Source organism: Rhamphochromis sp. 'chilingali', assembly GCF_963969265.1.
Source record: "Rhamphochromis sp. 'chilingali' genome assembly, chromosome: 11".
In the NCBI taxonomy this organism is placed as follows: domain Eukaryota; kingdom Metazoa; phylum Chordata; class Actinopteri; order Cichliformes; family Cichlidae; genus Rhamphochromis; species Rhamphochromis sp. 'chilingali'.
In genome coordinates, this window is record NC_137938.1 from 2,543,674 (window position 1) to 2,666,200 (window position 122,527).

At 42.7% G+C, this 122,527-nt stretch overlaps 8 protein-coding genes across 16 annotated transcripts; 4 read left to right on the forward strand and 4 right to left on the reverse strand.

Moving 5' to 3' along the window:
- Positions 1-11,898: 11,898 nt before the first annotated feature.
- popdc3 (popeye domain cAMP effector 3) lies at positions 11,899-23,098 on the forward strand. The gene is made up of 3 exons (XM_080897152.1): positions 11,899-13,823; positions 18,706-18,814; positions 22,807-23,098. Exons 1-3 carry the CDS (start codon positions 13,222-13,224, stop codon positions 23,083-23,085), a joined length of 990 nt encoding a protein of 329 aa, XP_080753278.1. The 5' UTR covers positions 11,899-13,221; the 3' UTR covers positions 23,086-23,098.
- Positions 23,099-24,411: 1,313 nt separating this feature from the next.
- Positions 24,412-33,106, forward strand: popdc1 (popeye domain cAMP effector 1). The gene is made up of 8 exons (XM_080897151.1): positions 24,412-24,539; positions 26,128-26,379; positions 27,399-27,523; positions 28,433-28,620; positions 28,757-28,865; positions 29,541-29,708; positions 29,812-29,953; positions 31,617-33,106. Exons 2-8 carry the CDS (start codon positions 26,151-26,153, stop codon positions 31,739-31,741), a joined length of 1,086 nt encoding a protein of 361 aa, XP_080753277.1. The 5' UTR covers positions 24,412-24,539; positions 26,128-26,150; the 3' UTR covers positions 31,742-33,106.
- A 4,738-nt stretch (positions 33,107-37,844) lies between these two features.
- cnot10 (CCR4-NOT transcription complex, subunit 10) lies at positions 37,845-54,415 on the reverse strand. 3 transcript variants are annotated; one of them, XM_080895488.1, is made up of 19 exons: positions 54,210-54,415; positions 52,591-52,682; positions 51,709-51,870; positions 51,478-51,628; positions 49,122-49,258; positions 48,295-48,363; positions 45,915-45,998; positions 45,635-45,752; positions 45,322-45,471; positions 42,652-42,854; positions 41,767-41,888; positions 41,219-41,398; positions 39,892-39,972; positions 39,680-39,793; positions 39,361-39,491; positions 39,248-39,280; positions 38,843-38,970; positions 38,372-38,447; positions 37,845-38,167 (listed from the first exon to the last, which is right to left on the reverse strand). In XM_080895488.1, exons 1-19 carry the CDS (start codon positions 54,223-54,225, stop codon positions 38,025-38,027), a joined length of 2,190 nt encoding a protein of 729 aa, XP_080751614.1. In that variant the 5' UTR covers positions 54,226-54,415; the 3' UTR covers positions 37,845-38,024. The 3 variants fall into 3 exon arrangements, with proteins under 3 accessions (XP_080751614.1, XP_080751615.1, XP_080751613.1); XM_080895489.1 differs by having other exon boundaries at positions 38,843-38,967; positions 49,122-49,261; XM_080895487.1 differs by having other exon boundaries at positions 49,122-49,261; positions 54,210-54,414.
- A 1,357-nt stretch (positions 54,416-55,772) lies between these two features.
- Positions 55,773-62,888, forward strand: calhm6 (calcium homeostasis modulator family member 6). Its single transcript, XM_080897019.1, has 2 exons — positions 55,773-56,335; positions 60,898-62,888. The coding sequence occupies exons 1-2, from the start codon at positions 55,790-55,792 to the stop codon at positions 61,330-61,332; spliced, it is 981 nt and encodes a 326-aa protein (XP_080753145.1). The 5' UTR covers positions 55,773-55,789; the 3' UTR covers positions 61,333-62,888.
- Positions 62,889-66,681: 3,793 nt separating this feature from the next.
- LOC308406478 (calcium homeostasis modulator protein 5-like) lies at positions 66,682-71,015 on the forward strand. Its single transcript, XM_080897519.1, has 2 exons — positions 66,682-67,525; positions 68,478-71,015. The coding sequence occupies exons 1-2, from the start codon at positions 66,983-66,985 to the stop codon at positions 68,868-68,870; spliced, it is 936 nt and encodes a 311-aa protein (XP_080753645.1). The 5' UTR covers positions 66,682-66,982; the 3' UTR covers positions 68,871-71,015.
- Positions 71,016-76,815: 5,800 nt separating this feature from the next.
- tcaim (T cell activation inhibitor, mitochondrial) lies at positions 76,816-96,502 on the reverse strand. 3 transcript variants are annotated; one of them, XM_080896680.1, is made up of 11 exons: positions 95,925-96,502; positions 87,773-87,885; positions 87,290-87,440; positions 86,952-87,207; positions 86,460-86,582; positions 86,222-86,319; positions 80,940-80,978; positions 80,767-80,858; positions 80,452-80,684; positions 80,250-80,381; positions 76,816-78,372 (listed from the first exon to the last, which is right to left on the reverse strand). In XM_080896680.1, the coding sequence occupies exons 2-11, from the start codon at positions 87,815-87,817 to the stop codon at positions 78,147-78,149; spliced, it is 1,395 nt and encodes a 464-aa protein (XP_080752806.1). In that variant the 5' UTR covers positions 87,818-87,885; positions 95,925-96,502; the 3' UTR covers positions 76,816-78,146. The 3 variants fall into 3 exon arrangements, with proteins under 3 accessions (XP_080752806.1, XP_080752804.1, XP_080752805.1); XM_080896678.1 differs by having other exon boundaries at positions 76,846-78,372; positions 87,753-87,885; XM_080896679.1 differs by lacking the exon at positions 80,940-80,978 and having other exon boundaries at positions 76,855-78,372; positions 87,753-87,885.
- A 2,126-nt stretch (positions 96,503-98,628) lies between these two features.
- On the reverse strand, positions 98,629-112,825 carry LOC308405444 (glycerol-3-phosphate dehydrogenase 1-like protein). Of its 4 annotated transcripts, XR_013973334.1 has the most exons (10): positions 112,430-112,825; positions 110,577-110,754; positions 109,047-109,187; positions 106,926-107,064; positions 103,958-104,120; positions 103,740-103,848; positions 102,929-103,165; positions 102,656-102,762; positions 102,357-102,487; positions 98,629-99,403 (listed from the first exon to the last, which is right to left on the reverse strand). XR_013973334.1 is itself a non-coding variant. In XM_080896104.1 (9 exons), the coding sequence occupies exons 1-9, from the start codon at positions 112,471-112,473 to the stop codon at positions 99,307-99,309; spliced, it is 1,176 nt and encodes a 391-aa protein (XP_080752230.1). In that variant the 5' UTR covers positions 112,474-112,824; the 3' UTR covers positions 98,629-99,306. The 4 variants fall into 4 exon arrangements, 3 of the variants coding, with proteins under 3 accessions (XP_080752230.1, XP_080752229.1, XP_080752231.1); XM_080896104.1 differs by lacking the exon at positions 102,357-102,487 and having other exon boundaries at positions 110,616-110,754; positions 112,430-112,824; XM_080896103.1 differs by lacking the exon at positions 102,357-102,487 and having other exon boundaries at positions 112,430-112,821.
- A 2,728-nt stretch (positions 112,826-115,553) lies between these two features.
- On the reverse strand, positions 115,554-120,115 carry LOC308405934 (uncharacterized protein). Of its 2 annotated transcripts, none has more exons than XR_013973422.1 (5): positions 120,093-120,115; positions 117,911-118,007; positions 117,427-117,537; positions 116,812-116,978; positions 115,554-116,480 (listed from the first exon to the last, which is right to left on the reverse strand). XR_013973422.1 is itself a non-coding variant. In XM_080896743.1 (5 exons), the coding sequence occupies exons 1-5, from the start codon at positions 119,493-119,495 to the stop codon at positions 116,018-116,020; spliced, it is 1,746 nt and encodes a 581-aa protein (XP_080752869.1). In that variant the 5' UTR covers positions 119,496-119,526; the 3' UTR covers positions 115,554-116,017. The 2 variants fall into 2 exon arrangements, 1 of the variants encoding a protein (XP_080752869.1); XM_080896743.1 differs by lacking the exon at positions 120,093-120,115 and adding an exon at positions 118,588-119,526.
- Between the last annotated feature and the right edge of the window lie 2,412 nt (positions 120,116-122,527).

Consider the following 122,527-nt stretch of genomic DNA (forward strand, 5'->3'; position numbering starts at 1 on the left):
ATGAACAAAATAAAGTTCAACATCAGTAACATAGCACCACCCAGCTGTATAGAAACTCCATCATGCTAGCTAGCACGCAGTACGGAAAAAGTCAGCATAACGAAAATAAACTGCACCTAAACTTGGTTCATATCTGACCCAGAGAGACTGCAGGTCATAACTTCTTACCTGAAGTTCAGTTCACCTGACACTCGGACCAGTGGCCGCCTCGGGTCTCACCGCTTGCCTCCCTTTTCCTTCCTCCACCTGCTGGCTTCCACCACTTGCTAATGTTACTGAATCTGTGGAAGCTCCGCGATGCCACCACACGAAGTAACGAATAACGACCCTATCTAAATCCCAGTAACGAGTAACGCGTTCCTGGTTTTGGCATAATAACTAGTTACCGTGCTCGTTACCACAATAATAACGTAGTTACTGTAACGCGTTACTTAATAACGCGTTAGTCCCAACACTGGTAATCATGCTTATGTACATCTGGATAATGACACAAACTAGTGTGTGGTTCTTCACTTTTTAATAAACTAAAAGACAGAAATCAGATTATAGGATCTGTAGTGTTGTTTATTTATATTATGGTGCTTATCATTCGTGACATTTATGACTGTGTGCATACTTTATTAGAAGAGATGAAATTTTAAAAAAATCTCTTTCTTACTGGTTCCATCGAAGAAGAAATGCTCAAGTAACTCTGTAGCACGTATGTAGTCCAATTCCACAACACAATGTGATGGGGAAATCAGCTTTGTTTTGCTGTCCATTTTATTTTGAATCTGGCGCGAACCGGCGAGCCAGTTCCTGAATCAGTCACATGGTACGGACTGCCCGCGAGGCCTCGACCGTCACTGCATACGTAATCAAAGCAAGCCTCGATACGTGCTTCACAAAAACTCCCCCGAGATTACCCGACACGGGCAACGAAGCTTCGACACACAGGACACATCACTAAACATTTGCTCAAACACCTTGAAGAGGACACAGGCAAGAAAGGTGAGTAATCATATCTTACAAACACTTATTTGCATCACCGGGCGACCGTGGCTCAAGGGTTTGGGAAGCGTATCTGTAACTGGAAGGTCGCCGGTTCGATCTCTGGGCTCCCTGTCCTGGTCGTTGTGTCCTTGGGCAAGACACTTCACCTACCGCCTACTGGTGTTGGCCAGAGGGGCCGATGGCGCGATATTTCTGTTCTGTCAGTCTGCCCCAGGGCAGCTGTGGCTACAACTGTAGCTGCCTCCACCAGTGTGTGAATGTGAGAGTGAATGAATAGTGGCATTGTAAAGTGCTATATAAATCCAATCCATCATTATTACTTTGATCTCTAGATTTTCACACCCGCATTTGTTGGTGGTAAATCTTACTTCCTCTCAATCATCATTCCTTTCTCCTCACAGACTACCACCACATTCCTTGATGAGGAGCAACTGTGCAGGATCTGAAACAAGGCTACCGACTGATTTTTAAAATTCCCAATAAATATTCAATAAATAATTAAACTTCTTGTGTGCAAATGTTTTACTATGCAAATCCATGCTTAACGTGCAATGCTAAATAAAGTGCTTATTAAGGTGCTTTTAATAAAGTGAAAGGTGTGCTCTAAAGTGCTATACAGACAATATAAACAATATAAATAAATGTAGTAAGGGAGTCCTCTTCCTTACAAGTCTCCATGAGGTAAAAATTTGGTTATCACAATTTTTTCTTACAGACCAGTTAGCTGATGCCCTAGGTCCTCTTGCTAGCCATCTCTCGCTCACTGTAAGCAAGAGATGGCGTGGTTTTCTGAACACCTAAGTGTCAAACATCTATAGGAGAGATGTTTGGTCTTGGGAAGGGGGGTGTTATGGCCCTGGCCATAATTAGTTTTGGTGGCTGTTTCTTTGTCTGTGTCTTTAAGTCTCTGCAGGTCCCTGATTGGATGAGCTGACGGCTGCTGATTGGCCCCCTGATCGTATGGTTTTGGGGACCAGGGCGGGGTCAATCTTTCCAACTCTTATGCTGCGTTCCTGTATCCCTAGACTGGGGCGTAACGCTCTACAGTATAAGATGCCTTGAAGCAACTGTTTTTTGTTAAAAATATGTTTTTCCTTTTTAAAAATGTACAAAATAAAATGTAATCAACTTGAATCAACTCTTACTCTCAAGTGTTTTTGTTTTGTCGCTGGTGTCACTGCCTCTCCGTCCGCCACTTTTTGATAAGTGTTAACCTGATCTGCTTCAGATTGAATTGATCGGGGCCCTGGTAGCTCCACAGTTCAACTTGAGGTGACTGGATGAGGGCTGGTCTCAGCACTGCGGTTCTTTGTTGTGTGGTGTGAAAATAAATGGCCAGCTCTTGTTCCCACTGATGCAAATTACGATTTCATGCAGTGAAGTCATAACAACAACCGGTTTAAACTGGTTTGTTGTCTGGATTTTGAATGTCTACCTTTTTATGTTTACTTAGGTTAACAGTCTGATCATATTCTGATTCTTGACAATAATCTGCTTTTCTTGTCACATAATAAAAAGGCATATAACTCTGTATTTACACAAAGTTAGACAGTTCAAATGAAGGTGTAATACACTGATTACAAATCATTTAGCTCATTAATGACTGTAGCTTTTGTATGTTCCTCATCTTCTCCTAGACAAGTGGACCAATTTTGACCACACTTCGCTCAACAACTGCCAACTTCTGTATTTTATCAAAATCCCACAATCAAATATATTTGTACATTTGACAGTTCAACTGTGCACCGAATGAAACGGAACGCCAGCATTGACTCACGCTCTGGAATATCAGATAAGACTGGTGTGTGTCAACTCAAACACATTTCTGAAAGACTTTGTTTGGTAGGATGTGTTAGGTGTGGCTGTGTGCAGACAGGAATAGGACCCAAGGTGCAGACTCCGGAGACAGAACTTAAACCAAAACAGCTTTAATGCTGAACTCAAACATAACATAACTGGGGAAAAAAGGTCAACAATAAACTAACACCGGCGGATTGACAAAACACACAGCAAAATAAACGGTAGATCGCGACACAGACACTAAGAAACACAGGGCTTAAATACACAGAGGGAGCAATCAGGGAATGGGTAACAGGAGGGAAACACAGCTGGGGCAAATCAGGCCTAACGAGACAAGGGGAAGCAAAACCAGACACATTAACATCAGACATGGACTTTCAAAGTAAAACAGGAAACACATAACACAGACTGAACAAAGACACAGACTCGCACGCAGTGCAACAGAGGGAACAGAGACGTGGGACCAGGGCAGACACAAACACTGACTGGACACGGGGATATAGCCACTAAGGACACACAGAGACGCGAACTAGACAAGGGGATACAGCTGACAGGGAAGACAGAGCAGCTAGAGAAGACAGAGACATAAACTATAAGACAGAACTCAAAGAAACCAAAGACTAGAAAGTATAAATAATATAATAAACTCAAAACCCCTGGGTCAACGACCCAGGCATCCTAACAGGATGTTCATTTGATAGCTATATCAACAAGCTTTTGATATAGTTTGCAGCTCACTGGTGCAGTGGGAAATGGACTGGCTCTTATATAGTTTTTTTGGCATTTACCATAGAATACCAGAATTGGCAGGTCCGCTTCAGATGCTCTGTGCGTTTCACAGATGAAAGCAAGTTCACCCTAAGCACACGTGACGGATCTGAGAGGTACTGGATAAGCCGTGGAGAACGCTATGTTGCCTGTAACATCACGACCAGTTTGGTGGTTGGTCAGTGACAGTCTGAGGGTGGCATATCCGTGAAGGAATATCTACAAGCTAGGCAACGGCACCCTGACTAGGTATCAGGATGAAATCACATTGTCAGACACTATGATGGTGCAGTGGCTCCTGGATTCGGCCTAGTGTCCGGCCTCATGTGGTCAGAGTATGGAGAGAGTTTCTGGAAGACGACGGAATAATCATCATCATCGTCATCATCATCATCATCATCATCACGATAATAATAATAATATCAGTGACTGACCCCAAGAGTTGCATGACCTAAATCCAGTAGAACACAAATACAACATCATGTTTTGACTGCATCCCAGATTCCACCTGGCTGCATCTGGGAGGAGATCCTACAGGATACTGTCCATCATTCCATTACAAGCCCCGAAATCTAGAATTGAATTCAAAATCCTGCTCCTCACATACAAGGTCTTAAATAATCAGGCCCCATCTTATCTTAATGACCTTGTAGTACCATATCACCCTATTAGAGCACTTCGCTCTCGCTCTGCAGGCCTACTTGTTGTTCCTAGTAGAATGGGAGGCAGAGCCTTCAGTCTTCAATTCAATTCAATTTTATTTATTTACACAGCGCCAAATCACAACAAAAGTCCCCTCAAGGCACTTTATATTGTACAGTAGATACAGATAAAAGCCCAACAATCATATGACCCCCTATGAGCAAGCACTAGGGCGACAGTGGGAAGGAAAAACTCCCTTTTAACAGGAAGGAACCTCCGGCAGAGCCTTCAGTTTTCAGGCCCCTCTTCTGTGGAACCAGCTTCCAGTTTGGATTCAGGAGACAGACACTATCTCTACTTTTAAGATTAGGCTTCAAACTTTCCTTTTTGCTGAAGCATATAGTTAGGGCTGGACCAGGTGACCCTGAATCCTCCCTTAGTTATGCTGCAATAGACGTTGAATTGAATTGACATTGTCAGGCCAGAAGTGACCATATTTGGAGGGTTAGAGGGTGGAGTATCCACCAGCAAGTTTTGGAAGAAGTATTCATATTCAAACTAGTAAAACACTATAATTTACCCTTCGAAACTGGAGCACCTCTTGCCCTGTGGTAGCTGGAATAGGCAAGATGGCATGACTCTTTATCATGTCATTTTTAATAATCAGCTCTGCACAGGAGCTCAAGAAGAGTCCATCCTGTTGCTCTTGGAGTCTAAAATGACAGTGTCGGCAACGTTAGTGACTGAGCAGACCTACTGACCTGTTGGGGCGATCGTGGCTCAAGAGTTGGGAGTTCACCTTGTAATCGGAAGGTTGCTGGTTCGAGCCCCGGCTTGGACTCGGTCATTGTGTCCTTGGGCGCCAGTGTCCGGCAGCCTCGCCTCTGTCAGTGCACCCCAGGGTGGCTGTGGTTACAATGTAGCTGCCATCACCAGTGTGTGATTGTGTGTGTGAATGGGTGGATGACTGGACGTGTAAAGCGCTTTGGGGTCCTTAGGGACTAGTAAAGCGCTATATAAATACAGGCCATTTATTATTGAGACAGCAGAGAAGGAACAGTCAGTACTGAGTCTCCTAAAGGTCAGATTTCGTTAGGGAAAAGGATCAAAAACTTTTTCTTAAGGCTGTTTCGCTTTTCTTCAAAGACTGAAGAAACCTAACACCAACCCTCCCCAACTGGTCATGACAGATGGCCGCCCCTTCCTGAGCCAGGTTCTGAGTTTTTTAAACCGAATTATTTGTGTCAGTTTGCTGTAAGATAAAGTAGGACTCGAATGCACAACTCCTTCAAAACAGTGAATTTAATTTACACTGATAAGTGATAACAACAGTCTCCAAAAATGTAAATCCACAGTAATGATGAGTCCTGATCCCAGGTGCCAGCAATTCTCCTTCCAGATGTTGTGCTGCACTTCAGCTCACTTGGTATTTACAATTGCTCAACACATTCACCTCTGATCCACAGATACCTGCTATTTCTTCTGTACAGGAAAGTTTCATAACACGTAGCAAAAGGAATCTCAGTCACCAGAGACTGTGACTGTAGTCATTCAACGATCTGATCAGCCACTCTTGAGTAGTGGCTCTTAATAGGGTCATCACAGGTAGGCTTGTGATTTCCAGCAGGTGTGTGGAGCGGAAAGGTGGGAAAATTCCATTGAGTCCTGCTGCTGCACAAGAACCAGCACACTCAGAAACAAACATACACACATATTAACACATGAAACAGAGGACTGAGGAAAAGAGCATGAGATGGCAAGAGAGGCAAAAACTGACAGATCAGGACAGCAAGGACGGAGGGACGATGACAATTTGTCCTTAAAGACTTAATTACGAAATAAGAAATTCAAGTTGGTCTTCACTCTGTGTAGTTTATCAATTGAGATTTCAGCATTGACTCTTTTTAAAGTTTATTTCTAAGAAAAACAGGACAGCAACTTAAAAAAAGATACATCCAGGAAAAGGACATAAACGACTTACAAACACAGACAGAAAAACAAACACTGAAACAAACGGACAGAAGAGAGAGCGTAGCGCATAAATCCAGAATTGAATTCAAAATCCTGCTCCTCACATACAAGGTCTTAAATAATCAGGCCCCATCTTATCTTGATGACCTTGTAGTCATTATAGGGGGCGAGCATTTCTAATGAGAATTGGGTAGAAGAGGTTATAATTTAGATTTGTCTGGTCACTGGTTTTTGTTTGGCTGCAGGGGGAGGGGAGCAGCTGATCGGAGCAGCTGACAGAGCTCAAAGGGAGAAACGTGCACAATAAAAACAAAAGTTTTGCAAGCAGCCATTTCTGGGTCCTGCCGGGTCCTGTTATAGTTTGTTTGAAGTGAGATCAGTAATTTCAGAAGTGAGATTTAAACAATGACTCACAGTGACGCAAAGACACAGGAAATGCTCACAGTTAGATTTTCTCCTCTCTCCACATGCACTGTTCTATCAATCTGCTAAACTTAATATCTTTATTTAGTACTGGTAGAATCTGACTCTTTAAAAACATCTTCATTGTGCCTGGGTTGAAGAAATAATCATAATGCAGTCGTTATCCTCACATGTATCCTATAGAATAAAGAACTGTAAATCTGTAAAACTGTAAATAAATAAATAAATAAAACTAAATGAATGAAGTAAATTGAAGTAAAAGAAAATCTAAATTAGACAAATTATTCTAACTTTACTTGAATATTTATTGTATTAATTCGACCTCGAGAATGTCACGGTTCTGGGTCCGTTGGACCCAGTATTTTGAGTTTATTATATTTCGGTTTAATTCTGCTTCATGGATTGTTTTCTTATTCTGTGATGATAATCATTATTATTATTATTAGTTTCTTGTTTCTGTTTATCCGTGCTTAAGGATTTGTTCTCGGTTATATCTCACGTTTAGTTTAGTTCAGGTTCCATGTGTCATTCTGTCTGTCTCTCAGTGCTTGTTTAGTAATTCATGTTTCCTGTTTTATTGTGAAAGTCTTTGTCTTATGTTAGTGTGTGCAGCTTTGCTCCCCCTGTCTCGTTAGTCCAATTTCTCCCAGCTGTGTCTCCCTCCTGTTGCCCATTCCCTGATTACCACCCTGTGTATATTAGCCCTGTGTTTTCCTGTGCTCAGCGTCGCGTCGTACCCTCAGAATTATGCCTGTGTGTTCAGTTCTCAGTGTCATTGTTCAGTTCACGTTTTCATTTATCACCAGCAATAAAGCTAAGGTTCTCAGTTTCAATTCAGTCTCAGAGTCTCGCATTTGGATCCTCCTCTCCATCCGCCTGCACACAGAGCCCTGACAGAGAACAAATCTTATGATAACAGTAGCGTAAGTATCTCTGCAGCGAGCCTCTGACACTCTGTCCTGACATGAGTCATGGATGATGGTGACATGTTCATAATTAACAGCAGGGCTGTGGTGTGATCGTACAACTGGCTTTGTGCTGAGTTAGCTTTCACTGAGTCAGCTGGACACTGATTTCATTAATCTCATTAATCACTTCTGCCTGCTAACCTTTCTCCTCCTTCTCTCTCTGCTTAACCCCAACTACACTGTGCAACAGCATTTTCAAAGACTTCTTTTAATAGCTTAGTCAAGCTGTCAGAGGTGACGTCACTGTTCCCTTAAATTTTTCATTGTTTGTCATACCCATGGACCGCTCTGATCCCTCCTGTTGAAGAGAGTGATTAAAGACACGTCTGCACCTGTGAGTGAGCAGAGCCATCAGACTGGAGGGGACACCTCAGACAAGGAGGTGCAGGCAGAGTAATCTTTCCTGTCTTCTGCAGTTTATAATCTTTTATATCTAATGTTCACACTCAGGTGAACGCATCAGAAACAGCTCAGAGGTCAGGATCTTGCCCCTTCTAAAGTCTACTCTCTATACAGAAAAGCTTCCTGGTGCAAAACACTGTCTTCCCTTCTTAATTAATTCAGTTATCATAAATAAAACTGCTTGTTTTTAACTAATATTAATATAACAATAATAATTATCGTTAGTATTTCTATAAAACCTCTTAGTTGTAAAATGTATTTATTTATTTTTTGCCTGTCCTGTTTTGATTCTTTTGCCATCAGAATTATTGTCTAAAGGTGAAGAAAGATGCCCAACGGATTTACTTTACCAAATGGACCATCCCAGCCTCGCTGTATTGGTCTGTTTGATTCACCTTTTATTGCTTATTTTATTTTATTTTCACTTGCTCCACACGGGACAGACATGACTGGGAGAAAGAACAACAGCGGGTAAGAGGGACGGGGATAAAGGGCAAAAAACAAAAACCAACAAAACAAACAGACAAAAAATCCAAATATTGATCACCTGGATCACCTTTTGAGAAAGGAAAAAAGAGAAAACAAGGAAAAAATGAGAGCAACATAATAAACAACATCATCGCGATGATCTATGTGAATATGACAGTAAATACTAAATATTAAACATTATTGTGCAGCACATAAGATCAACAGAACACAGTGTGCTTTGAGGTAGGAGCCAAAAAGGGTGTAGTTTGTGGGTGTGATCACCCGTGTGTACACCTGTGAGCATGGACGTGCTTGTTTATTTAAAAGGTTCATTCATGTAATGATCTGCTAGAGGGTGTGGGGGGGCCACAGCCCCGTCCTCCAGGGCATGAAGCAGGTATGGAGGAGATCAAAACTCCAGACATCCAGAGGCCCCCAGAATACAAGAGACCAAGGAAGACCAACAGAGGGGCAGCCGCGCCACTGTCCCGGAAAGAGCTGAGGAGAGTCCCAGATGAGGGCTCACTCAGCAGCCGCGGAGCAGAAGCCAGGGGGAGTTGCAGTGACGTGCCCGTGAGCTCCGCCGGCAGCCAGCCGTGTCTGAGTGACCGAGCCCCAGGCCGAGAGGCCGGGGGCACCCCACCTCCGAAGTGGCCCGAGCGAGCCCCAGGCTCCAGGCCCCGATAAGCGGCCGCCAAGGAGTGAGCCGGTGTGTACCATGTGTACACCGGCATGTGTGTTCTAAGGTGCATTTAAAACCCAGGAGGGCATGGAGCTACCTGCCAGAGAGCAGCAGGTAAGCGCATAGTCCCTCCTGCTAGCCCTCAATGTCTACGTGTATTTAACATTGAGAGGTGGACAATGACACCAGGGGTGAGGTGTACACCCAGAGGCAGCGTTTATCACAGCCGGAGACTTTAATAAGGGAAACCTGAAGAAAGTCTCACCAAAACTCCATCAACACATCCTTTTCAACACACGTGGAAACCGGCAACTCGACCACTGTTACACCTCTTTCCGGGATGCGTACAAAGCCCTCCCCCGCGCCCCATTCGGCCAATCAGATCACCGCTCCATCCTGCTCCTGCCCGCCTACAGGCAGAAGCTGAAACAGGAAGCTCCAACCCGGAGGGCGGTGCACTGTTGGACGGACCAATCGGAGTCTGCGCTGCGGGACTGTTTTGATCACGCGGACTGGGAAATGTTTCACGTGGCTGCTAGGAACATTGATGAATACACAGACTCAGTCTGTGGATTTATCAGGAAATGCGTGGAAGATGTCGTCCCATCCAGAACAGTCAAATCCTTCCCAAATCAAAAACCCTGGATTAACGGAGATGTTCGCGCGGCACGGAGCACCGCCTTTGCCTCCGCGAACACATCGGACTACAAACACGCACATTACCAACTCCGGAAGACGATCAAAGCAGCCAAACGTGAGTACAGGGACAGGGTGGAGCAACAGTTTGACAACCCTCGGAGGATGTGGCAGGGACTAAACACGATCACAGACTTTAGAGGGAAAACCAGCACACCGCAGACCACGGCCTCTCTGTGTGAGGATCTAAACGTATTCTACGCTAGATTCGACACGGCGAACACCATGAGACCGGACAGTGTGCGCACCGCGGATGACGTCAGTGCGCACACTGTGTCTGAGGAGGATGTGCGGAAGTGCTTCAGGAAGGTGAACGCACGCAAAGCTACTGGTCCGGACGGGATTCCCGGCCGCGTCCTCAGGTCATGCGCGGCTCAGCTGGCTGGAGTGTTCACGCACATCTTCAACCTTTCCCTCTCTCTGTCTGTAGTCCCAGCCTGCTTCAAAATGGCCACCATCGTCCCTGTACCCAAATCCTCCACCATCTCCTCATTGAACGACTGGCGACCTGTAGCCCTGACCCCCATCGTAAGCAAATGCTTCGAGAAGCTGGTCAGGGACTTCATCTGCTCTGCACTACCCGACTCACTGGATCCTCTACAGTTCGCATACCGCCACAACAGGTCCACTGATGATGCCATAGCCCTGACACTACACACTGCCCTGTCACACCTGGAGAAGAGAGACACGTATGTGAGGATGCTGTTTGTAGATTACAGCTCAGCATTCAATACCATCGTTCCCTCGAAGCTGGACAGGAAACTGCAGGATCTAGGACTGAGCAGCTCCCTCTGCAGCTGGATCCTTAGCTTCCTGTCTGACAGACGCCAGGTGGTCAGACTGGGCAGCATCACCTCATCCCCCGTCACACTGAACACTGGTGCTCCACAGGGGTGTGTACTGAGCCCTCTCCTGTACTCACTCTACACCTACGACTGCACAGCCACTAACAGCTCCAACATCATTGTGAAGTTTGCGGACGACACTACAGTGGTGGGTCTTATCACCAACGGTGATGAGACGGCTTACAGGGAGGAGGTCAGCGCCCTGACTCACTGGTGTCAAGACAACCATCTCACCCTCAACGTCGCAAAGACAAAGGAGTTGATAGTGGACTTCCGGAGGTGCAGAGAAGTACACACCCCCATCACCATCAACGGCGCTGCTGTGGAGAGAGTGAGCAGCTTCCGGTTCCTTGGCGTACATCTGGCTGAGGATCTTACGTGGTCAGTACACACAAACAAAACAGTGAAGAAGGCGCAGCAGCGCCTCTTCTTTCTCAGGAGACTGAAAAGATTCGGCATGAGCCCCCGCATCCTCAGGACCTTCTATCACTGTGCCATTGAGAGCATCCTCACTGGATGCATCACCACCTGGTATGGCAACAGCACCGCCTACAACTGCAAAGCTCTCCAGCGAGTAGTGCGGTGCTCTGAACGGATAATTGGAGGTGAGCTTCCCTCCCTCCAAGACATCTACAGGAAGCGCTGCCTGAGGAAAGCGGGGAGGATCATCAAGGACTCCAGTCACCCCAGCCATAAACTGTTCAGACTACTTCCATCAGGAAGGAGGTTCTGCAGCATCCGGTCCCGTACCAGCAGACTGAGAGACAGCTTCTTCCATCAGGCCATCAGACTGCTGAACACGTCATAGACACCTCAGCTTCACTACTGGAACTTTAACATTATGCACTCCACACTGTATATAAATGCCACTTGTTTTGCACATATTCAACTCTGTATATTTTATATATTTTATTATTATTATTATTATTTTATTTTATTTTTTTACTATTTAATTTGTAAAAATGTGTACACACACACACACACACACACACACACACACACACGCACGCACGTAGGAAAATATTTAGTATACACATCCAGAAATGCATACACTATTATATATTGTACATATATTTATTAGTTTCAGGTTGGCCATTCTTGTATTTTGCTCGTTTGTGTTGTTGTGTTTGCACATCTCTGTTGCTTGTGGGGCTCGCACACAAGAATTTCACTCGCATGTGCTGTGCCAGTGTGCCTGCACATGTGATGTGACAATAAAAAGTGATTTGATTTGACACCCTGATGGACATCTGGATGCTGTGTAGCGTGCCCACCCCCAAGATCCTATATGTATGTGTTATGAGAGTGTGAGTAATGTGAGTGTCTAAGTTGTGGGATAAAGTTGAGGCACAGGAAGCCAGAAGGGGACAGAGGGGGGGGATGCCTCCTCTGCACCCTGGTGAACCACCTTTACCCCAAGGCCCTGCATGTGTGGGTGATTGTGGTGGAGCGGGAAGAGGGAGGCAGCTGGAGATGGGGAGGGAAGGAAGGGAGGGGCAAGTGACCCCTTGTAAAATGTATTAAATGTCTTGTTGGTGTCAGTCAAATCAGATTAACAGATGCATGAAGCAGATTTTAAGCAGTTTTATCTCCTCAGTGTCACATCACAGCCTTGGTGTGTGTCTGTGTGTGTTCTGTTTGTTATGCCTCAGGTGTCAAGCAGTGGTTAAAGGTGTTTTTCTTTGTTTTTTCTTGTTAATAACTGTTTTTCATGCTTTGATTTTTGTCAGTGAATGTAGGTTTGTGATTAAAATTGAATTCTTATCACCTACTTTTTTTTACCCTTCATTCAGTGATATTTTTTCTACATTTAATTAGATTATCTAGAAAATAATTCAATCAGGAGAGATTGTGTGGAAATACCAAACATGATTTATTAAAGACAAAAATAAAGTAAGCCATCTGGCAATTAACTATAATGACCCATCATAGAAGAAAGAATCCCAGCAGTGAAAGGAGTTAGGAGGTGGGTTGCATGACAGTGTCTGAAAGACACAAACTAGCAGCCGAAGAGCGAGGAAGCCTTCAAATGGGTTTCTAAATACTGTCCTAATTTAACTAATGCATAAGCTTAATTTTCTATATCATCAGAATATATCTGTATTACAGCTTTTTGTGTGTGACTTTGCATTAAAACTGGGACGTGTATGTAATTGTTGACATTCCAGACTCACAAAAACTGAAATAAACTAAAACTATCTTTTGAAAAATAACTAAAACAGGACAGAACTGGAAACCTGTTTTAACATAAAAGCAGCAAACACATAACCTATAATTACTTGTGTATCATCTCAAAAGTGTAATGGTAGAGTTTATTCTGCATTATGGGCTGTAACACTGTATAATAATAATTTACAAATAAACAGGATAATCAATCAATCACAAAGCAACTGTTATCTACAGTAAGTAAAAACTGGTCTTTATCCTTTCATCATGTAACACGAGCTTTGTCCGCACCTGGACTCGAACCCGCGCTCTGATGGTTCCGTAAAAACTCCGTCTTTTTTTCATTGGATATAACGTAGCGATTTGATTGGTTGTTTCTGCGTTCCACCTATGAGTGATGGGCCGAGGTGTCAGCGTTTTTCTACCCGCTCTGGTGGCACGGAGCGAGGCTGGCTGTGGTGGATGTGCTGCGGGTCGAGTCGCTTTATACAGTATGGAGCCGCCCGACTTCGAAAGCATGAATTTTACGGTGGCGCCGGAGGTGTCTGCCTACCCGGTGTGCAAAGAGTGGAAAGAGGGTGCGGAAGGATCGGTGTTCCATCTCGCCAACATCTTTCTGTTCCTTGGCTTCATGGGGGGCAGTGGCTTTTACGGACTCTTCTACCTGTTCACCTTTCTCACTCTGGGCTTCTTCTGCTCCACTCTCTGGTCGTGGTCGGACTCCTGCACCACGGACTCTTTTCTGTGGAGTTTGGCGATCTTCGCGGTGTGTCTGGTACAAGTCCTGCACATGTCATACAGGCTGAGGAGCTTTTCGTTTGACAAGGACTTCCAGGAGCTGTATAGCTGCATGTTTAAAAGAGTCGGAGTGTCATTGTCCCATTTTGGGAAGATAGTGGCCTGCTGTGACGGGGAAGTCCAAACTTTAGAGAAGGACCGCTGCTTCGCCGTAGAAGGAAAAACCGCTATTGACAAGCTGTCAGTGCTGCTCTCCGGAAGGTGATTGCGCACACACGCTTGAACAGCTCAGTGTCAAACATGGTACACCCCAACATAGAGTTTAGCACAGTCATGCCCCTATTGATATTAGAACAAAGGGTGTGTTTTCTAGATACTCTTTGTCATGTGAAAGTCTTACTGACAGACTCCAAATGTTTATCTGGGTCAGGGTTACTGGGACTGATCAGGATTGGCTCATGAGCTAAAAGGTTCATTATTGTAATCTGCATTTCTAGTTCACTCTTTACCTGAGGAGTCTTTGCAGCTTTGACCGCGTAGCTTTGTTTGTTTGTTTGTTTGACCAGGCTTTAACCACAACAGCTCCATGTGTCTAAATTATGCACAAGTAAAATGAGCACATGGTAAATTAGTATAGCTTTCAAGAGCCTAGATTTAAACATGCTTTTCATAACCACATGTCCTTGGGGAGTAAAGGCTGAATAGATTACACTGTAATGATTTGCTTTTCACTCATCTATGGACAGCAGCTTATTGAACAGTTAAATGTTTTTCTGCGGTTACTGTGAAAGCACTCGCATTAGGTGACTGATTACCTTAATGATTAGTCTACTAGTATTTTCATGTAAAGTCAATGCATTTTCATCAGTTTTTGTGCTTTATTACTTTTGTAGCTAAAAATGTACTGGAGTAATAGTTTGTACAAAATGTAGCCTAGTGCACAAACGCACATTGCAGAATTTATCATGAAATCAGTTTTACACGTATTAGAATATATGTAATATATGTAGTAGAGTGCTCTGAGGCAGTGGATGCTGCCTGTGAACTTACATTTTCAGATATTTGTTCTGAGAAAGTGAGGCAGAACACCACCACAAATTTTGGATGTTACTATGATGGAAAGAAGTAGAATTGGTCCTAGCACAGAACCCTGTGGAACTCCATAATTAACCTCAGTGTGTGAAACAGCACTACTCACACGTCTCTGAGTCCAGACGCTAAAAGGCAAGGAGCACTTGCTGCTGGAGCTATTTATGAAGTTCTGCATCACTGAGAGAGCAGCTCTCTTTTAGAGAGGCTAAAAGGTCATCGAAGGTAACACGCTCACTGCACTGAATGGAGACGGGGTGGTTCATGTATATGTTAGTTTGGTCACAGCATGTCTCTGTGGCTTCACTTTGTTTTTAAACAAATTGACTTAGTGTGGAGTGAAGTGTTTGCCCACTTCCTGATTTCCTGGTGTTTTGCATATTTGTCACACTTACATGGTTCAGATCATCAATTGATATGAGACAAAGATAACCCAAATAAATATAAAATGCACTTTTTAAATGATGATTTCATTGATTAGAGGAGAAAAGTTATCCAAACCTACCTGGTCCTGTGTGAAAAAGTAATTGCCCCTCTTGGTAAATCATTGATTAACTGTGATTAACCACATTTTCTTTGGAGAGCTGCGTTCAATTTCACTAAACACACTCAGGCCTGATTACTGGAAGATCTGTTGAATCAAGAAATCACTTGAACAGAACCTGTTAGACAAAGTTAAGGAAGGCTAAAAGATCTCAAGAAGGAACACATCATGCCATCTAAAGAAAAACTTGAGAAAAAAATCACTGATATCCATCAGTATGTTAAGTGTTACAAAGGCATTTCCAAGGCTTGGGACTCCAGTGAAACACAGTGAGAGCCATTATACACAAATGGAGAAAACATGGAACAGTGATTAGCCTTCCCAAAATTACTCCAAGAGCATGTCGAAGTCTCATCCAGGAGGTGACAGAAGAACCCAGAACGGCATTAAAGAACCACAGGCTTCACATTTCTCAGTTAAGGTCAGAGTTCATGATTTAGAGACTGGGCAAAAACAGGATCCATGGGAGAGTTCACCAAACAAAAACCATTGCTGACCCAAAAGAACACAAAGGCTTGTCTCACATTTGCCAAAACAAACATCTTGATTGACCCCAAGACATCTGTGAAAGTATTCTGTGGACCGATTCAACTATTTGGAATGTTTGAGTACCGTTACATCTGCCATAAAACTAACACAGCCTTTCAGAAAAGGAACAGTCCTCAATTACTGAATGGTTGGAAGTGATGCAAATTATATAATGTGGGCTTTGTAGTTACCAGATCTTAAACTAAAAAAAACACCATTATGAAATTAACCAACAGTAAAATATGGTGGTGGCAGTGGGATGATCTGGGGCTGTTTTGCTGCCTCAGGACCTGGAAGACTTGGAACCATGAATTTTTCTACCAAAATATCACGAAGGAGAGTGTCCGGTCCGGTTTGTGATCTCAAGCTGAAGCACACTTGGGTTCTGCAGCAGGAAAATGATCCAAAACACAACAGCAAGTCCACCTCTGGCTTAAGAAAAACAAGATGAAGACTTTGGAGTGGACTATTCAAAGTCCTGACCTGTTATTAACCTCTGTGTCTCTTCCACAGCATGTCTTTATCCTGTCTTCCTTCTCTCACCCCAACCAATCACAGCAGATGGCCCCGCCCCTCCCTGAGCCTGGTTCTGCTGGAGGTTTCTTCCTGTTAAAAGGGAGTTTTTCCTTCCCACTGTCGCCAAAGTGCTTCCTCATAGGGGGTCATGTGATTGTCGGGTTTTTCTCTGTATGTATTATTGTAGGGTCTACCTTACAATATAAAGCATCTTGAGGTGACTGTTGTGATTTGGCGCTGTGTAAATAAAATTGAAACTGAATCTGATTGAGATGCTGTGACATTTAAAAGGCAGTTTATGCTTGAAAAGCCTCCAGTAAAAGACTCATTGCCAGTTATCGCCAACACTTGAGAGCAGTTGTTGCTGCTGAGGGTGGCCCAACCAGTTTTTAGATTTATGGGTACTTATGAGCCTTGGAGATTTGGATCTGTTTTCCCTTCAATAATAAACACCTTCATTTAGAAACTGCATTTTGTGTTTTAAGCCTGGTCTAATATTTAAAATAGTTTGATCATCTAAAACATTTAAGTGTGACAAACAAACAAAAAATAGGAAATCAAGAAGGGGGCTGTATGCTCCAGGCCACTATTATTTTAAGCTGCCTGCATGCAAGTGACTTCTCATCTATATATTATAGTGAGGATGACGTCACTTAATGCTGCAAATGACATTTTCTGTTGAAATAGAAAACTTAGAGAACAGACAGAGCCGGAGCTAAAAATTGTCTGTTGCCTGTTTTATTTTCTCGCTGAAAGCAGACGCGATTTATTGGGATATTTTAATGATTTTACAGCTCAGTGTGCCACTCTGCAGCAGGTACACCACCTGTTAAAACTGGGGCACCAAAGCCTCATTTAGTCGTGGTCACGTGATCTGGGTGTTTTTAACCACGTTTCAGAGCAGTGTTTTGAAACATCTGCACTCGCGAAGCTCGACACAGTGTTGAAATGTCTGTTTTGAACTTCCCATCTTCTGCTGCTCAACCCAAAGATGCATTTGCATTACAAATATGGCACAATTTAAGGGGAAATAAAGAGTATAAGATTACCAAGAGGCATTGTTACAACAAAGAAATACCAAACACAAATTTCCTTACTTTTTGTGCTAAGTTTAGAAATCGGAGAGGGAAAAGGTCAATTCAGAACTTGCTGGGGAATTCTCAGAATTTTACATTTTCTGTCTTTTATTTATGAAAAACAGGATAACAAGTGAACAAGACATCTCCACGATAAGAGCAAAACAGCACAGACAGCAGGACAATCATTGGACCAGGGGGGAATAGGAATGGGTGTAAGGTGAAAAATGTGTAAGGAATTTTAATCTTAAGTGTCAAAATAAAGGAAAGAACAATATAAATGCTAATAGTTACAGTAATTGAACACACATGTGTTGGTGCCCAGTTTGTGTGTCACTGTGCTCCGATTGCCACAACGAACACTGTAACCCTTTCACCTTCTACCTCTTCTCTAGCTCCTCTCTCATCCTTGCTATTTCTCCCGCTTCTCATCTTTTTTCTTCTTGACGTCACTATCACTTGATATAGCTACATCACTTCCTGTTCATCTGTCTGCATCTGGAAGTCCCACAGGATCTTCGCTTGGTCATTCTCAACCTCCGTAGGAGCCGTATCCCATTTTGACCTTGGAATTTCCGTGCTATACTTAGCACAGATATTTTTATATACTATACCAACTACTTGGTTATGGCGTACTCAGAGCACTGAAAGACAGCCTCTGTGCTGTCTTTCAGTGCAGCTTTGCCGTGCAGGGGCCTGTCCTTCCATCATGGTTCCTCTTCTTTCTGTTGCCTTAGGTATTCACTAAACATACCATCAGTTGTGGCCAGGCTATTATCCCAGCAGGGTATCTGACGCCCGGCAGGGCATAGGTGTTGATTGCCTGGATCAACATCCATGCCCAGCTGACTCCTCGGGACTTGCCTTACTCTGCAGGTATTTGGTGGTTGCAGCTTTCGTAGTCCATGGTCCCATTTGCCTGTGGGATTCTGAGGCATTTGTAGCTGTCCTGCAATGTGGTCCTCTGGCTGTGCATTTAACTCAGTTCTTACTACCTTCCCTCTTTGTTACCATCTTACTACACTTCTCTGGTCTGAATGACATGCCCATGTTCTTGTTCACTCCTGGCATACAGCTCAATGTCATCCGTGTAGAGGAGGCGGCAAACGATTGGTCCATAGTTGTACCGTTTTCATTGAAATTTCATTGCAAGTATTCAAAAAAAAAAAAGTTTATTTCTGATATTAAAATGTCCTGGGGGCATGTGGTTGCCTGATCACCCTGTGTGATAAAATTACACACATGAAAAAAACATGTTGCACACTTATGTAGTATTACAACACTACCATTACAGAATGTTTTAGGTTGTTTTAGTTAATAACTTTATCTTTAGTGTCTACTGTTGTGAACTTGACCTATTAAAATCAACTCTTGCTCCATTGTCCAACAGAATCCGTGTGACAGTTAATGGAGAGTTTCTGCATTACATCTACCCTTTCCAGTTTCTGGATTCACCAGAATGGGACTCTCTGCAGCCATCGGAGGAGGGCGTATTCCAGGTTCATTTTGTTGTAATCCAAGCTACACATTAAATACTGTGTGTGTGTCTGTGTGTGAGTGTGTGATGCACAAATCACACATCCACGAATACATAAGGAAGATGGCTCCAACTGGCATATCGCTACATCGATCACTACGGCCGTCTTCTTCTGTTTATCTACCACCACTATGTCCGGTTGGTTAGCCACCACCATTTTGTCCGTCTGTATCTGGAAGTCCCACAGGATCTTAGCTCGGTCATTCTCCACCACCTTAGTGGGCGTCTCCCATTTTGACCTCGGGACTTCCAGGTTATACTCGGCACAGATGTTCCTGTATACTTGGCCACTTGGTTATGGCTGGGTGTGGGTTTAAAACATTGATTTTCTGATTAAAATTGATTTTAGTTTTAATAAAGTGATATCGATTCCTTATATCCTGAATCGATTTTTAAATATAAATGTATTTTGCCAGAAATGCCAGAATCTCATGTTAAAGCTCACAAAACTATTTTAACAACCACCAAACAGCTAAAACAGCAAATGAGAGCAGGTGAACGGATTCTGCAAAAAGATGTAAACACAAAGCGTGTGTCGTCACCCCGCGTCCACAGACACACCGTCGGGGCTGAAAGCCGACACCTCACAGATTCTGGTGCTGCAGGTTTCATCACTCTGACCAAAATTCACTGAACCAGCAGCAAAGGAAAATCCAAACTATGCTTAACAAACAAATAGATATCATCATTAATTCACTCTGACTTTGGCTGTTTTGTTTCCACATCGATAAAAATCACTCTCTCTCTCAGTGTACTTCAAGGACAGTTTCCCATCTCAAATCTCTGTTTTCTGGATTATTTGCTTGCTTATTACACACCAGTCTACGTACAGCGCTGTCAGCTGCTGTTTTTTGGGGGGGTTTTAAGCGACCTCTGACAAGAAAGCCTCATTTCTGCTGTTCAATACAGAAGAAATTTTAACTTTTTAAAATTATGCCAAATTGCATAACGCTTGGCTGTGTCTCTAATAAAGCTTATTTTCTTCAGTTGTTTGATCTACGGCAGAATATTTTAAGGTTATCTGCTATAAAAAGCCAGGCCGGGAAAATCTCCTTCATGTTTTTCTGTGTTTTATTCTCAGTTACTTTCACACAAAGGCTCCTCTGATGAAGTCCTACAAGTGTCAGCTTTGTTTTTATACATAGATATAAAAATGTGCACATGTACTGATAAATGATAAAAGAATTATGTTTCTGACTGCCTGAGAAAAAATTGAATCGAATCAAATCGGTGATTGAATCAAATCCATCCATCCATCTTCTTCCGCCTATCCGGTGCAGGGTTGCGGGGGCAGCAGCCTAAGCAGAGAAGCCCAGACCTCCCTGTCCCCAGCCACCTCCTCCAGCTGGCCTGGCCCAGCTGAGAGATATAATCTCTCCAGCGTGTCCTGGGTCTGCCCCGGGGCCTCCTCCGGGCCGCCATCCCTCCCGGATGGCTGAACTCCTCACACTAGCTCACACTAGCTCTCTAAGGGAGAGGCCAGCCACTCTTCAGAGGAAGCTCATTTCTGCCGGTCACTACCCACAGCTCGTGACCATAGGTGGGGGTAGGGACGTAGATCGACCGGTAAAATGAGAGCTTCGCTTTTACGCTCAACTCTCTCTTCACCACGACGGACTGGTGCAGCGTCCGCATCACTGCAGCCGCAGCACCGTCTGTTGATCTCCCGCTCCCTTCTCCCGTCACTCGTGAACACGACCCTGAGATACTTAAATTCTTCCACTCGGGTCAGGAACTCGTCCCTGACTGGGAGTGGGCACTCCACCCTTTTCCGGCTGAGGACCATGGCCTCAGATTTAGAAGTGCTGATTCTCATTTCCACCGCTTCACATTTGGCTGCGAACCGTTCCAGTGCGAGCTGGAGGCCTTCACCCGATGAAGCCAACAGAACCACAACATCCGCGAAAAGCAGAGATGAGATCCTGAGACCACCCAGGTGAAAGCCTTCCACCACTTGGCCTAGAAATCCTGTCCGTAAAATTTACGAACAGAATCAGTGACAAAGGGCAGCCATGGCGGAGCCCATCACCCAGCAGGAACGAGTCTGACTTGTTGCCGGCAATGCGAACCAAGCTCTTGCAATGGTTTTATAGGGATTGAATAGTCCGTCACAATGGGCTAATCACCCCATACTCCCGGAGCACCCCCCACAGGACCCTCAGATGGACACGGTCGAATACCTTTTACAATAATAATAATAATGGATTGGATTTATATAGCGCTTTTCAAGGCACCCAAAGCGCTTTACAATGCCACTATTCATTCACTCTCACATTCACACACTGGTGGAGGCAGCTACGGTTGTAGCCACAGCTGCCCTGAGGCAGACTGACAGAAGCGAGGCTGCCATATCGCGCCATCGGTCCCTCTGGCCAACACCAGTAGGCAAGTAGGGTAAAGTGTCTTGCCCAAGGACACAACGACCAGGACAGAGAGCCCAGGGATCGAACCGGCGACCTTCCGGTTACAGATGCGATTCCCAACCCCCTGAGCCATGGTCGCCCCTTTTACAAGTCCACAAAACACATGGAGCAGTGTCCTGCATGGAGAAGGACACTAGAGGCTGAGATTAAGAGATCATGGAGGAAAGTTAGCCAACTGAGAGCCCCAAACGAGAGGTCATCCAGCAGCCACGGAGCAGAGACCAGAGGGGGTTGCAGTAACGTGCCCGCTGGCTCTGCCGGCAGCTAGCTGTGCCAGAGAGGACCGGGCCTCAGGCCCAGAGGCCTGAGGGCACCCACCCCCCCGGAAGGGGCCCAGCCAGGCCACAGGCGCCAGGCCCCACCAATTGGCCACCAGGAGTGAGCCGGTACATACTTGAGCGCCCAGCCCCAGACACCAAGAACCACCAACACACCAGCGTCTGAAGGCATCGGCCACTGGCAGGGAGTGTGGTGAGGGGAGATAAGCCTCCATACCTCAGAGAGCCTGAGATGTTCCCAGAGAGGTGGAGTCTAAGACCCGACCTGACATATAGATACAGACGAGCAGGCGCACGCAGACACAAACGTGCATTCCCACCCCCATATACACAAACGAATGCTCGGCACTCACCCTGTAGCTGTTGGCATGATGACATTGTATATAATTTGGATTATTTCTTTATCTTGTCAAGATCCGTGTCATCATTGTAAATTGTTTAAGCTGCACATTACTTTGTTTGTTATTTTATTTAGTCAAATTTACTATTTGACAATTTACTTTAGTCAAAGTTTTGGTGCTTTTATTTTGAAATTCAAGCTTGCTTACAAGTTGCGCTAGTTTCCTCTTTGGGTAGAAAGAAGGAGAAAACACCTGTAAGTGCAGAAAGAATGTTTTTTTTAATTATAAGTTATGTTAAGAGGACATTAACTACACACGGTTAAACTGGTAAAGGAAACCTCAGAAGAACCTCAGAAAACCACTTGCATCTGCCTGTGCTTCCAGGGAATCATACACCCGACGTGGAGACAGACACAAATAGGCACTGTACACACAATCACACTCCCCAAACACACTCTATAGGGGCAAACTGTACCCAGACCCAGCAGATGTAACCCTTCTCTCTGGGGTGGAGGAAAGCAGACCGCCTCCTTATCTGCAGTAGCAGGGAGGCCCCGCACCCCAGACCCCAATCTGACGGCCAGCACCTCCTCTCAGCCCCCCAGCCCTGACGGCTAACAGAACGGGGGTGAGTGAGGCTCAGTGTCTAAACAAGTCTCACAGGCCTGAATGCGCGCTTAAAGCCTTTTATGGTTCTTGTTTGATCTGCTGCTCACCACTAACAAGCACAAGCATACATTTTGGACTTTTCTGTAATTTTGCACATTTATTTGTTACAATTTAATTCCAAAGACTTGTGATGACAGATTTCTTTCTTTGTCACAACAGCTTTTTCTTTATCATGCAGAAAAACAACAAAAATGTTGTATTGAGGTTAAACAAAGTTTAACTTGTTTTGTGGTTTATTCTCAGGTGACGCTGCGTGCTGATAACCCCTGCCGGTACGTAGCGTGGAGGAGGAAAAAGCTCTACCTGCTCTTTGCTAAGCATCGCTACATAGCCAAGATCTTTGCCCTGGTTGTACGCAATGACATAGCAGAAAAGCTGTATTCACTCAGTGACAAGACTTTTGACAGATACGGACACCGCTACGATCTCCGCTTACCATGTTACCCTCACATGCCGGGGACTGAAATAGAAAGGGCTGATGACCATCTGCAAGTGCCGGTGCAGAGCAGGGGGGCTCCGTAAACATACACACATGCACATTCTTCATGCGCTAAATCGCAGTGCATGGAAGTCAGTGTCAGTCAGGCTGCAGACATGTTTGCAGACAGGTAGACCGTATACCTGAGCACGAAAACAGTCTGTAGTGTTGTTACTCACAGGGCCATAATTTATGGGGCAATGAAACTTTTGAAACTTGCTTCGGATTTTAAATCAAACGATCAAGATCTGTTAGAAGTGCAGAATTTATCTTTATTTTAAGGGGTTTAGCAAAATGATTGCATTATATGACTTATACACACTTTTATACAGTTATAGTGGCACCAAAGAGAATGGACAGTAAATTAAATTATGGACAGTAAAAATGTAGCAGATCTAAAACTCTGGATTTGATTCTAAGTGTTGAAGTTTGGAGAGTTAATGCAAAGAGACACAGATGAAGGATGACATCATCAGGCTGCAAAGCCAACAGAAGCCCGTCAGAGAGGAACAACTTTAAGAGTGGCAAATCAACAATCGTGGACATTTTTAAGAAGGATGCATTGGCCAGCTCAGCAGTAACTGAAGGCCTGGACAGCAACTAAAAGGAATAAATTCTTTCTGGGTTTTGGGGGGTTGTTGGGTGCTGGGGTCCTGATCTTTGAGACTTTTCACTCTCATTGTTAAGTGCATTTTGTGACAAACGCACATACTCAGACAAAACACAGAAAACACAAGATTGCTGGTTTGTGTATCCATTTTTTCCTTGTAGGCGCTGCTTGTTTTTTATTGTTTTGTCTTACAGGTGCAGCAGTTGGAGACTCATTGTTCTTCTGTCACAGGACAGCAGACGTCTTAAATTCATATGATATTGATGGATTAGATCAATATGTGTTGTCAGTGGTACACTGACTGATGTTGTTCTGTGACAATAAATGATTTTACTGTGTAGATGCCAAACACAAACCTAATCAGTTTTCTAAGCACATGAGTCTGGAGTTCATTTTGTCAGTATGTTAGGAAGTCTAATGTATAAATATATTTTCAGCCTTAATGCCTCTGAAAGTGAAGTTACTGCGGGTTTGTCAACCAAACGCTTCGACAAAGATCCACACACCCAGCAGAGTCATTCAGATGCTGGTGCAGTCTCACTGCTTGTGTTGAAAAAGTTCACATATAAGAGTATTAATAAAGTATGAATAACAGAGGGTCGTTTTGTGTGATTGGATCCATTGAGGAGAAGAGAAGGATGATCCGAGCAATTCTGACGATTTTGGAGAGAAGAAGCAAATTTTCTTAAGAACTTCTTCTGAAAGTTAACCTTTGATCTGTCGCCCCCTGTCGGAGCTCTTGGGCACTGCTCTCGCCTTGTTCCCCTTTTAGCGTTTTCCTGTCAGCTGTGTGGAATGTGAGACGCACACAGCATCAGAGGCTCCAGCTATCCGGCCGCTTTTCCCTCTCACTGCTGTCCAGAGCTCCTCCGGCTGCTCCTCTGATCGGTAAGTGAAGAAGTCCCCACTTTTACGGGCTTTTAAGTTGAACCTAAGAAATTCCAGCGCAGCTGGACCATGTCTATTTCTACATGTGAGCTCTGCGCGTGCTACAGCTGCTGTACAGAAGTATTCACTGGCGTCCACATTTACAGTCAGATGTTGATAAAAGAGCTTCTTTACCATGAGCTGTAACGCGTTGTGTAATCTGACTACTGCTGCGTAGACTGTAAGCTGTACTTTCCCACCGGCGTTGAAAAGACAGAAACATGAATTCATTCATGACTGCAAATATGCAGCTGTGTATGTGTGCGAGTCTTCTTCAATGACAAACATGACGGAGCTCAGCTAGACCCAGTGTAGGAGCTCACTGTTGCGTTCACTAATGAATAAAAACGAGAGGGACAGTTTCTGTCGTGAACCTAAACCTAGCATCAGTAGAGTGACTGTATGACTTAATGAAGGGCAGCTGGGTTTCAAACAAACCGAATTCTAAAATAAACGTGTCAGGGGAGATTTGTGACAGAAGGATAGCAGGAAGGCTCCGAAACCAGTGAAACCAGCTCTGACGTATGGTGTGGACACTGTGGGACCAATTAAAACCACAGGAAGCTGACCTGGAAGTGGCAGTGGGAAGATAAGATTTTTGTTGGGAGGGACCAGAAAGGATAAAATTAGAAATGAGTATAGGACAGCATATATGAATAACAAGCAGAGAACTAGTTTCACTTTAAAGCCGAGTCTGGTCCACCTTTGTTGTCCTGGAGTGAAAACAGATGACAGTTAATTATGCACGTATTTGAAACCATCTACTTTACTCTCAGATGAAATTTCGATCTGGAGATTTTGTCAGGTCCTGACATCTAAAAGACCCTTCAGTTCATAGAAGTAATAAAAGAATAAAAGCTGTTATTATTATCATGTCTGGTTTTTCCTCCTGGTCATTCCCACAGTTTCAATGGGAAACTAACCTGTAAGAACACTGGTTTGGTTCAGTTCGAGATGTTGTCCTCAAATTATTTTTGTAGGGCAAATGTTCACCGGTGTAACTGACATTCTCGTTTGGTTTAATGTTACATTGAACAATGTTTAGTGGATGAATGGGAGCAAAATGAGAAGTGTTTTGTCTACATGGAGGAAAATGTTCTAGCATTCGTCTGCCTGTGAAACGCAGCAAACATCATGGTAAGTATTAACGTGCCATCCTGGAGGAAGGGGACTCGCTATGCTGCTGCCATACGTGACACTGACCCCAGCCAAATGCTAAACCAGTGAAACTACAGTTGGAATATATTTAAAGCCCTTCCTATTTTGGAGCGCGTCTCATTGTTGCCTGCTGTTAATTCCAGTAACACCAAAGCAGCTGAAGTTCACTAACAACCCACTTCACTCCCCAGATCAGTTTAGCAGACTCGATGCTGTACTCTGATTAAAAGTGTTCCTTACATTGTTTGAGAAGTATATTAACATACAAGTACCTTAAAATATTAGAAGCAAAGTACTTGAATAAGTATACTTAGTTACCTTTCACAGCTGTGTAGTTTGTATGCTTTGAACAACCATCCTCCCACATTCACTTGTGCTCGCCTTACTCCAGTGTCCAAGGTGCCTAGCCAAAGGATGTCCTCCACCCCAGATGGGCCCACCCTCCTGCTCACCACGCTGTCCTCCTTCCCTTCTTCCATCCCGGCCGCCACGTCTGCAGATTCAAATGCCACCTCGTGCCAGGAGTGGGAGCAGACCCACCACCTGCTATTCCATGTGGGAAACCTGTCCCTGCTGTTGGGCCTGGCCATCCCGACTACCTTGGCTCTGCACATGATCATGCTGCGCCTCCTCCTGACAACAGGTCAGTTCACAGCTCGTTCCCGTGATGGGATCCAGAAGCAATGTAGTGGGGAAGATTTAAGGAACATAAAGTTATCACATCGTAAGCAGATGCGTATTCTGAGTAAAAGCTGCCCGTGCGTTAGTAAACTTCTACCAGGACAGGCTTGTTGACAGTTGACTGTAACGCTGGCATTTTAAAGATTTATTGGAAACTGTTCTGCACAAACAGGGGAGACCCTAAAAGGCTGTGACAGTGGGAGATAAAAGCAGGATGGAAAAAGCACTTCCAACATGTTTATCTTTGCTTGGCAAGAGAATGGAGACAGGAAGCAGCAGGACTTATTGAGGCTGTGGTTGTAATGTTGACAGCTCCGTTATTTATGCTGCTATTTTAGAGCAAGTCAAGTTTCAGTCTCTCAGAGAGCGAGTAAAGGAAGAGTGCTGAAATGTGTAAGGCAGCAGTTTTGGTGGTTTTATCATAAGACTGGATGGGTAATCATTATATAACACCGAGTAAGACATTTATTCATGTATCCAGACGAGCACATTTCTAAATAATTGTCATGATGTCTAAAATCAAAATATGTGAATGCAATGATTATGAATTTGTGAGTGATACAAAAGTAAAGTTTTGCACAATACTCCCATATATGAGCTTAGAAACAGAGCAGTGTGTGGCTCAGCGTTGTCCCGTAAGTTTCCCATAGAGCGATTTATTTTAAACGTACTACATTTATGGAACAATTAGACTACCTCGCTTGTTTGTCTCACTGCCCAAAGCTTTATTATTGTTTTGCTGGCAAATTCAGATTCTGAAGTTCGAAATGTGCAAAAGATAAGTGAACAGAAGAAATAAACTGGGAGGAAATCATAAATGAATGGTGGGGGTGGCTCAAGACTTTTGCACAGTAGTGTACATTAAAGTAATTTCTGATATTACAACCATACCAGATAATTTCTCCAAGATAAGATGAAGTGTTTCTTGTCTCAGCGTGGTGTGTAATCAAGTGCAGTGTGTAAGTCGGGTTGTTCTTGCAGGATGTGGTTTATTCATCGCGTGGGCCACGCTGTTCAGGTGCAACATGGATCTAATGGTGTGGAACGTGGTCTTCCTGGTGATCAACTTCGTGCACCTTTTCTACCTGTTGTATAAACGCAGGCCGGTGAGTTCAGCATCAACATCACTCACATTATACAAGATCATTGCAGGCCGCCCACGTGTGCTCATCAGAGGAGCAGTGGAGCTTCTAGCTAATAAATATGGGTTCAGTTCTGTTTCGTGGTAACACAATGCGATTATGTCTGCAGCAGCACACACCTACACTTTGGAGCAGCAGACAGGAGGAGCAACAAAGTGCGGCCGTAGTTGTTTTTTCATCAGAGAATTAAAGCCTTTCATTCATTAAAGTTCAAAAAACATTTTTATAACTTTTATAAAAAACATTTTCTCTCGAGTTACTTTGATTGTCTTAATAAGTGACTTGACATAAAGGACTGTTTTTATTTCTTTCATCCTTTAATTAACCAGGAAAGTACGAATAAAGCTTTTTTCATAGTGTCAGTGTCTGAAGTGTTTCTGAAATATATCTGGAGGACAAATTACAGCTGTTCTGGAAACTTGCCAGAGGTGTTTTTGTCTTCGGTGCAAACAAGACACGACTCGAGTGTACAAACTGTGGAGGCAACAGAATCATCCTGGTTATTCATGCGCTGGTTCCCTTTTCTTAAATGGTCAAACTCTCTGTGTGTGAGGTTTTTGAAACACTTTTGTGACTATTTACTCTTTATTCTCTTTATTTGTAGTACAACAGTTTTAAAATGTATCCACACAAAGTAGCTAAACAAACATAGTAAATATGCAGAATGCCCCATTTAAGAACAATATGCATCATGTTGTTGATTCATTAACTTGTGAATTCATATAATTCATGTATACTTATTATTTTCTATACCATAATTTATAAATGGCTCGTGTCATTATCCCAACTAGGCCTGTGCTTCAGTGCGCTGGGCTACACTGACTGTGGATGAATGCTCAGGTCAGACTAACCGTCTCAAACTGTTGCTGTCAGATTAAGATTGACAGGGAGCTGCGGTCAGTCTACAAGAGGATGTTTGAGCCTCTGCATGTGCAGGAGGCTTTGTTCCAGCGACTCACGGGACAGTTCTGCACCATTCAGACGCTGAAGAAAGGCCAGGCCTACGCTGCTGAGGACAAGACGTCTGTAGACGAACGCCTCAGCATTCTGCTCAAAGGAAAGTATGTGCTGTTTGTTTCCCTAATGAAAGTCACATAGGTCTGACTAATACACACGATTAAGGTTATTATTTTAACACCGTGCTTTTCTGATTTAGTTGGTCAGAATTTTGAATTTCATTTTTTTTGTGTGTGATAGGATGAAAGTTTCATACCGAGGCCACTTTCTGCACAACATCTATACCAACGCATTCATTGACTCTCCAGAGTTCAGGTCCACTGAGATGCACCGAGGAGAGAAGTTTCAGGTAAATTCACTTGCATGGAAGCTCTGACATAAAGGATGGACATCGTTTGCAGGGCCGATTTCCTTCTCTGGCTGTAAAAACATGTCTGACTTTGCAGAACATGAATATTCAATAAAGATTTAAGGAGGTCAAATTTCTTTAAACAGAGCTCTGGAACATCATAAAGTTTCACATGCATGGTAATTCAATGTAGCATATTTTTGAAGTACTAATAATACTACTACTAATAATAATAATAATAATAATAATAATAATAATAATAATAATAATAATAATAATAATAATACTAAACATAGTAAAATAAATGTTCTTTTGCATTCAGAAATAACAAAAAGCTTTTGAGAAAGTTGTCATAAAATAAAGCGCTTAATTCAAAAACTTGTGGAAAGGTATCATTTGACTTTCCCGTCTTCTTTTTTCCTTAACTACACTTCATGTAAGCAGTCTGAAGTAATGTTAACTTTAAATCCTCTGAGGTCTCTGAACGTTCCCTTACTCATCTCCTTACAGACTTCTGTTCAGCCATAGACGCGCAGAGACGGCACAGTGTCTCAGTCAATCTGTAGATAGACGACGAGAACAATCAGGCCCAAGAAAACCGTGAAACGAAGCATATAAAAATATGTATCCCTACCTGTGGACACCTTAACACTTGTTAATGTGTCTGATTGACAGGTGACCATCATGGCAGAAGAGAACTGCAAGTTCCTGTGTTGGTCGCGAGAGAGACTTACCTATTTCCTGGAGTCAGACACTTTCCTTAATGAGGTTTTCAGGTTCCTCATCGGCAAAGATATCACCAACAAACTGTACTCTCTGAATGATGCCACACTCAGCGACAAGGTGAGTCCCGCTGGTGTCGATTTATTGGAGCATCTTGTTTAATGTGACAGCTGTAAGAGTGCTCACTGTGCTGACGAGGATGTTGGTCATGGATATGTTCTAGGCTGTGAAGAAAATGGACCGACAGCCCAGCCTGTGCTCCCAGCTGTCTATGACGCAGGTGAGAAACAGCATGGCGAGCAGCAGTGACACCGACGATGTTCTCAACCAGATCCTACGAGGTGGATCTGCTGGATCATCACTCCGTGAGTCTTAATGGGATATTTACTCTGTCACTGCAGCATGTGCTACAGCAGCGATCCACAGCTCTGCCAGTGTTCCCAGCAGCTCAAACGAGTGGGGCTCCCTCACTTCCTCCATAAATGTTCAGTGATGTTGAGGTTTATCTTTGGACTTCTGCATGTTGCCTCCTCGCAGGCTTCTGTTCACACGCACACATTTATATTTCTAAAGGTGCTGCTGAGATGAAATCCTCACCAGATGTTGGTAACAATCCATTCAATCCACACGTGAAAATTAAAATATGTTTAACAGTGAGAAACGACACATGAACACAGTGAGGTGCAAATAGTCATGAACTCTGAAATCCTGGCTCAGCTGCAGAGGGCTGGTGCAGTGGATTCAAGCGGAGGCTATGGCCACCTTGGGCGCCATGCAGATCCTGGTCCACGATACACTGGTTTGACTCGAGACGTTGTTGGACGCAGAGCGGATGGAAATTAAGTGTGTGCATGGGGATAGTCACATAGATCCCACGGTGCCAGTGGAAATAACGTATACATAGACTCGAGGCTGTGGTTTGACAAGTTAATGGGGCAGTGTGAAGAGGTGCGCTCACAACGTGTAGGGACATGTGATGTTTGTGCTGCGCTCAGTGGTGATGCAAAGTCGTCTAACACTGCTGATTCTACTGGTAGGGCAGATTGTGTGCTAGTTTGGGCCATTAGTGGGGGTCCTGTTCGAGCACACTGGCATGGACCCCATCATGGCATCATGGCACAGGGTATCGCTTTCATAAGTTCCTTCATGAGGACGAATGCAGTTGGGATCGCTGGCTGGACCCTGTGTTGTTGGCACTTCGGGAGGTGCCCTAAGCATCCATGAGTTGCTGTTCAGCAGGAAGCTGCAGGGGCTGTTGGACCTTAAAGAACACCGTGAGGAAGGTCCAAGCCCGGGTAAGAGTGAAATTCTGACGTTCCTTGTAGCACACCTGTGCATCAGAGAGGTTCCTGAGGCAGGCGGGGCTCACAGCCAACCTGAAGAAGTGTGCGGTTGGATGGAGGGAGGGACAGTATCTGAGGTCCCACTTGGGATGGTTGTTACCGACATCTGGTGAATTTTATGTCAATAACACCTTTAGAAATATATTTCTTCAAAAATTGGTGAAATGTTTACTCGCTGTATGTGATGTTAAAACAGTTCTTCTGTAGTGCTAGCTAAATGCTGTACACACGCTTAATGTAATTGATCTGTGCAGCATGAATGCATAAAGATGAGAAGGGGGAAAGGATGCATGGTAGGATTGTAGGATGACATTAAGTAGCAAATATTATGCTGCTGGCTGGAAGCAACGCAAGGGAATAAGATAGCAGTGAAGGAACACACAGGTGGACTGTCTTATGCAGAAAATGTCATCTGAAAGGTAAACTGCATGGTGGAGTCAGCAGAGAATTCATTTCATTCACTTTTGTCCTATAACACCAAAACACAACACAGTTGCCTCAGGGCACTTTATATTGTAACGGCCAAGGAGGGGCGCCCAGCTGCAGTGGATGATACAGGACAAGGACACCCTGTGGAAGAGAGATTAATAATAACTAATGATTACATGCAGAGTGCTGCATATGCTCACACTTCAGATTGTTTAGCCACAATGTTCCATATTTTTTTCATTTTGTGTTTTTCTAGAGATTTCACCCGGCACCAAAGCATCCTCAAAAATGAATCCTATAGAAGAAGGCATGGAGGATGATGTGTTTGAAGAATCGGCCTCGTCTGACCACATGCCCAACACTTCCACTGAGAATGTGTAGCCAGCAGCGCCCACAGGGGCATACTATGGAGTCCAACACAGCTGACACAACTTTCCTTGTGTTAGCTTGAGGGAACGCAAAGCCCCATCAGACACGATGGGTATCATGACGGTGGTTGTCAACTTATGTTTCCTCACATAAAAATGTGCATCTCATGTGTCATATGTCTTTTCATCCCTGTGACTGCAACATACTAATTAGGAGATGTTATCAGAGAAGAATCTTTAAAAAACTTCAAAAATATAACTACAATGTAATATTGTTGCAAATAGGACCAAAGTTAATGCTGCAAACATCTTTAATACAGTGATTTAGCACAAAGTAAACCTTTTTAATTGAGATAATATATTTATTTTACCCCTGAGTGCGCTCTAAAGCTGAAACTTCAAACTGGATCGATAGCGTAATAAAGGCTATAGGAGCAGTTCAGGCAGTGTAAAGGAGACCCGTAAATCTCAGAAGGTTGATTATGTTCTCTCACTGAAAACATCCAGATGAACAGAATCAACCTTTAAAGTATAAAAACATTTATATATTTTCTGCATCACCAACTGAGACATACAACTTAACAAATTTCTCATATAAAATTTATTCTCCCAGCAAAGAATCCTTTTAAGAATCAGTGAAACGTGGTACTAACTCATTTTAATCTGAAACTCTAAACCACGGAGTTTACAAAGACAGCCACTGTCATCATGCAAACCTCTGTGTTTAAGTCCAACATAGCTCACTAACCCTTAATCTTGCTTCATAGCACATCACTCAGCTCTATAGTCTATAGATATGTTTAGCACTAACTGGGATAGCTGCAGCTCAGGAGGCAGAGCAGATGGTCTATGGTTGGCTGGTTTGATCCCTGGCTGATCTCCAGTCTGCACGCTGAAGTATCCTCAGGCAAGATACAAAACCCAGAGTTGCTCTCTGATGCACTCATCAGAATATGAATGTGTCATTGTTAGATAGAAAGCACTTAGGCTTAGAAGGTCTTGCATGAGCGGATGTGAATAGATGACTGAGGCATGCTGTACTGACTTTGAGTGCTCAAGTAGAAACTGTTCATTTACCATCAGTACATATTTGTCTCAGACCTGAACAAACAGCAGCAAAGTTGATACATTATGTCTTATTACACTATAATGTTCTTAGTTCTTACTGCAATTGTTTCATTTGGAGTTCACTGTGTATTAAATGTATGTGATCACATGTATGTACAGTGCATCCAGAAGGCATTCACAGCTAGTTCCATATCCTGTCATGTTACGGTGCTTTTCCACCCTAAAACCCTACACACATACCCCGCAGTGACAAAGGGGAAAATGTTGGCTTGAAAATTCTTCAAAATGTATTAAAAAAAACAAAAACGAATTACATGTGCATATGTTTCCATAGTTTTCACAGTCAGACCTGAGCTAAGGAGCATCCTGTTTCCACTCAGTATCTGTCACATGTTTCTACAACTTTGTTGACCGTCGTAAATTCAGTTAATTGGACAGGATTTGAAAAGGTATGCATCTGTCCCCTAGTGGACAGTTTATACTGAAGCACAAACCAGTCCAGGAGTCTAAGAAGTTGCCTGTACACTTCCAAGACAGGATTGTAATTGAGGCCCAGATCGGGCGAAGGGTACATTTCTGTCACATTGAACAAATGTTGGACCTTTTTTATTTTAAATTCACTTGTTTTCTGTGTAGTTAGTCATGCATTTTTAAATTAAATACTGTGAAGATATCCACACAAGCTTTGGTGTAGAAGTGGCCGTAATAATACTGCAAAGATCTGATTTCTGATTCACTGATAGTGAAGAAACGCACACATCATGGGAAGCAGCAGCCTATTGCAGCGACACTAAGGGAGGATTCGGGGTCACCTGATCCAGCCCTAACTGTGTCAGCAAAAAGGAAAGTGTGCTTTAAGTCTGCTCTTTTGGGGTAATACGGTACTGAGAGTTCATTAAGATTTGAGCCCTTTTTGAAATGATTAAACTATTTTTAGGATTTAAACCCTTTAAATCTCAGTTTAAACATTTGAGTTACTAAATAATTATTGAAAAAAAACTAACAGAAAGCTGCTTTTTTCCATATAAATAGTACGGGAGTGGGACGCTGGTGCTGATTAGAGTCTTGGACGTTTCAAAGATCAGCAACAAAACTGATTTTCATGCATTTTCGTTCTTTTGTATATATGGTTCCAGATACTCCCTAAAACGTTCACCTCAACTAAAACCACATGTTTAATCTCTGCCATTGCAGTGTAAAACAGAAGTATTGATTCCTTACTGGAGGGATGGATTTTGTCATTTAAGTTATTTAAAAAAGTTACAGAATTACTGAATCTAACACAGAGCATGAAGTTAGTTTGTACAGTGGGTCAAACGTCATCCTGCTTTACGCCTCCTTGTTTGTTGCAGACTAAATATATATGATGGATGAAAGTGGAGCTAAAGGCAGAGGAAGAAGGAGATGCTGCGGCTCGATGATGACAAAATGTCAGTCTACTGGAAGTGCAAAATACTACAGACCCCCGGCGGCATCGTGGTGGGGGGCGGCATCACAGCAGAGTGAAGCTGACCCCCCACCCACTTGAAACGTAAAGGCAAATAGGCGGAGCGGTTAGTGCTACGTTTGTGCAGATTTGTGCAGGTAAAATTAGCGTTTGTGCTGCTACGGTTTCCGAGATATTAAACTTTATTTTATAGGTCATTCAAAGGTCACCATCCCCCCAGACTGCTCCAAAACGGGCCAAAATGGTCTACTTTTTTAGTGCTACGTTTGTGCTGGTTTGTGCAGGTAAAATTAGCGTTTGTGCTGCTTCTGTTTTAAAGATATTAATGAAAATGTAAAGGTCAACCAGCCCCCCCACATTACCCAAATCCAACAAAAGTGGTATCAAACGTTTGTGCTGGTTTGTGCTGCTAACATTTTAAAATGTTTAATAAAATAACGTCTTGATGCGTGCTTAATCATCCAGGTAAGTAAATCCCAAAAGGTTGATCTTTCGCCATCCTACAATGCTGTGATTGTAGCCATTCCCCACTTTCTGTGAATGGTACTCATGGCCATTGATCAATAGGCTTTGATTAGTTGTCATTGATCAATGGTCATAAGAATTTGCATACTAACAATCATGGAATTAACCCCCCGGCACATTGTTCATTCAGTGGCGCTAGTTTCCTTCACTATGCAAATGTACTGTTTATATGGTTGGGGAAACCTGCAGTCAGCTGAGACTGAAGAAGTCACCTGGATGATGACGAAACGTTTCTCCAACTGAAAATGTCCAGATGAACAGAATCAACCTTTTGGGATTTACTTACCTGGATGATTAAGCACGCATCAAGACGTTATTTTATTAAACATTTTAAAATGTTAGCAGCACAAACAAACATTTTTGCAGCACAAACCAGCACAAACGTTTGACATCCATTTTGTTTGATTCCATTAATATGGGGGGGCTGGTTGACCTCTAGAAATTGTTATTAATATCTTTAAAATGATAGCAGCACAAACGAAAATCTTTGCAGCACAAATCAGCACAAACGTAGCACTAACCGCTCCGCCTATTTGCCTTTACGTTTCAAGTGGGTGGGGGAGAGGGCGGGGCGGGGCTGGAGGGAGCAGCGTCTAATAACCAACATCGCAAAATAAAAACAAAACAACAAACACGAAAACAGCAGACATCATGATGCAGACTTATAATTTGCACCCATGTTGTTGGGTTTTCTTCGAAATTCTATACGCGAAAAGTGAGCGCGAGAGCCCTCAGTGCGCATGCTCGCTGCTGAAGTCAAAGTAAACTTTATTGCTACATACAGTCCGACGAGGCTCCAGTTACAGCAGTGCAAGCAAACAAACAATAAATATAAGAAGAGTAAGAAAATAAATATGCACTTTAGGACTCGGGGCAAAGGATCAATAACAATTTATAATTTATATTTTGATGATTTAATGTCTCACACACAACCCGTGGAAAGGGGAGGGGCCGGCTGCTTCCAAATAGAGCACATTTCATTCATAATGTTGTGAATCCAAGCCCATCATTCATTCATGCAGAGGGAGTCTTCGCCCAGGGCGCCGAACAGGCTAGGACCGCCACACAAACTGGTTCATCTCAAAGACAAACTTAACAATGTGCTGTACAGTGTGGCTCGGACTCTACATTGGACCAAACAGCCACTTCACAAGTGCATAGCACAACAGAAGAGTCACCTCCAAGACTCGGCTGTTCATCGGCATCTGAAGGTCAAAGGTCACTCTTTCAAGGATGCCGATGTTCACATTTTGGACAGAGAGGACAGATGATTGGAAAGAGGAGTGAAAGAAGCATCTGTGTCCACTGTGAATGACCATCTTTGAACAGAGGGCGGGGCTTATGACACCAACTGTCTGCCATCTATAATCCAGTTTTGAGATCAACAGATACTCAACATTTGATTGTTCAGCATGTCAGCAGCCTACGTCTATTGCAGCATAACTAAGGGAGGATTCAGGGTCACCTGGTCCAGCCCTAACTATATGCTTTAGCAAAAAGGAAAGTTTGAAGCCTAATCTTGAAAGTAGAGATAGTGTCTGTCTCCTGAATCCAAACTGGAAGCTGGTTCCACAGAAGAGGGGCCTGAAAACTGAAGGCTCTGCCTCCCATTCTACTTTTAAATACTCTAGGAACAACAAGTAGGCCTGCAGAGCGAGAGCAAAGTGCTCTAATAGGGTGATATGGTACTACAAGGTCATTAAGATACGATGGGGCCTGATTATTTAAGACCTTTGTAGCTGTCGCATTGAAATGTAATTATTATGTGATTGCAATGTTCAAAATTTGGTGTTTAATCTGGATTCATGTTGTGTTGTCGCCACCTACTGGTGGGCCTGAGTGTGGCACTTTGTGGTGCGCATGCTTTGGGGTGATGCTCAATTAAGTGCACATGTCACCAGAAACTGAAGGCTCGAGCCAGAAAGAGAATGCTGGCCTGTGTAAAGGGTGGAAATATAGAAGATATGGACTACAATTGCTGATGAATGTTCAGTAGAAAGGTGCACACGGTATGTTGGTGCATTTACTTTGTGTGTATCTTTTATTTGAGTTGTAATTTTTGTTCTGCTGATGTAATATCCGTGTTTTTATTGATCATTTCACCATAGTTTTTCACGGTGTTTGCTGGTGAAAAGAAGATTAAAATACTGGCTGAACATCAGTTGGCCCTTTATTCTACTTCGAACATGAAAAACCTTCAGGAGCAGTTACAACCTTGTATGTGAGGAGCAGGATTTTGAATTCTGGATTTAACAGGAAGCCAAAACAGGAGAAATCTGCTCTCTCTTTCTAGTCCCTGTCAGGACTCTTGCTGCAGCATTTTGGATCAGCTGAAGGCTTTTCAGCGAGTTTTTAGGACTTCCTGATAATAATGAATTACAGTCGTCCAGCCTGGAAGTAATAAATGCATGAACTAGTTTTTCAGCGTCACTCTGAGACAGGATATTTCTAACTTTAGAGATGTTGCACAAATGGAAGAAAGCAGTCTTACATATTTGTTTAATATGTGCATTGAAGGACATGTCCTGGTCAAAAATGACTCCAAGGTTCCTCACAGCGTTACTGGAGGCCAAGGTAATGCCATCCAGAGTAAGAATCTGCTTAGATACCATATTTCTAAGATTTTCAGGGCCGAGTACAATAACCTCAGTTTGATCTGAATTAAGAAGCAGAAAGTTAGCGGCCATCCAGGTCTTTATGTCTTTAAGACATTCCTGCAGTTTAACTCATTGGTGTGTGTTATCTGGCTTCATGGACAGATATTGATCTGATCTTCTCCACCTGCTCGCCTCACTCAGACTTTGAGCCTTTAGACGTTCTGCCCGAGACTTTGGACGCACTTCCACCAGATCTCCGGACTACAACCCAAAGACTACAGATGGACAGGCTAACCATTTAAGACCAACTACACCTCCGCAGTCATTTACAATCCAAATGTTTTACACACACACACACACACACACACACACACACACACACACACACACACACACACACACACACACACACACACACACACACTGCTGTCCTCTTCCACATCCTCCCAGGCAAACATAAACCGAGCCACATGTGATTCAGTAAATAAAATTTATTTTCATTCTTCACACACAAATTCCTCATACAGTGAAAATAAAAGAGGCCGCTCTCTCGGCCATTTGACACCAACGCAGATGGTGTCAAAAGTCCCCTCAGTTCATACAGCTTCATAAATATCAAGGTTCGGCCAGGATGTGTGGTCTGGAATGGGTGAGGTGGCTCATTTCCTCTGGATCTGAGTAAAAGATGAGGGCAACTGGAGCGGCTGGATGGGTTTCTTACGGAAGTCCGGGGAGACTCTCTGTTGCGTGGTAGGCAGCAGCTGGTTGCGTTTGATGATCTGCAGAGCCAGCTGAGTGTTTCCTGAGGACCAAACATAACATTCAAGGATCAGGTTTAAAATGCCCTCACAAACACAACAGCTCAGCCTGTTTCCACTGTTTGCAAAGCCAATACGACGCTTTGATATGTGGAATACGAGTGTGACAAACCAACCCAACCAAAACAGGGCGTCAGGCGAAAAACACGTTACAACAGGTGTAACTGGTGACGCAGCAGCTCACTGACCATTCTGCAGCTCCAGGTACACTCCCAGCAGGATGGCTTCAGGCGGGATCTCCTTGCTGTTCATCATCGACGCAGCCTGATGGTGACAGCACAAATTAAATTATTACTGAACTGTCGGGACGCTCACTGCTTTAAGCTTCCTGATGGGTTACACACATAATTACAGCATTAAAGAAACGGGGCGAATCAGATGCTTTTGAACAGTAACAGTTTCCAAAATGAATTTTAAAAAGGCTTTAATACATTTGTCGAGCATAAAATGCAGCAAAAACAATCAGCAACCAGTTTGATCAACATCGTCACTGAAATGTGATCGTCCCAGATTCTTCAACGTTTATTAGTTTCTCTTTTCTCCCCATAAAAACATTTCTTCGAACCACTGCAACAATGAAGTAACATGTCTAATGCCAGAGTAACTAGATTTTGATTGGCCAGTCCTGGACATGAGTTGCATAAAGTTGCCATGGTTACCTGAGTCAGGCACTTGCGGGCCTTGTCGTACTCACTCCTTAAACAATAGGCACTGCCCAGGTTAAAGAGCATCATAGCTCGAGCTGATGTCACACTGCTGGGATAACACAGTGGAGTCTGCTTCCCTGCTGCAACACGTATGCACACGCGCACACACACACACACACACGCACGCACACGCGCACACACACACGCACGCACACACACGCACGCACACACACACGCACGCACACACGCGCACACACACGCACGCACACACACACACACACACGCACGCACACACGCACACGCGCACACGCACGCACACACACACGCACACACACACGTTATTTTCCTGCTGCAATGTTATGCTGTATATAAGATTTTGGAATCAAAAGCAAACACGTTGCCTAAAAACAAACTCACAGGACTCAACAGGCTCATCTCCTTTGTCGGACCCTGCTGACAGAGAGGAAATTATTCAGTGAAAACAAGACTGCAGCAAAAGTTTAGGCGAGGAATGATTTCAGCCCACGCACCCTGGTCTTGTTCGTTCATCAACATGCCCACTGACACATCACTGACGTTCTCTGGATTAAGGTGAGCGATAGCGTCGGAAATCCTGTCCAATGAGATGAGGGCTTCGGCAGCATAGAGGTGACCGAGGAACCTGAACAGAAAAGGTCCAAACAGAGAACAGTTAACTCACTCAAGTACATGAAGACCCTGATCGTACAATGACAGGACTCTTTTCTGTGTCCTTCTTTCTCAGACTTTATATCCTTTTTACAGACTTTCTGATTTTTAAAATCACTTCACAAGGATCCTGTAAGCTTCTCCCCACCTGTAACCACTTACTTGAGCGATCCGGACAGCTTAGTTTGATGGAGCAGCTTCTCGGCGTGGTTTAGGGCTATCAGGTTGTCTCCCAGCGCCAACGCTACATAACTGCTGCAGGCCAGGATGGAGCACCTACTCACACAGCGAGAATCAACGAGTGGCATTTTGGTCCTAATGACATGAACCGTCAGGACGTGTAAATGAGCAGAGAATACGGAAAGCATCATTACCTGAGGTTTTCTACCTCCTGTTTTCTAAGAGGAGAAGATGGAGCAGCGGACAAAAATTTATCAGCATCCTGACCTTTTCCACTGCAAAGAAACACAGACCCTCCATCAGAGCACATATCAGCTCTGACAGTTTAATGTGACCGAATCACAGGCCACCACAATTCAGCCATCACCGTTTCTCAGTCCTGCATCAGAAAACATTCTGAGATGAAGGTCTCCTTGCAACTCCACCCTTCAGTCCAGATCCTCTTCCCTGTAATGGAGTGACTTCCAGATCTCTTCCTGGTGGGTTGGATCAACTGGTCAGTTTCACTGACTCCCGGTGTTTAGCTTCACTCCTGGATCTACAGCTGTGTCTGCTCTTTGTGGTGAGATGGCTGGACACACCGTGTGCACGAGTGTGGCACTGAGTTACAGGCTTTCTTGCAGTCAACCCAGGCAGTGGTCAGGCCGCCCTGTCTGGTGTGCACGCTTCTTGACCAGCAGCTGATATTTTGACCCCATTTCGACGTTCAGAATGACGAGCTGTGTTTGCAGTTTGTGTTCATGACTCTATGATGACTGAGTGGATCCAACTTGTCATGCAGAGGAAGGTAATGTTCCAATAGCTGAAGGCGTCACTGTAAGGATGTTGTTGCTGTTAGGCCAGTCTGGGTGTAACCAGGCATCCACAGTGTGCCGTTAGCTGCGGCTCGTCTTTGTGGCATCATTTCATTGAAGCTGCAAGCACAGCCTGAGTGGATCTTGGGAGAATATGTAATTTTTTCTGTGACCTTGTTGCCAGAGAGATATGAACCATAATGTAGTAGTTTTAGAGCCTCAGTTTATGTAAACATCTCCCATCTCTATACATCATTTTGCACTGGGTAGCATTGGGAATCTAACCTGATGATCCTTAATATCGGATGCTACATGACTTTATGCATAGCAAAAAAGAAATCCAGAAAATGCATTTTAAAGATTATGTACGATATTAATAAGATCTATTCTTTGTTTTTCCATCATAGTTATATAATGCACGAAAGTACCAGACTTAATGAGTGTATATTTCTTGACATTATGACGGATATTAAGGACTCTAAGTTGTAGTCCTCCTCAGTATGCAGCAGAGAGTGTGCATTTTAAATTCAGCAGTAAATACAAATTTACACACAGATTGTGTGACTTTGTACAGTTTTTGAACATAATCACTGGAGAGATGTGTTGGGAATACAGAACAAACAGGAACACTTTATGGAAAAACAGAAATATAGTTTGGAACCAGCGAGTTAAGAAGGCATCACTGCCTTTCTGTAACAGGTGGGTGGGGTGGACAGACGTGTCTGACCTGCAGGCGTCGCTGTTCTCGCTGCCACTCTCGGTGCTTCCTGACTGACTCGAGTTCTTGGAGCTGTTCTCTGTCTTGAGTTCTTGCTGCTGGTGTTCAGGCAGCAGCAGCAGTGCATTCCTCAGGCAGATAGCTGCAAACTCCATACTGGCCACTGGAATAGCTGCTGATTGGCCCTCACTATACAAAGACAAACACTATGAGGTCAGTCTACCTCACATTAAACTACAGTAAGATTAAATATCAATTGGATGTTAAAATGTACACATGGACAACCTGTTAAATATGATAACTTCATGACATGATAGTGGAAACACAATAACCAGCATGTCAGTGATGTAGCAACTGATGTAACGTATGTTACTCTGTAATCATTGTATGTAGGCTGAGATGCTTTAAAACAAAACAAAAAACAGCTTTTGCTAACCACTTCCTGTTTCATACTGTGGACCCCGATAGTTTAAACCAAACTGGCAGAACTCTGTTATCGAGGAGTCATGTGTGTAATTTATTGGCTCCGTGTGGATTTATGGGTAGTGAGCACTGACCTGTACGTGGTGTTCTGCATGGACTGGGACGCCAGGATGATCTTGCGATGGTAGCCCTGGCCAACAACAGACTGAACGATACCTTTTTTACAAGGCAAACCTTTGCTTTCCTGCTCTGAACCCTTGAAATTGGAAAATAAAGATGATATAATTTTAGATTTTACCCCCATAAATCCATTCAAAGATGCAAAAAACAAACAAACATTTGACTAAAGTAGTGTGGCTGAAATATTTTGTCCATGGTAGAATAAGTTAGAAAGGAAAACCATTACAGGAGGACGGCCTTATGTATCCTTGAGCCACCAGATAGGCATCAAAAATAATAAAGGAGAAAATATGTGCACATGTGAGAGCAGTTTGATCTGATCTCCATCAGAGATGAACCCAACCACGGTGTCATCAGCATACTTGATGATAACATTGATTGGGTTGGTGTGTGGGGGGGCTTTGCTGCGGACCAGTAACCAGGAAGTATTATTAAACCATACTGTAGCCAGTGGTACCCTTGGCTTCCTGGCTTCCTACTAGATACACGTACGGTATCAATTTGAAAATTTGACGTCACTTTGTTCTCAAGATATGAACTCCAAGGTTTTCAATGGATGCACCTATGGCATGAATTTCAACTGTTCTTCTTGGGTTATCACATTCACAAGATTTTGAGAACACTTGACCTTTGACCTTGAAGTCAAGGTCAGAGATTTAAGCTTGTCCAAGACTTTTTGCATTCACAAACTTGGGTGCCATTACTGCCGGCCTAGCAGGGTGACAACAACATCCCGTTAGCCTTTTACGGCTGAGGGGTAAAAATGACAAAGAATAAACAGGTAAAAAGGAAAGGTCACCATCGAAATGCTCAAAAACATCCACATCTTACAAACATACCCCTTTGTTAGCAGAGATGCAGCACTCGGCAAGCCGCAGCCACAGCCGAGGGTTGAAGTGGTAAACCTGCACCGCCTCCATCAGACATTCAAATGCTGCCAGAGGTCTGCCAATATGCAGTAGCTGAATACCGCAGTTATACAACAGCTCGTAGCGTTTGTTGGCTAGTAAAGCGCACATCGGGATACCTGTGAATTTTTTAGCTGAAAACAAAAGAAAAGGACTTTTTGTTACTGAGGAACACATAACTTACACCTGTGTGTAAAAACACAAAATACATACCAATATAAAACATTTCTATTGTGTCAAAGCTGAACAAGTCCAACACAAGACAAGAACAACCAAAAGGGGATAAAAACAAATTACTTCTGTGAATTTTAAATCCTACATCATCTTGTTCTTGAGTCATTGCACTCATGAACATGCGTGTCCACGCCCCCCACCCAACTCCCTGGGCGAAGGCAATAACCCATCAGCCTTTACAGCTGAGGCGTAACAACAAAGATCAGCAGGGTGACAGACACTGAAAAAATGATAACTATATCAACCATCACAAGGCTCAGGGTATAATGCACAGATTCAAACTGACATACTTGGGAGTAAATTTGCCGCCAGACTTCTCCGAATTAAAATCTAGAAATAATGGTCCTTTAATTATTGTGGCCCGTATGTCTTCCCCACTTCTCTCTCTGCCCCCACTTTCCTGTCGTTTCTTTACTGAATCTATCAAATAAAGCTGAAAAAGCCCCCCCAAAACATTTAAAGTTGTACATAGCACTGGAAAATTTGAAAGCGAGCAGTGAAGCACACATAAATGAGAAAAAGCGGCTGCAGGGAGGTTATCGATTCAGGTTTGAGTTTGAGCCAATCGTTATCACGTCTTCCAGGAATGTCTCTAAATTGTTCCGTACTGGCAGGAGTTGAAGAATTGCATAGAAAGGTTTTAAAAGTATTGTTTTTACATTCAACTTCCTTTACATGGGAACAAACACGTACAAAGTTGATATGTTTAGGATCATGTTAGTCACTAGTAAAAAATCCATTACTAGGGATTGGCTGAAGACAGAGGCCCGTAAGCAGCAAGTTTGGACTGAAGTGATGCATAATGTTTATGATGGGAATGGTGACCTTCACTGGCAGACTAGAGTTGGGCAAATGTAAGTTTTTCTGGAAAAACTGGGTGGACAGATTTGGTAGAGTAATAGTTTCTGGTTCTGTGAAACCCTCAGTTTAGTGCGACAGACTGTATGTAGTTGGCCAACTAATTTTCAGGGTATAATAATTTGTTTGTCTTATTTGATTCTGCTACATGGATTATGTCAGAAGAAGAAGACACAAAGAAAAGTGGAAAGAAGAAACGATCAAATGTATTTTCTGCTTGAAGTTAACGTGGTCATTAATGCGTGTAAATGACAATCAGGGTGTCTACAATGTCCCAGGACAGGATTCTGGTGATGTTGTCATTTGCAGAGGTTCATAAAAATAGAGAACAGAAAAAAAAAAAAAGTAAGGAAGTCCAGTCGCTTTCTTTGCAAGCTTCATTGGCTTTCTCAGATCTTTTACCATCAAAGTCTGAACCAGTTTTTTCCATAATAGCTGGTAGACGAGGTTTGCTGTGCTCTTTGTTATCGTTTTTCCTACCAGGTGAAACGTGACAGTCTCGGGCTTTTAAGTATTACAGACGAAATCTGTTATTTAACACACAGTTCACAAAAGTTAAAACAAAAGCCAAAAAATAAATAAATAAAAATAACCAACAACAAACAAGGTTGGCCAGATTCAGCTTCATCTTTTTGCTGACAGTACGTAGCAGTGAAACTTGTTTCCCCACCCTTCCTAAAATATAAAACCTAATATAATCACAGGCCCCGTTTAATGCTGGCTTTCACAACTGTCTCACTGGCTCCATAATACCAACTATGTGCACATATCTGAAGGTTTTACAGCAGAGGAACTGATGTATACGTGAGAGGATAGAAACAGCACTAACAGGATAGTCATAGTAATACTAAACACAAACTACTAACACTCGGTAGCTGCTCCTGTTATGCTAGCTTCGGTTTGTGTTATTACTGGTATCCAAAGCTTTGTTTATAAATGGGAAAATCTTCAAATTCTCTTCAAACCTAAATACTTTTTATTTTGAGTATGGACACAACTGTGGGAAACAGTAATGTGTATATCTTTCACTTGGTTACCCAAGTTTCCGCCATCAGCCCCAGCTGGTAATGGCAGATAGCTGCCGGAGGTCTGTCCCTGCTAACAGGGAGCTTTTCACTTCCCACTGTCACCAAGTGCTCACTCAGAGGAAGTCGTTTGATTGCTATGGTTTTTGCTGCTTCTATACATTATAAAGTGCCTTGAGGCACCTGTGGTTCTGAATTTGTGTTATATAAATAAAATTGCATAGAATATAAGTAAACTGGGGCAGCATACTGGTGGAGTGGTTAGCACTGTTGGTAAGGAGTTTGACTCCACCTTCGGGCTTCAGTTTGCATGTTCTGTTTGCGTGGTTACTCTCGCGGTACTCAGGCTTCGCATTTCTTGGGGTTAGGTCAACTCATTATTGTCCAGCCTGCCTCGTGCCCTGTTGGTAGCTGTGATAGGCTCCAGGCCCTCTGGGATCCTGATAAGTGGAAGAGAACAGATACATGAACTGCCTTCACTTACACTGGCCATTGCTACCATCTCCCAGCTGTGCACAGGTGTGGTCATTCTCTTGCAGAGCCTTCTTGAAATAGAAAATGCCGAGATTGTGTTTCCCCATTGCAAAATGAATGCAGCCCAGGTTGTTCCAGAACATACATCGAACACATTCACCTAAATGAAAACAACACGCATGCAATTAGCAAATCATGAAAGCCAGTTACCCCAGTAATGACGTCAACATCTGGAAATGCAATTAGGCAACAAAACCTGAGGACGACAAAGTAAACAGCAGGATTATAACAGAAAGCCAAATGATCCTGCGAGCAGCCGTTACCTGTCTTGATGGGCCCAGCATGTTCTGCAATATTGGAGCTGTTCAGCAACTTCACTGCTTTCCGGTAGTTTCCTCTCAAATACTCAAAATTACTCTTGAGGAACAGTGAGGGTGCAGACTGATGACAGAGAACAAGAGAGCGTGGAAGCAAAGTCAATTTCCAATGAACTGCAGCGCCCAAAGAAATATTTGAGACAAATTTTAAATTGCATCATATGCCAATCGCATAAGGCATACTGCATCCTCTCCCCTTTACATTAGAACTAACAAGCAGACTTACATTCCCTGCTGTGTTCATCACTGACTTGATCTCCCTTTTACAGGCCTTGGAGGATTTCATCTGAATGTACGCTCTCACTTTGTACTGCAGAAAGGACAACATCAGTTAGAACAGGGGTCGGCAACCCTGGGCACGCGTGCCACAGCTCCCACAGAGGCCAGCAGGTGGATGAGGGAAGGGGAGGCAGGAGGAGAGCCCCGAGGCGGCCGCCGGTCCGAGTGTCAGGTGAACTGAACTTCAGGTAAGAAGTTATGAGCTGCAGTCTCTCTGGGTCAGATATGAACCAAGTTTAGGTGGAGTTTATTTTTGTTCTGCTGACTTTTTACAATCAGTTGCAATAACTCGTACTACTACTAGCAAGCATGACGGAGTTTAAATACAGCTGGGTGGGTGCTATGTTACTGATAGTGAACTTGATTTTATTCATAAGGTTAGTTAGCAGAGTTGCCAACGGCTCCTTGAAAAATGGAATTGTCCCTCATTCAGAAAAAATATTACACGTTTCGTATTGAGGGGAAAAGGAACACAAAGCTGGATTTATTCTGTGTCTTTGCTGCACAGCTGCCTCTTCTCCTCTCACCCTCTCTCTCCTGTCGCTACTTCAATCATGAAACTGATCAATGATCAGCTGATCGTCTCTCTTGTTTATTTATCGCCCACTTTGCGCCAGAAAGAGGAAACCAGCGGATGTCGCGCTAAACAACAGCAGCACGTTTAAGCTTGATCAGCTGTTGTTAGAATGTATTTAATATTAATTTCTAGTATCAGCTGATGTTTGCTGGAGCCAGAACAGGTTTACCTTTTAGGTGACATGAATGAGTTGAAGTTATGAACTGTTTCTGAGAGACAAATGACACCAGGATCCTTTTCTAAGCAGCTGACAGCTGGTAACTGTGCAGGGGCGGGTCTAGCAAAGTGTTGCCAGGGGGGCAGGTAGGGCATTAACAGGGAGAGGGGGGCACAAAGAAATACTTTTCTTTCTTATTCTCATTTAAAATGTTTTGCTTTTAATAAATAATTATCTGAATCTTACAACCAAAGTTTTTATCTGATGTAAAATGTATAGAAATCACACATATACCAACAAGACTGTGCATCACTGTCACCACAGCGTTTGTTTTCATTCAAAGGCTTTATGGCTTTTATACCTGGGGGGCCGGTCTCTAGTCAAAATGTCCAGGCTGATGTTTTGTCCCAGTCCAGCCCTGGGCACAACACGCAGTGAGTTAATCTGAGAGGTGCATTAAAAAATAAATGGCCGGGCCAGCGGTGCACATCGCAAATTGCAACACAACTAATGTGTCCCATAGACACATTCTTAATGACGGTATCTTAGCTAACGACCCCAACTACCAGATTCAACTTGTAATTGGCTAAAAATCACTTAGCCTAGCGGTGACAGGGACGTTGTTAGCTGGTAGTTTTTTCAAGAGATGTTGAAATTTTCACGTTCTGACACTTCAAAAGCTTCAGCAGCTGTCGGCTCAGCGCAGCATCAGCACCGCGGAGATACACGGATACATCCGTAGACTCGAGACAGAATTCACGATGTGTTTTCAGGACTTTCAGCTGTTTGGACCAATGTTTTCTTTTCTGATCAAACCAGAAGCTTTAATGAGCAGCTGGATTTGTCTCGCATTAACTGGCTCGACACATCGAAATGCAGCTGATTGAACTGAACAGCTCGACTCTGTGGGGTCAAAGTTTGCAGAACTACGAAGCAGCTGGACTCCACAGCTGTGTGTGTTCATGGAGCTGCATGTTCACCTGCTGGACGTCACTACCTGACAGGTTTAACTGTCTTCAGAACATTGCAGAGGCCTTATTGACAGTGTTTGGCTCTACATGTCTGTGTGAGCAGGTTTTCTCTCACATGAGTCCTCAGGTCTGAATGCTGGACACTGGGAGACCTGTGTCTCTGACTGGGAGACCAGAGATCACAGTAACATGTGTGTCTCTGTATTAACAAACATGTCATATTGGCCCAGTTTATTTTTCTTATCATTGTTGTGAGGAGACCATAAATAGCATTTGTATTTTCTGTTGTTCAGTTCATTTGCTGTTATGGATTAAAAGTGTTTTGTTTCTAAATAGCTGATAACTATTCGCTGACAGCTGCAAACATCTGTGAACAAATATAATCCTATAACGTTGTTCTATATAGTGAGTAACTGTTCATATAGAGTGTTATTACATTTATTGCTAATGCAGTCATACGGCACACTGACCTCTGAGGAAATGGTAGATGCACTCATCATCAGAAAGGTTGCCGACCCTGCTCTAAAAGCATGCATTACAAATATTACAGCCCCTGAGTTAGAGCATGCAGACGAAGGCTGAAGCAGTTAAAGAGTGAAACATGGGTGAACCCAGCTCTCACCTGGTGAATTTTTGATTTGGCTGCTTCAATCATAGCTGCTAACTCGGCCTTCTGGTTTCCTCCATCTTTCTGAAATAAAGCACAGAACTTAGTCAGCTTCATTTCACAGACTTAAACTTGTGAAGTCGGTGACCTAAGAAACAGCTTCATGACTAAGGTCCTTGCAGTTTAATCATTTAAAGCTCAGCTATTCATCGACTCTTTGATGTTAGTTCTGTTTGTGGTTGAAAGATTTATTTGCTTTGATAGAAACATTTTCTGTAAGAGAGTACACTGTTCTTCTTCAAACACTGTGACCACTGCAAACTGAATTCAGCTCACTGTAGTAAGAAATCTCACAACTGTGACTCTTCAAAGTTACCTTTTAAGCTGCAGCTGCAAAGCTTTCAGCGCTGATATGTTTTTAGATGCCTTAAATAAATATGGAAGGTGGTGAGCGATAACTGTAGCTCAAAAAGTGACTTTTTTCACTGCATTGTGCGTCCAACAGTTCAGACCCTTTCACATGAAAAACTCCTGATGGACAGTCTGAGCTGTGAGACACATTCTTGATGCATAACACCATGGATGCTGGAAAAAGATTTGTGGGCACAGCCAGAGATTTCATTTCAGATTTCATGAGAACTGGAGTGAAATCTCTGGCTACAACAGACGCTGATATGAAAGTCTGTCAGTTTGCACAGAACAGATTATCAGGGAGTATTCTATAAGCAGCAGCAGGTGTCTGCAGTGCTGCTCGAGGAGACGATCTTGAATGTGCACACTAATGGGTTTGCTTTTGTTGTGCACATTCCTGTTTTTATCACACATACTGTATTTGTGTCTACCTCTCCTTTGCCGTTCTTGTTGCTTCCTTGCACAGAGAGTTTGTCCAGCACAGTCAGCAGGTGGAGGGCCTTCTCTGGCTGGAAGGTGAGCAGGTAGAGATCCACCAACAGGAAGCACACAGACTGTGCAAACTTTTCTTCTAGGGGAAATAACATAAGACATCAACAACAACTACTACAAGTACAAAAACAATAACCATTATTATTATTAGCAGTACAAAACTGTGCAAAAGTCCTGAGCCAAACTCCTTCGTACTTTGGTCCCGAGGGGCCAGACTTTGTTTTTAACGTGGTCTTGAGTTGGGTCTCCAGGCTTTTCAAGGTCTTTGAACATCATCGACTCCAATAGTTCTAAAACAGCAACTAGTCATCTGCAGAAGAGCGGTTTGATTGTTTCAATCAGGTTTCACACGTCACCAAAGTACAGAACAAGTACTGGGAAGGTTACCAGTAGCATTTATACGGCCTCTGACACTGGACTCATCTCTTGTCCTGCTATCAGTGCAGCGTTACAGTTGTCCTTAATATTAGAGATCAGTAGGTATGAAATATTTACTGCTGATTCAGCTGCCTGATGCACTCCAATTTTTCCATGTAAACCCACAGGGTTCCATGATAGGACCAGTTATTAACATTACACATGCTTCCATGTATAACATTTAAAGACATAGTATACATTTTCACTGCTTTATTATTATTATTATTCCATGAAGCCAGATAAGATCACACACACACACCTCAAATTTCCTGCTTTTAAATTTAGATAAAAACTGAGGTTATCGTGTGTCATCTGGCTTCACTGATGATGGAGCGGGGAATCATCTGCATAGCAGTGGTGCTGCCTGAGGGCAGGATGTATAATGTAAACAGACCTGGCCCTTAGACTGAAACCTGTGGAACTCCATAATTAACCTGTGTGTTAAGAGGACTCTGCAGCACTGCAGTGTTGGGCGATCGTGGCAGTTCGCCTTGTAGTCGGAAGGTTGCTGGTTCGAGCCTCGGCTTGGACAGTCTCGGTCGTTGTGTCCTTGGGCGAGACACTTCACCCGTTGCCTACTGGTGGTGGTCAGAGGGCCCGGTGGCGCCAGTGTCCGGCAGCCTCACCTCTGTCAGTGCGCCCCAGGGTGGCTGTGGCTACAATGTAGCTGCCATCACCAGTGTGTGAATGTGTGTGTGAATGGATATGTAAAGCGCTTTGGGGTCCTTAGGGACGAGTAAAGCGCTATATAAATACAGGCCATTTACCATTTACTTTTAATTCCAATAGTATGCTCTAATCACGGTAATAAAATAAGAAAATCAGGTCAACAGTACGAAACACTGCACTGAGGTCTGGCTGGGCAAACAGAGATGAGTCCACTGTCGATTATTTACTTTCTTTTTTAAGATAACAATAAATAACAACAGTCGGCTGTCTGTTAAACGTTGTCTAAGGAGCTTGGAAAGAAAAGTGTCTGCACTGAAAAGGTTTCACCTCTCATCTGAGAAGCTTCTTCAGTTCTGGGACTACAATGAGCTGGATGACTGAGAACCTTCACAGACACATCTGTTAAAAGTTGTTTAGATTTGATCATTTTAACCTTCACTAACACAGTTTCTGTACTTTGTTGAATTCTGAAGCCTGACTAAAACTCTTCAGATAAAGCATTCTCTGAGCTAATGACTTCTCTGAGCAGTCTTGAAGTAATGGGATCTCACAGACATGTTGATGGTTTTGATTACTGAAGTTAACTCAGATCAATCAGAGAGTCTATATACATATCAGTACTACTAAACTACTAATCTCTATGAGACGTCTGCGAGTCATTTTTCTCTAATGATTTAAACTTTATTAGTGAAGAAAATCATTAAGTCATTACTTCTTAAGGTCATCTTTACTCTGATGCTTAAAGCCTTATTGTTGATTCAACCACAGTCTCTATAGTGAAGCAGTTGTTTGACAGGATGAAACGGGGAAAGAGCCCAACTTGTTTCATTGTTGTGTGAGCAAAACTGTGACATCATTACTGCTGCTGATACAACTACAGGTAAGGTCTCACAAACCCTACCCTGTACTGCCTGATTGTTTTTGTCATTTCATATATTCAAAGTATCGTCACCATCAGTGTAATACACAATACAGACAATAATAAAAGTCATTCTAAAAACCGTTGCATGCTGCACTTGAACTTAACACTTTAAACATACATAAGAGGGGACTGGCTCTCCATTCACAGTCAGTAAGATATTTCAGAAAGAGCGCACAACTGAGCCGGCCTTACAAAGAAGAAAAACGGCAGCTGACAACATCACATCCTGGAGCTGATGCTTTGCAACAACCCTGCCAATTAAATGCATGGAAGTTAGCACGACATACCAAACGGTTCCAGAAACTGGTAGAGCTTTTCTCCGATGCAGATCGCATCAGAGAACTGCCGCATGTAATAGTGGATGATAGCTTGATTGTAGTACAGGAAACTATTTTCAACATCATCCAAACCATCAACATCTTCTGCTGACGTGTGAACCTGAAACACAGAAAGTAAGCCAGGCTCTGAGTTTACTGCAAACAAGGATTAAACCTATGAAAAGAACTCGGTTTAATTACCTGGTTCTTCATTGACATCAGGGTCTGCTTCAGCAGCCCTGTGGTCGTCTGACCGCTTTTGTAAAACTCAACAACAGCTTTATTCATTGCAATCTTGTAGTCCTCTTTAGTGAGCTCCTGCAGGGCTTCAAGGTGCCTGAGCGCCTCGTCACATCTCCCAGCCTAGAAGAAAAAACAACGTTTCACAATGTTTGGATTTCTTCTCACAAATACGACAAATAACAAGAAAAAGAGCAGCTGGTCAAACCTGAGTATACAGCGTGAACTGATGAGCAGGAGTTTACGAGTACTTTCATTTTATTCAGGATTTCCACGGCCCTCTAAAAACTTGGCTGAGACTGGAATTGCCTCATAAATGTGGACGGTTTCACATTTTAGGGGCTGAGACCATTTCAGGTAGAGATACTGTTGTGGAGCGAGCAGTTTGCTCATTTTACTCTGGTTAGTGTGACTCACTCGTCATAGATGATGCACTCAAAAAGACTATCTAAAATACCTAGAAGACCCCTCATGCTGTGCAACAGTTAACATAATATACTCTGACACTGCCTCCACTCTGTCCAGTTAACCTCTTGAGCCCAGCACCCTCGGTACTGGGGGGCAAAACGGGGCAGATCCTGTTGAATCGGCTGTAACATAAGTCCCAGCGTGTGTCCACAGAAACCTCTAGATCTCAGCTAAACGCTCATATAGACCACTTCTACAAACACAGCAAAACAACATAAAAGTGACAGTTGCTTTGCTCCAAGTACTGAATGTGTTCATATTCACATCTCTCTCACTTCTCTAAAGAAGAAATTAGAACCACTTGCAGTATTTTTTTATATACACATTCATTGTCAGAAGACACTGTGGGTTAAGTTGAAATGTTTGATTATTTACCGTAAATGCTTCGTATGCGCTGGCTGCCATCTCCTTCTCCTGGTCTGTCATCCCCGGGGACGGTGAGCCGTCATGCTTTGCCTCATTTTGCTCTGATTTAAAAATAAATAATAATATTAAGTGTAAGCTGAAACACCAATTTGTGAATACCCATAAATAGTATATATTTTATTTGTTGGTTACATGATAAACATTTGTGAGAATTTTTTTAGAAACGTTTTTGCAGCAAAAGTCAAAATTAAGCAAAATGGACTCACACAGATGATGTGAAGAAAATATTTGCTGAACTTCCATTAAGGGGGTGTACCTAATAAAGTGCCACTGAGTGTAATATGCATAACAATGTACAAACAAGCCAGCTTACATAAATAGTGCCTCTTTGATTGTATGATTTATCCATATAAAACCAACCTGTTCAGAGCATTCACCAAACAAGGCCAGGGTTAGGGTTATCACCTGCTCCTCCTGTCACAGGTCAGCCCTTGCACCTCGCCCCCCACCTGTTTGACCCGCTGCCCTTGGCTTAAAAACAGCTTCGTCCCTGGAGCCTTTCGGACCGGTGTTGTGCCAAATAGTGATCGCCTCAGTGAACGGGGTTTACAAAGGGCTTATATATAAAATTTAAATATTACCTGTTTTTCAAGTATCTTTAAACTCTGTGTGTTGTACTTGCATTATAACCTATCCAGTCCTTTTCCTCCACTTAAAATATGTTTACAGAACTGTTGTAATATTTGTTGCAATTCCCGCTTGGCCAGATTACTCTTACTAAAGACAGTTTCAATCTTAACGAGATTTTTTTAAATATAAAAAGTCACTGCTAAAAACTGATTGTGGCTTGTACTTTGTTACAGGAATGTTGTTTCTAACTGACTTGATATCATTCGTGAGGGAAACATCTGACATGTTTCACATATTACAGACCAACAAGTTATTTATAACAGTTTAAATACGAACAATCAGTTTTTTGCAGACATAATCTTTTGGCACAACACTGGTATCGGACACGATCCCACCCACGGTCTGAGTAACGCTCATCACTCACACACTCAGACCAAGTCCTTTACAACCTGTTCTCCAATGTGCGCCGTTCTCTTGTTTTGTATATATTCCTGCTGTCTTACTATTTCTATTTTATACCTACACAGTTGGCGTGGACAACGTCGTACGTGTACATCGATAATAAAGGGCTACTCGTTCTAATCTGGTGCTGCATTAGCTGCTAGCTGTTAGCGGCTGACTGTTTTTGAAAGGGCTCGAGGACTTACGGTTTTATTACCGAGGTTTTACTATTGGCTGGATTAAATGTACCATAAAGCTCACGTTGTAAACGAGCGAGGACTAAAATTCCGTTGATTCATCTTAGTTTAGCCCAAACGAAGGCAGAGAGGGAAAAGCGCCTGCTGCAGCACACAAACCGTCTAAGTTAACCGAGAGAAGTCATTGGGATCCCGAGGATCCAGAACACACCAATAAATAAAGACTGAAAGACCAAGACATGAGTAAATCCCAGTGAAATACATGGGCGGCTTTTCATGAGAGACAAATGGGTCTGCTTAATGGGTTAAAGCTAGCTCTTGTCAACCACAGCAAGCTACTTGGGTAATCTTCACACTCACCTGTATTTTCTGCCATTTCTGAGGGCTTCTTAAGAGAAAATTAAAAGTAGACCAGACCGGGTTACTGCGATAAACTAAAACAACACCAGTATAACGAATAAATGTGGAAACTTTTCAAACACAGAGGTTAGCCTAGCAGAAATCTATCCAATTATCACGGCACTGTTTCTTCTTTGCTGTTTGGCGATAGCTTCAAACGTCGCATGATAAGGCAGTACCGCCCCCTGTCGATATGCGCGTGTCAGGAAAATCTTCTTCTTCCTTCCTTTGTTGGCGGTTGGCAAACAGCAAAATGGTGAAATACCGCCACCCTCTGGTGTGGAGTGTGAACTGAAGCGTTAAAAAACACTCAAATCGTCCCAAACAAATGAGTCTGCCTTAAAAACCAAAATATAGCCTGATAAAGTTCACCATACACCAAGTCCAGTTTCATATGGTAAATGGCCTGTATTTATATAGCGCTTTACTAGTCCCTAAGGACCCCAAAGCGCTTTACATATCCAGTCATCCACCCATTCACACACTGGTGATGGCAGCTACATTGTAGCCACAGCCACCCTGGGGCGCACTGACAGAGGTGAGGCTGCCAGACACTGGCGCCACCGGGCCCTCTGACCACCACCAGCAGGCAACGGGTGAAGTGTCTTGCCCAAGGACACAACGACCGAGACTGTCCAAGCCGGGGCTCGAACCGGCAACCTTCCGATTACAAGGCGAACTCCCAACTCTTGAGCCACGATCGCCCCAAGTTATTGATCAATTGTCTTCTTTCAGCATAAACAAGATGCTATTCAAACCAGTGAGTCGAGATAGAACCGTCTCCTTCCTCCTGTTTCTTCCTGTGCTTCTCATTTCTCCTGTTTTCCTTTGGATTTTGTAAAACCATCACCCCTTCCTCTCTTCCTCCCATTGCTGTCAGGAAAATTGAGGTTCCTGAACTTCAAAGATTCACTCACCGGGCCTAGTTTGTCAGTCAGGTGGCCGCAGGGCTCTCTCTCTCTCAAGTTTGGATTAAAATAGCAAATTCAAAAAGAACATATATTAAGTAAATTAATCAATAAATCAGATTTTTGGAAATGTGATACATTCCCTTTGTACTTTCCTCAATAAAAAGTATAATTCAACTTGTTCTTTATTACTTTCTGCAAAGGTGGAAATGGAATTGCTGTTTAGTAGACTCTCATATGCTGACTGGGATTTCCTTTTAACCAAAAGTAACGTTTGACATTTATGTCCTGTTACAACAGTGCCGGATCTTACAGAGCCTGCTTTGTTTTCACTTTATTTGGTGAAATCTGCTCCAGTGTTTTCTAATTTCTGCTACATAATTTTGCACTTTTGCTGTAACAAACAAATTTCCCACCTGTGAAACTAATAAAGGTCATCTTATCTTATCTTATCTTATCTTTATGCAGGTGTAAACAAGGGGCCCTATAATGCAGGAAGAGCAGTCACTGTCATCTCGTGTGCTATTTTTCAAAGAGGAAGTGGTAGAGGACTCAGCGGTGCAGCTAACGTTGAAGCTGGAAGTGAAACAGACGTTGTTTCTCAGCGGTCGCTTATTTACGCAGCAGTTGAAGATGGACAAGTTTAAGACTGTTCTGAACATTGCAGGCAAACAGACCAACCTTGGTTTTGGCCTGATAGCTCTGTTGACAGCGGGAGGAGAGCAGATATTCTCTGCAGTGGTATTTAAGTGTCCCTGCAACGAGCTGAACTTTGTCTATGGGATAGTGTTCCTGCTGGTGCCAGCTCTGGCTCTGCTGCTGCTGGGTTACATCCTCAGTAAGAAAACGTGGAAGCTGCTGACGGGTCTGTGCCGGCGTACGGACAAGCTTTTGTGCTGCAAGAAGCTGGTTGCCGCTGGTGTGGTCCTCTGTCAGATCGGCACCTTTGCGCTTGTTGCGCCTTCTACTTGGATAGCTGTAGCTTTACTCAATGGAAACTACTACGAGTGCGCCATGACAGGTACCAATGTGAGCATTTACAACAAACACGTGTGCAGAGATAGGAACTCTGAGATCCAGTGTGAGAAGGAGCTGCACCGGTTCCCGTGTGGGAAAAGCATTAGTGTACCTCAGGCTGCGAGAGAAGATGTTCTGCTTAATCTCCGAGCTGAGTCTCAGGTACGTAAAATGCTCTGCTGCTTTCACACTCATGTGAAAGAGTTCTTTAGATCTGTTTGGGTTTTTTATCTACAAACTATCAGCAAACTGAAAGTTATTTGCTCAATAGAACAGCTAGAGATGCCTACGGTGTAAATGCTTTGATTTTCATTGGCATTGTTTATCATATTTTTAATGTTATTATTTATGTTACTTAATTCTGCAGTGGTTCCCAGTTGTGTTCAGGAGTTAGTTCATGTTCTCTCAGAGCTTTACGCTCCTGTTTATACAATCTGCTATGATCTGCTTTACCATCAAACGTCATTTGACCCAGTGTTTTGTAGGTTTTGGGTTTTTTCTAGTCATTATTTTGAAATTCGATTTGTGGTTTGGTTGGTGTTTTGTGTGTGTGTGTGTGTGTGTGTGTGTGTGTGTGTGTGTGTGTGTGTGTGTGTGCGTGTGTGTGAGTGTGTGTGTTAGGGTTAGGGTAAGCGACTAGGGAAAGCATTGTGTCAATTAGGCGTCCCCACAAGGATATAAATACACACGTGTGTGTTTGTTTAGATTTCACTTCTCGTTTTCTCAGCATCATAAACAGCTCATTTTTTGTTGGACGCACCCTGGCATGTCTACATTTGGGTCTTCCACACTAACACTAAGTCTGCATGACTGTGACACTTGCTTACTTGGGTTTAATAGTCAGGGGTGTCCAACTCCAGACCTCGAGGGCCGGTGTCCTGCAGGTTTTAGACCTAACCCTGGGTCAACACACCTGAATCACATGATGAGTTTATTACCAGGCCTCTGGAGAACTTCAGGACATGTTGAGGAGGTCATTTAGCCACTTAAATCAGCTGTGATGGATCAAGGACACGTCTAAAACCTGCAGGACACCGTGCAGTAAGCTAACCCTCCCACCACACCCAGCAGAATAAGATGTCTGTTCACAGTGGACACAGATGCTTCTTTCACACCGTCTGTCTTCTCTGTCCAAAATGTGAACATTGGCATCCTCAAAAGAGTGACCTTTGACCTTTAGTCAAATTCTGCTTATATTTCAACTGTAACACACAGAATTTCAAATGCTTCAGTTATTTAGTGGTATTAACCAGTCACAGGAGGGAAAACAGGAATGTATTAAAGCAATCAGTTAGATATTGAATAGACTAGAATGCCTTTAATGTCACTATACAGTTGTACAATGAGAATAATAATGGCAAAATAACTACAGCAAAACTAATGTGCTAACTCGACGTTTTATACAAAAAACAACAAAAGCACTGCTATCCCAGCTTGTGAAACGAGTTCTACTGTGATAGTGGAAAGCAGCTATCTCTCAGGTGAATTAAACCTGCTAACAGTTGTTAGCTGAGGACTGGCTAACATCTGCTAAATCAGACCTTCCCAAAGTGTGGGGCCCACCCCCTGGGGGGGGGGGGGGGTGCAGAGCCATGGCAGGGGGGGGCGCAGTATGAAAAGGGAGGGAAAAAAGCAATACGCTGCGCCTACAGAAACGCAAAGCAGGAGATGAAGCGTCGCTGAATATGTTTCCAAACCAAAGACTAGAAAACATGGTGAAGCAAATCTTCCCTTTTTGCTTCACCTGCACAGGTGCTGAGGTAGGTCTCCCTGCAGGACTGGTTTCCCTGCGTCAGGAGCAGCGCTTCAAATCACAGACAAACAGGATCCCACAGCTGTTTATGTTTTTAAACCCATTTTGCACAGAGAGGATTTTTTTGATTTGATAGCAATGTTGAACATTATTACACAAAAAAAACAACTACACGTAAAATAATCCCACCGTGACGCCTCTGCCTTTGTAAACAGAGGGACAGTAACTGCGTGTAAACCTGCAGACAGTCAGATTAACAGTATTTTGTCTCTATCTGCTATTCTGCAGTTCATCTCATGTAAACAATAACGTGGCCACAGCGTGACGTGGAAAAAGGCACATACCTCTGACGTTGCGTGACGAACTCAGTTCTCGGTGATTCGAAACACTGTTTACGTGGATGAAACAGCTGTGTTTTCAAAAATACCCGTGTAGATGTGGACGTAAAAGAGTTAGTAGTTTATTTCAGTACTACCTGTAATTTATTGCAGATTACTTTTATTTGCTTAATTATTTACTAAATGTTTGTGGTGTGAAATAAACCACAATGGAGCAAAATATGGGGGTGTGTGGTTGGAGGATGTGTGCGTGGGGGGGGGGCAACATTTTTCTTGTAAAACAAGGGGGGCCCAGCAAAAAAGTTTGGGAACCACTGTGCTAAATGAAGCTCTTAACACTGGCCACACAGAGGCTAACAGTAGAACACAGACAGATTTCGACACATAGTCAGTGTTTCTCTGTGTGAGCACTCTGAGACAGCAACATGTACCTGCACTATACTGAACACAAAACAACACAGCGCAGGGTTGAACTAGCTTTGTTAACTAGAAACGTTTAATGACTAGATTTACTCATCACTCCTAATGTCACAGTTTGCAGAGTGTGAGGAGTGGACCCAGGTGCAGACATTATCAAACTCAACTGATGATGAGCCGTTTATTAAAGCAGACAGAACAGTACAAAATAAGGGCGAAAACAATGCAAGCTAAGCAATAACCTAAACAGGAGGCTAACGAGAGAAGTGGGACCACACGGCAGAACAGCTGACACACAAGAACATAACGACGTCACAGTGGAAGAGTAAAACTAAACACAACGAACACAGGAACACAAGACCTCTTCAAAATAAAACAGGAAACATAAGACACCGACATGAAACACATGAAGGGCAAGGGAGACTTAACAGGGGTGGAAGACACAAGGGAATCTAATAACAAACTATAACAACCTAGGCATGATAAAAATGAACTTAGAAAACCCGAAGGGCTTAAACATAAACTAAAACTCAAAATGCTGGGTCAAAAGACCCAAGATCGTGACACCTACAGAACTAAATACACCCAGGTCAATATTTAAACACTTCCATGACTTACTCTTGATATTAAGGGTGCAAAAAAGCAGTTCTGCAACTGGTAGCTCTGAGGATTTGTTAGCTTAACAACCTTCTGCTCCCAAACTGTTCCCACTTGCTTTGATTTGAACTTTTCCCGGGTTGTGGAGCGTAGGGTGACCATATTTTGATTTCCAATGAAGAGGACACTTGGCCCAGTCATGAAGAACTTTTACAAGTCAAAAAGGGCAAAAAATAACTTAAAAACCTCTGGAATTAAATAATGGTACAGAAATAAGGCCTCATATAAGAAAACTTAGCAGTACCAGGACAGTACGAGGGAAATAACTTTTGCAGTCGTCTGAAAAGCTGCAGTTGCACTTTGGCATCTTTTTAAAATCACCAGGCTGCTGCGCACTGTCTGTCTGTGAGCGCAGAACAACTCACAAAGCTGCAGCTCGGGCGTGACGTCACACATGTGGGTCCTCTGTAGGAAACCCGGACATTTTCATCAATCTCGAACATCCTCCCAGACATCCCGGACAGAACGTGAAAAGAGGACATGTCCGGGGAAAAGAGGACGGTTGGTCACCCTAGTGGAGCATGTGCAGTAGTTAGCAAGGAAGGAGTTGCAGTTTTGAAGTAAATACTTCCGATGCTTGTGCTGTTGTCAGTCAGCAAGCTGTCGAGAAGAGTGAAGTACAAAGAGCCGAACGGAAACTGAATGAGTGCACTGCAGCCACTGTCTATGGTTTTCATGCTGTATTTATTATTATTTAATCTTTGAATTGTTTTCACAGTTCTCCCATTCTGGGTGAACTCTGCTGTCATCATGTGCTTCCAGCAACATGCAGCTAGGTGATGTAGGGCTGCACAAAAGTGCACCTGGGGTGGGTGAAAATCATCCGTGACCCCCAACCTTCCACCCAAATGGATAGATGGAGGATAACAGTTTGATGATGTTTTCATGGATAAGTCTGGATGGTAATTTGTCTGTATAACAAAGTTTGGATGATCATGGGATGGCTGTAGCCACTTCTTCCACTTAACAGATTGTTTTTGTTCCGATCCCTGGCTGCTCCAATCTGCGTGCCAAATATTCTCGGGCAAGATACTAAACCAAGCGGCTCTCTGATGCTTCCATTAAAGTAAGACAGTACAACAGTAGGTACGTAGGTTGTATATGTTGTGTTCAGCTAGAGGAGAAATGTGCTACAGTAGAACCAGTCAATTCACCATTTCAGCAGGTTGAGACTTTTATTACACGATTAGTCTGGAAGATCATGGTTAAGTTGATACATTCATGGGATAATTAGTCTGATCATCATTTTACTGGATCACATGGTTTGCATGATGAGTTTAGTGGATCATGTTGAGTTCATGAGTGTGTTTTTGTGCTTATCAGTGAATTAAAAGTGTAACAGTATAAACACAATACACATAGAAATGTGATACTGATATTTAATGACAAAATGTACCAGTGTTCTGTTTTCATTTGTAGCCGTTGACCTAAAGAACTTCAGAAACGTTGTTCCCTTGTTATTTTTTTTGACTTTCATTTCCTGGTGTGTGACTAAACGGTTAAACTGCTTTTATTACCTCTATTACCTGTTTACTATTTACTATAAATACTGTCCGTAGATTCTCGGTTGGATGCTCATCACTCTCATCATGTTGACAAACCTGGTGCTCACCTGTGTGGCTCGGTGCTCCTCCCCTATTAGCTACCTGCAGCTGCAGTTCTGGAAGGCGTATGTGCATGAGGAGAGCAATCTACTTGATTCCTATACGGCTAAGCACGCCAAAGCGTTTGCTGAGAGAAACCTAAAGACCTTCTTTGAAAAGACACCACCTGAAAATGTCATCACACCATCCAACCGAGACTGGGAGAAGATCTCCTCTCTCTACAAGTTCACCTCCAAAGATACCTACTACAGCACTTTGCACCGATATGTGGAGAACTGCCAGGAGACTGACAACGGGACGATGAGGATGAGTTCAGTCAAGTCAAACGAGTCTGTAGAAGATAACCCAGCTGTTCTTAGTTTTGTAGATGATGGGAGAATGCCACTGTGAGTCACAGACTACCCACATTAAACTGTAAAAGGTGTGAAGTAGAGAAGCTCTAGAAATGCTCTTAACTTCGTAATTTTGAAGAATAAATGAAATATGCATGAAATAATCATTTGTATGCTTAATAATGTAGTTGCATAAAGTGGGACAGTGAAGGATAGTGTGCAGCAACTTTTTATTATTTTGTATTTCCTTTGTCATGTCAGTCTTTAGTTTTTAATTCCATGTTCTGTTTGCAGACTCAGGAGAATCTGTCTGATCCTCCCGAGTCTTTCATCCTGTGTGAAGTTTGTGTGTCTGCATTTACCCCACTGCGTTCCCACAGTACCTCCTATATTCTGTTAATAACCTCTTTGCTTTGACCGTCCTGCAGAAGTTTAAAGAAGAGAAAAAGCAGATGAACTCTACTCTAACACTTTGTATCACTGTAAACATAAAAGGACGGCTGCAAGAAATTTATGTCCTAACTTAGGTAGTAACCAGAAACGTGTTTTTTCCCTAGGCTGCAATCTTCCATGCCATTCGAGTTGTTGTGGTATGCATTGAGCAGATGTGTAGTTAAATTTCTCAGGAAGTGTACATCAGGTTATGTAGAAGGTTGCAACGCAGAGCTAAATGGGGTTCTGGTGCATAGTTACCCATATGGAAAAGAAATAGAAAAAACTTATAAAAGACTTGCATCAGATGTGGCCTACTTCAAATAGTGAATCATAGAAGGCTTATGTGATCTACTCATGAAAGTGGCCACTTTCATTTATTGTTTTAGTATCCAAAACATACAAGTTTCATTTATATAATTTTTCAAGTTTTCACTCTTGTATGCTTTTCATACAAGATTCACACACGACACATACAAACTTTAGAAGATTTATAGATCTTTTCCATGTGGGTATTCAAGTACAACATGCAGTGAAATGTGACGTTATGATGTAGATCTGATGCAGGAGTTGAATCAATGTGTTACGCTTGTCTCTCCTTAACAACGTGACATCAGATCTCCGTCACATTAAAACTACAACTGCACTGTGGCCATGAAACATTCATCTTTCATGGCCACAGTGTGTTCTGGCACCGTTGTTTTATAGAAGTCGTGTGAACGAGAACAGGCAAAGGTTTCCTTTGCACTGATTATTTTGTTGAGAAATGTGGGATTAAAAGTTTACCTCTGATTACAACGGCGAGAGTAAAAGGTCTTAACATCCAGCCTCTTAAGGTTACAGTGACACAACGTGTTTGAACACAGTTTCTCTATATGTGCTTTTACTAATAGTAAATCAGCTTTATTCTTAATCAAAGATATAATCAAAGTAAGTCTAATTAATATGATGGATGAGAAATGCAGTTTGAGTAATTAATATCTGACCTTTTCCTGTGATGGGTTTGTGTTGTATGTGCTTCTGTGGTGGGGTTCGTTGTACCAGTGAGAATCTGAGGGCTGTAGTGCTTGGTCAGAACAATAAACAAATATTCAGAGACAGTATTTTAATATATGATTTAATAAAAGAAATTAAGCTGAGTATATTATGACTGAAAAAAGAAGTTTTGAAGACAAAAAGTGAGTGAAAATGTAACTGAAGTAAAACAGTATTAACTGAGTGAAACATGAAGAATTCATTTGTGACTGAATGTTCATATGTGATGGAATTAACAATAAAAGATGTTAAGTACAACACAGAAGAGAAGGAAATGTAATAAAATGATTTTAAAGCTTGAACTTTGTTGTAAATCCCACATGTGAAACAGTCAGAGAACCGAGGATGGTTGATGGACATCAGCTGAGTCACTGAGAATTTTCCTCTGTGAAGAAAACTCATTGAACTTTGTATTTTGTAAATATTGGAGTCCTGGACACACAACTCACACGTCCTTGTGTTGTCACTGTTTGTCTCACCGTAAACTGTCTCGGTACCATCCCAAGTCCTGCAAATGCACGTGAACCAGCTAACTGAAACTGTGATTTATTTCCTGTTGCTGTCAAAGCACAAAGGGTAGTGGCTTAATTTGCAGAAGTTCATGTTTTTACAGGCACTGAAGGACCAAGTGTTTGTTAGTTTGCTACTGAGTGACTGAGCACTCAGGCTCAACGTGTTTATGAAGTCACACAGCATTGATTAGCGGCTGCTAGTCATCAGAAGGATCGTGACCCGTGGGTTTCATAATGCACCTTTGTAGACTGACCTCTGATCCAGTATATATAAGTCAGTTATTTATTAGGCACTGAGAGTGTCAGGATGAAGGGGCTGTCTATCCGGTCGTTAAGTGATGACGTGACGAATCCTACTTCCGGGTCTAAAGTAGTCTGCGTTTAATATGGCTTTTGTGTTGTTAACATGTTTAATGTTATGTATTTTCTTCTATTTGATCTCAAAAAGCTCCTAAAACAGTCAGTGATCACTGTTGACCTCCCTCGGCTTTTATTACCGCTAATCATTTATTTAAGCTCAGTTTTTAAAACCTTAGGATGTAACTGCAGCCCAGCCCATGCAGCAGTATATGAATGACTAACCTCGTATTGTTCTCCTGGCTGAAGTTTGGTCCTTTTACAGCATCCTGCCATGCGATTACATTTGTTCCTGACCACCGAGAACACTCACGTTAACTTTTATCGAGTGGAAAAAAAGTTAGCTTGTTTATATTATGCTAACATAGCTGTGTCGCTAGCGGTCACGTAGCACATCATTATATACCAGCTAGCCCAACTTCAGTAACCCTACAAACGTCACTGCTGTTTAGTTCTCTGTCTTCATTTATGCTGGAAGTGATAACAGAGCTGTACGTTTTAATTTGTTTCCAAACCCCGCAGTCAGGACATGCTATATTGTATTTAGATGGAAGCTAGCGAGCTAACTCCCTGCTAACTTCTAACTCCGTTAAATGTCATAAATTCCGTTTTCATGGATGCCTGGATGTTAAACTCAATTGTTACACCTGGTAGAGCAGAACGCTGATCATTTTATTAAAGATGAAAGACTTTAGACAGTTTTTCAACTCTCAGTAATGCCACAGTGATCGTTTGATATATGGACCTGCAGCGGAGTTTAGGCCCAGACACGGCTAGTGACGTCAGACTGAACGACCGGATACCATGTACCAATTAGAAGATACTCCCTCTACTCGGATTCACACAGATCAGTTTACATTTATTGACACATTGTTTGAAAGAAGATGAATTCAGCAGCAACTGAAAGAGAAATCTTTTAGATGGATGTTCTGACACCCCCACTATACTCACAAACATCCTGTGCAACCTTCTCTGAATAAAGTTGAAAATAAGCATGAAACTGAATCGGAAAAGATAAGAATACAGATGAATACAAGTTCAATAGTTCAATTGGGAACATTTTAAAGTTTGAATAGTTCCTGCAGCTGAAAGTATGTGGAAGTACTCAGAGTTGGAGGTCGATTAGGTCGCATGTGGCTTTAAACATTCTTTCTATCCAAATACACAAAAGATTGCTTTAAAAAGTTTAATGTTTTAGGAAACTTATAAATAAGAAGCTGAATGATGGTTTTTCTGGAGTTTCCTATATTACCAGATATATTTGCTCGTCTTCTTTCTTTGCATATGAATCCATGGCTTTAATATGATGTCGTCCTACTCTCTGCAGCTATAACAGCTTCAACTCTTCTGGGAAGGCTTCCCACAAGGTGTAGGAGTGTGTCTATGGGAATTTTTCACCGTCTTCCTGAACTGCATTTGTGAGGTCAAATACTGATGTTGGATGAGACTGTGTGGCTCGCAGTCTCTATTCTGTCTCATCCCAAAGGTATTTCAAAGTGTTGAGGCCAGAACACTGTGCACACCAGTCAACGTCTTCCACACCAGGCTCACTCATTCATGTCTTTAACAGGCAACAGGAGGGGGATATTCCCAGACTTTCCCAATTTTGTGGGAACTTTGTGTGATATTGTCCAAAGTTTCTTGGTATGTTGAACCGTTAGGAGTTCCTTTCATTGCAACTAAGGGCCTGCACCCAAATCCTGAAAAAGACCCCACATCATACTTCACCCTGCACCAAACTTTACACTGGTGGCACAATGAAGTCAGACAAGTACTCCCAGCAGCTCCCAGACACGATTGGATTAGTCTGATTTGTCACTCTACAAAACTTCCACTGCTCTACAGTCAAGTGCTTTACACCGCTGCGTCCTGCGCATCGCATTATCGGTGATGTGATGCAGCTCGGCCATGGAAACTTCTTCCATCAAGCAATCATCAAGCCACATGAGGTTTGGAGGTCTGTAGGGACTGACTCTGCACACTATGGGTGTCACCATCCACTGAACCCCACTGTGTGATGATACGTGGCCTACCTTTGTGGCCCACATGCCTGTGTGCTTGATTTTATACATCTGTGTATAAAAGGGATTAGAACACCTGAATTCAATGATTTGGATGGGTGAGTAATATAATGTATGTAATGTATGCTTTTGCTCACACTGGGTGCTGCCTGCAATCTCAAAGTAGGTGGATCTGAACATTTTCTATTATTTCAGTAGCCCCCAAAAATGAATGAAAACCTAAATATTTTAAAACCTACAGTCAGGGAAATAATTATTATAAATAACTAGTAAAGAAAGGACCAGTCTATAACTTGAGTGGTAGGTTTATTTGAACAGTGAAAGACGGAACAATGAGCAAAAAAATCCAGAGTTATGAATTAATTTGCATTTTCATGAATTATACCTTTATAAACAAGCTTCACAGAGTAAAATAGAACCGAATGAGAGGGCACTTCATAGCTTGATTAAAACAGATCAGTGATGTAAATGAAACCTAATGAGAAACCTGCACTGGGCTAATGTTTGTATGCAGAATGCCTACAGGCTAGCAAGGGTCACACCACTCTGACACCACATTTCCTGTCTGCACAGACAGATCACACCTTGGTTTACTTGATGGGTTTCATGTTTAATTCACATCACTGACAAAGATGTAGACATACGAACATCAGTCCAGGGCAGGTTTTTCATCTGACACTTAGTTAACACTCATTTTCGAAACACAAATGTGAGCTGTAGGAACTGCTGATGTGTTTTACACATGAACAGATTTGTCAGAGTGCAGCATTAATGCACTGCAAGCTTCAGTCCTGTGGGACAGGAACAGACTCTCTGCTACAGACGCCGCTGGTGTGCGCTCTAATAATCTGCTCTTGTGTTGCTGTTGTGTACTGTGTGTCTTCCCACTTTGCATGTTCTGTCATGTTTTTGCTCCTCAGATAGTTTCAGGTTACAGTCTGGATTGCATAATAGTTAAAAGACAACCAGAGTAACTGAACTAACAGGATTTTTCTCCATGACTGACTCACCTATGCTGGTGCTGGGGTGGGGGGAGGGGGGGAGTAAAGAGGGATGGTAAAAGAGAAGAAAGCAGAGTTGAACTTTTTCACCTTTCTTTTTAGTATCGACTCTTCTCTGGAGATGGAATAGATATGGTAATAAAAGGGGAAGTGGTTGGGAGGAAGTGCAGCCTCACTGAAGGAGGGGCCTGCAGAGAAGACAGAATGCCAAAGGGAGGGGCACATCCAGGCTTGGCAGATGAGTTTGGTCTGGCTGTGGAAAACAGCACAAAGGAAGTGACTCCACACTGACACTTGGCTCTTTCACTTTTAGCTCTCTGCTGTTCCACTCGGATTTATTAGCCGACATCATGGATAACTTCCAGAGTATCTTGCGTTTCCTCGTGAATCAGAAAACCACAATTGGCTACAGTTTCATGGCTCTGCTGACTATAGGCGGGGAACGAATTTTCTCCATGGTCTCCTTTCAGTGTCCCTGCAACCACGACCAGAACTTTGCTTATGGCATGACATTTCTGCTGGGACCAGCTGCAGTGCTGCTGATCTTTGGTATTTTCTCCAGTACCCGCTTTTGGAGGCTCTACACTGGGTGCTGCCTCAATCCCATGAAGCTTTGCCCCCGTGGAAACTGTTTCGGCTGTCTTAGGGTGTTCCTGAGTATTTTCACCGGGGCCTGTGTGGCTCCTATAATGTGGCTCTGTGTGGCTCTGCTCAATGGAACCTTTTATGAGTGTGCTGTTAGTGGTCTTGATGATAGTCTGGTGGTCGATCTCTTCTGCAAAAACAAGACATTGAAGTGTCGTGAGGAGCTGGCCCGGGTGCCCTGCGACCGCTCTAAACTGTCTAGCGAGGAGCGCATGGAGCTGCTGCTGATGTTCAGGGCTCAGTCTCAGGTAAGATTTCATAGTGATGTCGGGAGGGCGACTGGGATCCAACATTACAGACTTTCACACAAATTTGAAGTATGGGGTTCGATTGATCAGTATTTTGCTGTTTGTCTGTTATGGTTGTTGTGAGTGTAGTGGGGTTTCTAGTTTAAACAGCAGGCCATCACTGAAAAGGCACAAAGACTGATCATTTGTGTTAGACCATTATGTTAACAATGAAAAACTATCCTCTAACTCAGGGCTGGGCCACTCCAGGCCTCGAGGGCCGGTGTAGGTTTTAGACCTAACCCTGGGTCAGCACACCTGAATCACACGATGGGTTCATTAGCAGGCCTCTGAAGAACTTCAGGACATGTCGAGGAGGTCATTTAGCCATTTAAAGCAGCTGACACATCTAAAACCTGCAGGACACCGGCCCCCGAGGCCTGGAGTTGCCTACGCCTGCTCTAACTAAAGACTTACTGACCGATTTGTTCATTTATTTAATTTTGCTTCACTTAAAATAGTGTCTAGCTGCCAGACAACTTTTAGTAATTGAATATTGGTCCTTTATGGAAGTGCAGTCCTGAATTGCTGTTGCTGTGGTTCTTCATGTTGCATGTCTAAATAATGAAATCAAACTAATACATTTTACTTCCAGCTTTTTCATGTTTGCGTGCTCTGACTGCCAAACGCTTCAGGCTGTTCTCTTTACGTTCAAAGGAAGTATGAAGAACATAACTATTTAAATACTGCATCACTGCCAAAAACAAACAAAAAACTGGGGCCTTCTTAGAAATCTAAGAGACTGAATTACTCTAGTAATTGAGGTTTGTGCTTCCAGGTATCTCAGTGTGATGTATTCAGGTGTTACACAGTCTGAAGGTGTCAGTTATCCCCCAACTCTCCTTTCCACCTTCTGAATTCTCTGCCGTCCCTAAAGACAGTCTGAAACTGACAGCATCATTTGTTTCTGCAGATTCTGGGCTGGTGCATTATCATTATTGGCGCTTTTGTAGGCCTTCTGGGTACCTGCTACAAAAACTGTCGCTCCCAAGTCAGCTACCTGCAGCTTAAATTTTGGAAAAGCTACATAGACAAAGAAAAGGAGCGGTTTGATGCCCTTGCTATAGAGTATGCCACCAAACTGGCTGAGAGAAACCTGGAGAGTTTCTTTGAGAACAAGGCACCCGATCCATTCCCGTTTCCCAACCACAAAGCCTGGGAGGAGATCTCTGCATACTACACGTTTTCCAGGAGCGAGCAGTATTACAGCACCCTGCAGAGGTATGTGGAGAAAGCGGAAAACAGGAACCTTCCACCAGAGAAGAGACCCGTCATGGATGTAGAGCACGAAACAGAGATGAACTAAACAGCATTTTATCTGGAAAACAGTTATTCCGATGTTCAGGGAAGTGATAAATAATGAATACACTGCATTGTGATTGTTCCTACTCAGCACTGATTTTATTGACAGTGCAAGTCTGACTCAGGAAAAAGCCTCCACAGCTGTCTCTTTATAACAACGCTGCCCCCAGTGGTTTAACCAAAGAATGAGCACATGAAGAGCATAACCACTTTGAAACCAAACACACCCACTGATGCTGCCTACCTCTTTTAGACTTCATGCTTTTGAGACCTTTCATAAATGACACTGCTGGGTAAAATGTCTCACTTTACATTTTCAGAGTAACTTGATTTAAACACAAAAAACAGCCGTGTGCCATTTGAACACTGACAATAACAGCTGTAAATATAGTGTATTGTTATAACAGAGGGTAATCTGTAAGTGAGAGGAAAAGAAGAGGGCCACAGGAGGTTTTTGGATGCGGTAAAGGATTCCTGCTATAGAAGAGGGTGCAGGCTGTAGGCAGACCAACCCTAACAAGAGCTGCTGAATGAAGTATTGCACTAAACTGCAACAACAGCCCTCTGAAGACACTTGCACTGCAAAGATCCTAGTCTGAGGTGTCCCCAGCTTCAGAGTTGCTCTCCCAGACCACAGCAGTGCTCTGTGCTCCACAGAAGCTCTCCATCATGGATCTCAGAAATAGATCCTGCTCATGCCTTCTTGTGTGCAGCCTCTGTTGGTCTCATAGCTCAGCTTGTTGTCAGTTGTTCTCTGGCACCACGTCCATGACAGACGTGGACCTTTCACCGTCATCCACGAGCGCTCTGTACGCCTCCTCCGTCACCTCAGTGACACACGTTTTGTTTTATTCAGTTTATGTTGATCATGTAAAAAATAACCAAACAAATTTCCCACGTGTTGGACCAATTAAGGTTCACCTTATCTTATCAATATACTTGTATGAAAAACAAGAAAAAAATCAAATAAAACTATACACTACAAAAGAAAAAACTGTACAAAATGAAGCAAACTAACATATCGCACCTTTCCTGATTGAGTTTACAAATCCAAACAAGAGTGGGAATAAGTGCATGCTTCTCTAACACCACCTCTTCTCCTTAAGTCATCTCTAATTATTTATGCAGCTTCTTGTTGTTATAAACTTAAATAATAATAACAAACATACTCCAAATTGCATAGAATATAGTTCGTACATTAGCTTGTTCCTACAAGTCATTCACAAAACAGATGTTAATGAAAAATTCTGAATATGCACAGAAACTAAATAAACAAGACATTTACTGAAATTCAGCATCTTTATGTCACGTGAAGACTTTTTTAAACTGCTTCAGCTGTTGCACAGTTTCACTCCATGCACTGAAACACAAACATTTTTCCAACATTTAGCATGCAGATACATAACTTCCTACTTTCAGGAAAAAAAAATACTTTGAGTATTTCCTGATTTATTATTTTTCAGTCTGAATTACATTTGTGCTCTCTGCAATTTCACTAGATCTGCATATTTCACAACTTCAGGCTGTAAAAAGAGTAAATTTGAGGGAATCTGTATAACCTGCATTGTAATGATTATAAATTTTGTCTTTCACAAAATTGTCCTTTACAGATTGATCACGCTTGTCTTTTTAGCATTAGCGCTTCTGAAGAGCATTCTGTACCTTTGCTCAGGTGTGCAAAGAGTCCTGGCCTCTGTTACTCTGTTACATTCTCAAAAAGAAATAAAGTACTAGGCTTGAAACCACCACGAGCCTGGAAGATCATACACACAACTGAAGACTCAACACGTTCTCATCCCAAGGCGCAACATGCCAACAAGAAGAATTGTTTTTGTGAACACTATGCTCAGTGTTTTAAAATGTTTGACACGTGTGATGTGATGTTACACATATATATGAGAGATTTTCATAAAACTTTTTATTAGTATGTTATGCTTTGAAAATCTGTTTTTCTTACAGTGTGTAATTTTTCTAAATAAAAACTTTGTTCATTGTGTTTATGCCTGATCATGTAATGTTAATAAATAAAATATTTAATCTGGTATTTGTGTATTTTGTGGATAATGATTAAAAATTAGTCCCATGACACTGATGAGCACAGAGGCTAGCAGCCCTGACCCGAGTCTGCATGTATCACGGGGAAGCAGCAGTGGACTCCTCTGTCACAGGGGCATTTATTCTGTGTTACTGATCCAATGAAACAGGAAGAGCTCGTGTTACAGCACATTCCTGCCATCCTGTGATCTCTTTTGGCATATTCTCCTAATATCTCAGAGTTATTTCATAGCTAACAAAGTTTATTTTAGATCATGTTTTTAAATCAGGTTGTGATCTTAGAAACAGCTTCATAGCACGGATTTTAGAGTCATGTGCACATATATCTAATTAGTTCCCAGAACTCAAAGACTAAGTAGAGCTTGCTTAAGATGACTGTTAGGACAACTTATTCATTGCACGTATGCCGTCCTAAGAATAACTGGATGTTTCCGACTGTGCAGTACTGATGATTTACCCGCTGACAAACGTTAACGTTCTACTAAATTAAAAAGCAATTTGTTTTTTTGTTTTTGTTTTTTAAACCACATTTCGTTTTGTCATCCTTGACATTTCTAGTACAACACTTATATTAATATAACACTGAATGCAAATGTGAACCTTTAAGAATAATTAACAACACTTCTTGTAGTGGAGTTAAAATCAGCCCAACTCTTATTTTCAAATGTAATAAAGTATAACAGCCAACATACTGGACACTGTTCTGCTGAACAATTACCATCATCAGTCTCAGATTTAATTATTCTGAAACGAAGTTTAGGCCCACCACAACTTTGTTTTGTAGTTACATTACTGATATAATCAAAGTGAAGTGTATTTATTGTTCAGTCTCTAGTTTAAACAACACATTGTTTTGCATTCAAACACAGAGGCTGGTATGATGTAATATTGTAAGGATGCTTGTTTCCAGGCATTACTGCCTGAATGACTGTCATGGATCGAGGTGATCCAAATGTAAGTGCAGAGGAAAGTCTTTGTCTTCCCTTCAGTACAGCGGCAGTGGATGTGGGTTGGAGATGCAATGAGCTTGAACCTGCAGGCGACCACCTTCACTGACCTGTGAAGGAGGACTCATCTCTCCTGCAGTCCTGCAAGCAAACAATCATATTCTTTGCTACACCAACTTATTTGCTTTCTTAAGACATTTTTTCAAACATTGCAGACTCCAATTCAGACGATCTCAGGCTCCCTCCCCACTGGAGAGGTGACATTCAGTGTCCCACTTGTCAGTCTGGATAGCCCTGACCACCACCCCACACACAATAATGCCATGAAAGCATATTTTTAAAAAAGGGCTATGCAAACATGGCCAATAACTTTCATTCTGATGATGTGTAGAATAATTTGGGCCCAAAACAAATTTCACTGTTCATAAACTTCCAGACTTGACTATATAAGTCTGTGGGGTTTGAATAAATGCAGACCAAACTGTGGTTGTTTGTATTTACTTCCACAGCATGTCTTATAGAAGTAACCGGAGTCATCAGAAACAGCAGAGAGCAGTCATATCTCAAGTCTAATGACAGAAGGATTACAAAATGCTTTTTGTAATTAAAGTGGAATTTGAAAAAGGTTTTTGAAATGAAGTTTTAAAAAAAGCATTTTAAAAATCAGTTTATTAAATTGGAATTCAAAAATGAATTTACAAATGCAGATTTTATTCTACAATTCATTATTTAAGCACAGAAGTCTTTATTTCCATGTGCATGGCTCTTGTGGTCCTCCATACCTTCCAAGCCAAAGACTAGAAAACAAGGTGAAGCAAATCTTCCCTTTGGCTTCACCTGCACAGGTGCCGAGGTAGGTCTCCCTGCAGGATTGGTTTTCCCTGCGTCAGGAGCAGCGCTGGGCTCTTCAAATCACGGACAAACAGGATCCCACAGCTGTTTGTTTTTGAACCCATTTTGCACAGAGAGGCATTTTTTGAAAAATGTATTGATGCAATGTTGAATATTATTATTACACAGGAAAAAACAACTACACGTAAAATAATAAATGTGTAAAAATGTCACAGAAACAATATGTGGAAGAAATACGTGCAGGACTGCAATGCTAGGCTGACACCTTGTGAGCAAAAACGGAAGTACACAGAGAGGCAGTGGGCCGTCTGATCTATGTGGCCACATGAGTTTTATAGTCAGTAAACTTTCACAGTACTCAGCCAACTGAAGACCAATGGACTGCAGTAAAACATGAACTAAGATATTTGAAAGGGGCATCTGAGACAGACCTGTTACAGGAAATGTGATAAACTCAGGTTGTGGGCTTACAGTGATGCTGATTGGGCAGCTGATGTCACAGACTGACGTACAACTAGTTATTGTATAAGTCTGGCTGTAAATGGTCATTGATTACATGGAAAACCCAAAAACAACTTACTGTTGCATTATCTACCCGTGAAGCTGAGTACATGGCTTTAGCGGCAAACCTACAGGAGTGTAAAGAGGTATTGATGGACAGAAACGTGCGCCGCCAAAGGTTTATGAACATAACCAGGGTGCCATGGCGTTGGCTGTAAACATGTTGACAGCATGACTTTGTGAGGTCAACTGTGAGTGAAGGAAAAATAACTTTGGATTATTGTTCATGGTGGCAGATGTAATGACAAAACCTACAACAAAAAGTTGTTTAATTTTGAAAAATGTGTGTTTGGACATTAACCCGGTACATGAACATGTACACAGTACTGGATGAGATGCAGAGAGGTGTCTAAGAAGAAACACCCAGTGCATCATGGGAATCCCCCGGCAGCCTACGTCTATTGCAGCATAACTAAGGGAGGGTCACCTGGTCCAGCCCTAACTATATGCTTTAGCAAAAAGGAAAGTTTGAAGCCTAATCTTGAAAGTAGAGATAGTGTCTGTCATAACTAGGCTGATATGGTACTACAAGGTCATTAAGATAAGATGGGGCCTGATTATTTAAGACCTTGTATGTGAGGAGCAGGATTTTGAATTCAGGATTTAACAGGAAGCCAAAACAGGAGATATTACTATTTATATTTTATTCCTCATTTGACAGAAATGAAGGTGAAAATCTTTTTCTTTTACTTTCACTGAGATCACTGGTGTGTGATGTGTCTGATGCTGAGAGACCACAGAACTGTAAGAACAGGATTGTTAGGCTGCATCTCCTGACCCAACAGTAATTTTGAAATTAGCTAGTAACAGCTAGCTAATGTACTTCTGGAGACTAGAGTCTATCACACTTTGGCAATAAAGTAAATATAATATGTTCAACACTGAATTGATTGTATTCCTGATGGACTGAGCAGTAAATGAAAGTCTGCCACCGGTTAGTCCAAAAAAAGGTTTTTTATTTAACGCAAAAACCCCAAACTTTGGTTAAATTATACATGAATCTAAATCTCAGGTCCATAAAAGAGGTCAAGTAACAGAACTGGACTCAAAAGCTGGCAACAAACAATACTAACACAAACAAACTGACCTTCTGAAGCAGACTTAAATAATGTCTGATCAGCCTACAAAGACACAAAAACCTAACTGAAACTAACATAACAAATTCCATTTACACCCCCCCCCCCCCCATGATCCAGAGTAGTAGTATGACCCAATTTGCAGGTCTCCATATAGGCTTGCTCCGCCCCCTTTTCCACCTCCTAGCTCATCAACCAGGGACTGGAGCAGCTGCCACTGACGTAACGCAGAAAACAGAGAAAGATTAAATCATACAAATAGCAGTGTAAGCTAACATGTGCACACTTGCTTTACAGTATTGTGTGACTGTATAAATAAATTAACTCTAAACCAAAACTAATTCTTTATTACCCTGTAAATTATATCCTATATTTAAAGAAAGAAAAATAAAAGTGTAGTGTGATGCACACGTTTGGTAGTTGCAGCGTCCTGATTATTCCAGAGAGTGATGGGAGTCACAGAGTAGGTCCTGGTCTGTGTGTGTGGGCTTCCTGTGAACTTCAGTGTTGAGGTTTCTGTTTTCCTCAGTGAGCAGCGAGGCTCATGCTTCGTGCTTTTAGTCTTGAGCCAGGTGTCATCCACCTGTAGTGGTTAGGTGCTTTCCCTTTAACAGAGCCAAGAGCTTTATTTTCCACTTCTTCCATGTAAAGGTCGCTGTTGATGTTTGTGTCCATAGAAACCCTCATATTTAAGGGTGTCAGAGGTTTAGCAGTGTGCAAATCTGATCGGGGGTGAAGCTGTTTCTGTGTTGTTGTAGTTGTTTTCTGTCTCCACCTACACGGACTATGGTTGTAGGTATACACGTGAAAAGGGAGATCAGAGGACGCTGTGGTTTCATCTTTATTCAGTGAAAGCTTTTGGACCTTGTTGGTGAGGACAGTAGAGTTTTTGATGTGATGGGGTGTGTTCCCCACATGGGGGAGCTGGGACGGTGGTGAGATGGGTCTGAGTGGAATTACTGCTTTGTGGACCTTTGGTAGCTTTATCACAAACTGTCTTCCACCTACAAAGCAGCTTTGAGATCCCTTCCAGCTGGCAACATTAATGAAGATGCTTTCAAAGTGAAACTGTGAGGAGATGCTACACTGATATTATTTTACAGTCATGAAGTACAAACTACAAACAATCCTCATTGATCATGCTCCACTTTACGACTTTTTTCATTTTTGAATGATCCATGCAAGCCAACCAACAGCTGCCAGCACCCTTCAGCCTCATGGTTAAAAGCTTCTACAGAATACATTTGAAAATTCTTCTGAAAACTTGACCTCTGACCTTGGGGTCAACAGAATTTAAACTCATCCTAAACTTTTAATAGCTGCACTGATGATATGAATTTTAAAATCCTATGTCACCTCATTCTTGAGTAATCATGGGTGTCTATTAGGGCTGGGTTTTGATAATCGATTCATCGATTAAAATCGATTCTCGCTTGGATAACGTGATATCGATTCATTAAAATCCTGATTTTTTAATATAAATGTATTGAATTTTGCCCAAACACCAGAATCTCAGGTGAAACCTCACAAAATATCAACAACCACCAAACAGCTGAAACAGTAAATGAGAGCAGGAGCACGGACTCTGCACAGAGACGTGAACACAAAGCTCGACCCGCCGACGGATCAGAATCAGTGAGCTGTGACTTTCTCACCGACGCCACGGACACGGGCGGGTCGGCGCTTTGTGTTCACGCCCTTTTTGCGCTGATTCAGAAGCTGTTAGTTGATCTCTCTCCAAACAACATTGACTGAACCAGCAGCAAAAGAAGATCCAAACTACGCTTCACACAAACATCGTCATGGATTCTCTGACTTTTACTGTTTTGCTTCCACCAGGATAAAATCACACCTCATGCACAGCTCTCTCTCTAACAACAGTTTCCCGTCTAAAAATCGGTTTTCTTCATTATTCGCTTGCTTGTTACGCACAAGTCTACGTTGTTTACAGGCTGTCGGCTGCTGTTTTTTCCTTTTACTTACTTCCAAAAAGAAAGCCTAATTTCTGCCGTTTAACAGGCTTCTGAACAAATTTAAACTTTTTAAAATTATACAAAATGCAAAACTCTCTAATAAAACCGCTGTAACGTCAGAGGTGATGTTCATATGTTGATTACTGATTTTCTTTCGTTTTGATCTACTGCAGAATATTTTTATAAAGTCCCAGAACAGGAAAATCACCTTTACTGATCTGAATTATAATATTTCTGACTGTCTGAGGCAAAATTTCCCAGATTCAAATCGAATCGATTCTAGAAACCAGTGACGATACCCAGCCCCGGTGGCTATGCCACCCACCTGTCGAAGGGTGCAAAGAGGAAAACTGAGGTTTTCAGATTCCTGTCCTGCCTGCAGAGGTCCCTCCATGTCATCACAAATTCCTCCTCATCATTGTTGATCATTTATAGTCACATTGCTGCTAAGGAAAGTTTCAAAGCTCCAAAACTCAAGAATTTACCTAATTTTGTTCTGTGCTATGAGGTACAGCTCAGTGGGTCCAATAAAGGTTCAACAGTTTGTGTTCAGAAGCAGAATTTATTTGTAATTTTGACAAGAAGACAAATTTTATGAGAAATCAATGAAGAAACACCAATTCTAAGGAGTTAACTAATGTTTTTTGTCAAATACGAGTCAGAATTAAAATTCCACTGTGAAATCTTTTTGTTTGAATAAAGGTCAATTTCAATTAGAACGATGAGAGTACGGCGACTCCAGTCATCGTCTTTATAGCTTCACACGTCTGAAACACCCAACAGTCCCCCAACAGCTCCATCCACTGAAGAAGCCGCCCAGTTCCACTTAGTCCTCTGTCTGCACCACACAGCACAGAAGGTTTGACTGGTCTGACTCCCAGTTTATCTCATTATAGTGAATCAGGGTTATCCATCCATTCTCCTCCACCTATCAGGGTTGCAGGTGGACTGGAGCCTATCACAGCCCTGCTCAGGCTGTCAATCTGACCTGGGCTAACACAGAGACTCAACCAATCACACTCACATTCAGACCTGTGGGCAGTTTGGAGTCACCGAATAAGCTAACCCTAACTGAATCAAAAGACAAAAGTTTGCACACCCCATGATTCAAGCCTGTAGAGCCACCTTCATCAGCAAGTCATTTTCTCTGAGTCATTGCAACACCTTAGCTCTTGTCTTGGGATCATCGTCCTGCTGAGTGAGCTAATACCAGATGCCCAGGTCCATCACTGTGCTGACAGGGTGTCCAACTGCAGGCCTCGAGGGCCGGTGTCCTGCAGGTTTGTGTGTCCTGTGTGACCAGATGCAATTTCACAAACCTACATTTGGTTGTTTTTGTTGTCGTTTGGTTTTTTTAAACAGAGAAGAGCTTTTTCTTTCACACTTGCTGATGATTGACGCGTTGGATCAGCAGCACATTAAAAGCAGGGTGGATATACAGAGGTTTTTATTGGACTCCTGTGAAACGTTTTCCACACTGACTTCACATTTCTACAAAGTGAAAAATCACTTTTCATACTCATTGCAATAAATACTTACAACTTTGACAATTCTGTGCTTTAAGCCACGTCTACACTACAAGTCACACGTTTGTCACACATCACTTTGAAGTGTAGCCCGGTCGCATGTGAACATTGCAGGCTGTACAGGTATCCTTCACTTGTGCTCTTAAAGTTCTCTGAACATTTCCTTGACAAAGCATTAGCAGAAAAACGTCTGTGATGTCCTGGTAAATGTGCTTATTTTCTGCTCAACAGTATCAATGTCTAAAAGTAGTTGTCACACATGGACCGACAAAAACGTGTAAATCTGGAGGTCAGCTCTTCCAGTCCCAGGGGACACACAGGTCTCCATCTTGCATGACAGAGTAGAAGTGAGAAACACAGATCTGGAGGCCTTGCATGTGGGGGGAGCGCTGCTCCAACAGTCTTTCACAGCATTGAATCATCTGGGCAGGGCTGACACTGGGCTCCTTAGACAAGCTCCTCAGAGACAGAGTCTCAAGACACAGCTTCACCACGGCCTCCTCCTCTGCCTGCAGTCTGCACACAAACAGGCAGGTGACAAAGTCAACATACAGACAAACAGGATTCTTAATAAGCACCAGATATCAAAACTCTCAGGCTGCGTTCACTCTGCAGGTCTTGATGCTCAATTCAGATTTTTTGATCAAATCCGATGTTTTTGTCTGCTCGTTCACACTACAAATAAAATGCGACAGCAAACACGCTCTAGTGTGAACGCTCAAAGCGGCGCATGCACAAAAGAAGACGTCACACACAACACGCTCAGTTTAGACCCAGAGCAACAGTATGTTTGACTGATGGCCCTTAATATAAAGACTTTACGTTTCCCAATTTTTGCTTTAAGTTACTCTGTTATTTACATAATGATGTAAATAACCTAATAATGATCCTTGTTGCTGTTTTAGAGGAGCGCTGCTTCAAAGGATAGTTTCTGTCAGAATCTGCAGATTATACAGGACAAAGAAAATGTTCACGTTTCTCCAACGTTGTCTTCCCAACAGTTTCACTGGATGGCCAGGAAGCGTTCACGTCGTCTTCTCCGGCGCTGATATTTGGCGTCTGTCTTGTGTCAGTGACGTAAAAGACGGATTCAATGCGACCTGACCATCAAACAGCAGTCGCTTTCTGAAACATCAGATATGTATCGCATTCAGCACCACATATGAAAGTGACCCAGATCAGATTTGAAAATATCAGATTTGTGCCGTTCACACTGTCACCATGATCAGATAGATGGTCGCAGAGGGTCAAAAAAGTCGGATTTGATGCGCTTTCGCCTGCAGTGTGAACGCAGCCTAAGTATGTTTTGTCCTCATGATGTTGTATTCGTTTGTATTAGTGTTACCATGATTAAGTTCCTATAATGATCTCTGAGAGCTGCTTCAGCAGTTACCTGTGACTGATCACTGCCGTCACATATTCATTCTCTGGTGTCCTGGATTGTTGAGTACCTGACAGGAAGACGACAATATGTACGTCTCCCACAGTGTGTGTCTGACAAAGTGATCAGCAACACAGGGGCACCACAGGGGACTGTCCTCTCCCCCTTCCTCTTCACCCTCTACACCACAGACTTCAGCCACTGCACAGAGACCTCCATCTTCAGAGGTTTCCTGATGACTCTGCGTACTGGCTAGTCAAACGAGCACGCTCAGTGAGAGACTGAGATTACCCATGATGCACCACTGAACAACACAGGAAGTCATTCCTGCCTGTGGCCGTCTCCCCGTACAACTCCTCCATCCAACACACTGTGAACACTGCAATAGTTACACCCTTTTTACACACACTCTTTCTACTCTAATATTCTTGACATGTATTACTTGGTGACTTGTATATATTGTGCTATCCTCTGATCTTAACATATTGTGTTGATAAACAGTCTAGTTGGTTTTTGTTAATGTTACTTTACTGGAGCAACTGTATCCCGTCGGGATTAATAAAGTATTCTGATTCTGATTGATTGAGCAAGTTGACAAGAAGATCTCAAATTCTAACAGTAAACACAGCGACTGAATAGACTAAAAATAAAAACTAGTAATTTCAATCAACACCGTCTAGTTAAACTTGGGCAGTTGTAGGTGTGGTGGTCACATTGTATAAAGCAGTCATGGATGTAGGCGTGTGGGGGGTTCTATCACAGAGGCAGTGCTGGGTACGTGCTGCCCCATAAATCGGCCTTCATGGAGTTCCAGCTGTAAATCGTATTACTGCTGGCAGGAGCAAAATCATTTATGATTGTTGCTTGACAAAGTTTTTGAAATTGTTTCTGCAAACATGCTAGCATCTTGTAAGAGAGGAAAAATACTAAATATGATATAAACTATAAAAAGACCCCTCCCGCCCCCCCAAAGAAAGACAGCATGCAAACAGACAGACTACGTCACACTCACTGGTTTTTGCGTTGGATGCGCCGTCGGGCTTCAGGGGCCTGGTTCTGAAGGAAGACCTGTAGTGTAGGAAGATCACATTTGATGGGAATAACGAAGTGTCCCATCTCATGAAGACTGGGGTTGGAGCGGTCACTGGAAGAGACACAAACATTAAGTAAACTGCACGTGCTTGTGATGCTCAGTGGTTAAAAGGGTTTCGTACTTTTCCAGCAACATGGTGAGGCCCTGCAGACTCCTGGGGTGCAGACGAAGGTGGTGGGACATGAGACGTTTGTGGAAGGTGTTTAGGGAACTGTAGTGCTCAGCTATGGGCTGAACTGGTCCCAGTCTGTCCATGTGCACCACTTGGGTTCCACCCAGGAGGAGGCTGATCCTCTCCTTCAGCCAGTGTGTCTGCTGCTGCAGGCTGTGATAACCAGGCAGCTGCTCAAAAAGCTGGAGGCACACAGCAGGGGTCAGAAAACGAAAGGCAGCACAGAGACTATACATGCCAGCAGGACAGCGACAGCTGCATTACTTTTGTCCACTGATGATGAACATCCATGGTTCCCAGCATGACGTGTCCAGAAGCATTCATCCCTGACTGGTCGGCAAACACAACCGTATGTCCTGGTAAGAAGACGAGTGCGTGAAAACTGTTCTACACATCTACACGCAGTGGCAATGCTCCCAAAATGATGAGATACCCACTCTTTCCACAGAAACAGGTCTCTAGGATATGATCACTGTCTGAAAACACATCAGAGGTCGATATGAAAACCTCACGCTGATGGAGGACGTGACTTTGTTTGGTGAAAACAGTGTTTGATTGAAATAATCGTGCTAAAACAAGAGTTTACATGTTCTTTAATACCGTAAATCATCTCTAATAACCAGAAATATTAATCAGAGTCTTACTGATATGCTGAATGAGTAATGATGGAGGATGTTTCGACCCTGGCAGATCAGGATGTGAAAGATAAGAAACGTGTCTCCAGCCCGTCGCTATGGTTGTATTTGCTCAACACAGAATCATAATATAAATGTGATTGTGGTCAAAGTTAATCATGCTTAACAGCTTAGAAACTGATCAGAAGATAATCGGTTATAAGTTCGACCATTACAACTAATAAGAAAATATAATCTATGACATGATTCTGATAAAAAGGACCTCACTGAGACTCCGTACAGAGCGGCCTGTTCGGGCAAAGATGGCCTTGGCGGCTGTGTGTGTGTGTGTGTGTGTGTGTGTGTGTGTGTGTGTGTGTGTGTGTGTGTGTGTGTGTGTGTGTGTGTGAGAGGATGGAGTGACACACTAAGAAGCCACTAACCTCAGAGAATCTCTGACTTTACCATGTATCATTTTAAAACAAGTTATATAGTGATTAACAAACCACAAGCCAGTTTTGGAGGCCGTGGACTGGAGGGCCAGGTCCTCTGCCTGCCACCCAATCAAGTAAGCACCAAACCCCTACGGCCCTCCTGTGGATGGTGAGCCCACAGGAGGAGGGAACCATGTCGCTATTCCTAGATGTGCCCAGCCAAGAAACCCCTGAATTGTTCCCCTTCAGGTTGGGGAACTTGTTCCCGAGTTAGGGATGAGTGGAACACAAGACTGACAGACAGTTCCAACCGTCGGTCACAAGCTCTAAAAGAACGAGGCTGATATAAGACATAAGCGTCAGAAACGAGTCTCCTTTGAAGAGTGGCTGGGCTGTGCCTTCCAGACAGAGGGAGGAGCTCACTCATTGGAGAGGCTGCGTTCACACTGCAGGCGAAAGCGCATCAAATCCGATGTTTTTGACCCTCTGCGACCATCTATCTGATCATGGTGACAGCGTGAACGGCACAAATCTGATATTTTCAAATCTGATCTGGGTCACTTTCATATGTGGTGCTGAATGCGATACATATCTGATGTTTCAGAAAGCGACTGCTGTTTGATGGTCAGGTCGCATTGAATCCGTCTTTTACGTCACTGACACAAGACAGACGCCAATTATCAGCGCCGGAGAAGACGACGTGAACGCTTCCTGGCCATCCAGTGAAACTGTTGGGAAGACAACGTTGGAGAAACGTGAACATTTTCTTTGTCCTGTATAATCTGCAGATTCTGACAGAAACTATCCTTTGAAGCAGCGCTCCTCTAAAACAGCAACAAGGATCATTATTAGGTTATTTACATCATTATGTAAATAACAGAGTAACTTAAAGCAAAAATTGGGAAACGTAAAGTCCGAAGTCTTTACATTAAGGGCCATCAGTCACACATACTGTTGCTCTGGATCTAAACAGAGCGTGTTGTGTGTGACGTCTTCTTTTGTGCATGCGCCGCTTTGAGCGTTCACACTAGAGCGTGTTTGCTGTCACATTTTATTTGTAGTGTGAACGAGCAGACAAAAACATCAGATTTGATCAAAAAATCTGAATTGAGCATCAAGACCTGCAGAGTGAACGTAGCCTAAGAGTCGCTGTTCCTGCAGATGGAGCCTGTCGAGGTGGTTCAGCCCCCTGAGATACCTCCTAGGTGAGGTGGTCAAACAGCGTTATAGAAAGAAGAAGTGAGGAAAAGTGTTCTAATGTAGTGAGTCAAAACGAGGTCATGTTGGAAGCAAAACTAAATGTCATGACTCTGTGTGTTCAATTTATTTCGCTCATGTGAATGATCTCCAGTCCAAAGTTCATGTGAGTGAGGTAACGATAAACACTGCTGAAGTAAAGCAGCATTAACTGAATGAAGCATGAAGTATAACGTGTTCGATTTAATGTGTGATGGAATCAATGATAAATAAGGTTAAAGTAAAATGGTTCTAATATAGAGCTTTGCTATTTTATTTGGAAACCTAAAGCACTTGATACAACTTCTGTCAGTCACCCATTCACACAGAAAGAAAACACATTGGAAAAAAAAAATCATTCACACACATTCATACTGTGATGGATGCATCAGAGAGCAACTTGGGATCAACAGCCAGGTATCGAACCACCAACCTTCGGGCCTGCCCTAGCTTAGGAGCTACAACGTAGAATAGAAGAAAATGTAAGGAAGTCCTTTTAAAGTTTCCATTTTGTTTTAAACCACGGTGAAGTATGGTGACGGGGGGGGGGGGCTGACGATCAGCTGATTCAATGTCACAACGGGGGAGGCCAGACGCCATCTCAGACGCTGTGACGCCCAGGAAGAGCAGGAAGAAAACTGAGAACAAAGTGAGATGCTGCTTTCCTGGTAGACGATTATTATCAACGTGACACAGAGTCCACTCAGGCCTCGATGTGCCCGTTTTCTCCGCCTTAGCTCACAGTAGGTAAATTAGATAATTCACGTATTTGACTCTGTTCATCTGGATGTTTTCAGTGGGAGAAACGTTTCATTCGTAAAACCTGTAAAAACCAGTAAAAACCTGCATTTTATTATAATATCACTCAAAGGGTTCTTATAGGTCACTACTCTTAGAAATGAACAGATCCTTGGGGCTAGTTTTCAGAGCCGCTACATTTAACCCAGTCAGTTACCAAGTGCACAGATTTCGAGGAGAGCTGCTTACAGAAGGCTGAATTCAAAGACACCTTCAAAATCAATGTGGTGGAAGGTTAGTCCAACTCTGCCCCCTTATGTTCTTGTACACATGCCTGAATGTCAGGGCATGCTCCTAATGAGATGTCCTGTGGATCTCCTCCTAGATGTGGACCAGGACATCACTGAGTTCCTGCACGTGTTTCGTACTCTCACCACTGAGGCCGAGACCTGTTGTGCACCAGGAGGAACCCAGAAGCACTGCACCAGCGTAGGGTCTAACAATGGGTCCAAGGATTTCATCTTCATACCGAATGACAGTCAGGCTGCTGTTGTACAGCCTGTAGGGGTCTAACAGTGGGGTACATCACAATAGCTAGAATCACCTGAACCTGTTAGAGACCATAGAGAATATGGAAACACTGCGGTGCTTTTTCTACCTGTGGTTAAGGGATCTCAAGATTTTGAGGGTATTTCCACGGCACTACATACATGTACGGAGAGTTACACAGTTGTTGTCCTTTTGCCTCTGTACACAACCAAATTATAAATCAAATCAAAATATCACGTAAGTGTAGACTTTCAGCTTCAATTTAAAGGCTTGGTTTATGTAAAGGTTTAATATTAATGGTTAATATAAATATTTTGTAATTACAGCAATTTTTATCTATGGTCGCCCACTTTCAAAGCTTCAAAAGTAAATGGACACTGCACTTCCTGTTTATACCTCATCTCTGTCTGACCAACCTAGCCAAATTATAAGAGCCAATCACAGCAGAGGATCCCTCCAGCAGGTAAGCTGTCACTCATGTAGGGTCTGATCAACTCTGTACAATGATGTGTGGCAGCTAGCTTAAACGCTTTAACAATGGGCATGGCTGTTAAAGCCACAGGAAATCTCATGATGCTTCTAAAACATGTACTGTTGCTAGCCGCCCACATGGAAAAGATCTATAAATCTTATAAAGTTTGTATCTGTCTTGTGTGAAACTTGTATGAAAAGCATACAAGAGTGAAAACAGATATAAGATCCCTTGAAAAATTATATAATGAAACTTGTATGTTTTGGATACTAAAACAATATATGAAAGTGATGAGAAAGTGGCCACTTTCATGAGTAAATCATAGAAGCCTGATATGATTTACTCATGAAGTAGGCCACATCTGATGCAAGTCTTTTAGAAGTTTTTTTCTATTTCTTTTCCATATGGGTAGGGTTGCCTTTTCAGATAAAAACCGACTCAGTGACTCACAAAGTTCTTGCTCTCCCCTCACACGTCTACGGTGGTATGCAAAAGTTTGGGCACCCCTGATAATTTTCATGATTTTTCTTCAATAATCATTGGCTGTTTGGATCAGCAATTTCATGTAAATATATCATATAGCAGACGAACACAATGACATTTAAGAAGTGAAATGAAGTTTATAGGATTTACAGAAAGTGTGCAATATTACTGAAACTAAATTAGGCAGGTGCATAAATTTGGTCATGAAGCTCATCGAGAGGGCCGAGGGTTTGCAAAGCAAAGCGTGGCTACCTACAGCAATCTAAGAGCCCTCGATGGGCTGTTAGCAGACGCTCATAAATGTTACGCCTGATCATTGTATGTGTGTCTGTGTATTTAAAGATGATGATGCTTAGAGATTTAATTTACAGTGATATGATCCTCGATCACAGTGTGTTACCTCTATAAATGAAATCGACTGTACATTTGAAAACACTACAGAGAAAAAAAGAAAAAGGAGAAAAATACACAGCATTAACAGAAACAATGGTACCAAGCCATCAGTACTCAGCCTAAACACACTGTTGTATTTGGGTTTTTTGCACTACATAAGAACATTTTAAATCGGTTGTCTTTTGTAGACTTTGCTGTTTTGTTGCTGTATTTTTTGCACATCAGAAAACTTAAAACTAATTTAGCTATCAAGGTTATTTTTTGTACTGTTTAAATCTTTGAAAAAATAAAATAAAATAAGCCTCTTAATCTATTTCCTCCATGGTATTTAAAATGGTGTTAAGTATTGTCTTTGTCATCTGTATCAGATTCTATCATCATAGCACCCTGTGAGCCCTGAGGCATCTGAAAGAAGAAAACAGAGTAAATCATGCTTTATCCAAGTACTGAAACAAACCTTATCATACTTATGCAAGTTTGTCCAATTACTTTTGAGCTTCAGGAGGTGCTACAGATAACGATGGCTGGTATTCCTGCAACAATGAATGCAGTACTTTTATTAAACCCTTGAAGTGAAGCTGAAAGTCTCCATTTCAGTCACATTTTGACGGCTTAATTAAAAATCGACTGTGTTGGAGTGAAGGACTGTATCACACATAACAGGCACGTGACAGGACTGACGGTGGTAAAAGCCATGAACCTTTTTACCTGATGGACAGACAACAGTTCAGAGATCTGTGCTACTGTGTGTATTACTAATGAACGCAGCTTGCTTGTAACCTCTCAGTGAGATTATTTACCTTGCAGGTTGATCAGAGCCTCGGGGTTCTGGTGAGACAGGCGGCTCAGACTTTGAAGCTGACAGTACCTGTGGGAGACTCCCCAGCTGCGCTGCCATCTGCACCACACAGCTGATCTCATCATTCAGTAACAGTAACATGTACACAGTTTCTTACAGTTCAGTGCACAGAATAAAGACCTCTGTGCCCTCAGGAACAGCAGACAGGGCAACCTCTGAAACAGTAAAGACGGCTGTACCTGATATCGGTCAGATTAAATCTGCGACACAGCTCCCTCTTCAGTCTCTTCAGTTCTTCTCTCCGAGGAAGACTCGCATTGTGTTTCTTTGAGGCTTCAGGTTCGTTGTTTCTCAACCACACACTGGCAAAAAAGATCGTGTACAAGTCATTAAATATAATTGCTGTAGTTATGAAAATCTGTCATCACCATCTTTGCAAAACATATTTGTGTTGTTATATATGTCACATTACTCTGACGTCTCCCTCTCTAGAACTGTGTGAACTATAAATAAAGTACTTTCACATTATTACATTTAAATATAAGTGACCATGTATGCACACATTAGCTTTAGCATGCCCTATTGCTATTTACTGAATAGAAATAAAATCCACAGCAAACACAGCAGTGTGTCTCCGTGACTGATCACAAACAGCAGTGTTTGAGTTTAGAAGGTTTCAACACTTTCCTACAGTTGAGATGAGACAACCACAACCAGAGAGCCGAGCCTACCTGAGCGTAGGCTCGGCTCTCTGGGCCTGCTGCAGCTCCTGCTCGGGGTCTTTGAAGCCAGTGAAGGTGTAATAGCTTTTATCCCATTTGATGGTTCTGTAGAAAGGCTCCCCCGTCTCAGTGGGACTTTCACTTGCTGCTTTACTCGCCGTTAGTCCCTTCATGTGCTCCACAGGCAGGCTGCAGCTCGTCAAAACATCCATCACTGTGCTCAAAACATCATTTGTGTGCAAAGTAAAACTTACGGAGCGGAAGCCTGAGAAGCAAACAGGAGCAATTTTATGTTAAAACCCCCAAAAACCCTGACTGGTACTTTGAGCATTTTAAAAGAAATGCACCTGAGCTGATGAGTTCTGGCTGCACCTTACTGCTGTACTTTGTGTTCCTTATATAAAAGGTGAGCTTCATGGGTTGAACTGAACGTGAGCCGGGCTTCTGCAAGTTTTCCAGATAGCCATTCAGCCTCTTTAGCGAGTTTTCATTCACCTCCTGTAACACAGAGGTACCAGAACTTACATCATGGCAGCTCATCCCAACAAACGTCTGACAGTGTTGTATGTGCACAGATTATTATCATTAAATATTATTTTATATCACATCATATTACTTTATATTGTATACGGATCCCAGAGCACATAGATGATAAGTATTCTGTACACTATGGATTGCCTCTTCTTTGTTGTGCCTATAAGGCGTCACACACATGTAAACCTGGCAGTAAGTTTTCGAACTGTTACTTTACGATCACATGTTTCCAATAACACATATTTGGATTTATGTCATGACAGATATGAGACCTACCCGTTCTTTGGGATATTTACCGAAGAAGTCTGGGTGGACTGCAAAATAAAAGGGCCTGAGAGCATTTACAGCCTCTGCCCCTGACAGAGCTCTCTGTTGCACAGCATGTGTGGCAAAATGCTTCCACTGCAGCCTGCAGAGAAAAGGACAGACATTACAGAAAAGAGACTATTTTACATCATTGAACCCTGCTCTCCAAAGCTGACATAGGCATAACTGCAGCTGCCTGCAACAATGGGCTTTTTGTTCAAACTGAGTATATACTGTCGTCCACTTTCACTGTGCACACAAGAAAAAACTCAGAGTTTTCTGCTATTGTTATTATCTGCCATGGCTGATTTCTTTTTCAAAGTGTCCAGAGTCAGGAGAGACTGAGAAATCCACAGCGTGACACGGCAGAGGTTTTCCACCCATAATGACACCCCAGGACAAATTCAGCAGTGTGTGAAGAAGAGGAGGAGGAAGAGGAAACGAGTATCTCCAACACAAACTTTAACAGCTGCATACAGAGAATCACACAAAGACTCACTGATGTTTATCCTGCAGGACAGGATGTGATAGGGGAGGACGGAAAAATAAAGGGAACCACAGACAACTTTGATAATACTTTTGTTTTATCCAGAATATATTTAGTTAAGAATTGTTTTAATCAGAATAGAATAGAATAGAATAGAATAGAATAATCCTTTAATTGTCTCACAAGGGGAAATTTGGTTGTAACAGCAGCAATAAAAACACACATACAAACAAACAGGACACCGAACAGAAACATTTTCTTACATATTTACATCAGGGACAATAGTTACCAAAAACAGAGTACTGTACCGTTATTGAATTAAATAAAAGTAAATATGAGTTGGTGGTGATTTGGATTAGGTGGCGAGGGAGGACACTGGACAGACCTGACACGCCCAAACGTACAGTGAGGGTGTGCTGGGAACGTTTAGCAGAGCCCCCGGTCTGCGAGATCTTCAACGCACACCTCCGGCAGAGCTTCAACGGCACTCCGAGGGAGACTGGGGGCATTTGTCCGAGTGGACCATGTTCAGTATCTCCATTGCCGAAGCTGCTGCACTGAGCTACGGATGCAAGGTGGTTGGTGCCTGTCGTGGTGGTAATCCCCGAACCAAATGGTGGACACCAAAGGTGAAGGGAGCCACCAGGCTGAAGAAGGAGTCCTATCTGGCCTGGTTAGCCTGTGGGACTCCCGAGGCAGCTGACAGGTACCGACAGGCCCAGTGGAATGCGGCCAAGTGTGAAGCGGTGGGAATGAGAATCAGCACCTCCAAATCTGAGGCCATGGTCCTCAGCCAGAAAATGGTGGAGTGCCCACTCCTGGTCAGGAACAAGTTCCTGCCTCGAGTGCAGGAGTTAAAGTATCTCAGGGTCTTGTTCACGAGTGACGGAAGAAGGGAGTGGGCGATCAACAGACGGATTGGTGCGGCTGCAGTGCACTGTACCAGTCTGTTGTGGTGAAGAGAGAGCTGAGTGTAAAAGCGAAGCTCTCAATTTACCGGTCGATCTACGTCCCTACCCCCACCTATGGTCACGAGCTGTGGGTAGTGACCGAAAGAACGAGATCGCGGATACAAGCGGCAGAAATGAGCTTCCTCCGAAGGGTGGCTGGCCTCTCCCTTAGAGATAGGGTGAGAAGTTCAGCCATCTGGGAGGGGCTCAGAGTAGAGCAGCTGCTCCTCCACATCGAAAGGAGCCAGCTGAGGTGGTTCAGGCATCTGACAAGGATGCCTCCTGGGCGCCTCCTGGGTGAGGTGTTCCAGGCATGTCCCACCGGGAGGAGGCCCCGGGGCAGACCCAGGACACGCTGGAGAGATTATATCTCTCGGCTGGCCTGGGAACGCCTTGGAGGAGGTGGCTGGGGAGAGGGAGGTCTGGGCTTCTCTGCTTGGGCTGCTGCCCCCGCGACCCGGCCTCGGATAAGCGGAAGAAAATGGATGGATGGATACAGATAAGAGGCAAACCCATGTTGTAGTGTGAATCAGTTGATAAAATAGTGAAAGTTACAGCATTGATGTAAACATCTATGTTTGTTGGGAGCAGTTCTGATTGTACAGTCTGACAGCTGCAGGGAGGAAGGACCTGCAGAAACGCTCCTTCATGCATCGAGGATGCAGCAGTCTGTCACTGAAGCAGCTCTGCAGTTCAGCAGCATTTACATGCATGAGCTGGGAGACTCTGTCCATCAGAGATGTTATTTTGGCCAGAGTCCTTCTGTCTCCCACCACCTGCACTGGGTCCAGGTGCATCCCAGAACAGAGCTGGCCTTCCTGATGTGGTTATCCAACCTCTTCCTCTCAGCTGCCGATAAACTGCTGCTCCAACATACCACACTGTAAAAAAAAAATGACGGATGCCTCCACAGAGTCATAGATGGTCTTTAAAAGCGCTCCCTGTACTCCAAATGACCTCAGCCGCCTCAGCAGGTAGCGTCTGCTCTGACCCTTCCTGTAAAGAGCATCAGTGTTGTGGCTCCAGTCCAGTTTATTATTCAGGTGAACACCCAGGTACCTATAAGAGTCCACTATCTCAATGTCCACTCCCTGGATGTTCACCGGTGTCAGTGTGGTGGGTCTGCGTCTCCGGAAATCCACCACCAACTCCTTGGTTTTCACGGCGTTGATCAGCAGGTGGTTCTGCTGACACCAGAGTCCACTGTCTGTACTCTGAGTCAAATCAAAGTGGGATTGTGTCAGTTTCAGTAAAAAACTATGCAGTCCCTTTAAATAAAAAGTCCAAAGACCTGTGAAAAGCTGTCCATTCATAAAGTTCAACTGTGTTTTATAAGGACGTCATGTGTCTCTATCATCTCTCTCCTGTTAGATCCTCTTCACAAAACACCAGCCTGTTCAATGCTCTGATATCTTTAACATCTTAAGAAAATTATATTGCACAATTTTCCCAGCGTAACAGCCAATAGGTGGTCCACAACCCTTTTGAGGACAAATGTGGGACTGCTGACCATTAAACGGCTTCAAGGACACTTAAATAGTCCAGATGTTTTTCTTTCCAGGCTCCTTAGACCACAAACCTACACAAGGATCGCGTCTTTTTAGTTTATTTTTAGCTGTCACTCTGGGATACTGCCCTTAAATATAACTAACTAAAGTTTTCAGACAGTTTTAGTGGTCACAGTATATTAATATTTGTCTGTGAGACGGTCACACAGGTACTAAAGTAACATGACATAGAAATAAATACCTTGAATTTGAACTAAAATGTAATATTTGAGACACCTAAGTTAAAATCCACCAGTGTAAAACTTACTTACTGTTTGGCTAGCTGCACTGAGGCGGGAAAATCACCCTGTTAGCTGCAATATTTGAATGAGGACTGTGTGGAAAAGAGCCTTTTCGAATCACGGGACCAACAATCTGGAGTCCAACACTACAACTTTTCCTTGACAGACCAGCTGCACCGAGGCACGCAATCAGCCAGCAAAGTACAGTGGGGCAAAAAAGTATTTAGTCAGCCACCGATTGTGCAAGTTCCCCCACCTAAAATGATGACAGAGGTCAGTAATTTGCACCAGAGGTACACTTCAACTGTGAGAGACAGAATGTGAAAAAAAAAATCCATGAATCCACATGGTAGGATTTGTAAAGAATTTATTGGTAAATCAGGGTGGAAAATAAGTATTTGGTCAATAACAAAAATACAACTCAATACTTTGTAACATAACCTTTGTTGGCAATAACAGAGGTCAAACGTTTACTATAGGTCTTTACCAGGTTTGCACACACAGTAGCTGGTATTTTGGCCCATTCCTCCATGCAGATCTTCTCGAGAGCAGTGATGTTTTGGGGCTGTCGCCGAGCAACACGGACTTTCAACTCCCGCCACAGATTTTCTATGGGGTTGAGGTCTGGAGACTGGCTAGGCCACTCCAGGACTTTCAAATGCTTCTTACGGAGCCACTCCTTTGTTGCCCGGGCGGTGTGTTTTGGATCATTGTCATGTTGGAAGACCCAGCCTCGTTTCATCTTCAAAGTTCTCACTGATGGAAGGAGGTTTTGGCTCAAAATCTCACGATACATGGCCCCATTCATTCTGTCCTTAACACGGATCAGTCGTCCTGTCCCCTTGGCAGAAAAACAGCCCCATAGCATGATGTTTCCACCCCCATGCTTCACAGTAGGTATGGTGTTCTTGGGATGCAACTCAGTATTCTTCTTCCTCCAAACACGACGAGTTGAGTTTATACCAAAAAGTTCTACTTTGGTTTCATCTGACCACATGACATTCTCCCAATCCTCTGCTGTATCATCCATGTGCTCTCTGGCAAACTTCAGACGGGCCTGGACATGCACTGGCTTCAGCAGCGGAACACGTCTGGCACTGCGGGATTTGATTCCCTGCCGTTGTAGTGTGTTACTGATGGTGACCTTTGTTACTTTGGTCCCAGCTCTCTGCAGGTCATTCACCAGGTCCCCCCGTGTGGTTCTGGGATCTTTGCTCACCGTTCTCATCATCATTTTGACCCCACGGGATGAGATCTTGCGTGGAGCCCCAGATCGAGGGAGATTATCAGTGGTCTTGTATGTCTTCCATTTTCTGATGATTGCTCCCACAGTTGATTTTTTCACACCAAGCTGCTTGCCTATTGTAGATTCACTCTTCCCAGTCTGGTGCAGGTCTACAATACTTTTCCTGGTGTCCTTCGAAAGCTCTTTGGTCTTGGCCATGGCGGAGTTTGGAGTCTGACTGTTTGAGGCTGTGGACAGGTGTCTTTTATACAGATGATGAGTTCAAACAGGTGCCATTCATACAGGTAACGAGTGGGGGACAGAAAAGCTTCTTACAGAAGACGTTACAGGTCTGTGAGAGCCAGAGATTTTCCTTGTTTGAGGTGACCAAATACTTATTTTCCACCCTGATTTAGGAATAAATTCTTTACAAATCCTACCATGTGGATTCATGGATTTTTTTTTCACATTCTGTCTCTCACAGTTGAAGTGTACCTCTGGTGCACATTACTGACCTCTGTCATCATTTTAGGTGGGGGAACTTGCACAATCGGTGGCTGACTAAATACTTTTTTGCCCCACTGTAAATGTTCACAAAATGTGTTCAGCACTATTCTAATTTACAACCTAACAGCTTACTACACATCACACCACAAACATAACTGTGATTCAAAACATGATCAAAAATCCTGACATCTATCAGCATGTCAGCAAGAGGGAACCCCCCCCCCACCTCCACATTACAGTCTTCTTCATTTACTTTTGAGCTTCACATTTCCTCACTTCTAAAATGAGGGAATCCAGTAAGTGAGATGACATGAGGTCTCCAAAAGGTGTGGCATCTCTCTGAAGTTTCCATGCTTCTCCATCAGTTTCTGAGTCCAGCTCGTCGGTCCGGTGAACCAGCTGTCATCTGACACAAACAGGCTCTCCTCCACGCGCTCACTTATAAAGTAAGTCAGTTAAACATTCGGGCTAACAGGTGAATTCTCCTGTGTTAATAATATTTATATTTAATCAACTGTATTCTAAGCACCAGCTGTCTGTTACAATTTTTGTTTTTTTAGAGTTTACTAAAATAAAAATAAAATCACATTAACATCTGTGTGGGGTTTTTGTTCAGTAAGCAGATGTTGGTGTTTCAGTCATGTTACGTTTAACTTTAAAGGCTTGTTAGAAACTATGAAACACACGATGCAGACTTCTGGACATTAGAAGAAAACTAATGCTGCTCATCAATAAGACTAAAGGCAGGAAGTTGTCCTTTATAACTACACATGTTAATAGCACCTCCAGATTTATATGATAGTTTATGATATAGCACGTGTATTTTAGTAATAGTCTATTTATTTCAGTGTAGTGGTGTACAGTTCTTTCTTGTTTGTCCTTGGAAAGTCCGCACGAGTCCAGATTTCCGAGGACACACACATACTCCTAAACTAGAAGTTATCCAAGTTTACTTCAGTTAACCGAGTCAGACAGTTGTAATGAAAACATAAACACGGTGACAGCTGTTTAATTTATCAGCAGCTTATCCAGTAACCATGGTAACCACGGACACTGCGCATCATCACCTCATGTCTCTTTGAAGCTAAACGACAGACATTTATCAGCCGTGCGGTTAGTTTTCCAGCACTGCTGAAAAACTGTGAAACAAACTGAAACGTGCTGATGATGAAAATAATGCGTCTGCCTATAAAGTCTTTGTTTCCCTGCTCGCCATCAGTAACAAAGTCATAGACACAACTTTACATTTCTCATGTTGGCTAAAAACAATCGTACATTTATGGTCTTGAAACAGGACACAGACACTGTAACTGCCGACCTCACATCAAACACAGACTGAGCCCATGTTTGATGTTTTTATATCCAACCTTTACTCTCAAACCTTTAAACAGCAGCGAGTCTCAGCTGAGAGAATAAGTGTTTATATGATGGGGGAACATGTTTTATGAGCAGCAGCCGGCTGTACTGAAATCACTGAATGAAGAGCAAACAGTGCGCCGCATTGTCACGGGAACATGAGTGTATTAATCTGGTGATTTATTACATGTGTTAGTGTTATTATACTTCATTCTAATCTGCTGCTGGGTCTTTTACACTGATGGAAGTACAGATAACACAGCATGAACAGCTGTTCAGCCAATCACATTCATTCCACTTTGACCTGCGACAAAATGAAGTCTTGCTCTTTTTATAGCAGTGTTGCATTTGACTGGTATATTTATATGTCTTGTTGAAGCCCTGCTTCACATGATAGCTCTCTGCCACAGCAAACTAAGGGTAAGAGAGTAATGTCTTTAACAAAGGACAGACCCACCCAGAGTCACACAAAATCACAAAAGACAGAGATCCAACAGTAATGGCATGGAGTCGGACAGCAGTACCTGAGCAGACAGACAGATCGATGAGGCACTGACAGCAAAAGAGTTCTAAGTGATATTAAAAGAAAACAAAACAAATGAACTGTCAGAATTCCAGCTGACTATCCCCCAGTAATGTTACTGGGGGATAGTCAGCTGGGGAATGCTGGGGGCGCTACTCGACCTGTAGAGACCAGAGATGACCATGTGACCATCATTCTGCTTGTTTCGCCCTGGTGTGTGTGTCTGTGTCCAGATTGTGTAGCAGTCACCATCACTGCTCACACCCCCCATCCAGCTTCTCTATGTGACACATCAGTACAATATTCTCACCTTTATATAAATAAAAAAATTTATTTTGAGTGCGCTGTTTGTCAACAATGCGTTCTTACAGGGTACGTCATGCGTAATAAGAGAATGACACAGGGGGAAGTACTGAACACGTGCATGGAAGGTAGAGACAGCAGCTGAACTCTATCAGTGACCAGAAAGCAGCTCCGCAACTTGCAAATTAACATCAGCTGGTTTAGTCCCAACTGGGAACTTTTAGCTGGCTTTTGAGACGACTCCGCTAATATAATGATAATAAAAAATAATAATGAAAGCACTTTGAATTATCTGACATTGTAGAGTCTTTAACTGCCCTTAAACCTGTTGAATTCACTGACTGTGAAAAACGTTTGCTGTGCTATCCAGGACTGCAGGATAAAACTATCATACAAAGCAGAAACACCTCTGTCATGTTTGGGCTAACGAGGCAAAGTGGAACTTTTCTGTGGCCAAAATGAGACCTTTGACCTACAGCTGTTAAACAAGATGTAAAATAATCACAAAGGTTTGGAAAAATAACGTTGATTTACATATTTCATAGATTTATGAAATATTTAAACGGAAGTGAACGGGATGATCATGTGACTTTGCAAGTTAATAATTTCAAGATAAAATTTTAGAACCTACTTTTAATGTCAAAATGTTTGCACTGAATTATATTAAAGACTGCATTAAATGTAAGTTATTACAGATGTGTCGATCCCAACAAAGGAAAATGAAACCCAAAAAGCCTTTAGAAGCCTGATGTCTGGAGTGCAGGTTACGAGACGATCGTAAACTGCGACCCGTACTGTACCGCAGGAACACATCAAAGGAAAGACTCTGTCACATTTTCTGTCCACTGCTGATAAAGCAAAAATCAAACTCGGTCATTTTGATACTTTTCTTAATATGCCTTCAAAATGCACATATTAGACTTTTTTAAATCAGTTTTAAAACTGTCATTATACTCCAGCCCGCACGTAATCTAGTGATCGTACGTGTTGGGACAGTTTTACCTGATGGTGCATCGCAGAAGGGGGATTGCAGACATTGCTGACGCAGCTGGTCCAGAGATCCGCATGTAATCACGGCCTTTTCAGTCGGTCCATCTGCATTTCCTTTATCAAAGCACTTCCATAGTTTGTTACACTGGATCTGGCAGCAGCCTGGTACAGCTCAGCAGGGACTAAATCAGAGTAACTTCAGTTCGTCAGAAGAAAATCAACAGAAACAGATACCTAACGTTTCTACGGTGTTAGCTAACTCTAATTTGTATTTACTCCTTTGAATCCCATGCTATCATGTTTTTCTACCAATATTAACAAACATTTGAAAACAGAACAACCACAGATTATAATGTCTCTGTAGTTTCCTTTGGGATTTCTAATCAATGACGGCAACAAAACATGGTTCCAGTTTGCTAGCCAGGCTAGCACATAAAGTTAGCATTGCTATGAGCTGCTGCTACGCCGCAAACAAAATCCTATAAACGACTTACAGTATGTTGTCAGTAACAATTTAACAACCAACCAAAGTGACCTGTAACATCCCTGCCGTTAAGGTAGGACCGTTTTAGTTAGCGGCTGTGGGTGTTCTTCTTCTGCGATTCCTAGTACCAGCCAGCCGCACCATTGCGCCACCAGGCGGACTGGAGCGTCAGGTTAGGTTGAAGCTTGACATCCAGAGTTTTCTTCTTCTGGCTCCACGTGTTTGGAAAGGAAAACCATCCAAGCAATCTTTGAATGGTGAATGTTTTGTTCGTGTATTTTTGCATTATGGGTTAATATAAAAGTGACTGTATTATTACTTGAATAATTTCTGTGAGATTAAAGATTGATGAATAAATACTAACAAGGTCCAGAGTAATTAGGTGAGTGAGCACGATTTTACTGTTAGGCATATAGTTTTTTATTTTATTTTCTCCAGTCTTTGAAGATGAAATATTTGTGGTGGCCTACCACACCAGCTGTCAGATATCTATAATACAATCTTGAGATCCTTTCCTAGGGGATTCAACTCTCACTCAAATCTTGATCCAAGTGACCTCATTAATTAACAGGATGGCAGACGGGATCGCTCTCTTGCTACGAGTGTCGTCCACTCAATCGCACACACATTCAAACAGCACTTCATGCCTATGCACTTACTATGATTGTCATTTACTGGTTTGTTTCGTATTATTGTCCTGCTGCATAACCTGAATGCACTTAAGCTTCAGAGCATGAAATGCTAGCTGGACATTCTCCTGTAGAGAACAGAATCCATGGTTTCATGTATTACAGCAAGTCTTCCAGGTCCCGAAGCAGCAAAGTAGCCCTAGAGCACCACACTACCACCGACAAATCTTGCAACAAGTTCAGCTTTGTGTCATGGATCCACAGAATATCTTCCCAAACGTGCCCTTTTTGGCTGGCACTGGTTTTCACCTTGAACTCTCCAATGGATGCCATTTGTACCCAGTCTCTTTCTTAGGTTTACCCCTGTTCCAAGTTCTCTCCATTGGTGCATAATGGCTCACAGCATGGTTCACTGGAGTAAAATGGCTTTAGAACCTTTTTCATACTCAGATGTCAGTGACTTTGTTTCTCATCTCTTCTTGGGTTTCTTTAGAGAGTCTGATTGACAGCCACCTATATTATCCATGGGTGGCAGCCTGTCATTCATTGGCTTTAACTTATCCTTACAGGCCATTAGATCTTGGTGGGAGAATAATTGTGGTAAATTACCAAACAATGTCCAGAGCCAGCGGGCTGGGTTTTCTATAGATATGTGGCCTGGACTAGTGAATCAGCTTATACTTTTAAAAAAGTACTACAAATTTTACCCCAGGTCTACTTCAAGTGGTGTCAAACGTTTGTGCTGATGGAGCCGAAACCACGTTTGTGCTGCAAAAATCATCATCTGTCCCGCTATCATTTTAAAGTCATTCCAGAGGTCATCAGAGGTCTTAACGACAGTGGTGTCAAACATTTGTGCTGCAGTCATTTTAAAAAATATTAATAAAAGAAAATTTCTAAAGAAATTTCAAAAGGGGCCCCTTTCAATGTTCCACAACTCAGACTTAACACTTTAGTGTAGTTTCTAATATTTTATTTCAGAATAGCAACAAAAATGTAACTAATGTTTCCTCAGTGGGTAGCTTCCTGCTGCAACTCTAAAGGTGTCGTGGACAGTTTACCTGACAGCCAGTGCTGGTTTTGTCAAAGGCATTCAAGTTTAGTCTGTTAATGCAAAATCAATTTAAGAGGCAAAGGTTTGCTAGTGCTACATGTGATCAAGCAAAATTAATTATTTGTTTCACTTCCATTCATTACGTTTACCTGAACGAACACAAGCCAAGTGAAGCTGGAAAGACATTGAAATGCAGACATTTTCTCCGTGACTGAAGCGCATCGCCCTCTGCTGTGTGATGGATGCAGTGTGTCAAAGTGACCATGCTGGTGGCCACTGACAGGCAAGGTAGCAATGTTAATGAGCACACAACTGCTTATTGATATGTGACACATCTGATAAATCACTGATAGAAACAGAAACATACTGCAATGCAAAGGTTCCAGAAATATTTGGTCACAAACTGAGACAAATGTTAATGACAATCTTTCAAAAATAAATCAAAAACACAGAATGCAGCCTTTAAAAGATGGTAACCTGTAACCTATTATCCATCTCATGACACGATTCAAGATTAACAATGAAAACTTTTAGATAAAACATGGAGAAATCAGTCTGAGTGGCATTTATTCCAACAAATTAACAGCAGAATTCTGAGAAGGTTGCAACATCAGCACACTGAAGTATCACAGCTAAAGACACACAAGCTCATTATCCATTCATCTGTTTCCCAGCCTATTCCTATCACAAGGCTCACACACAAACACATGCTCTACCCAGAGCTGATCTTGTGCGTGCTGTTGTGTTTTAAGTCTAAGGAGCACCGTGGGCAGCTTGGTAATCAACCTGCCGAGAAAAATGTGAAGTTGGTCGTGTAGGTAACAAAAACAAATATAGCTGCCACAAAAGGCCCACGCTAAAACACAATTTCACTTATATAGATGTTATTGGGTGATTTGTTCCATGGTTTTGAAGCTCAGATTATACCTCGTTTTCATATGTGACAGTGGTTCAAGGGCTGGCATGGATACACACTGAGTGGGAGAGTCAGTCTTTGTTGTGTTTTAACACGGGGATTTATTTTTCATCCTACACTGTTGGAAGCCTGGAAGAACTTTTTCTGACAGTTTGTACAAATTGAAATGATAAAGGACTTTTTATTTTATGGGTGTTCTATTTAAAGCTGTTGGGGATTGTTTTTGACAGAATAAGAACCTAATGCAAACTTCACCTTAGAATGAAAATGATCAATGGAAAAACAACAGCTTCCTGAGACGCACCAGGCGATCACATGTCCTCTGGGTGGCTTTGCAGGCAGGAAATCATTTCTTGGACTGGCCTCTTCTCAAAACAAATCTGATAAACTGCTGTGAACAAAGGGAACCTGGAGAGAGGAAGGACAGAGTTAGAGCTTGACAAAGCAGAAAAGAGAAAATTCAAGTTATTAATTTCACATGTAACAAACGTATATAGACTAGATAAACAACAACAATACAGAAGTAAATAAATTCAAATTTAAAGTCAGAAAGAAAGTTCTAAACACTGATGAGCCAAAGTATGACCATCTCTACGATCTCAAAACGACCCAGTAACATATTTCAGTTTGTTTCAGCGTAGAATCCTAGTGCGGTTCATTACAGTAACTTCAATGAGTTTAGGGAGAGTTTGTTCTTTATTACCTATTTCTGCGTTTAAAAATAGTTCAAATCCTTTCGAAGTGTGTAGTTGTAGTAATAATAATAATAATAATAAGCGGCTGAGAGGTGGCTTGTGGTAGCCATCGAACCACATGGGGGAGAAATGGCGCCGTCACATTTCAAGCATCTACTCAATCCCACTGACATGACCTCCATACAGGAAGCAGATTCTGTGAGGAAAGGGATGACGCCCGTCACCGGGGGCAAGGTCACTTAGGCACTTAAACCACTCTTTGGTAAGGAGGACTTAATGCTGTGCTCCAGTTATGGAGAGAACACACTCCTCAACCTCCCCAGGAAAGTCCAGGTGAGGGCACTGGAAGCAAGAATCCAGATTCATTAATGTCGTTTTTGTCCTGGACAGGGGAATGCTGGACCAGCTCTTTATCAAGTCAGGGACATTCCAGTGCACGTGGGAGTTTGCCCAACCAGTCTACATGTGTTTTGTGGACTTGGAAAAGGAATTTCGACACATTCCTTAAGGGATTCAGTGGCAGGTGCTGAGGGACTAAGGGGTGTCTGGTCTGTTATTACAAGTCACATGGTTCCTGTACAACCACAGCGAGAGCTTGGACTACACCGGTGGCGGTAAGTCAGGCTTCTTCCCCTGGTGTTGGACTTCGCTAGGGTTTATCTTTGTTACTGATTCTGGCAGTTATATTGGGAAGTCTGCCTGGACACGGTTCTGTTGGCTTCATTTAGTGGTGAGCTCCAGCTCACAGTGGTCTGCAGCCCACCACTCAGGAATGAAAATCAGCACCTCCAGTTCCAAGACCATGGTTGTCACCAAAGAAGGCAGGGGCTGGTGCCCCAAGTGGAGTATCTTGGGGTCTTGTTCACGAGTGAGGGGAGGAGTGGACTGGGAGATTGACAGACAGGCGGATGTCGTCCATGGTGGTGAAGAAAGATCTCAACATAAAAGTGAAGCTGTTGATTTACTAGTTTATTTATATCCCTGTGGTCACGAGCTCTGGTTAAGATCCATCTTAAATTCTTAATAAATCTCCAACCATATCACCTGCTATGATGCCTGACAGCAGCGTCGCTGTTGTGCTGAGGCAGGCTATTGGTTGGTAGTTGGATGGGGGCCAGTCCCTTCTGGGGGATCAGGACTCTCTGACCTTTGGTTAGCCTGGTTCTTGTGCTGCCAGGCGCACAGAGTACAGTAGGTGTGAATCATATCAGGGACTGATACTTACCCTATCCTGTTCAGGAAGATTGAAGTAATCTGCTTTTAGATCATGTAGACATGATCTAATCATCTAATCTGTCCTATCCTGAGCGCAGAGTCAAGGGGCCATTTACGTGAAAAGGGAAAGACCATCTCTGAATCGAGGAGGGGCCTAAGGGTCCCTCTGTCACCATTTTATGTATATGCGTATTTTTGAGGCATTTCCCCACTGCTCCCAATTATATGTAAAGATACTAAAATTGAAATCCCTAATTCAAGCTCTGTACTTGTTATACACTACCAGTCAAAAGTCTGGACACACCTTGTCATTTAATGGTTTTCCGTTATTTTCATGACTGTTTACACTGTAGATTCAAACCGAATGCATCAAAACTATGAATGAACACATGTGGAATTATTTAGTAAACAAAAGTGTGAAATAACATATTTATATTTGAGATTCTTCCACGTAGCCTTCCTTTGCTTTGATTGCTGCTGCACACACTCTTCATTCTCTCCATGAGCTTCACGAGGTCGTCACCTGAGACAGTTTTCCAACAGTCTTGAAGGAGTTCCCAGAGAAGCCGAGCACTCGTTGGTCCTTTGCCTTCACTTTGTTCTCCATCTCATCCCAAACCGTCTCCACTGGCTTTAGGTCAGGTGACCGTGTTTCGGGTCATTGTCATATTCAAACAAAGTAAATGATGGTGCAAGTAAAAGCAAACCAGATGGGATGGCATGTGGCTGCTGTGGTAGCCATGCTGGGTTAATGTGCCTTCAGTTTTGAATAAATCCCCAACAGTGTCACCAGCAAATCACCTCCACACCATCACACCTTCCCCTCCATGCTTCACAGTGGGAACCATGTGTAACATAGTTAAAAATGGTTCAAGTTACATCCTGCTAAATGGGACGATGGCACCACCTACTGTTGGAAATGTCACGCTGCAGTGACTATGAAGGGCAAATGATGTTGGGTAATAATTAGAGTGATGGAGGATTCCCGTAGAGATAACGAATGGGTAAATTTCACGGACAGAAATGTTACTAGTCCGTAACAGAAATAGAAGTTGACCTGGCTATTTTTGATTAAATATATTTGCTGTGGGTTCCTTCTGTCATCCTTACGTTGGGTTAGACATTTGCCTTTTCACACAAGGCTCACGCTGGTTGTCCACGAAAATGAGCCATTCTACTTTGTTGCCCTTCGTCATAAATGCGGATGCTGAGTAAAAGGGGCTAAACTGACCCGACCCCGTTTGTTCATTTAAAGAACCCGAAAAGACATAACACTGAGGTGAGATGCATGCATCCTCAGCAGTGGAGGCGACTCTTGGTCTTCCTTTCCTGGGGCGTCCTCAAGTTTTTGCAATTTTCTGGACTGAGCTTCAGTTCTTAAAGTAATGATGTCATTTCTCTTTACTTAGCTGATTGATTCTGTCAAACAGGGCTGTCAGCTGTGTACCAACCTGACTGCTGCACAACACAACTGATGGTCCCAAATTACACCAATGAACCCTGTCAGGCACACCTGTGAGGAAAACCATTTCAGGTGACTGCATCATGAAGCTCATTAAGAGAAGGATGAGGGTTTGCAGCTCTGTCAACAAAGCAAAGGGCGGCTACTTAGTAAAAATAAAGACAAACCAATAAATGTTCAAACTTTTGACAGGTAGTTTACAGTCAAAATATAGCACAGAGCTGCGTTACATGTCAAAAAAGAAAAAAAAATAATACAATAGACAGACAAAGAAACTTGATTACAGACCTATTCACCAGGCACTTCTGTTGGAGGATGCGGTAAACCTCAGCTGAGGTGGCAGGACCCTGGAGCTTCTGACCATTGAAAGTCTCCTTCTCCAGCACTTCAATGCTCTATCAGCAGGTGTGACAAGAAGAAAATACAAGAAAGTGCACAATTAAAAAGCAGTTCGTCATTTCAAACCAAAAACAGTTCGAGCTAATAAAGCTTTACATAGTAATGCGTAATGAGGAAAGAGAGCAGATACACTACAACAACCAAACGTGACGGTGCACATACCTTCCCTGTTCTAACAAAGGCCTCTGCTGCTCGTCGATTGCGGCCGCCATAGCACGTAGCGATGAGGTCGGCCACACCACAGCTCTCCAGAAAGGTCGATGTGGAAACCACGCCATTCTTAGAAAAGAGTTGGGCGAAGGTTATCATCTCCATCAAGCCCAGACGGATCACAGCTGCCTTGGTGTTGTCTCCACACTGCAAGCCATCACAAAAACCTGCACTCACTGCAACGATGTTCTTCACCAGCAATGAACAAAACAAAAACACACATTTAGAAAATGATGTAAAGCTCTCAATGCAACTAACAGAAGACTGAAAATCATGTACTGATGAGTGCATCACCTCACACCTAATAAAGCTCATTATTAACACGACTGTTCAAGTGTGTTGGTGCACCCATGCTCCAATTTAAACACTACTCTTAAAAAAATATATACATATAGTATAAAATGATGAAAATCATCGACGCTGCATTCACCAAACCACAGAGCATTTGGAATATCAGTTTATTCATAGGTTCCATGCAGTCAACACCTGTGGCCAATTACATATCTGACACCCATTGAAAATATGACAAAAGAAGTCCCGGCGAAGGCGTCGAATCATATTTCAAGATGGAACGAAGGACAGTTTGGTTTCATAACCACAGACACTGGTTCTGCCTCTTTACCAGCAAAAGGTTTCACATTTCAGTGTTACACAGACATTTAGACTCCAAACATCCTTACAGTCGACAGTAACTACAGAGAGACCGTGCTGGTAGCCATGTGATTATAGAGTATTTGATTCAGTGTCATGTGTAAGTGTTTACCTTCAAAGCTCCACACAGCTCCACTGTGTCAGCATCCTCCACTACTGTGATCCTGAAGTTTGGAGTCGTCAGTAACTCTTTGAACAGTAGACCATTCTCCACATTCCTGCTGCCTAACACACACACACACACACACACACACGATCTGATGGTCAGAACTCGCTGAAATAAAGCATGTCAATAATCCAAAACAAACACTGGGTCACCAAACTCAGGACCATGACAGAAGGGAGCCAGTTGAGACGGTTCGGGCGTCTGGCAAGAATATGTCCCGGGTGAGGTGTTCTGAGGAGGACCCGGGGCAGACCCAGGACACTGTGCAGGAGGTGGCCGGGGAGAGGGAGGTGTGGGCTTCTCTGCTTAGGCTGCTGCCTACCGTACCTGGCCCCAGAAGATGGATGGACGGACAAATCACAGGAGATGTGGAAATCAGTCTAATCCAAGTATAATCTTTAGGCTCAAGTATACAAATAAGCCAGATCACTAATTACTAATTTATTTGAACAGGTAAACTTGAAACTGTCTTATCGCATTACTGACCATTATGCTCATCAGTTCTCAAAATAGCCTTGAATAGATGATTAATCCCTAATTGCTAATGCATGGCTTGGCTTCCTGCTAATGAAGCACAGAGCTGTTGGAGCTATTGGTTGGCAAGGTCCTGTTCCCAATCCACCCAAGGAGGCTCCCGAGCAGTCAACAGGGAGTCTACAGACATGCTCGAACAATAAATGAGTAACTTTGGTCTTTGTGATGCTTGGCTTTACATCGTTCAGCTCTCAGGGACTTCTTTTCACCAGAACAGCACTCAGATTCTTGCTTAGACTACTTTTAGTTAGCAGCTCCATTATGAGGGATATCACAGACACTCAGACTGGTGTCTGTCTCTCAGAGACACAAAGGAGTTACACCACCAATGAGCAGATATTCTTAAAGAGCAAGTTATTTCACAAAAGAACAGGCAGTGTAAACACTGAGCGTCCAGTAATATCACTGTGCGTTTAAAGGAAGCAGGAAAAGTAGTAACAGAATAATATTTTACTATTAAAACAAGAAAAATAATGAAAAAAAACCTTCACCACAATAACATATAGTTAGCAATCTGAGAAAACTGAAACTGGAATTAAATGAAATAAGTGACAAAAAGACGATTTCTGGTGCAAAGGCTGAGTTTGGAGAACTTTGAACATGGCAATAAATTAGGGCTGAACGATATATCGCATTTGCGATAATATCGCGACATGATCAAGTGCAATTTTCTAACCGCAAAGGCTGCGATTATACTCTGGACATGTCCAAATTCATGGGCTGCATCCTCCTGAGGCTGCATTTGTAGACCGATTACGTCACAGCGACGCGCCGAAGGCTGTCCAAATTACTACCATATCCCAGAATTCATAGCGCGGCCCAGCCAAACTCCAGTTTCCAGCAATGGCGGCCGCTACTAAGTTTTAAAATTACTCATACTAATCTTTCTGGGTCACAAAATAAACTTTTAACATATTTTCAGGCGAGAAAGTAGTTGTGTAAACATCAAATATCTGCTCGGTTTATCAACATATCCCATATTTGCAAAAGTGCTTCGACGTTTTCAGAGGCGTCTGCTACCCACCAGCTCGACAGCTAGCCGGGAGCTCGAGGGTTACTGATGCGGCCGAGAACGGCACAACTCCCGGCACATCATTTTCAGATCACCGCGGAGTTTCGCTGCTCGGGTTAAACGTAATATATAAGTCACTTAGACAACCTAAAAATGTTATTGTTGGGCTTTTTTCGGTGTTTTGTTTGTTCGTGAGTAAATCGGTTTGGCTGAGATTAAAGTTATTAGATTAGATAAAATAAAACTTTATTAATCCCCCGGGTGGGTTCCTCCTTGGTTTTCACACAGCTGACTAAACGTCAAACAGAAAACTTATTAAACAGAAGTATGAGACAGTCGAGAATTTACACCAGTGTCTGGTTATATTTTAGATAGCAAGAAGCAGACGGCCGAGTTTATTAAACTCCACCGAGACAGCGGTGACGCTAATCAGAACTAGACCGTCCAATTTCACGGCTTTAAACTTTAAAGGCGTGTTTGTGTGTGTGTTTATACAATTGCTATTATGTTTGCACTTTATGTGTAATGTTACTGACTGCAGAGATCAGTAAGATGTGTGTATTTTTTATTTATTAGTTTTATTTATTTAATATTATTTTTTAATTGAATGACTGTCTAGTAGTTCACAGATGTCGAAAAACTGAGTGTGGTAAAGCCACTGATTTTGTTTATGTATATTTCTGCAATCTGCACATTGTACTGACTTTCATTTTAATGTTTACACCAGGGTTCCTTGTCAGCACTTTATGCTCAGATGTTTGTAAGCTAAAAATAAACTATTGTGTATGTTCAAATATACTGTTGTGATTGAAGAAGTTAAATAAAAATGTCAGTCATCAATTCATGCATCACCTCATGTCATCATAACAGAGGTCTGTCTTCCAGGAAAGAACAGTTTAAAATTAATGTAATATAGTATTGGCCATACTATGATGTATTGCTTGTCTTTGTTTAATAATACAGAAGACAAAGACCTTAAAAAAAATAATCGCATATCGCAATCGCAATATTGGGGCAAAAAATCGCAATTAGATTATTTTCCATAATCGTTCAGCCCTACAATAAATCCAGAAAATTCCAGGCTAACCAGTTAAAGCTAAGTTAAGAAAAAACAACTAAAGACTCGCCTGGGAACATTACTCATGATCCGCAACAAATACATCTTTTAAAAGACTTTTCTGAAGCTTTATATGTATTAATGACGAATCCATCTGATGTTGTCCTTACATTATTACACAACGTGTGAATGCCATGAAGCCCACAGCATCTCCCAGCTCCAGCTCCACATGGTTTTCCAGCTCAGTTTTACACAATTTTGATCTTTGCTAGCACGCACTTTATTCAGAACGCTGACTCAAATTCAGATCACGCACCATCTCCCAGTATGAACTCTGCCAGTATGAGTCTGCTTCCTAAACCAGGCAGAGACCCTACACTCCCATCCAATCAAGCCAAGGGGACAAAAAAACAAAACACATTTCTTCTCTTCCAGGTCCCGTTTGTTCTTTTTAAATCCACAACATGCCAGTTACAGCAGGCAGTAATAGAATCTACTGAATAACATTTTCCACGTGGATTCTACTCACCGATGGTGGATTCACAGAACTTCTCAGCTGCTACTTCGTTGGCGATGTTTGCTCCCATCAGGACACTGACATCAATCTCCATCTTCTCACGAATGACGTCAGAGATCAGCCTCAGGCCCTCTGGACCCTCATATATACCCTGAGACAGTAATGAGAGGGGCGGTGGTGGATGAGCGATGGCATACAGGATGAGCCATAAAGGACACAGCTGCTTATACCCATGCTGTAGATGGATGCATGCAGAAAGTCAAGGGAGGAAACCAGCCTCCCCCTGATATGTTCCTTCTGACTGACCTCTTCACCCCAAGGCTAAGCCCTTGAAATGAAGCTAATTTCTGATGTAGCCTGATTCTTCCAGTCACTACCCACAGCTTGCAGCCAAACACATTCACCAGCACCCTCTCTACCAAAACAGAGTCCAAATAACTGCAGATGATGAACCAGTCCATCTCACACTCACCTGTTCACCCACTTGTGAACAAGAGATATTTGAGCTCTTGACTAGAGGAAGCAATTCTTCTCTAACCTGGAGTCTTTTCAGCTTCAGAGCCATGACGTGGGATTCTGAGGTACCAGTTCTGACTGATGATAGGGGGTTTGTGGAGATCAGCATTTGATGAGCCCAGTAGGACCACAGCATCCACAAAACACATAGATATGATCTACTTCCACCATGCGTTATAGTTTACACCCCTTATTGTGCCTAGAAATTTGTTAATAGACCTCAGTGTCACCAAATGAGTCACACATGTTGATGGCAAATGCAAAAAATGACACTCGTGCCAAATTTGGACAGGCTACAAACAGCCTGTAACTACAGATCGAAGACTTCGAAACAACAGTGTTACACACTCAAATTGTACTGTTTGGTTAGGGGATGGCCGAGGAATGGAGAAGTGCACTGGTACCAGTTTTTAAGAACAGAGTAATGTGCAGAGCTGTAGTAACTACTGAGGGATAAAGCCTGAGACAGATACCATGGAGGTATGGGAAAGAGTGGTTAAAGGTGATGATCAGTGAAGGGGAGTGTGGCTTCATGCAGAGAAAGAGCACTACAGACGTGACGCTTGCTTTGAGTACGCTGATGGACGCCTGTGATGTGACCCTGTGGAGCTAGAGAAAGAAGAGGCACCAAGAGAGGAACTGTGGGATCTTACGTGGCAGCTGAGGGTGACAGAAAAGTAGGTGAAGGTGTTGCAGGTCATGTGATGACTAGTGTATGCGAATGAAAGAGACACATGGAAAAGTGCAAAAGAGAGGTGAAGAAGAGTGCAGGCAGGGTGGAGTAGGTGGATACGTGCCAGGAGGGATGTATGACAGACAAGACAGGCAGTGAGACCTGCTGGGACGCTTGGTTTGCCCTTCTTAGCGCTGGTTCACAGAAGATCTGTAGTTTTGGTTTCCTTGTTTTTGATCTATATTATTTTGTACTTGGTATAAGCGTAACATTAAAAGACTGCTTGTGAGTTTACTTCTCATTTTCCAAGTGCTGTATTGTGGCTCTTCCTGCCTGCCACGTAGCTCCAGGGTGCAGCCAAAGCTTTGACAGCAGCACTTACAGGCTGCCCTGCAAAATATGTGCTCAAAATATGTACTAATGCAATACACAGCCATGAATGCGTCATGAGTACTGAAACAGACAAACACTGGACTCTGAGTTTAGTGTGTTTTTGTTTACAGTGCTTGGATCAGAATGTTGGGGGGTCCCTGTGGAAGAGAGGCATCCAAACATCAAACTCACTCTTCAGCGCACACGCTCACTTTGTCGACATATTTGATCACAAAATGAATACTGCACATCACCGGATCCCTGGCTACTGCAGTCTGTGTGCCAAATGTCCTTACACCTTTACTACCCCAAAGACCTTCGCTGTGTTTTATGGATGGCTGGAGACACTTACTGGCAATATGAACCAAAAAACAGCTTTATGTGACCGCTTATCCTGATCATTAGGGATCCTGTTAGAAGCAAATCCACATAACAAAGATACTCCGGGCATGTTCAGCTGAGTTTGTATGCACGGCTCAGATCCTGTGTCAGGTCTTTGCTCTGCAGAATTTGGAAAGTTAAAAGCAGCAGTGGAGTGTGAGATAGCGAGACGGTGAAATGGGCATCATTACCTTTATGAGCGTGATTCCTCGAGCTCTGGCAGAGACACAGCCCACCATTTCATCACAGAGTTTCCTAATGAACTGATGAGGGACGACAAACACCAGCAGGTCAGCTCCCATAGCAGCATCAGAGAGCTTTGGTACAGCCACCTATGGAGACGACAGAAGCGCCATTCAATTCAAAGCTGAGTAGGCTTTGAATAATCCTGTGAGTCTGGGTGATTTCCCCACCGTACTGTGTTACACACTTCCACCATATTGCCAAAAATATTCACTCGTCTGTCTTCAGCCATACATGAACTGGGGTGACACCCCAGTCTTAATCTAAGGGTTTAATAGAAAGTCATCCAACCCTTTGCAACGATAACAGCTTCAGCTTTAACGAGAAGGATCTCCACATTTCGTAGTGTGCTTATTTTCTCCAAATCTCGAGTCAACTCTACCAATCAGTAAGCTACGTGAATGCCGTCTTTTCCTTGTTACCCTCAGCTACAAATGCTATGCTAAGCTACCAGTACTACAGCCAGTCATGAATGCACAAACTGCTGACTATTTTCAGCCTGGCTTCACACATGATGAAAGCCTTGTGTTATTAGCTGAATCACGTGGCGTCACTATCAGCGAACGAATTCTCGCAGGCGCCAATTTGTTGCGCTCCGGTTTTGAGCGCGCCATATCCTTCCAAGTAACATGAAAATGACATTCATGTAGATTACTGACTGGCAGAGGTAACTCAAAATTTCGAGTTATGGATACATTTTTCTTTTTTACTGGCAGAAACAAGCTTCCGTAAATTCTTGACCTCCTTCCTGAAGCGCGTTTGTGAAGTCAGACACTGATGTAAGGCCTGGCTCGCAGTCTCCACTCTAATTTATCCCAGCGGTGTTCTGTCAGATTGAGGTGAGGACTCTAGTCGAGTTCTTCCACACCAAAGTCTCTCAACCATGTCGATATGGACACTGCAGTCATTGCGGTCAGACACGTATCGCTCTCCTGGCAGCCACCAAACGCCAGCTTGTCCATCATTGCACGATTTGTGACTCCAGTGAACTGCTCTAGAGTTCAGGTCAGCGTGCTTTACACAACTGCACCGGATGCTTTGCATTGTGCTTGGTGATGGATACAGCATCCATGGTGACCCATTCCATGAAGAACTCTATGCACTGTTCTTCAGCTAATCTGAAGGCAACATAAAGTTTGGAGGCCTGTAGCAGAAAGCCGGTGACCTCGGTGCACTGTGCGCTGACCCTGCTCTGTGGCTGAGTGGTAGGCTTCGACTTTGTTAAAATACCACTAGAAGCTGACTGTGGAATATTTGATAAAGAGGATATTTATGACCGGCCTTGTTGCATGCCATCATCACACTGATCTATGATGTTTGCAGAAGCAGTCTACATGCCTGGGTTCTTGATGGAAGTGACTGGAACACCTGAATTCGATGACTTGGGTGAGTGAATACTTTTGGCAGTATAGTGCAGCTTTAGTGCTCTGCAGAGTTTAATGAGCTCAGCAAAAGAATGACATCATACTACTTCTCACCACATTCTCTGGTAGTTTGTATCCAGGAAGGTACTTAACGTTTTCATGCTCAGTGTTGATGATGTCGCTAAGCTTCCTGCCATTAATATTTTCTTCAAACACCCACATCTTCACAGTGGTAGCAATATGCTGCAATGTCCTGGCATTATCTCCGATAATCCTGGCAATAGCAGAGCCCCTGCAACAAAGACACAGATCAGCAAATATTTCTAGATGTTTCAAGGCATTGATCAATTAATCATTCAGTCAGCTAATCAATTGGACCATCCTAAACTACTTCGTTAGCTTCATTCTTGTGAATTTTTCGAGTGGAAGAGAGTTGGTGTGAGAGGTGATTAAGCATATGAAGGATTAAGGAGGTGTGCTAGTGTTCTTGTCCGGGAACACGATCCTACTGTTGCTTCATGTAAACAAAACAGATTCTGATCGAGGTGTTACACAGGTGAAAACATGCACTAAGAGTCCAGAGATGACAAAGGGAAGGTTATTGTTCACTAAACACCACACTGATGGGCTGTAACACGCTCACTGATTTTATAGCAGAGTCTGCCACTGATGCCTTTTAAGGTTTATGGGGAAAATAAAATAACAAAACTCTGCTTTTGTTTCCCAGTGTAAGCACAATCTGACCCGACATCAGTCTACTCTGACAGCCATAGCTGAGTTACTAAGCCCACTGTTACTGTTTTTACCATCTTACATTTCAATTAAAAACAAACAAACAAACATTTGACATTTTTATCCTCAAGTCAAATGAGAAACTCTGGTCATGCGTGGTGAGTGTATGCGGTCAGTGGCGTCATAATCAATCTGGGAACTATAATACTCTGTACAAGTCCAATCAGCAGGCTTCATTAAACATATTTATTTTTGAAGAAAACACTGTTTTGTAATGTTACCTGTAGTCATGTTGACATGGACATGCACTCAGGCTTGTATGAACTGGTGACGGTGACATTTTCAGTCTTTAGTCACATCAAACTTTGAGACACTTGTAGGCACTGAAGCTCGAGTTACCACACGGATCAGTCCCTGAACTTACTACGGCGCGTGTTTCATGCTGAAATAAACAACACTTACTTACAGCCTACAGGAAACAAATCAAACAAACCCGGTTCTTAAAGTTTTGGTCTGTTTCTATGCTGACTGATGTCCAGCACGCCCTCCCTCTGTGCTCATGAAGCATATGGCACATTTCTTTATTTGTTTGTGAGGGGCTCACAACATAACGCCATAGTTTCATGTTTATGGAGCAGGCTGCTGACCATCACCAGTGAACTTGTGCGCATATTTTAAATGAACAGCTGAAAGAGTGACCCGGATGCAGGTAAGCTCGAGGTCCCTTCACTCAGCTGGTGTCAGGGGTAAATGTTGGCTTCAGATTTATCTCACCGAACCACATTATTATGGTTTAGCGGAATAAAACATCGAATTAACTTTTTTTTTGCTGAGAATAATTTGTGTTTCTGTCAGAACAGAATGGAAATTCATATACGTGTCAATATTAACTACAGACTAGCTGTTGTTTTCAGCGAGCCCTGTATCATATGTCAAACCGCAGGATGCCGGCAGACAGAGGGGACAGCTGTTGGAAAAAGGCAAACTTCCGGATGTGTCACCTGAAACATGCAACACTTAAACTAACATCACCAGTTAATATGAAATTAAAAAGGAACACGACCAGGAAAGCACTGTGCTTATGCTGAAGAAGCTCTGTTCCAGCTCCTCGTAGCTGACTCCAGGAGGACGCTTACAAACCAGGTAGGCACTAACGACACTCCGCACACCGACAGATGCAACAACCTGTTTGCAGCACCGCGTCCGGCAACAACGTCAGCATCATAAGCGCTTACCAGTTTCCAGACCCGACTATGCACACTTTCAGTGGAGAGGCCATGGGAGCCGCTTCCTGCTCGTGATGGTCCGTTTGAAGCTGAAGCTCCGGCGCACGTGCCCCTTCAATGAAAAGTCACGTGACTCCAGGCAGAAGTCCAGGCCGCTAATGCGCAAAATACACATGCTCATGTAATAGAGTTTAAAGCAGGGCTGCCCAATCCCGGTCCTCGAGAGCTACCGTCCTGCAGCTTTTAGATGCATCCCTACTCCAACACAGCTGAATCAAATGGTTTGATTACCTCTTCAGCATGCCATCGTGTTTGGCAAAGGCCTGATAACAAGCCATTCATTTGATTCAGCTGTGTTGGAGTAGGGATGCATCTAAAAGCTGCAGGACGGTAGCTCTCGAGGACCGGGATTGGGCACCCCTGGTTTAAAGGGTTACATCCTGGCACAATAGCGCCACCCAGTGTCAAATGTCGCCCTGCACCCACTAGGATTAGCAAGGGATTCTGGGTAATCCTCAGGAGGGCTGTGTCCCTGCGTCCTTCGGAGGCCGCATGTGAAGGTCGATTACGTCACAGCGAGGCTCCTTTAAGTGAATAGAATAGAATAGAATAGAATTCAACTTTATTGTCATTGCACATGCACAGGTACAGGGCAACGAAATGCAGTTTGCATCCATCCAGAAGTGCTTTAGTGATATAGATATATTACAATATATATTAGCAATAATATAGATATGTGAGTATATTACAGAAATGGGTCTATTATGGTATGTTATAATGTACACGGTATGAAGTATGTTGTGAATATTCTATAACTATAAGTATGTACAGGCTGTAGTGAGTACAAGCTATGTACAGGATATGAACAGGATATAAATATGAAAAACTATACAGAATATGAAATAAATAACTTTACAGAATCTGGGATATACAGCTATACAGAAATGGGAACTATGCAAGTTGTAAACAGTTGTAGGTTAAAAATTATCGAATGTACAGAATGATTATTTACACAGAGCTATACAGTAGTGCAGTTAAGATAAGTGAGGGTGTAGATAGTTTCTACAGAGGCTATATAAAGTGCTAGTGGCTGTGAGTGGTGGTTCAGTCCATGTTATTATTGTGTGTTTGAGGGTACAGTTGTCCATTGTGGGTGTGTGTATGTTCAGTCCATGTGTTAACGTGGGTCAGATGTCAGGAGGCAGAGTTCAGGAGTCTGACAGCTGTGGGGAAGAAGCTGTTCCGGTACCTGGTGGTCTTAGTCCGGAGGCTCCTGTGGCGCCTCCCAGAGGGCAGGAGGGTGAAGAGTCCATGTGATGGGTGACTGGGGTCTTTGATGATTTTCCCAGCCCTTTTCAGACACCGCTTCCTGTAGATGTCTTTTATGGCAGGAAGTGGTGCTCCGGCGATGCGCTGGGCAGTTTTCACGACCCTCTGCAACGCCTTCCGGTCCGAGGCAGAGCAGTTCCTGTACCAGACTGTTATACAGTTGGTCAGGATGCTCTCGATGGTGCAACGATAGAAGTTCACCAGGATGTCTGAGGACAGGTGGTTCTTCCTCAGAGTCCTCAAGAAGAAGAGGCGCTGGTGAGCCTTCTTGACCAGCTTGGAGCAGTTGGTCGTCCAGGTGAGATCCTCGGAGATGTGGACTCCCAGGAACTTGAAGCTGCTCACACGCTCCACAGCCGTCCCCTTAATGTGGATGGGTGGATGTGGGTCAGCATTCCTCCTGTAGTCCACGATGAGCTCCTTGGTCTTCTCGGTGTTAAGCAGCAGGTTGTTTCTGTCGCACCACTCAGCCAGACGATCCACCTCCTCCCTGTAGGCGGCCTCATCGTTGTCACCGATGAGGCCAATCACCGTGGTGTCATCTGCAAACTTAATGATGGTGTTGGAACCATCAGCAGGTCTGCAGTCGTGGGTGAAGCGGGAGTAGAGGAAAGGGCTCATCACACAGCCTTGTGTGTGTGTGTAGATGAGCAGCGGTTATCCAGCCGGACATGTTGGGGGCGGTTGGTCAGGAAGTCCAGTAACCATTTGCAGATGAGGGAACTGATGCCCAGGTCTGTCAGTTTCCTGATGAGTTGTGAGGGGTGGATTGTATTGAATGCTGAACTGAAGTCTATAAACAGCATTCTGGCGTAGGTGTTGTTGTTGTCCAGGTGTGAGAGGACAGAGTGCAGTGCGATGGAGACTGCATCCTCTGTGCTCCTGTTCCGGCGGTATGCGAATTGGTGGGGGTCCAGGGTGGGGGGGAGACAGGATTTGAAGTGTGCTAGGACCAGTCGCTCTAAGCACTTAGTGATGATGGGGGTGAGTGCTACTGGTCATTGAGGCAAGATGGGTTGGAGTTTTTGGGTATCGGGACGATGGAGGTGGATTTGAAGCAGGCCGGTACCACAGCGTGGGCCAAGGACAGATTGAATATGTCTGTCAGCACTCCTGCAAGCTCCTCAGAACACGCTCTGAGAACACGCCCGGGGATGCCATCAGGGCCTGCAGCCTTGTGGACATTGATCCTGCTCAGCACCGCTCCTACATCGGTGGGGGAGAGAGTCAGAGGTTGGTGGTCTGGCGTCATGTCTGCTTTGGTTGTGGTTGTGGGCTTCTAATAATGTTTTCAAATACATTACAAAATTTACATTTACATTATTGTATTTTGCACAACTCTGTTGCTTGTGAAGCTCGCACACAAGAATTTCACTCACATGTGCTGTACCAATGTACCTGCACATGTGATGTGACAATAAAAGTGATTTGATTTGATTTGTGATTTAATCCTTTATTTATAATACATAGCAATATAAAAATAGTAACATATGAAAATATTACAATGGGCACAGATGAGTTTGTATCAAAAACAGCAACCAAGCCTAAGTAATGAATAACACACATAAATAACAACTGCTTGAGAGAGCAAACAATTTCTTTTCATCTGTTCCTTGGCAGAAAGTTAAGACAGCTTTAGGTTTCAATAAACAGAAGTAATGGATGCAGTCCCTTTGAAATGTCACACAAAAGTCTACTTGTGCATATACTTAGCTTTAACTCTTCTCTTTTTTGTTTTGTATTCCAAAAGGTTTTCATTTTCTCCAGAGGATGTCTCCCTTTCAGTGGTTATCGACTGTTCACATTCATTTTCAGACTGCTGGAATGTCGATGCTGGCCGAACGTTTCTTGCTAGAATACAATGGCCTAATTTTGCGTGCATTATCTGTCGTCTTTATTTCGTACTGGCATATACTTTTGCCTACTTGTTTTGTTTTTAAGACATTTGTATGCAGTTCATCTATCATTGCAGTAATACCCTCTGGAATGAATGCCCACTGTTTAACTGTGTCTAAAACAGCATTTAGTTTTCCAACTGCACCTTCTGTGCATTTTTTGTCTGTGCTTTCAACTACAGGAGTGTCATTCAAAGTTGATAGAGGACTTTTCAGAGAGTTTTTCATTTGTTTAAAATGGCTACAAGCCACCTTCAGGCAAGCACATGTGTTATAGTGAGAGAACGTACAACAAGTGCACTGAAGTGTTTCAGCCGATGCAAAAAAACACAGATTTCCAAACAAACTTGGCATTTTTATCACTTTCAAGTCCTCACAGTGTACAAAGTAATGCCTTTCTTTCACTGCAATTCTTGCCAAGGTCTGTTTCCATGTTTGGATAGATGTCATTGTCAGCCTCTGCTAATTTTGCAAGTAGCACTAGATGCTTGCAAAGAAGTCCTCGTAAGCCATATGTACAGTTGCAGTAGGACTCAACAGGGCAGACATCATACACCATGTCTTCTCTTGACTCAGATGGGACTTGATATGCATTAACTCCATGGCTGTTCTTGACTGTAATTTTAAGAGCCCAACCACTTTCCATCAGTCTTGAAGCAGAGTCTGAAACTTGAGACAAGGTGTCAGCAAACCTGTTTTTCATGCGGCCCACATCTTGCAGGCTTTTTATGACTGAGAAGTAGTCGTCGGCCTTCCCTAGGAGCACTTCAATCAGATCATCCAGACGCCTATTCTTGTAGCCAGATAAAACCTGGTATTTCAGGCGGTGGAAAAATCTGAAAAACAGTTATTTGAAATGATTAGTAACTGTAATTGAAGGAATTTAAAGTTTTAATCAAGACTGTATTATTTTTTAAAAATTGGAATACCTATTGCACACGTCTTTTATAAAGGAATGCTCTGTGCCGGTTTAGCTGATTTAGGCAAATCCACCTACTCTGTTTTTTGTTGTGATAACATAAAAAACGCTGCTAGAATTTAAAGGATTTGCCTAAAACCTGTTCTGGCAATGACATGACGAACCTACTCAGTTTAGCCTCTTGGATTAAAGCATAATATCTTTTTTTCAGCAATACAATCGAATGAGGTCAAAATAATAAATCACACCTTTCAATCACATTGTTTGTTTCAGAACGAGCGTGACTGAAGCGACGGCCGTAGTCACACCACATGTGGCCAATGCCTTCCCAGTGCTTCTGAAAATACTGGCACACCAAAGGGTATTGCTTAAATGTCTGGCAGAACTCTGCTGATGTGGCTTTAAAGTCGTCCTCCTAAGAGAATTGGATGCAACAGAATATATTTCAATCCATTTAACAGACCTATTGAAATCTTTAATATTATGTATTGAAGCCCTTTTCCTTTTATTGAATAACATTAAGAATTTTAAGTTATTAATAATATGTCGTGTTTTTGTATTAAGAAGCAATTATTTCTTCCCTTACAATGGCTAAGAAGGAACACTAAACCTATAAGCATATTTGGTTTCAGCATCTGTCTGTGAAAGAATCCCACTCACAAGTTCTACTGCACAGTGGGTGACACAATGATGGTCTGCACAGCTTAAGTACTTGTTTTGATAAGCAAGATAAGAAGCCAGTTTTAGAAATTGTTTCAAAAATCTATTTTGTATCTCTCTGTAACTTTTTTTAGCAACTGAAAGTTATTATGCTCTTAGTGTAATCAAGAAATCAAAATGTGAAATAGACAAATTACACTTACAGATGTGCAAGCTTTCAGCTTACAAAAGAAAGAAATGATTTCATTTCTCTTTTGGGTGTTAGAAAGCCCATGGACCCCGGACTCTGATTTTGAAAGCCATCGATTAACAGCCTGTGAATGTAAGAGAAAAAAAGTTAATCTGGAGAGAGAGACAGAGGAGCAGCTGTACAAAAAGCATAAAAGAAAGCTGACGTCCAAAAATAACTTTGTCACTCACTGGACAAGAGGACCTGTGCATTACAGAAATCAACCAGGCAAACATATTTTTAAATGTCAAAAAGAGCTTTGGGAAGCAGCCACCAGAAGATGAGTGCACTGTGGTCTTAAATGGATGGACATAGTCACTCAACATTTTATCCCTTTATATTCATTAACCTGAGTAGGTGAATATCACAATGAGGCAAATCATAACAACAGGACCCTGTTGTAAAAATGTGTTTCAGGTGCATCTTAGACAACGTGAAAAGAAAACAATGTGGTTTACCTGCAAGACATGGTACCAGCATAGAAGGATAGCTGACTCTGGAAAAACCTTCTGCAAAGCATTTATTTCCGCAAAGTCTTTGTCAACCATAAATGCTCTACAGAAAAAAAGAAAACACTAAATGAGATTAAACAGTATGAAAATGTTTTTGCTATCTCAAAGCACCACTTCAATGCCAAATTAAACATTTCAACTCACAAGTAGATATATCTTTTATTGCTCAATGTTCCATTTGCCAGAACTGAACTGGGAAAGAGGGCTTTTACTTATGCTGCCCCTTTCACATGGAACATGATGCAAAAAGACTGGAAGATAGCAGATCTTATTTCATTAAATGCTTTTAAGTCCAGATTGAGAGAGCCAGAGAAAAATGTTTTTAAAATGTAATTGTTATTTATAATATGTATGTAACTTTGTAATTTCAACGTGTTGTCGCCTCTTGGCCAGGACTCCCTTGCAAAAGAGGTTTTTAATCTCAATGGGACTTTTCCTGGTTAAATAAAGGTTAATAATAATAAATATAAAATACTGCATACAGCCTATAGGAATAACTTTAACAACTGGAAAGGAAAGTTTTTTGCAGCCCATGCTGCAGCTATAGCATTAGATTCTGGCATGTTATAACTTTTTTGAAAAGGAATTATTTCAAAATTAATAGCTGTCAATGTATTATTTACCTCGGGGAAGTTGGGAAATGCTCACAAACTATTCCAAGAACAGTTTCCAGGGTTTTCTGACTTTCGTTGCTGACAATAGCATAGGCCACAGGGACTCCATGCCCATGATCATCTCTTACAACAAGTGTGAATAAGGGAAATGAATACTGGTTAACGCAGTGCGTGGTGTCAACAAATACTAACTGTTTTGCATAGTTCTCCATGTTTGATTTCATTACAGGTGTCTGCAAAACAATCATTAGTTCTTGGTCAGATGTGTATGGTTGATAGAAGAGAACATGTTCTTGATGTTTTCCATTAAGTAAGGTATGTACACTTTGACTGTCTCCACAGTTAAAGTGCTTCTTCCTCATCATGCAGGTTCTAACACTGTCAATGTCACGTGGTGTGACAAAATGCTCTCTGTTGTGAAGATCTCTGTGTCCATGTTCTTTGGCCCATTTATGACATTCGGTTAGTATGATGGCTGGCTTAGTTCCAAGGGAAAGCAGTTCCTCAATCTTCCTCCTCAAATCACTGGAAATATTGTTGAAATGTGCGTCTTTTGGGTCCGAAGGATCATGCCCATCATGCTTATCATATGTACGCTGCACGATGACTGTGTGGTCTTTCCAACATTTGAGTACTTTAAATGAAACATAGGCCTTACAGCCCACTGCTCTGTAGCTGTTTCGACTTTTTTCCCCAGCTCTGATGCAGTTGAATTTGTAATAGTCTCTTTTCCTGTCTTTACCTGAGGCAACATTTAAACATTTATAATGTCCATGAAGGGTTAATGAGTTCAATTTTTCTAACACAACACTGAATGGGTCCTCCTGGCATTGTGACACATGCACACAAAGTTGTGTGTCTTTTCCAGTTCTTTTTTTTTCGTCATTCAGAACACTTCTTCTAATTATGTCGTCCATTTCTGGTGGAAAAATAACGAAGGTTTAATTAGTCAATATTCATTAATTCATTTTAACTTGTTTTGGGGTTTTTTGCAATACAATGTAAATATTAAATATAATATTAAAAAAAATATATATATATAAAATAAAATAAAACAAACAGGGGCTAAAAGAAGCTAAACTTTCATATGGTATGTCTCTGGCAACTTTAACATGATGTCCCAGGGACAACATCTACACGATGTCCTAGGGCAACTTCTACATGATGTTCCAGGGACAACATTTACGCGATGTCCCAGGGACAAATTTGTAAATTTCTGGATTACTGTTAATCTCCATAGAATCAAGAACTCATGTCCAGTTTCACAGCTATGGACCAGTTAATTGTGTTCCCAGGTGATAGTTTGATTCATAGATTCAGCACACAACCATTAGTCTAGGCCTTTTAGTCCAGATTCTCTTCACTTATGTTTGCCTGACCCAACCCCCGGGCCACGAAACACCAAAAAAGTTGGGGAACGCTGGTCTAGAGAACACTGGTTAGCTAATGCTGTCGTCAAGTATCACTAGCAAACAAACAGCAAGCCAAGTGAGAAACATATGTATAATGCTTACCGTTTATTAAAGGAAAGTATCCTAAAAGGACTTCAAATTCGGCGGACAGGCGGCGGTTTCTCGCAAGTGAAGCGGGTGCGCTGGATTGACAGACAGAGGCGGGTATTTCGAAGTCGCAGAAGTATGACGTCACAAGAAGGTGATTGGTCACTTGCAATGTTGAACCTGGAACAACATTAATTATGATGATGTGGAAACAACGCCAACACAAGGATATCAGATCGTCCGGGTTGCAGTTGCTGTTGCAGGCCTTGCAGTTAGAAGAGTAGTTTGTCTTCTACTGGATGATTTAGCAGCCACTGATCTACCAACACGTGTCTTCACCCAAGTAGGTAGACACGTGTTGGCAGGTTTATTTGAACAGTGAGAGACAGAACAATAACCAAAAAAATCCAGAAAAATGCATTTAGAAAAAGTTATAAATTAATTTCCATTTGAAACAAGTATTTGAGCCTTTTAATATTAGTTATTTATTTATTTATTTTCTCTGACTATTTCATGATTTCTGGAGGGCAGTGCTTAACTAGCACATGCTACAGTTTTCTCTGTTCACAGGCCACACATATGTATATCCTACTTGCAGTTCTGCATGTACATCCTGCTGCTTCATTTCGATGAAGAAGCAATTCAACAGATACCCGTGATCCTAATTCTCTAACAGGACTCAACCAGCTACATTTAATGCTAGAGTTTCAACTGACTCTAGAACACTATTCATGCTAATCCATTTTCATTAGTAAATCTGGCCCATTTTTCTTGCTGATCTCTTGATGGTAGGTGATGCTACTATCTGTGCATTGAACAGGGAAGCTCTTTTCTAAAGAAATGATTAGGCAGTGGCCTATATATTTGTTGATCGCTTCAATGAACATAACCTTCCACATATTAGTAGTCTATATGCATTCAACATATAGTGATTTAAACATAAACAATGAAAACTTGTACTATATGCTTGACGTAGCTCACTAATTCATAAATTTAACTCGGCATCACACTCTTCTAGACCTGAAGTTACCTCACTAAGCCTCAAATTCAGCCTCATAGTTCAGGTTTGTAGAGCACAGAAATAACTGATTAACAGACTAGATAACACAAGGAGAGGTAACAGAAGATGTGAGACAGTGCTGTGTACAGCAACAGCAAATATAAAGACCTGGAGAGAAGTGGAGCCGCTGTTTCAATATTGCAAGTGGTTGAAAGGTGTGCCAGCCAGAGAGCCAGCTGAGTGGGTAAGCAGCCATGCTGCCAGGGAATCCACAGAGAGAGAAAGAGTGGCTGGACAGCTCTGACGGCCACAACACAATAAATGATTGGCTCCTGAGTAAACAAGTAACATTCTTGAAACTATCCAGTATTAATGATTAATACCCAGTAAATGATTTCTTGTGAATAGAGGTTATTTCTAAATTTTTAGAAGAAATTATGGAATGTTCTGGACAATAAATAAAAATATAAAAAAGAATTACCCAGACTGCCCAAATGACATATTTGATCATTTAAATCGTGCGTTTATCAGTAACTTACAGGCTTGACTGAAAGGATTAATAGGGAATATTGCTAATATCACCGTCCTGACTGAAGGGTTATTTACTTCCGTTGTATGTATGTCTCGGTCAGCCCCCCTGACCGTGTGGTAGTGATGTAATGTCCTGTATGCGCGTATCGAGGCTTGCTTCATTTATGGGAGGAGCTGAAAATGATGACGTCCGAAGCCTCGCTGCCCGGCTGTACCACGTGACTGGTTCATGAAGTTGTTCGAACTTTGCCGCGAGATATGACAGCGATATAAACCCCTCAGACTTCAATCAAAATGTGGGTGTTTGATGGAGAGTTGTTAGTGAGAGTTTGGAGACAGTTTGGAGGTTTATGAGAGTGAGGAGAGAAAGTCAGGAGAGAATGGAGCCAGCTAAGAAGAGGAGGATGTCCTCCCCTGTGTGGGAACATTTTGATCTTATTCCTCCCAACAAGGTATGTAAATTTCTACAGAAGATGTATTGTCATGATACTGATGGTGCAATAAAACTTATGTTGAGCTGTCTTGACTTTTGTACAAGGTGAAGTGTTTGCTATGTGCCAGGGAGCTGGGATATAACAACACCTCATCCATGCTTAGGCACTACAGAGCTTTGCATGAGAATAAGGGGAACACCGATTGTGGAGCAAGACCAGGTGAGCCATCAAATGCCATGATAATATAGCATGCAGTAATGTTACTAAATGATATAACAATATTATACAGCTGTAATAAGTGACGTGTGTGATATTTATATTTGTGCTTTGTCTTTATTGTCTTTCCTCAGGAGAACAATCTCCAATAGATGAAGACCTGGTTAGCATGGTGATTGAGGACTCCCAGCCATTTAGCATTGTGGAGGACAAAGGATTCAAAAGATTTGTTAAATCATTAAATCCTAGCTATGTTCTCCCCACTAAAA

Bases quoted from the DNA above. Each gene is read 5' to 3' on its own strand.
- popdc3 (XM_080897152.1), top strand. From the start codon at position 13,222: ATGGGCCGAGGTGTCAGCGTTTTTCTACCCGCTCTGGTGGCACGGAGC. The intron at 13,824-18,705 runs GTGATTGCGCAC...ATTGTCCAACAG, and splicing joins TCAGTGCTGCTCTCCGGAAG to AATCCGTGTGACAGTTAATG. The intron at 18,815-22,806 runs GTTCATTTTGTT...GTTTATTCTCAG, and splicing joins CGGAGGAGGGCGTATTCCAG to GTGACGCTGCGTGCTGATAA.
- popdc1 (XM_080897151.1), top strand. From the start codon at position 26,151: ATGTCCTCCACCCCAGATGGGCCCACCCTCCTGCTCACCACGCTGTCC. The intron at 26,380-27,398 runs GTCAGTTCACAG...TTGTTCTTGCAG, and splicing joins GCGCCTCCTCCTGACAACAG to GATGTGGTTTATTCATCGCG. The intron at 28,866-29,540 runs GTAAATTCACTT...TCTGATTGACAG, and splicing joins ACCGAGGAGAGAAGTTTCAG to GTGACCATCATGGCAGAAGA.
- cnot10 (XM_080895487.1), bottom strand. The intron at 51,871-52,590 runs GTAAATAATCAA...TTTTTCTTCTAG, and splicing joins GCGCATACGAAGCATTTACG to GCTGGGAGATGTGACGAGGC. The intron at 39,794-39,891 runs GTAATGATGCTT...CTGTGTGAGTAG, and splicing joins CAGGAGGTAGAAAACCTCAG to GTGCTCCATCCTGGCCTGCA.
- calhm6 (XM_080897019.1), top strand. From the start codon at position 55,790: ATGGACAAGTTTAAGACTGTTCTGAACATTGCAGGCAAACAGACCAAC. The intron at 56,336-60,897 runs GTACGTAAAATG...TACTGTCCGTAG, and splicing joins ATCTCCGAGCTGAGTCTCAG to ATTCTCGGTTGGATGCTCAT.
- LOC308406478 (XM_080897519.1), top strand. From the start codon at position 66,983: ATGGATAACTTCCAGAGTATCTTGCGTTTCCTCGTGAATCAGAAAACC. The intron at 67,526-68,477 runs GTAAGATTTCAT...TTGTTTCTGCAG, and splicing joins TGTTCAGGGCTCAGTCTCAG to ATTCTGGGCTGGTGCATTAT.
- tcaim (XM_080896678.1), bottom strand. From the start codon at position 95,989: ATGCGGATCTCTGGACCAGCTGCGTCAGCAATGTCTGCAATCCCCCTT. The intron at 80,859-80,939 runs GTGGGTATCTCA...TCTTCTTACCAG, and splicing joins GACCTGTTTCTGTGGAAAGA to GACATACGGTTGTGTTTGCC. The intron at 80,382-80,451 runs GTACGAAACCCT...TGTCTCTTCCAG, and splicing joins CTCACCATGTTGCTGGAAAA to TGACCGCTCCAACCCCAGTC.
- LOC308405444 (XM_080896103.1), bottom strand. From the start codon at position 112,473: ATGGCCTCTCCACTGAAAGTGTGCATAGTCGGGTCTGGAAACTG. The intron at 109,188-110,576 runs GTGAGAAGTAGT...TCGTCTCCATAG, and splicing joins ACAAACTACCAGAGAATGTG to GTGGCTGTACCAAAGCTCTC. The intron at 99,404-102,655 runs GTCTGTAATCAA...TCCTCTCTCCAG, and splicing joins CAGAAGTGCCTGGTGAATAG to GTTCCCTTTGTTCACAGCAG.
- LOC308405934 (XM_080896743.1), bottom strand. From the start codon at position 119,495: ATGGACGACATAATTAGAAGAAGTGTTCTGAATGACGAAAAAAAAAGA. The intron at 117,538-117,910 runs GTAAACCACATT...TTACATTCACAG, and splicing joins GCTGGTACCATGTCTTGCAG to GCTGTTAATCGATGGCTTTC. The intron at 116,979-117,426 runs GTAAGTGTAATT...CAATTCTCTTAG, and splicing joins AGCTGAAAGCTTGCACATCT to GAGGACGACTTTAAAGCCAC.